The sequence below is a fragment of the Oryctolagus cuniculus genome, chromosome 4 (assembly GCF_051225735.1).
Source record: "Oryctolagus cuniculus isolate XC-2025 breed Fujian yellow rabbit chromosome 4, ASM5122573v1, whole genome shotgun sequence".
Lineage (NCBI taxonomy): Eukaryota > Metazoa > Chordata > Mammalia > Lagomorpha > Leporidae > Oryctolagus > Oryctolagus cuniculus.
Genome location: NC_142870.1, coordinates 81,635,083 through 81,767,226, shown reverse-complemented (window position 1 = coordinate 81,767,226; position 132,144 = coordinate 81,635,083). Strand labels below are relative to the sequence as shown.

The following is a 132,144-nucleotide window of genomic DNA, read 5'->3' as shown; positions in this document are numbered from 1 at the left end:
AGTGCTGTGGCATAGCAGGTACAGCTGCCACCTGTATCGCTGGCATCCCATATGGGTGCTGACTCGAGTCCCAGCTGCTCCACTTCCAATCCAGCTCTCTGCGATGGCCTGGGAAAGCAGTGGAAGATGGCCCAAGTCCTTGGGCTCCTGCACCCACGTGGGAGACCCAGAAGAAACTTCTGGCTCCTGGCTCCTGGCTTCGGATCTACACAGCTCCAGCCATGGTGGCCATTTAGGGAGTGAACCAGCAGATGGAAGACCTCTCTCTCTCTCTGCCTCTGCCTCTCTGTAAATCTGCCTTTCAAATTAATAAATAAATCTTAAAAAAAAAAAAAAAAAAAAGAATCCCTGAAACAGGAGTTCTAAAATGCTTCTGAAAAGCAGTACATATATGAATAATTGAAATCCCACATTACTGGATTGAACTGTTTTTCTTAAGACTGATTTATTTATTTGAAAGGCAAGGTGACACAGTGGCAGGGGGAGGCGTGGTTCACTCCTTAGCTACCCACAGCAGCCAGGGCTGGGCTAAGCCAAAACCTGGAGCCAGGAACTCTGTTTGGGTTTCCCTTGTGGGTGGCAAGAACAAGAACCCATGTCCTTGGGCCGTCATCTGCTGCCTCTCAGGTGTGGTAGCTGGGAGCTGGATCAGAGCAGAGGCAGGATTGAGCCCCGGCATTCCAGTATGGGATATGGATGTCCCAGGAAGTGGCTTATCCTGCTATACCAAAGCACACACCCCTACTGCCCATTTTTAAATTGGATTAGTATGGGATTTTTTTGCTGCTGCTGTTTAAGTTCTTAAATATTCTGGTTATCAGTCTCTTGTCATATATACATATAATTTGCAGATATTTTCTCCTATAGTTGTATCTTCGCCCTGTTGATTGTTTCCTTTGTTGTACAGAAGCTCTTGATTTTTGATAAAATCCCATTTGCCAATTTTTGCTTTTCTGTCCTGTGCTTTGGGGCCTAATCCAAAAACTCCTCGCCTGTTTTTATGTCCTGAAGTGTTTCCCTATGCTTTCTTCTAGTCTCAATATCAGGCCTTACACTCAGTTATTTAATCCATTTTGTATTAATTTTTGGACATGGTAAGAGAGAGGGGTTAATTTTCATTCTTGTGTACTTGTGGATATATAGTTTTCCCAGTGCCATTTATTGAGAAGACTGTTCCTTCCCCTTCTCTTATATGTGTTCTCAGCACCTTTATCAAAGATCATTTAGCTGTATACGTATATAGAATAGGAGAAAATATTCTAAGAGGCTCTGTTCTGTTCCATTTGTCTATATATCTGTTGTGTGCCTGTACCATGCTGTTTTAATTACTACAGCTTTGTAATGTGCTTTGAAGTCATGCAGGATAATGCCTCTTGCTTTGTTCTTTTTGCTCAAGATCGCTTTAGTCATTTGACATCTTTCGTGTTTCACTACAGATTTCAGTGGTATTTTTTTCTAGTTCTGTGAAAATGTCATAGGTATCCTGGTAGGGACTACACTGAATCTCTGGGTAGTAGGGACATTTTAACCCTATTGAGTCTTCAATCCATAAATGCAGGATGCCTTTCCATTTCTTTGTGCCCTTTTCCGTTTCTTTCATTAGTGTTTTATAAAGATGGGAAAAGAAATACAAAAAAAATGAAAGAAAAGTAATATTAATAAAGAACTCTACACTTTGTCCCTACATTTTGAATTGCTGATGTCTCATTTTACATCCTTCTAAATTGCCTATCTCTTAACACATTAATGTAGTTGTTATTTTTAATTATTTTTAGTCTTCATATGAAAAATTTGGCTTATGCATTGTGTTTATTAGAGCATTCTGAATTTGTATAGTTCTTTTTTTTCCCAAGATTTATTTATTTACTTATATGTTTATTTGAAAGGCAGAGTTACAGAGAGGCAGAGAGAGAGAGAGAGAGAAAGAGAGGTCTTCCATCTGCTGGTTTACTCCCAAAATTGCTGCAGCGGCCAGAGTTGAGCCAATCCAAAGCCAGGAGCCAGGAGCTTCTTCCGGGTCTCCCATGCAGGTGCAGGGGCCTGAAGACTTGGGCCATCTTCTGCTGCTTTCCCAGGCCATAGCAGAGAGCTGGATCAGAAGTGGAACAGCTGGGACTCGAACTGGGGCCCATATGGAATGCTGGCACTGCAGGCAGCAGCTTTACCCACTATGGCACAGTGCTGATGTATAGTTATTCTTTTTTTTTTTTTTTTTTTTTTTTTTTTTTGGACAGTCAGAGTTAGACAGTGAGAGAGAGACAGAGAGAAAGGTCTTCCTTTTCCATTGGTTCACCCCCCAAATGGCCACTGCGGCCAGCGCATTGCGGCCAGCGCACCATGCCAATCCAAAGCCAGGAGCCAGGTGCTTCCTCCTGGTCGCCCATGCGGGTATAGGGGCCCGAGCACTTGGGCCATCCTCCACTGCCTTCCCGGGCCACAGCAGAGAGCTGGACTGGAAGAGGAGCAACCGGGACAGAACTGGTACCCCAACCGGGACTAGAACCCAGGGTGCCGGCGCCACAGGTGGAGGATTAGCCTAGTGAGCCGTGGCGCCAGCCTATAGTTATTCTTACCAGTAAATTTTGTACCTTAAGGTAGCTAGATGGAATTTTTTTTTTTTTTACTTGAAAGTGTCCGTTTCTTTCAGTTTGATAAACTCAGTTTGGCATTTCATGTCAGACAGATCTGCTGTTGCTAAGTTCTCTCAGCTTCTGTTTCTCTGGGAATGACTTTATCCCTCCATCAGTCTGAAGGGCAGCTTAGCTGTGCATAGGATTCTTGAGTAGCAGCGGTGTCCCTTCAGTCCTGTCCGTGTCTCAGCTTAACTTCCTCCTCACCTGTCAGGTTTCTTCTAAGAAGTCTGCAGCCACATAAATGGGATCGTCCTGTGTTGTTTCTTCCCTCTTAGGCTTTGCGTATCTTCTCTCTATTTGCAATGTTAAGTTGGCCTGGTTCAGATGAATCTCCCTGGTGACCTGGGTAATTACATATTTCGGTTTAGAGCTGTTCTGTTATTATCTCTAATTATGCTTTTAAAACCCCTTTTACATTCCCAAGTCTCTTAAACACCAATAACTCTGATATTTGGTCTTTTAATGCTGTCCTGAAGATCCCCTAAGTTTTCTTTATTCCCTTATCTTTTTTCTCCTCCTCCTGTGTATTTTCAAGTTGTCTGTGCTGGCATCCCATATGGGCGCCGGGTTCTAGTCCCAGTTGCCCCTCTTCCAGTCCAGCTCTCTGCTGTGGCCTGGGAGTGCAGTGGAGGATGGCCAAAGTGCTTGGGCCCTGCACCCACTTGGGAGACCAGGAAGAAGCACCTGGCTCCTGGCTTTGGATCAGCGCAGGACCAGCCGTAGTGGCCATTTGGGGGGTGAACCAACGGAAGGAAGACCTTTCTCTCTGTCTCTTTCTCACACTGCCTATAACGCTACTTGTCAAATAAAAAAAAAATAGTCTGTTTTGAATTCACTAATTATTCCTTCTGTTTGCTCGTTCCTGTATTGATGTCATCTGTTGTGTTTGAATTACTTTTAGTGTACTTTCCCTTTTAAGCATTTCTGTTTGGTTTGTGTTAAAATGTTTTATGTGTTCTCTTGAAGTTTATTGAATTTCCTTAAAACAACAATGTAAAATTCAATTCTTTTTCTTGAACTTAATAAAGAGGCAGCGAGGGAGCATGCTCACCTCCACCAGCTCACTCTCCAGGTGCCTGTGACAGTCATGACTAGGTGGAGGCCAGAGCCAGGATCCAGGATCTCTGTGGGAAGCAGGAACCCAGTTACTGTGCTGCACTGCTGCCACCAGGGCCTGCAATCAGGAGCCAGTGCTGGGAATCGAACCCAGGCATTCGGATGTGAGACGTGGCCATCTGAACCACAAGGCTAGATCCTGCTCCCACTAATTTTAAAGTCTTCGTCCAAGAATCTACAAATGTCAGTTGTTATCAGGTTGGTTTCTGGTACTTTATTTTGTTTGTCGAGTGAGGTCGTAGTTTGTTAAAAGTTCTTCATGCTTGTTGACTATGACATTATCTGCACATTGAAGGATTAAGTTTTCCTTTTTCCCCAGTTTTGTAATCTGGCTTTGTGACTGTCCTTATAGAAATTCTAAGCAGTCTACTTATTTTCTCTGAGTCTGTGGATCCTCCTGCTATTTCAGCAGTAGATGATATCCTAAATTGAGGTTTACCAAAAGTCTGCTGTTGGTGCATTGTTGCTCTTTCAGCCCCAGTGGACACCCCAAGGCCAGATTTGGCACATGTCCACAGTTTTTGTGTTGTTTTACTTGAAAGGCAGAATAACAGACAGAGAGGCAGAGATCTTCCATCTGCTGGTTCACTCCCCAAATGACTGTCAATTCTGGGCTGGGCCAGGCCAAAGCCAGAAGCCAGGAAGTCCATCCAGGTCTCCCATGTGGGCAGCAGGGGTGCAAACATTTGGGCCATCATCCACTGCCCTCACAGGCACTCCCCAGGGAGGTGGCACAGAAACAGAGCAGCCAGGACTTGAACCAGCACTTCGATATGATACTCTGGTATTATAAGTGGCAACTCAACCCACTGCCATACAATATCAGCCTGTTGCTGTGTTGTTAAAAAGGAATTGAGGAAGTATCTAAAAACTAGTAGTCCCTCTCTGCAGGCCACTTCCTGGTGCTTGGCTAGGCCCAGATGTCCAGTCCTATGGCCATGAATGCCACAATGCTGGGTCACACCTGGAGCCAATAGCCCACCAAGGCCAACATGAATGGCATAGGACCAAAGTTCACACTACTGTGGGCTCTGTGCTACTGAAGTGGACTTGCAGCAACCAGCCACGTGTGATGCTGGGGTGTAAGTCCAATCAATTGGGACCACAGAACTCCGCTTGACCCTGGAACAGGTCCAGTAGCTCCATCACAGGCTGTATACTAGAGATAAAGAGCATAAAGATCTGCCCAGTGTTAGATTTTGCCAGCCTGGCACTGAGTCCCAAGACAAAGGCCTGTGGTTCCCTGATATCTTCCCATGCTGGTAGGATAGGTTGCAGTGGCAGCCCTTTGGCCACCCAAGCTGATACTAAGCTGGGTCACACCTGGGTCTCACAGGTACACAATAGGTCCACATGAGGCTGGTAGTGATACATGCCAAAACAGGTCCATCCACTAAGGCACAGATCTCTGCCTGAAGCCCCAACAACTCCAAAGGCTTTCTGTGTAAGCCCTGGCCTGGATCCCCCTGTGGCCAACCTGGCTATAAGCTTTAAGAGAAAGTCCTAAGCTCCTTTTCCTGCCCTTCTCCCCAGGGGCCAGAGTCTTGCTCTACTGTCTGCCGGACGTTAACAAGAGAGGTAGTGGAGGTGATCCCACGTCTGCCTGGCTAAGGAAGATCCAGAGACTCAGTCTGCAGTCAAGCAGCAGGGTTCATGGGGCCCCATTCAACACTGATTTTTATTGTGGCATGCTTGGTACCAGGTTTCAAGTCTGAAGTCTGGACCTAATTTTCTTTCCTTCCCCCAAACAAGAGGCAAGCTGTCTCTGTCCAAGCTGTGTGTCTTGGAACTGGGAGAAGGGAGATACAGTCAAGTCTTTGCTTCCTGCTTTCTGTGTTGCAGCACGTCTGAATATTATGCTAAAACCAAGCGCGGCTTCAGTGCCTGTGGACCTGGCTCTCTCTAAGCCCTCCACAGGCTTCCCTGGCTCTGGTGAAGCTGACTTCCTGCATGACCAAGTGTTCACATCGCTCCCTCTGCTGTACCTTGTTACTGTTTAGCCAGGGGACCAAGTCTGTGTAGCAATTACTCCATATTTGTGTCTCTTCTTTAGGGGTCACAGTTTTAAATGAACACTCCTTTCTGGCTATTAGAGATTTTAGTAAGCTGTTCAAGACTGGAAATAACAAAAAGATAACATTTCAGCCATCTATTTAGGCTCTTATTTTTACTTTTTTTTTTTTTTTACCATTGGCATGATATCTTCTATACCTTCTGTAAAATATTTCTATTTCAGCCCCATGATCCTGTTCCAATGAAATGCAGTTTAGATAAACAGTATCTAAACTCCTAAAGGTAATTTTAAATTATGTGTTTGGTGAGAGATAGCAGACATATTGATTCAATGAACTCTGCAAGTTAGGGCCACCATTACCAATATTACCTAGTCATCAACAAAAATAAAAATATAAGAATAATTTTATGGCTTGTGATTTATTTCTACTATAAATATCTAGTACTTGAAAACTTGCCTTTACAGATTAATTCTTAGATAAATTAATTATCTGAGCCTGGGGGCAGGTGTTGTGGCATAGTAGGTTAAGGCTCTGCCCGTGGCACCATCATCCTATATGGTGCTGGTTCAAGTCCAGGCTGCTCCACTTCCTATCCAGCTCCCTGATTATGGCCCAGGAAAGCAGCAGAAGATGGCCCAAGTGCTTGGGTACCTGCACTCTTGTGGGAGATCCAGAATATGCTCCTGGCTCCTGGCTTCAGATTGGCCCAGCTCCAGCCCTTGTGGCCATTTGGGGAGTGAGTGACACAGTAGATGGAAGACCTCGCTCTCTTTCTCTCCCTCTCTCTGTCTGTAACTCTGTCTCTCAAATAAATAATCTTTTTTAAAGAAGAAGAAAAGAAATTACATGAGCTTGAGGTTTTGTTAAATATATTGCTTTAAGAAGAAAGCTAACTTCCTTCTGTTCAGTGTGTTCCCTCAGAAAAAAGGCAAATTGGTGCGAATACAAGTTCTACACTTTGGAGGCCCCTTCACAGCTACACTGTCTGGAAGCTGACTGATGACTCACCAGGGATGGTAGAGAGGGAGAAGATGATTCTACCAGATAAGGACAAAAAAGACAAATCTCAGGAAGGTGAAAAATCTTATAAATTCTAACAGCATGAAATCCCAACTTAATCTAAAGCCAAATTGAACAAGAATCTCATAAATATTACTAAGGGTAATATGTTCATGTGTTTTCATTTGATGTCCCAAAAAGTATGAAGTTGGGAAGTCAGGGGTAGCTGTTCAGACTTCATAGATTAGGAAAATATTGGTTAGGAAGTCCAGTACTTGCTTCAGATCACTTAACTAGACCTTTATTCATTCAACAAACATCCATTGGGTGTCTTTGGGAGCCAAATGGTCCTTTAGACTCTTACGTGGCAAACACTGTCGCTGTTCTTACAGACTTAGCTGAGGCAAGAAGGTAGAACCTGCTTTCCTAAAGAATGGGATGTTGACAAGGGTGAGGCTGCTGATCTTTCTGGACCCCGGAAAGGCACCATAAAATCTAGACTCCGTGGGAGGCACAGTTGAGGAATGAATAGAAAAACAAGCGCATTGGCTCAAAGCCTGCATAAGAAGCCCTGAACAGTGCAACCAGGCCACTGTCTAACCCTCGTTCCACCCTATGAGATACTCGGGGGAGACAGAGATTCCCAATTCAAGGACTCAGATAAGTTGATGTACTGAATCTGGGAAACAGGTCCGAATCTACACACTTTTTTTTTTTTTTTTTTGACAGAGTGGACAGTGAGAGAGAGAGAGAGAGAGAAGGTCTTCCTTTGCTGTTGGTTCACCCTCCAATGGCCGCCGCGGCCGGCGCACTGCGGCTGGCGCACTGCACTAATCTGAAGGCAGGAGCCAGTTGCTTCTCCTGGTCTCCCATGGGGTGCAGGACCCAAGCACTTGGGCCATCCTCCACTGCACTCCCGGGCCACAGCAGAGAGCTGGCCTGGAAGAGGGGTAACTGGGACAGAATCCGGCGCCTCAACCGGGAGTAGAACCTGGTGTGCCAGCGCCGCAGGCGGAGGATTAGCCTATTGAGCCACAGCGCTGGCCCGAATCCACACACTTAAAGGTGAGTACCGTCAACCCCCCTTCCCCTGTCCCACTCCCAGATTGCTGGCAGTCAGGCTTATAATCTCAGGCAAGAAATGAGAAGGTTCTTTTTGTAAGAATAGCTTCAGGATGGGCCAAGGACCTCAATAGACATTTTTCAAAAGAGGAAATCCAAATGGCCAACAGGCACATGAAAAAATGTTCAAGGTCATTAGCAATCAGGGAAATGCAAATCAAAACCACAATGAGGTTTCACCTCACCCCGGTTAGAATGGCTCACATTCAGAAATCTACCAACAACAGATGCTGGCGAGGATGTGGGGAAAAAGGGACACTAACCCACTGTTGGTGGGAATGCAAACTGGTAAAGCCACTATGGAAGTCAGTCTGGAGATTCCTCAGAAACCTGAAGATAACCCTACCGTTCGACCCAGCCATCCCACTCCTTGGAATTTACCCAAAGGAATTTAAATTGGCAAACAAAAAAGCGGTCTGCAGCCTAATGTTTATTGCAGCTCAATTCACAATAGCTAAGACCTGGAACCAACCTAAATGCCCATCAACGGTAGACTGGATAAAGAAATTATGGGATATGTACTCTTTAGAATACTATACCGCAGTAAGAAACAACGAAATCCAGTCATTTGCAACAAAATGGAGGAATCTGGAACACATCATGCTGAGTGAAATAAGCCAATCCCAAAGGGACAAATACCATATGTTCCCCCTGATCGGTGACAACTGACTGAACACCAAAAAGGAAACCTCCTGAAGTGAAATGGACACTATGGGAAATGGTGACTTGATCAGCATAGCCCTGACTGTTAATGAACAACTTAATACATTATCCCTCTTAGTAGTTTTTTTGTCTGTTCTACTTAATATGACTGGTTTAATTCTGTAATTAATACACAGTTATTCTTAAGTGTTAAAAATTAACTGAAATGTGATCCCTGTTAAACATAAGAGTGGGAATAAGAGAGGGAAGAGATGTATAATTTGGGACATGCTCAAGCTGACTTGCCCCAAATGGTAGAGTTAAAAACATACCAGGGGATTCCAATTCAATCCCATCAAGGTGGCATGTACCAATGCCATCTCACTATTCCAAGTGATCAATTTCAGTTCACAATTGATCATAATGAAAGGACTAAGAGTCAAAGGGAGCACATAAAGAAGTCTAGTACCTGCTAACACTAACCGATAGAATAAATAAAGGGGAGAGTGATCCAACATGGGAAGTGAGATACTCAGCAGACCCATAGAATGGCAGATGTCCTAAATAGCACTCTGGCCTCAGAATCAGCCCTAAAGGCATTCGGATCTGGCTGAAAAGCCCATGAGAGTATTTCAGGCATGGAAAGCCAAGACACTCTGGCAAAAGATCTCTGGGAGTGAGATCCCAGTGGAAAGAACAGGTCGTCAAAGAAGGAGGTACCTTTCTCTGAAGGGAGGAGAGAACCTCCACTTTGACTATGACCTTGTCTAAACAAGATAAGAATCGGAGAACTCAGAGGGCTTCCATAGCCTTGGAAACTCATGACTGGAGCATAGGGAGACTACTGATGCCATAGACAGGAGTGTCAATTGGTAAAGTCAACAACAGGAGTCACTGTGCACTTACTCCTCATGTAGGATCTCTGTCCTTAATGTGCTGTGTATTGAGATTTAATGCTATAACGAGTACTCAAACAATAATTTTCACTTTGTGTTTCTATGGGGGTGCAAACTGTTGAAATCTTTACTTAATGTATACTAAACTGATCCTCTGTAAAAAAAAAAAAAAAAAAAAAAAAAAGAAATTATCAACTCCCAACTTGACTCTCACTGGGATTAAACATGACAATAGGTCTGATCTGATTTCATCATCATTTTAAAAAAATCATCTATTATTTTTCACTTTATGTTTCTGTGTGGGAGCAAACTGTTGAAATCCTTACTTAATGTATACTAAGCTGATCTTCTGTATATTAAGATAATCGAAAATGAATCTTGATGTGAATGGAAGGGGAGAGGGAGTGGGAAAGGGGAGGGTTGTGGGTGGGAGGGACGGTATGGGGGGGAAGCCATTGTAATCCATAAATCGTACTTTGGAAATTTATATTCATTAAATAAAAGTTAAAAAAAAAAGAATAGCTTCAGGAAGAAAAAAAAAAAAAGAATCCCTACAGATACATGAGTAGTAGTGGCTGGCGCTGTATAGCTGGTTAAGCCACCACCTGCAACATTGGCATCCCATAAGGGTGCTGGATCAGGTCCCGGCTGCTCCACTTTCAATCCGGATCCCTGCTAATGCACCTTGGAAAGATGGCCCAAGTGCTTGGACCCCTGCCACCCACATGGGACTTCCAGAGGAAGCTTAACCCACTGCACCACAATGCCTGTCCCAATATTTTTGCATTTTTATAGGTTTTGGTGTGTTAGTTCAATGCGTTTACACAGCTTAAACCAATCAAGCCAGACAGCTAGGCTTTCCATTTCCTTATATTTAATGTTTGGAACCTTCCAGCTCCTCTCTTGCAGTTTTGTATTCAGTGTATGGTACATTATTGTGACTCTACTGTGCTGTAGAACAGCCAAACTTATTACTTCCATTTGGACTGTGTTGGTACCTGTTACCCAAACTCTCTCTGGAGGTATACAGTTTGAGAAGTCTTGATGTATCCTCACCATGAAAGGTCACCACCATCATCATAATGAAAATATGCATCGTCCTCCGATGTCTGCTCTTGTCCCTTGGTTACCTCTTCATCCCATCTCTCCACTCTCTTCATCCCTGTCCCAGTTCCAGGGAATCACTTGTATTAGTTTGCTGAGGCTGCTGTAATGAATTGCTACAAACCAAGTGGCTTGGAAACAAGAGAAATTTGTTGTCTTACACTTCTGGAAGCCAGAATTTGGACATCAAAGTGTCAACAGGGCCACATTCTCTCTAGAGGCTTTAGATGAGAATCCGTTCTCTGCCTGATGTTGCCGATGACTCCCTCTGCCTCTATAATGTTTTTTATGGTCTTCTGTATGTCTCAACTCTCCTCCTGCCTTCCTCTTATTTCTTGTTTTATAAAAGTGATATCAGATGACATGGGCTTTTCTGGGAAGAGGTCTGTTTATCCATGTTGCTGTATCAGTAGTTTGTCCATTTTTTCTGAAGAATAATCCCTTGTATTGATTATACCATCATGTGGTGGAATGAGGGGGCCATGCCAAGGTGGCCACTAGCAAGCGAGCATTAGTTACTCAGGAATAGCTTTGGAAACTGCCTGGCAACAGGCTATGATTGGATGGCTTTGGAGACTGCCTGGCGACAAGCTGTGATTGGATGGCTTTGGAAACTGCCTGGCAGGCTGTGATTGGATGGCTTTGGAAACTGCCTGGCAGGCTGTGATTGGATGGGGCATAGACCGCCCCTTGACCAGATTGGCTGGTCTTGGCTATATAAGATGTAGTTTCAACTGAAATAAATGAATCTGCTGGCTGCTCGCCTCAAGCCTGCTTTCACCCGACTCCCGGGGTCTGTGTGGTGACTCCGCGCCTCTTGCCCCCACCACGCTGTTCCTCTCAGAAAGGAATCTGTGGGGAGCAACTCGGACTAGACTAAGTTACTGGAATTAAGACTTATTCTATGCATCTGCTCTCCCACAATATGGCGCTGGGAGAGGAGTAAAAACAACTTTTACACAGCTGCCTCCAGTTCAACCAGTAACCTGCAGGAGCTGATCCCGCTCCTGATTGGAGGAGAGCAGCGTACTCGGCATGTGGGTAGCAGAGTTGGGATTGGTGGAAGAGGACTATAAAGGAGGAGAGAGACAACATGCACCAGGAACACCTGAGGAACATCTGAGCAGCCCCTGAGAGAGCCGGCCGGCGGTGTGCCACTCCCCCGTGGAAGTGGGGAAAGTGGCAGGGGGAACCGCCCTTCCACGGAGGTGGAAGGGACGGTAGCCAACCCGGGAAGAACCAGCAGCAAACCCGGGAAGGGCCAAGCAGACAAAAGAACAGCGCAGGGTCCTGTGTCGTTCCTCCACAAAGAGGGGGAGCGACAGGAATCCACTGCAACATTGTTGAGAAATCAACAGCAACACCATAATTTGTTTATCCAATCACTTGTTGATTGACAGTTCCTTTCCAGTTGTTGGCAAGTATAAGGCTGCTATGAACAGCCTTGTATGAGTCTTTGTATGGACTCATGTTTTCATTTATCTTGGGTAAATACTAGGAGTGGAATTGTAAGTTTTTTTTGTTTTAAGATTCCATATTTAAGGTTTATTTATTTTTACTTGAAAGGCAGAGTTAGAGATAGGGAAAGACAAAGAGATCTTCTGTACCCTGGTTCACTCCCCAGATGGCTGCAACAGCCAGGGCTGGGCCAAGTTGAAGCCAGGAGCCAGGAGCTTCCTCCAGGTCTCCCATGTGAGCAATAGGGGCTCAAGCACTTGGGCCATCATCTTCTGCTTTCCCAGGTACATTAGCAGGAAGCTGGATCAGAAGCAGAGTAGCTAGGACTTAAACCTGGCATTCCAATATGGGCTGTGGACGTCCCCAGTGGTGACTTAAGCCACTGTACCAAATGCCTGACCCTTCTGTATTTTATATATGTTTGTATTTACATATAAGTCTGTAATCCATTTTGGCATAATTTTGACTGAATATGGTACAAAGTATATATCAAAACTTTCTTTTTGTTTCTACATATGGACACTCAATTCTTCCAGCATCATTTGTTTAAAAGACTATCCTTGGGGTGGGCTTTTGGTCTAGTGGATAAGCTGTTGATTAAAATGCCTTTATCCCACATCAGAGTATCTGGGTTCAGTTTCTGGTTCCAGCTCCTAAATTCAACTTCCTGCTAGTATAGACCCAAGTGGGTATCAGTGATGGCTCAAGTGAGTGATTTCCTGCCAAGCACATGGGAGACCTGGATTAAATTCTTTTTTTTTTTTTTTTTAGGATTTATTTATATATTTGAAAGTCAGAGTTACAGAGAGGCAGAGGCAGAGAGAGAGAGGTCTTCCATCCGCTGGTTCACTCCCCAGATGGCTGCAAAGGCTGGAGCTAGGCTGATCCGAAGCCAGGAGCCAGGAGCTTCCTCTTGGTTTCCCACACAGGTGCAGTGTCCCAAGGACTTGGGCCATCTTCTGCCTTTCCAGGCCATAGCAGAGAGCTGGATCGGAAGTGGAACAGCTGGCACTCGAACAGGCACCCATAAGGGATGCCGGCACTGCAGGCGGCGGCTTTACCCAGTACTCCACAGCGCTGGCCACATGGATTAAATTCTTGGCTCCTGGCTTTGGCCCCCGGGGTGGTTGCAACATCTGGAAAGTGAACTTGTAGGCCGGTGCCAAGGCTCACTAGGCTAATCCTCCACCTACGGTGCTGGCATCCTGGGTTCTAGTCCTGATCGGGGCGCCGGATTCTGTCCCGGTTGCCCCTCTTCCAGGCCAGCTCTCTGCTGTGGCCCGGGAGTGCAGTGGAGGATGGCCCAGGTCCTTGGGCCCTGCACCCGCATGGGAGACCAGGAGAAGCACCTGGCTCTTGGCTTTGGATCAGCGCGATGCGCCGGCAGCAGCACACCAGCCGCAGCGGCCACTGAGGGGATGAACCAACAGCAAAGGAAGACCTTTCTCTCTGTCTCTCTCTCTCTCACTGTTCACTCTGCCTGTCAAAGAAAGAAAGAAAGAAAGAAAGAAAGAAAGAAAGAAAGAAAGAAAGAAAGAAAGAAAGAAAGAGAAAGTGAACTGGTAGATAGCGCTCTCTCCCTCTATCTCCCTTTCTCTCTCTCTCATACACACAGACTCTTTATGTATTTTCAAATAAATATATTTTAAAAGGAAAATTTAAAACAAATGAAAATGACAATACAACTTATCAAAACTTGTGGGATACAGCAAAAGCAGTGCTAAGAGGAAAGTTTATAGCAATTGGCGCCTACATCAAGAAACTGGAAAGGAACCAAACAAATGACCTCTCCTTTGCACCTCAAGGACTTAGAAAAACAAGCCCAAACCCAGCAGAATAAAAGAAATACTAAAGATTAGAGAAGAAATAAACAGAATTGAAACAAACAAACAATACAAAAGATCAGCAAAACCAAGAGCTGGTTCTTTGAAAAAATAAACAAAATAGACACACCATTGGCCCAACTAACCAAAAAAAGGAGAGAGAAGACCCAAATCTGTAAAATTAAAGATGGTAATGGAAATGTAACAACAGACACAACAGAAATAAAAAGAATCATCAGAAATCACTACAAATAGATGTATGCTAACAAATTGGGGAACCTGGAAGAAATGGATAGATTCCTGGACACATACAACCTTCCTAAACTGAGCCATGAAGATACAGAAAACCTAAACAGACCCATAACCATGAAAGAAATTGAATCAGTAATAAACGTACTACCGAAAAAGAAGAGCCCAGGACTGGATGGCTTCACCGCTGAATTCTACCAGACATTTAAAGAACATCTAACCCCAGTTCTTCTCAAATTATTCAAAACAATTGAAAGAAGGGAATCCTCCCAAATTCTTTCTATGAAGCCAATATCACCTTAATTCCTAAGCCCAGAAAAGATGCAACAGAGAAAGAAAACTATAGACCTATCTCCCTGATGAACATAGATGCAAAAATACTCAGCAAAATCCTGGCAAACCGAATCCAACTACACATCAGAAAGATCATTCACCCAGACCAAGCGGGATTTATCCCTGGTATGCAGGGATGGTTCAGTATTCAAAAATCAATCAATGTGATACATCACATTAACAAATTGAGAAACAAAAATCATATGATTATCTCAATAGAGGCAGAGAAAGCATTTTACAAAATATAACACCCTTTCATGATGAAAACTCTAAGCAAATTGGAGCTAGAAGGAACATTCCTCAACACAATTAAGGCAATTTATGATAAACCCATGGCCAGCATCATATTGAATGGGAAAAAGTTGGAGGCATTTCCATTGAAAACTGGAACCAGACAGGGATGCCCACTCTCACCATTGCTATTTAATATAGTCCTAGAAGTTTTAGTCAGAGCCATCAGGCAAGAAAAAGAAATGAAAGGGATACAAATGGGAAAGGAGTTGCAGATGACATGATCCTACATATCCTCTAAGAGACTATTGGAACTCGTAGAAGAGTTTGGTAAAGTAGCAAGATACAAAGTCAATGTTCAGAAATCAACAGCCTTTGTATACACAGACAATGCCGTGGCCGAGGAAGAACTTCTAAGATCAATCCCATTCACAATAGCCACAAAAACAATTAAGTACCTTGGGATAAATTTAACCAAGGATGTCAAAGATCACTATGATGAAAATTACAAAACATTAAAGAAAGAAATAGAAGAAGACACAAAAAATGGAAAAATCTGCCATGTTCATGGATTAGAAGAATCAATATCATCAAAATGTCCATTCTCCTGAAAGCAATTTACAGGTTCAATGCGATACCAATCAAAATACCAAAGACATTCTTCACAGACCTAGAAAAAATGATGCTGAAATTCATATGGAGAAACAGGAGACCACGAATAGCTAAAGCAATCCTTTACAATAAAAACAAAGCTGGAGGCATCACAATTCCAGACTTCAAGACATACTACAGGGCAGTTATAATCAAAACAGCCTGGTACTGGTACAAAAACAGATGGATAGACCAATGGAACAGAATAGAAACACCAGACATCAATCCAAACATCCATAACCAACTCATATTCGACAAAGCAGCTAAAACCAACCTCTGGAACAGGGACAGCCTCTTCAACAAATGGTGCTGGGAAAACTGGATGTCCACATGTCGAAGTATGAAACAAGATCCCTATCTTACAAATCTATACAAAAACCCACTCAACATGGATCAAAGATCTAAATCTATAACCCGACACCATCAAATTAATTGAGAGCATAGGGGAAACCCTTCAAGACATCGGAACAGGCAAAGAATTCCTGGAGAAGACCCCAGAGGCATGGGTAGTCAAAGCTAAAATGAACAATTGGGATTACCTCAAATTGAGAAGTTTCTTCACAGCAAAAGAAACAGTCAGGAAAGTGAAGAGGCAACCAACAGAGTGGGAGAAATTATTTGCAAACTATACAACTGATAAAGAATTAACAACTAGAATCTATAAAATGATCAAGAAACTCCACAGCAACAAAACAAACAACCCAATAAAAAGATGGGCCAAGGACCTTAACAGACATTTTTCTAAAGAGGAAATCCAAATGGCCAACAGACACATGAAGAAATGGTCAGGATCTCTAGCCATCAGAGAAATGCAAATCAAAACCACAATGAAGTTTCGCCTCACCCTGGTTAAAATGGCTTTCATACAGAAATCTACCAATAACAGATGCTGGTGAGGATGTGGGGAAAAAGTGACACTAATCCACTGTTAGTGGGAATGCAAACTGGTAAAGCCACTATGGAAGACAGTTTGGAGAGTCCTCAGAAACCTGAATATAACCCTACCATACAACCCAGCCATCCCACTCCTTGGAATTTACCCAAAGGGAATTAAACCAGAAAAAAACAAAAGAGCTGCCTGCACCTCAATGTTTATGGCAGCTGAATTCACAATATCCAAGACATGGAATCATCCTAAATGCCCATCAACAGATGACTAGATAAAGAAAGTATGGGATATGTACTCCATAGAATATACAGCAGTAAAAAAAAAAAAAATGAAATCCAATCATTTGCAACAAAATGGAGGAATCTGGAAAATATCATGCTGAGTGAAATAAGCCAGTCCAAAAGGGACAAATATCATATGTTCTCCCTGATTGGCAACAACCAACTGAGCACCTAAAATGAAACCTGTTGAAGTGAAATGGACACTATGAGAAACAATGACCTGTTCAGCCCTTGTCTTGACTGTCAAAGAACAACTTACTATTTTATTCCTTTTAGTATTTTTGCTTATTTCTTCTACTTAATATCATTGGTTGAACTCTTTAGTTAATACACAATTATTCTTAGGCATTTAAAATTAACTGAAAAGTGATCTCTGTTAAATATAACAGTGGGAATAAGAGAGGGAGGAGATATACAGTTCGGCACATGCTCACTCAGACTTACCTCCAATGGTAGAGCTAGAAATGTGCCAGGGGATTCCAATTCAATCCCATCAAGGAGGCATATACCAATGCCATCTTACTTGTTAAAGTGATCAGTTTATGTACATAATTGATCAAAAAGATAGGTTAAGTGTCAAAGAGATTACACAAATAAGACCAGTGTCTGTAAATAATGAAGGATAGAATTAAAAGGGAAAGAATGATCCTATGGGGGGAAGCAAGATACACAGCAGACTCATAGAATGGCAAATGCCCTAAACAGCACTCCGGCCTCAGAATCAGCCCTTAAGGCATTCGGATCTGGCTAAAAGGCTCATGAGAGTTTCACAGGCATGGAAAGCCAAGATACTATGGCAAAAATTACCTGAATGAAAGATCTCGGTGAATGAGATCCCAACAGAAATAACGGGCCATTGGAGAAGGAGGTACCTTTCTCTGAAAGGATGAAGGAACTTCCTCTTAGATATGGCTTTGTCTAAATAAGATCAGAGTTGATGAACTCAAGAGGCTTCCATAGCCTTGGCAGCTCATGACAAGAGCCTCAGGTGATTACTGACGTCATAAATAAGAGTGTCAATTGTTAAATCAACAACGGGAGTCGTGCACCTGCTCCCCATGTAGGATCTCTGTCCTTAATGTGTTGTACTATGAGAATTAATGGTAAAACTACTACTTGAACAGTACTCTATATTTTGAGTGGCTGTGTGGGTGCAGTCTGTTGAAATCTTTAATATATACTAAGTTGATCTTCTGTATATAAAGATAATTGAAAATGAATCTTGATGAAGAATGGGATGGGAGAGGGAGTGGGAGATGGAATGGTTGCAGGTGGGAGGGAGGTTATGGGGGGAAAAGCTGCAACAATTCAAAAGTTTTACTTTGTAAATTTATATTTATTAAATTAAAAAAAGAAAATTTAAAAATAAAGACAAAAGAATATCCTTTCTCTGTTGAATTTTTTTTATAGCCTTCTCTAAAATCAATTGATCATAAGCATGTGGCTCTACTATGGACTCTGTTCTGTTACAGTATTCTATCTGTGCCAATCTTAATGGCCATTCTAGTCTCCATTATTGTAGCTTCTACTAGATCTCCAATTGAGGTACAAGAAATCTCCCAGCATTGTTCTTTTTTGAAGTGGTTTTGGCTATTCTGGGCCCTTTGCATTTCCATATAAATGTTAGGATAAGCATGTCAATATTAGATTTCTCTCTAAATAGTTCATATTTTTGATGGTGATATTAGTGGAATTAAAAAATCTGCACTGTTGATAGCTTGTTGCTAACATATAGAAGTACAGTTTATCATATGCTGACCCTGTATCCTGTAGCCTAACTAAACTCATTTATTACTTCTAATAACTTCCCCTGTAGATTCCACATGATTTTCTATATAGAAGATCTTGTCTGTGAATAAAACCAGCTTTATTCTTCCTTTACACTCCAAACGCTTATTTCTTTATCTTGCTTCATTGCACTGGTTGGAACCTCTAGTGTGAACTTGAAAGGCAGAGTTACAGAGAGTGGGGGGAGGAGAGAAGGAGAGAGACATCCTCCATCCACTGTTTCACTCTCCAACTAGCCACAATGGCCGGGACTGGGCGTGGCTGGAAGCCAGGAGCCAGGAAGTTCTTCCTGATCTCCCACGTGGGTGCAAGAGTCCAGGCACATGGACCATCTTCTGCTGCTTTCCCAGGTACATTAGCAGGGAGCAGGATCGGAAGTGGAGCAGCCAGGTCTCAAACTGGTGCCCATATGTGACACTGGCACTACAGATAGCAGTCTAACCTGCTATGCTACAGCACGGCCCTACTTGCTTTATTTATTTATTTTTGTTTGTTTGTTTTGTTTTGTTTTGTTTTTGACAGGCAGAGTGGAGAGAGAGAGAGAGAGAAAGAGAGAGAAAGGTCTTCCTTTTACCGTTGGTTCAACCTCCAATGGCTGCTGCGGCCTGTGCACTGCAGCTGGCGCACTGGGGTGATCCGAAGGCAGGAGCCAGGTGCTTCTCCTGGTCTCCCATGGGGTGCAGGGCCCAAGCACTTGGGCCATCCTCCACTGCCTTCCTGGGCCACAGCAGAGAGCTGGACTGGAAGAGGAGCAGTCGGGACTAGAGCCCGGCACCCATATGGGATGCCGGTGCCGCAGGTGGAGGATTAACCAAGTGAGCCACTGCGCTGGCCTCAAATAAGTCTTAAAAAGAAAAGAAGAGAAAAATCTACAGTTAACATCATACTTTTTGCTCTAAGATAAAAAATAAAGCCGGCGTCACAGCTCACTAGGCTAATCCTCCGCCTGCGGCGCCAGCATCCTGGGTTCTAGTCCTGGTTGGGGTGCCGGATTCTGTCCCAGTTGCTCCTCTTCCAGTCCAGCTCTCTGCCATGGCCCGGGAGTGCAGTGGAGGATGGCCCAAGTTCTTGGGTCCTGCACCCGCATGGGAGACCAGGAGAAGCACCTGGCTCCTGGCTTCAGGTCGGCGCAGCGCGCCGGCCGCAGCACACTGGCCATAGTGGCCATCTGGGGGGTAAACCAATGGAAAAAGGAAAACCTTTCTGTTTCTGTCTCTCACTGTCTAACTCTGCCTGTCAAAATAAAATAAAATAAAATAAAATAAAATAAAATAAAATAAAATAAAAAGACTTACTTGAGGGGCTGGCGCTATAGCACTGTGGGTTAATGCCCTGGCCTGAAGCGCCAGCATCCCATATGGGCACCGATTCGAGTCCTGGCTGCTCCACTTCCGATCCAGCTCTCTGCTATGGCCTGGGAAAGCAGTAGAGGATGGCCCAAGACCTTGGGCCCCTGCACCCACATGAGAGACCCAGAATGAGCTCCTGGCTCCTGGCTTCGGATTGGCTCAGCTCCAGCCATTGCAGCCATCTGGGAAGTGAGCCAGCGGATGGAAGACCTCTCTCTCTCTCACTCTCTCTGTGTGTGTGTGTGTGTAACTCTGACTTTCAAATAAATAAAAATAAATCTTTTTTTTTAAAAAAAGACTTATTTGAAAGGTACAGAGATATTCCATCTGGTGGTTCACTCACCAAATGGTCACAACAGGCAGGGCTGGGCCAGGCTGAAGTAACTCCTTCTGGGTCTCCCATTTGGGTGGCAGGAACTCAAGTACTCAGGCCATCCTCTGCTGCCTCCTAGGCTCATTAGCAGGGAACTGGATTGGAAGTGGAATAGCTGGGATTTGAACTGGGACCCTGATATGGGCTGCTGGTGTCCCATGTGGCCGCTAATGCTGTGCCCCAGTGCCTGCCCTGACCTGTGGGCTATTCAAGGGACCCTGATCACTTCAAGAAAGGTCCCTTGAGTTGCTGCTTTGCTGGGAGATTGTATCAGGAATTGTTGAATGGCTGCTCTTGTGTAAGATTGCATTTACATTTTCAAGTCATTTGGTTCGTTGCTTATGAAGTGTACAATCAACCAAAAACTTTTATTGTCTTTTTGTTTTGTTTTAAAGATTTATTTATTTTACTTTGAAAGTCAGAGTTACACAGACAGAGGAGAGACAGGGAGAGAGAGAGAGAGAGAAAGAGAGAGAGAGAGAGAGGTCTTCCATCTGCTGGTTCACTCCTCAGGTGGCTGCAACTGCCGGAGTTGATCCTACCCGAAGCCAGGAGCCAGGAGCTTCTTCCGGGTCTCCCACATGGGTGCAGGGGCCCAAGGACTTGGGCCATCTTCTACTGCTTTCCCAGGCCATAGCAGAGAGCTGGATCGGAAGTGGAGCAGCAAGGACTCGAACTGGTGCCCATATGGGACGCCAGCACTACAGGCAGTGGCTTTACCCTCTATGCCACAGTGCCAGCCCCATAGATTGGCTTTTCTTAACAATCAATAAGCATTTAGTCAATTCTTTCTATGCATGTTTCTACTTCTTCTGAGGTACTTATCCAGGTACAAGAAATAGCATTAACTTTTGTGGATGATTCTCCTTTTTCTGCTAATAGAATATCTAAAGCAATTCTGTTACCAAATACAACCCAAGCATGAGTCTCCTGATTTTTCTTAGGCAGCAATACTTTTGGCAGTATCTATCTTCTGCTATTGACCACTGGTGTCAGGAAAGTTCTGGTCATAGCCCTGCTTTGCAAACTCTGACACTAGGGGATAAGAAATCTAATTATGCTTTCACCTCAACTGTCTTGGTAACCTGTCAGCACACATCTGTTCTTTCTGCATTTGAGGGACTCTGAATTCTTGTGTGAAGAGAGAAGAGTCACAAAATGTTCTAGAAGCCATTGTCCTCTTTGCCAGCTGTCTAGACAGTGGTGACACAAATATCTTAAAATAGACCATCTTAAACACCACGTAGCTAACCAGCTCAGCATAGCACAGTCAAAATTAACAATATACCTAAGAGGCCGGCGCCGCGGCTCACTAGGCTAATCCTCCGCCTAGCGGCGCCGGCACACCAGGTTCTAGTCCCGGTTGGGGCGCTGGATTCTGTCCCGGTTGCCCCTCTTCCAGGCCAGCCCTCTGCTGTGGCCCGGGAGTGCAGTGGAGGATGGCCCAGGTGCTTGGGCCCTGCACCCCATGGGAGACCAGGAAAAGCACCTGGCTCCTGGCTCCTGCCATCGGATCAGCGCGGTGCGCCGGCCGCAGCGCGCCGGCCGCGGCGGCCATTGGAGGGTGAACCAACGGCAAAGGAAGACCTTTCTCTCTGCTCTGTCTCTCTCTCTCTCACTGTCCACTCTGCCTGTCAAAAAAAATAAAAATAAAAAAAAAAAAAACCAATATACCTAAGAGCAAAATTGCTATAGGAACTGTGAAATAAGCAAAAGGATTAGGCGTGCAAGATTCGGCCCGGTCTGGACTGGCAGGCAGATGCAGTCTTTGAGCTGTCAGTGACTTCTCTTCCTGGTCGGATGAAGCTCAAGACTGGTGAAGGGGGTGCTGGACCCTTCAAGTTCATCTTCATCCCCACGTGATTTTTGTTCTGTTTGGAGTTGGGGTAGCAGTAGTGTAGGTCTTTTTAGGTGGCAAATTTGAATCCGGGAGTGCCTTGTCTCACTTTTGGCTTCGCAGAGATTCACAAGAAGTACCTGGAAAGGAGCTTTCCAGAGAGGTTGCAACAAAGATGTCTTTTCTAGTACTTGAACTTGCCAAGATAGATTCTGTGAGGTGCACTGTTACTCTCTTTGTCACTGTAAGAATACTACTTGGCTTAAGAATGATTTTTAGGGGTGGGCGTTTAGTATAGCAGTTAAGACACTGCTTGGGATGCCCTCCTCTCAGAGTGTCTGGGTTCAAGTCCTAGCTCTGCTCCTGATTCCAGCTTCCTGCCAATGGGTACCCTGGTGTTGCAAATTCTTCTGTCCTCTGGATTTTTACAGCAGAAACACCGGTGTTCTAACTGCTCAGGTTTGTGTCTTGGGACCGAACAAGGAGAAGGGACAAGGAAGAATGTGTAAAGCAGAAGTTGTTTATTTATTTATTTTAAGATTTATTTATATTTGAAAGTCAGAGTTACACAGAGAGAGGAGAGGCAGAGAGAGGGGGGGGGGGTCTTCCATCCGCTGGTTCACTCCCCAATTGGCTGCAACAACCGGAGCTGCGCCCATTCGAAGCCAGGAGCCAGGAGCTTCTTCTGGGTCTCCCACTTGGGTACAGGGGCCCAAGGACTTGGGCCATCTTCTACTGCTTTCCCAGGCCATAGCACAGAGCTGGATGGGAACTGGAGCAGCTGGGTCTTGAATTGGCACCCATATGGGATGCCGGCACTCCAGGCCAGGGAGTTAACCTGCTGTACCACAGCGCTGGCCCCAGAAGTTGTTTATTGAAAGAAGCAGAGAACACTCCTGGCAGCCGGGGGGGTAGGGGTGGGGGTCTCTAAAGGAGGGACCCATTGAGGGCTGATTGTCTAGGGGATTTTATAGGCTGAAAGAGGGGAAGTTCTCAGGATTGGTTCCGGAGAGGCACTGAGAAGGGACGGTTTTGATTGATCAATTGGGTGAAAGTTAAGTCTGCAATCACCGAAGCCAGTGGCTTCACTTTTCTCAGGTCCCTGCAGACCCATTTCCAGAGGGGAGGAGGGGCCCTTGCTCCCTGCCTGCATAGCCGGGAATCTGTCTCTCTCCAAATAGTTGGGTTCCTGCCACTCTTGTGGGAGACAACCGGAGTTCCTGGCTCCTGGCTTCAACCTGACCCAGACAGGGCGATAGCAAGTATTTGAGAATAAACCTGTGGATGGAAGATCTCACCATGTCTCTCCCTCTCCCTGTGTCACTCTGCCTTTCAAATAAATAAGGCCAAAGGCAGGAGCCAGGGGGTTCATCCAAGTCTCCCACGTAGGTGCAGGAGCCCAAACACTTGGGCCATCTTCTACTGCCTTCCCATGTGTGTTAACAGGAATCTGGATTGGAAGTGGAGTGGCTGGGATTGGAACTGGCATCTATATGGCATGTCAGTGTTGGAGGCAGCAGCTTAACCCAGTACACCACAATACCAGCCCCTAGCAGATATAGATATAGATATAGATATAGATATAGATATAGATATAGATACACACACACACACACATGATCAGGTTTTAGTCCTTGCATGCAGAAACTCTGGGCTTTCCTTCCCGTGATGTGCACATTTTGGGAGAGGTGGTTTTTCAAGTGGAGACTGAGTGGAAATTTACATCTCACAGGCTGCATAGGAGTCTTCACAAAGCTCATAGAAAACATGCATCCATGCATCTCCAAAATTTTCCACATGGATTTCAATAATGTTTCTGCACCAGAATAAAGTGATATTAGAATGCCCTTTTCCACGAACTTTTTGAAGTACTTTCCTAGAAACACGTCACGACTTCCACAGGCCAGTGGAAGTGGGGGTATCAGGCAATGAGGTAGATCCACTGCCATCGCACCCCCACACAATCTGCCATTCTGCTTTGTGGTTGCTGTTTGTTTTTTAATTGTTTATAAGGCAAAGAGAAAGAGAGGGAGTCAGAGATCTCATCCTCTGGTTCACTCCCCAATGCCCACAATGGCCAGGACTGGGGCTGGGCTGAAGCCGGAAGCCAGGAATTCAGTCCACCTGAGTGACAAGGCCCTAAGTGCCTGAGCCATCACCTGCTGCCTCCCAGGGTCTGCGTTAGCAACAAGCTGGAATCCCAAGCCGGAGCCAGACTGAAACCCAGGTGCTCTGACATGGTGCAGGCTTCTTAGCCACCAAGTCAAATGCTGGCCTGTTGAGAAGAGAAGGTGGCCCACAGGAGATGGGCAAACGTGTCTCAAGTCGGGAGGTTTCTGGGTGAGGTAGGAGAAAGCCGGTGAGGCGCGTTCTGACTGGAGGGGCGGAGCCCGGAGCCAGGCCGGCGAGGTAATGAGGACTTTTCATTCTGGCTTTCCTTGTTCAGTGGGCCTCCGGCTTCTGAAGGGGTTGTAGGAGTGCAGGGCAAGGAGCCGAAGGCTGACAGCCCCAGCCGAACCGACGTGGCACAACTCCCTGTCAGCCCTAGCAGGACCGTGCAGGTCGGCGCCCATTGGCTGCTCCAGGCTCCAGGCTTCCCACGCTGGTGCTGATTGACAGCCCCGGGCAGGCTGTGCTTCGACAACTGCAGCTGAGCACCCAGGTGCTGCAAGGCCTGGCCCTCGTGGTAAATCCCTTTCCGTGCATCGTCCAAACTCCGGTTCCTTTCTGTGCACTACCCAGGCCCACCTTCCCTGAACCACCAAGTCCCACTCCCCTTCTCCATGTAGCAGAAACCGCAGTGTTGCAAATGTAGAACCAGCAGTGGCTGGAAATAGCCAATATGGCGGGAGGATGTGTTGCTCCTCCCCTCCTCCACCGCATCCCACAACCTGAAGATTTTTATAATAAAACTACCATGGGGGGCAGCCCCACTCTCATCTAGCACCTGACAGCACGACACTTCTGATATTTCCAAAAAAAAGGGCTTAGAAGTGGGCGGTGCTTGAACCCCAGCCGAATCCCACCCCTTTTTGAATATTCAATGTGGCTCCACCCTCTGTGCCTACTGATGGTATAATTGAAGGCCCAGCCTTGTTGGGCATTTTTTGTCTTTTGTTTCGTTTTTTGAAAGGTTGTTTTCTCCTTGAAGGGGGCTCTTCTTGGTTGAGTTTTTACTTGGTGCGGGATTTTCTTTGTTTGGGTTCCTTTTGGCTGCTTGTTCTCGGCCGCCCCGCTCTGGCCTGACATCGCTATAGCTGGCACTTTTGCTTTGCTCTACATCAGTCCTGCTCTCCTATACACCTTGCGCCTCCACCTTTGAATTCTCGGTGCCTGGAGGGAAGACCTGGGGTAAGCCTGCCTGGGAGCCTCACCCCGCCACCCCATGACAAGAGGGCTGCTGTGCACCTCAGTCACCATAGTGCTCTGCTTCCCTTGATCCCGCCAGGCACATGTTCCTTCTGCGCATGCCCAGGTTGCAGATGTGCCGCTCTCTGCTCTGGGTGCCCTGTGCAGATGCGCGAGCACATCCCCCAAAGCAGGGACTTAAACAGGGGAACTCTCAGGAAAAGAACAGGGGAACAGCAAGGCGTTTTTGAGTTTGGGGCATCAGGGGGAACCCAGTAAAGCTGTGGTCCACCCTGGTGAGGGGGCAGTCAAGAACCAGCGGTTTTCTGGCAACATATTTGAGACAGTAGCTTTAACTCCTTTAAGAGCTGGTTACAGCCTGAGTGGTCTGCATTCAACAATATTATCTTAATTTGCTATTTGATGTCAAGGAGCAGATTTCCAGCTAAGATAGAAATCATAGTTCTCTTTTCCAAATTTAAAGCTATTTGTCTTTTTTTTTTTAATATTTTACTTATTTATTTGAGAGGTAGAGTTACAGACAGTGAGAGGGAGAGACAGAGAGAAAGGTCTTCTTTCTATTGGTTCACTCCCCAGTTGGCCACAACGGACAGAGCTGTGCTGATCTGAAGCCAGGAGCCAGGTGCTTCCTCCCGGTCTCCCATGTGGGTGCAGGGGCCCAAGGACTTGGGCCATCTTCTACTGCTCTCCCAGGCCATAGCAGAGAGCTGGATTGGAAGTGGAGCAACCGGGACTAGAACTGGTGCCCATATGGGATGCCGACGGATGATTAACCTACTGCACCATGGCGCTGGCCCCAGCTATCAGTCTTTGAAACGATTTAGTAACCTGATTTTTTTCTGAGGATATGGCTCTGTTTAGCTCAAGAAGGTGAAATAGACAACAAAAAAAATTTCTATCACAATCTGAATAAAAACCCAAATTCCAAACCAGAGGTATTCCTGACATGACTTAAGGCATAGTGCAATTCAAATTCTGCTGAAGACCAGAAGTAAGATCTAGGGCAAGTGTTGTGGTGCAGTGGCTTAAGCCACCACTTGGAACGCTCACATCTCACATCAGAGCCCCAGTTAAAGTCCCTGCTCCAACTACTCTGCTTCCATCCAGCTCCCTGCTGATGCACCTGAGAAGGCAGTGGCTGACGGCCAAGTGCTTGGGCCTCTGCCACCCACTTGGGAGACCCACATGGAGTTCCTGGCTCCTGGCTTCAGTCTGCTTTGTCTGTAACCATCATTTGGGGAGTGAACCAGCAGATGGAAGATCTCTCTCTGTGTCTCTGCCTCTGTCTCTCTTTCTGTCTCTTCCTCTACATCAATCTGCCTTTCAAATAAATAAATAAATAAATATCTTTAAAACAAGCAAATGAAAAGATTCAGATTTAGAAGTATTTCTTTCTATCAAGTTCAGGCCAGGAATGAACGGCATTGGGTCATTGAGAATCTAGATCCAAGTTGTAATTGAATAAAATGGCCACAAGATGTCATTAGGCATTTAAAGTGCTTTTAAAAACTGAAATAACTCTACTGAAATAACTCTGAATCAAGGAGGAAAACAAAACGGGTAAAATGTCAAATTATTAATGATAACAGGAGATGTGAAGGTGTTCCCTCAGCAATACATCCTCTCTAAACTGGCAGTTCTGTCACAGCTCCCTAGCCAGGGTGGCCACTTGGGCACAAACCAAAACAGGAGCTCAACAAAGCCAGAGAGCCATGGCCACAAGCCCGAGGTGCTGCATTCCAGGTCCTGGCAGGGGTTGAAAAGGAGGCACTTACATCAGGCCCATGAGTCCCAAAGCAGACTGCTGCTGTGGTGCCAGTACTGGTCCCAAGGGAGTTGCATCTTTTTCTGCTCCTTTGAAAACGAGATCCCACTGCTGCCACCAAGTTGTTAAAACTCTTAAGATCAAGGGGTCTCTGAAATTCAAATTTTTAGTGAGCCATTACTGATGATAGCCAAAAAAAAAGGGTCAAATCCCAGGGCCAGTTCCTATAACTGAGAGCAATAAGATTCGATTAGAGATGGAAAGTGTCCACTGGACCAAAAAAGCCAGAGTATTTTTTAGAATATCTATTTATTTATTATTGAAAGGCAGAGTGACACAGAAGGAGAGCGAGAGCGAGAGCATCTCCCATTCACAGGTTCACTCCCCAAATGGCCGCAATAGCCAGGCTGGGCCCTGCTGAAGCCAGCAGCCTGGAACTCCACCCAGGTCTCCGACAAGGGTAGCAGGGAACTCAAGTACTTGGGCCATCATCTGCTGCCTCCAAAGATGTACATTAGCAGGAAGCTGGATCAGAAGCAGAGTATCCAGGCACTCTAATATGGGATGTGGGCATCCCAAATGGTGACTTAACCCACTGCATTACAATGCTAACCTTTCTGTTTATTTCTGTCTTTCAAATAAATAAAAAATAAAAAAAATTTTTTGAACAATAACAATGGATGAAGTCTGAGTTTGACAGACCAAGAAAAAAGGGAGAGAACATGAATTACAGAACACAAGTAACAGCAATAAAAGGTTATCATTGGGGCCAGCACTGTGGCGTACAGGGTAAAGCTGCCACTTGCAGTGCTGCATCCCATGTGGGTGCTCCACTTCTGATCCAGCTCTCTGCTGTGGCCTGGAAAAGCAGTGGAAGATGGCCCAAGTCCTTGGGCTCCTGGACCCACATGGGAGACCTGGAAGAAGCTCCTGGCTCCTGGCTTCAGATCGGCTCAGCTCTGGCCCTTGAGGACATTTGAGGAGTGAACCAGTGAATGGAAGATCTCTTTCTCTCCCTCTCTCTGCCTCTCTGTAACTCTGCCTTTCAAATAAAATAAATAAATCTTTCAAAAAAATGTTATCACTACAGACCCTAAATGGATAATAAAAGAAACTAACAATTTTATGCCAACAAATTCAACAACTTAGATAAAATGGACTTTTCAATTTCTTGAAAAATGAACTTTACCAAAACTGACATAAAATGAACCCAAATCTTGGGGCTGGCGCCATGGCTCACTTGGTTAATCCTCCACCTATGGCACTGGCATCCCATATCGGCGCCGGGTTGTAGTCCCAGTTGTTCCTCTTCCAGTCCAGCTCTCTGCTGTGGGAAGGCAATGGAGGATGGCCCAAGTGCTTGGGCCCTGCACCCACATGGGAGACTAGGAGGAAGCACCTGGCTCCTGGCTTCAGATCAGTATAGCTCCGGCTGTAGCGGCCATTTGGGGGGTGAACCAGTGGAAGGAAGACCTTTCTCTCTCTCTCTCTCTCTCTCACTGTCCAACTCTGCCTGTCAAAAAAAAAAAAAAAAAAAAAAAAAAAAAAAAAAAAAAAAACCAAATCTGAAAGGCCTATATGCTTTAGAGAATTTGAATCAAAACCTTTCTCACAAAAAAAGCTCTAGGGGCAAGCACGTTGGCATAGCAAGCCAAGCCACCATTTGGAACAGCCACATCCCATACTGGATGGAGTGCCTGCTTCAAGTCCTGGCTACTCTGCTTCTGATGCAGCTCCCTGCTAACATGCCTGAGAGGGAGCAGATAGTGGCTCTTGTAACTTGAGTCCCTGCCAACAACATAGCAGACCCAGAAGGAGTTCTGAGCAGAGATGAAAACAGCAAAAACTGGTGTTAGTTAAGGAAAATGTGTGTTCTCAAACATTATTAGAGGGAATGTAATTTGTTCCACATTTTTTTAAGATTTATTTATTTATTTGAAAGTCAGAGTTACACAGAGAGAGGAAAGGCCCCTGTTCCACATTTTGGAGAACAGTTTGGTGGTGCCTATTAAAGGGGGTACCCAGTCATGCACCCTCGTTTTGTAGGCCCCAGCTTCCTGTCGTAGAGCAGGGCAGGCACTGTGGCACAGCAGGTTGTCACTGCTTGGGACACCTACCCCCAGAGAGAGTGCTGCTTTGAGTCCCAGCTACTCTGTACTTCCAATCCAGCTTCCTGTAATGTGCCTGGAAACGCAGCAGATGATGGCCCAAGTGCTTGCGCCTCTGCCACCCACATGGGAGACCCAGATGGAGTTTCTGGCTCCTAGCTTCGGCCTGGCCCAGCCCTGGCTGTTATAAGACTCTGGGGAGTGAACCAGTGGGAACATGATTCTATCTTTATTATACTTATATATTTGTTTTTAAAAGGGGAGGGAAGACATTCAGAAATATAAATAGTGAAGGTGGTTGTTTCTGGGTCCTGGTGTTATGGATAATTTTAATATTCTTTTTGCTTTTTGGTATTTCTGAATTTTGAAAATGATGACTATACATTGCTTTTTTAGCAAAAATGGAACTAAAGGTCATTAGAAACATATAATATGCTTCCCTATCCATGGTACTCTTTACAAGCACTGGTGTAGATAACACTGTGGTGGGAGTATCGGCAGGGACTTTCAGTATCAAGTAGAAAGTTGGACTGGTGGGGCCGGCGCTGTGGTGCATCAGGCTAATGCCCTGGCTTGAAGTGCTGGTATCCCATATGGGCGCCAGTTCCAGACTTGGCTGCTCTACTTCCAGTCCAGCTCTCTGCCTGGGAAAGCAGTACAAGATGGCCCAAGTCCTTGGGCCCCTGCACCCGCGTGGGAGACCTGGAAGAAGCTCCTGGCTCCTGGCTTCGGATCGGTGCAGCTCCGGCCATTGCAGCCAATTTGGGAGTGAACCATTGGATGGAAGACCTCTCTCTCTCTCTCTCTCTCTCTCTCTCTCTCTCTCTCTCTCTCTCTCCTCTCTGTGTAACTCTTTCAAATAAATAAATCTTTTTTTTTTTTAAAAAGAAAGTTGGACTGACTTTTGAGTTTCCTGCTAATTGCAATTTTTATGTTTTTGCACACGTGTCACTACACAAATGCCTCTGGATATGTTAGTGAAGTCAATACATCTGCACATGTCCTAACAATGCCTTTTTTTCTATATTTTCCATGCTTTGATAGTGGGGCCTTGCCGACCCTCAGGGGCCTGTTTCCAGGGCTGGCCAGTCCCTAGGGGTGGTAAACGACGGCCTGCAGGACAAGGAGCCCCGGCCCCTTGCCCTGGCCACCTCCTTTGTCAGCCCTCTCACTGCAGCCTCATTCTCCTTCGCTAACGGTGCCGGGGCCACGCAGCAGACCACCCTGTCCTCCAGAGCCTGAAGAAGTCACTCAACCTAGCCAGTCCTAAGTGTCTGGTTCTGCCTGGCCTGTTCCCATGGAAGCTGTAAGAAAGGCCCCTGTCCATGGTTCCCCTGTGGCCTCCCTGCCCCCTGACCCACCCTAGTGGTTCCTTTGCAATCTGGTGGTTCCTCCAGGTGGTACCTCTTGCTGTGGGTATAAAACACTCCTTCCTTCACGACAGTCATCTGTGTGTGTGTCTTACCACATCCGTGTAAACCAAATCCTGGGCACCCGTAGAGTGTCGCATATGCACACAGCACCTGGACCCTCCCTTGTACGAACTTCCTTCAGTATAAACAAACACACTTAGGCTTGATTTTGTTCTGGTTTCATTCAAGTGGGTTCAGTCTGAGCCTTCTCAGAGCAGAGTCGCCGCATGATTTCTGGGGAATTATCTTGGAACATCTGGGCTGCTGTGACCAAACACCACAGCCTGGGGGGCTCAGAAACAGCGGACTTCTGTCTCACAGTTCTGGAGGCTGGAAGGTCGAGGTCAAGCTTCCAGCCAGTCTGCTGGGGCCTGAGGAGGGCTCGTTTCCCGCCCCATAGCCGTCTTCTTGCTGGGTCCTCACTGGGGGGGAAGTGGTGGATGAACTCCTGTGGGCTTCTTAGGAAAGCACTGAGCAGCAAGCATGGACTGCCAATCCCGCATTGGAGGCGCTACCCTTCCCTCATGACCTCATCACCTCCCCAAAGCCCCAAGTCCTAAAACCTCAGAGGTTAGGATTTCAGCACATGATCGGGGGTGGGGGGTGGGGAGACATAAGCATTCAGACCAGAGCTAGAATTGTGTCTGAGTGGTTGGATATGGTTGGTTGCTGGCAAGGATTGAAGAGTTGGGAGTAATTATGACTTCCTTTTTTGAACTCCTAAAAACATCTCCCACAACAAAATGCCATATGTAATAAATCCTTAGTGACTTTTAGACAGCCCTAATTTTCAAGTCTGGCAACTTCTGGATACCAAAGAAAATTCCATGTCTGGAGCATGAATTTCCGGTTCCTTTTGAGCTTGCAGAAGTACCCTCACAGGTGAAGTGCTATTACTGGATGTGTGGTGTTGGTAGAGAGGTGCCACATCATTTGTCCTGAAATACTTGGCCAATGAACTGTGCTTCCTCCCTGCCCATCAGGTCAGGTTTCCTAGTTGTAAACAACTATCTGCCTCGGAAGGCCTCTATCAAAGGGTTTTTTTTTTTTTTTTTTTTAATGTTTGTTTTTTAAGTTAGAGTTACAGAAACACCCACTGATCCACTGGTTCGCTCCCCAGATGGCCGCAACAGCCAGAGCTGAGCCAGGCTAAATCCAGGAGCCAGGAGCCAGGAGCTTCATCTGGGTTTCCCACAAGGGTGGAGGGGCTCAAGCACTTGAGCCATCTTCCACTGGTTTTCCCAGGGAGCTGGATTGGAAGTGGAGCAGCTGGGACAGGAACCCACACCCACATGGGATGCTGGGGTTACCGGCAGCAACTTTACTTGTGACGACACAACACCAGTCCTTCAAAGTACCTTTAAGTTATCTGAGAGGGAAGGAGTATTTCTTTGCTGAAGATTTTGGTAGCTGGCTTGCTGTAGGATGCTGGAGGAGTTGATCTCCTGGGAGTTCAAGGGCCCCATCTGCTGAGTTGAAATAATTGGCCCAGGGTAGTGAAGGAAGGATCCGAGTGCTTCTGCTCCTGTGCTGGGAGGCTGGGAAGAAGGCGCATGTGAAGAATTGCTCTGGGGACTCTGCTCCCAAAGAATACAGTGACACTGATAGGAAGGGGACAAATGAGATCCTGTGCTGTGAACAACAGCTGAAGTCCTCCACACTGACCCTGGGAAGGAGCGGGGAGGAGGGTGCCCTGCACACTGACCCTGGGAAGGAGGGGGGAGGAGGGTGCCCTCCACACTGACCCTGGGAAGGAGGGGGGAGGAGGGTGCCCTCCACACTGACCCTGGGAAGGAGGGGGGAGGAGGGTGCCCTGCACAGTCCCTGGCTGGTCAGCCAGGGGACAGTAGGAAGATCCCAGCAGCAGGGAGCGGAGAACCTAGATGATAGGGTGCAGCGATTTTCATATCTGTTAAATGAATGACGAAAAGAAAAAGTAAAGCATGCTGTTCAGATACAGAAGCCTGAAGTTCCTCTTGCTGGCTGAGGTGACAAGTGAGGGGCACTCATCCTTACAGCCAGCCTGGCCGGGTCGCTCTCAGGTCCCAAGGGCGAGCCCTCCCCAGTGGGGGCTGGGGGTGAGGAGGTGTCCTTCTGTTTCCAGAGTCACAATACGGCACATCTGTGTCTCTGCCTTTATGGATTTCCAAGTAAGTAATCTATCGACCTCTTTTTAAAATAATTATTTGAAAGGAGGAGAGAGAGAGAGGGAGAGAGAGAGAGGGAGAGAGAGAGAGAGAGAGAGAGAGATTGATAGATTCTTTCCTGGCTGGTTGGGCTGGGCCAGGCTGAAGCCAGGAGCCAGGAACTCCATCCAGGTCTCCCAGGTTCTGGGATCATTGTCTGCTGCCTCCCAGGTACATTAGCGGGGAGCAGAGGTAGGACTCAATCCCAGGCACTGGGAAATGGAATGCAGGCATCCCAAGCAGCCACTCAACCCGCTGTACCACACCTCGAGCCCCACTGGCCCGCTCTCTTCTTCCTTTCTTGCACACAAAGAAGTCACATAGGCCAAGAGCTTGGTTTCTGACTGTCCTACAAATCTGGGTTTGAATCTCAAGTCTTTCCTGTAGTTACTGGCTGTGTGACCTTGTTGGCTATTACCTGAGCATGCTTCTTCCTCTGTGAAATGAAGAAAATAATGCCTGCCTGGACACTGCAGGGTGGGGAGGCATGCAAAGTGCCAGCACAGGAAAACTGCAGCTGTTGTGATGCAGGCTACTGGGCAGAGCATCCCAAAGATGGACCGACTGAAGGACTGACTTCCCGCACACCAGGCTTTTTATATAAACACTAGTTGCTGTCTCTTTATCAAAAAGAATGTGTTAGTTTATAGGCAGCCCAAGGTCAAGGTGTATTATCTAATGTATATAACTATCCACTTTTTTTTTTGAAACACATTATTTTGTAATAGAGTAAAAGTAATCCATCAGATAATCTATCAGAGTTTAAATGAAAATTTCCTTAAAATCAATTCCTAGTTAGCCTAGGGAAACAAGTGGCTGGGTCCACAGCAAAGCTATGTAGAAGGATGGTCACTGCAGTGTTTGTGAAACTCAAGCTTGGATTCAATTTAAATTATAAGTATAGACCTTTATAGGATTAAATAAATCATAATAATGTTATCATAGAATGCTTTTGGCCATTAGGAAGATTATGTAGAAAGATTTACTCACATATAAAGGTGTTCTTACTGTATTAAGTAAAATGAAGTAAATTCTGAAATAGTGTTATAGAGGGTGGAGGTTAGGTCTGGCAGTTAAGACGTCCTAGTCTCGCTCTGGAGTCAGCAGACTCGACCCCAGCTGCGCCTTTTGGTTCCGGTTTCCTGCCAGTGCAGATCCTGGGAGGCCGCAGGTCATGCAAGTAGCTGGGCTGCTGCTATCCACATGGGAGACCTAGATTGAGTTCCTGGCGCTCTGCTTTGGCCCAGTGTGGTCCTGGCCATTACAGGCGTGTGGGTTCTCACCATTGGGTGAGAGCTCTGTCAGTCCGTGTCTCTGTGTCTCTGCAATAAATTTTTTAAAATGTTGAGTGGACTAATGAATGAATTAAAGTGTAAGAAAACAGGGGCTGGTGTTGTGGTACAACAGGTAAAGGCACTACCTGGGACGCAGAATCTCATGTGGATGTTGAGTCCTGGATGCTCCACTTCTTTTTGTTTTTGACAGGCAGAGTTAGACAGTGAGAGGAGAGACAGAGAGAAAGGTCTTCCTTCTGTTGGTTCACTCCCCAATTGGCTACTACGGCCGGTGCACTGCGCTGATCCAAGCCAGGAGCCAGGTGCTTTCTCCTGGTCTCCCATGTGGTTGCAGGGCCCAAGGACCTGGACAATCCTCCATTGCCCTCCCGGGCCACAGCAGAGAGCTGGACTGGAAGAGGAGCAACCAGGACTAGAACCTGGGGTGCCGGCTCCACAGGCAGAGGATTAGCCTAGTGAGCTGCGGTGCCAGCTGGCTGCTCCATTTCTGATCTAAAGCCCTGCTAATGTGCCTGAGAAAAGCAGCCCAGCTCTGGCAGTTGCAGCCATCTGGGGAGTGAGCCAGTGGATGGAAGATCGATCTCTCTCTTTCTCTCTCTCTCCCTTCTTCTCTGCAACTCTTTCAAATAAATAAGTAAATCTGGGGCCGGGGCTGGGGCTGTGGCTCACTTGTTTAATCTTCTGCTGCAGGGCCGGCATCCCACGTGGGCGCCAGGTTCTAGTTACCTGTCAAATAAAAAAAAAATAAGTAAATCTTTTTTTTTTTTTTTTTTTTGACAGGCAGAGTGGACAGTGAGAGAGAGAGAGAGAGAAAGGTCTTCCTTTGCTGTTGGTTCACCCTCCAATGGCCGCCGCGGCTGGTGTGCTGCGGCCGGCGCACCACACTGATCCGATGGCAGGAGCCAGGTACTTCTCCTGGTCTCCCATGGGGTGCAGGGCCCAAGGACTTGGGCCATCCTCCACTGCACTCCCTGGCCACAGCAGAGAGCTGGCCTGGAAGAGGGGCAAGCGGGACAGAATCTGGCGCCCCGACCGGGACTAGAACCCGGTGTGCTGGCACTGCAAGGCGGAGGATTAGCCTAGTGAGCCGCGGCGCCGGCCAGTAAACCTTTTTTAAAAAGAGTTTAAGGGGCTGGTGCTGTGGCGCAGCAGGTTAATGCCCTGGCCTGATCGGCATCCCATACGGGTGCAGGTCCGAGACCCGGCTGCTCCACTTCCCATCCAGCTCTCTGCTGTGGCCTGGGAAAGCAGTAGATGATGGCCCACGACCTTGGGCTCCTGCACCTGTGTGGGAGACCAGGAAGAAGCTCCTGGCTCCTGGCTTCAGATCGGCGCAGCTCCTGCCATTGCAGCCAATTAAGAAGTGAACCATTGGATGGAAGACTTCTCTCTCTCTCTTTTTGCCTCTCCTCTCTCTGCATAACTCTGACTTTCAAAAAAAAAATAGTTTAAAAAAATTAGGGACTGGCATTGTGGTGTAGCAGGATATACCACTGGTGATGCTGACATCCTATACAGGAGTACCGGTTCTAGTCCTGGCTATTCTGCTTCTGATCCAGCTCCCTGCTAATGTACTTGGGAAGGCAGTGGAAGATGGCCCATGTGTTTGGATCCCTGCCACCCACCTGAGAAATGCATATGAAGTTCCTGTCTCCTGGCTTTGGCCTGGTCCAGACCTGGTTGAGGTAGCCATTCAGGGAATGAACCAGCAAATGGAAGACACTTCTTTCTCTGTCACTCTGCCTTTCAAATAAATAAAATGCATCTTTAAAAAATTATTTTAGGGGCCAATGCTGTAATGCAGTGGGTTCAAGCCATGGCCTGCAGCACTGGCATCCCGTATGGGCACAGGTTCAAGTCCAGCTTCTCCACTTCTGATCCAGCTCACTGCAAATGTGCCAGGGAAAGCAGAGAATGGCCCAAGTGTTTGTGCCCCTGCACCCCTATGTGGGAGACTTAGAGGAAGCTCCTGGCTCCTGGCCTTGGCCTGGCCCAGCCCTGAGAGTTGTATCGATTTGCAGAGTGAACCAGCAGATGGAAGATTTCTCTCTCACTCCCTCCTTTCTGAAACTCTGCCTTTCAAATAAATAAATCTTTAAATATTTTTTAAAAAAATCAAATAGCTTTATAGTGTGATCCCATTTTTACTGTATATATGTATATATTTGTATGTATATATATAATACTTGAAGGGATATATATTAAATGTCATCAGGGTTGGGCCGACGCCTGCAGCTCTGGCATCCCACATGGGCATTGGTTCTAGTTGCAGCTGCTCCTCTTCTGATCTAGCTCTCTGCTGTGGCCTGGGAAAGCAGAAGATGGCCCAAGTCCTTGGGCCCGTGCACCCATATGGGAGACCAGGAGGAGGCTCCCGGCTTCGGCTTCGGCTTGGCACAGCTCTGGACATTGCAGCCACTAGGGGAGTGAATTAGTGAATCAAAGACTCCCCCCCTCACCCCCCGCTGCCTCTCTGTAGCTCTGACTTTAAAATAAATAAATAAATCTTTAAATAACAATAATAATAATTGGAGTCCAGGCAGAGGCCCAGAGAGGGGATGGTCGGACCACAGCCTTCAGCTTCCTCTGCGTCCACGGAATGGTTCCCATGCCTGCTTCTGGTGTTCACCTTCCCTGCTTGTTTCTCTCTCTCTCTGTCTTCCTTACCTCTACGAGTTCTCCTAGATTTCTGATTCTCCTGACTCGGGAGCCAAACGCTTCCTCCACCGGCCCATCTGTCACCAGTCCCGCTCGGGGAACGCACCCGGGTCGCGCCCCCCCTGGGGCGGGCTGGGAGGGGCGGGGCGGCGGCGGCCCCGGCGGCGGCGCAGGCGCACTGGGCTCGGCGCGCGGAACTGCAGCCATGGAGCAGGCACCTCCGGACCCCGAGCGGCAGCTGCAGCCTGCGCCCCTGGAGCCGCTAGGCAGCTCCGACGCTGGGCTGGAGGCTGCGGTCGGGGAGGGCGCGGACGGGGCCAAGGAAGAGGGCTCCGGGGCCGACACGGTGAGGAGGAGGGCGGCCGAGGCCTCGGGGCCTGTGTCTGGGCCTAGCGGGCTGGGCTGGGCAGGGCAGGGCAGGGCTGGGCTGGCGGAGGCTGAGGGGTTCGGCCCGGGGGGCCGCTGTGCTGGGGCTGCGGGGCCGCAGCTGCTGTGGGCGGAAGGCTCAGTGGGGACTGGGGACCCCTGGGGTGGGGGGCGAGCGTCGGCGCTGCGGGGACCCAGGGCAGGGGACGTGGGGGTGCGGCGCTGGGGCGCTGAGGCTGGAGGGGCGTGGGTTTCAGCGGTCGAGAGAAGGGCAGGCGTGGAGTTTCAGGGGCGGTGGGTTCGTGGGGGCTTGAGAGGGGAGGGGTTGGGGAGTGGGATGAGGCGCGCATCTCGGGGCTCTCAGGGTGGTTGGCCCGGTGCTACCGCCCATCAGGAAACTGAAGAACGGGTCAGGTTCAGGAGAAGATAAAATTGAAGGCACATTTTCCAAACACCTCATTTGGCTTTAATTTCTTGAATTGGGGGCGTGATTTGGAGGCTCCTCGGTGTTCCGTGTGTGTAGCCGCTTGGGACAGTTCCTGTGGTGGTGATTTTCATTTGCTAGAAAGTAAAAGGGGAAAAACGTACCGTCTTAGATTTGTAAGCGCTTCCGGTCCAAAGTGTTTTTCACGTACGTGGCGGGATTTGCAGACCACCGACCCGGAGGCTCCTGCCTTGGGCATTGCTCATCCAGTCATTTTGGGTTTTTCTTGATCGAATGGCGGGCCCCATGTTAAACTGCCCATCCGTGTGATGGATAAAGCAAAGCTGTTCATTGGATGTAGCTAGGAGGCCTCTTCGGCTTGCCACGGATTTCAGCTGAAACAGGAGTTAAAGATTTGGCCTACTGAGGAAAATACCAAGGTAGGGAGAGGAGCAGGAAGACTTGTTTACGGTATGATATGCTTGTAATTTTTCTTTAGGTTAAAAACCCATTTTTTTTTTTAGAGGAGTGCTTAGGTTGGCAGCAGCAAAATTGAGAGAACGGTGTTGAGATGCCCACATGCCCCCTGCCTGGCGGGTACTGAGCCTTCTGCAGGGGCCCAGCCCACAGCCAAGTGTGTGAGTGTGCGTTTGTTCCCTCGCTGGCAGGCCTTATCACTCCAGGTCCACAGTTTACATTAGTGCTGACTCCTCGTGTTGGACAGACCTTACCCGTGTCCACCCTTGCAATAGCCTCTCTCTCTTCATTGCCGTGAAGATCCTCAGGGCTCTGCCTGTTGGTTGGTCTTTCTCCTTAACCGCTGGCAACCAGTGATCTTACTGTTTCCGTAGTTGTGGCTTTTCCAGTCTGCCAGGGAGCTGGACTCATACTGAGATTGGCATCTTTCACTTGGTAGTGAGCGTTTGAGGTCCCTCATGGCTTTTCATGGCTGAGTAGTTCTGTTCTTTTTCGCACTGAGGAATCGTCCATTGTCTGCATGTACCAGTTTGTTTATCCATTCACTTACTGGGATACACCTTGGCACTTTGGAGTTTTGGCAGTTAGGAATAAAGCTGCTGTAAACGTGTGTGTGTACAGGTTTCTGTGTGGACATAAGTTTTTAACTCCTTTGGGTGAATGCCAAGTAGCATGATCACTGGGTCATTTGGTACCAGCATGTTTTTTGGAGAAGCTGCCAACTTGACTTTACCTTCCCACCAGAGATAAGCGAGAGTTTGTGTTCTAGACATCCTCATCAGCCGTTGGTGTTGTCGGTGTTCTGGACTTGGGCCACCGCGGATGGGGATTTCCGTGTTTTGATTGCGTTTCCCTGAGGACAGCTGATGGGGACCATCTCTGTGTGGGCTTGTTTGCTATCTGTGAATCTTTGTTGATGTGTCTGGTAGGAAGGACTTTTGCCCCTTCTAAAAATTAGGTGGTTTTTCTGTTGTTGAGTTTTACCTTTCCATTTCATTTTCCCCTAAATTTTAGAATTATTTGTGGAGTGGTCAAAGGATCTCATATTAAATGTGAGAGAAGTGTATATTCTGTCAGTGCATAAATTTGACTGTTACATGATTTCTTAATGTAGATTCTCACCCATGACATAATCTTTCTTTTGAAAATAGTGTGCATTCAAATTATATCAGTATGCAAACAAGGCTGCCACAAAATAATTAACAGTTCCTTTGAAGACTCCATCCATTCTCTTGTATTCCAGCTCCTTTCCTCCACCACAGTTAACCAGTATTCTAACTTTTTAAAATTTTATTTATTTATTTTTAAAGATTTATTTTTTTGAGAGCTAGAGTTGCAGACAGAGAGGGAGAGACAGAGAGTAAGGACTTCCATCTGTTGGTTCACTCCCCAAATGGCCGCAATGGCTGGAGCTGGGCAGATCCAAAGCCAAGAGCCAGGAGCTTCTCTGGGTCTCCCACGCGGGTGCAGGGGCCCAAGCACTTGGGCCATCTACTGCTTTCCCAGGCCATAGCAGAGAGCTGGATTGGAAGAGGAGCAGCCAGGACACAAACCAGTGCCACGTGGGATGCCGGTGCAGCAGGCAGAGGCTTAGCCCACAAAACCATAGTGCCTACCCAGTATTCTGAATTTTGTGCTGGTTAATTCTTGCTTTTGGTTATTATGTTTCCATATGTATCCCTAAACAGTGTATGAGGAGGTCTTCAAAAAGGTAATAGAAAATGTATACTGTGAGAAAACTGCATGGATTTCAATTTCTTTTTTTAATCAAATCTAAATTCTATTTTTTTCCACAAACTTTTTGAATTATTTAGGTTTTTGCTGATTTTTGAGACTACATATGTGGATTCATTTTTCTGTGATTCCCTTTCCTTTGAGATTCATCTAAAATGTGGTTTAGTTTATTTTCATGACTGCAGCCTGCCACTTTGTAGATATTCCTTTTTTTTTTTTTAAATAAATCTCACACTTAAAATTTTTTTAACTTATTTATTTGGAAGGCAAAGAGACAGAGAGACATCTCATCTGCTGTCTTACTCCCCAGATGCCCACAACAGCCAGCACTGGGCCAGGCTGAAGCTCAGAGACAGGAAGGGTGGCAGGGACCCAAGTACTTGAGCCATCACCTGCTGTGTCCCAGGGTGGGCATTAGCGGGAAGCTGGAATCAAGAGCAGGGCCAGAAGATCAGTTTAGTATACATTAAGTAAAGATTTCAACTGTTTGCACCCCCATAGAAACACAAAGTGAAATATACTGTTTGAGTACTCGTTATAGCATTAAGCCTCAATGTACAGCACATTAAGGACAGAGATCCTACATGAGGAGTAAGTGCACCGTGATTCCTGTTGTTGACTTTACAAATTGACACTCCTGTTTATGGCATCAGTAATCTCCCTATGCACCAGTCATGAGTTTCCAAGGCTATGGAAGCCCCTTGAGTTCTCCGACTCTTATCTTGTTTAGACAAGGTCATAGTCAAAGTGGAGGTTCTCTCCTCCCTTCAGAGAAAGGTACCTCCTACTTTGAAGACCTGTTCTTTCCACTGGGATCTCACTCACAGAGATCTTTTTGCCAGAGTGTCTTGGCTTTCCATGCCTGAAATACTCTCATGGGCTTTTCAGCCAGATCCGAGTGCCTTTAGGGCTGATTCTGAGGCCAGAGTGCTATTTAGGACATCTGCCATTCTATGAGTCTGCTGAGTATCTCACTTCCCATGTTGGATCACTCTCCCCTTTATTTATTCTATCGGTTAGTGTTAGCAGGTACTAGACTTGTTTATGTGCTCCCTTTGACTCTTAGTCCTTTCATTATGATCAATTGTGAACTGAAATGATTAAACATGACAATAGGTCTGATCTGATTTCATCATCATTTAAAAAAATCATCTATTATTTTTCACTTTATGTTTCTGTGTGGGAGCAAACTGTTGAAATCCTTACTTAATGTATACTAATCTGATTTTCTGTATATTAAGATAATCGAAAATGAATCTTGATGTGAATGGAAGGGGAGAGGGAGTGGGAAAGGGGAGGGTTGTGGGTGGGAGGGACGGTATGGGGGGGAAGCCATTGTAATCCATAAGTCGTACTTTGGAAATTTATATTCATTAAATAAAAGATAAAAAAAAAAAAAAAAGCAGGGCCAGGACTGTAACCTAGCTGCTCTGATATGGGGTGTGGACATCCCAAATGGCGACTTCACTACACCAAATGCTTGTCCCTCTTCCCCAAACTTTTAAAATATGTCTGTTTGAGTCTGGAACTTAGTCTGGGTCTCCCACATGGGTGGCAGGTGCCCAAGTACTTGAGCCATCTTCCACTGCTTTTCCAGCTGCATTAGCAGGAAGCTGGATCAGAAGCAGAGTAGCCAGGATTCAGACTGGCACTATTATGGGGGATGCCAGTGTTGTAAGTGGCAGCTTAACCTGCTGTGCCACAGTGCTGGTCCCCAGTTTTTTTTTCATATCCTTCAATGAGTGATCCAAGTGTCCTTACTGGTACCTCAACTGCTAGGCTAATTGCCTGTGCTATCATAAACTTTTTGAAAAACCCTCAGATGGTCTCTTGTTTTTCTCTCTGTCAGTCTTCAGTTTGCTTTTCCATTGTGATATTAGAAGCTCCTTGTCTTTCCCATTTGTATTTTTTCCCTGTGAGGAAGAGTGCCTTCATTTTTTAAAACTATGGGCATTTCTATTTAGAATAATTTGGAAAACTGAAAAAAATGAGAGGGGAATCTAATCTCTAAGAATGTAGTAATTAGGAGAAGGGAGAGGAAAAAACAAGGAATGGGGGAAAGAATACTTTTTTTTTAGGCTGAAAGATTCCATTAATTTGCAGTTAAGAGGCAGAGATAGGGGCTTATTAGCATTTGCCAGAGATCAACCATTGCCTAAAGAATTCTTAAATGCTATTTATTTATTTTTATTTGAGAGTCAGAGGGAGATCTCCCATATACTAGTTCACTCCATAAATGCCCACAAAATCTGGAGCTGGGTAAGACTGAGAACTCAGTTTGGCTCCCCTCCCCCCCCCCCCTTTTTTTTTTTAAGATTTATTTACTTATTTATTTGAAAGTCAGAGTTACACAGAGAGAGAAGGAGAGGCAGAGAGAGATGGCTGTGCTGATCCGAAGGTAGGAGCCAGGAGCTTGTTCTGGGTCTCCCACGTGGGTGCAGGGGTCCAAGGACTTGGACCATCCTCCACTGCTTTCCCAGGCCATAGCAGAGAGCCAGATCGGAAGTGGAGCAGCCGGGACTTGAACCGGTGTCCATATAGGATGCCGGTACTGGAGGTGGCGGCTCTGCTCGCTACACCACAGTGCCAGCCCCTTGGCTCTCCCTTATGAGTGACAGGGACCCAGGTACTTGAATCATCACCTGCTGCCTCCCAGGGTGTTCATGAGCAGAAAGCTGGAATGGAGAATGAAGCTAGGACTCAAATCGAGGCATTCTGGTTTAGGATGTGGGTGTCCCAAGTAGCGTCTTAACCATGGTGCCAATGCGCACCTTGAAATGATTTTTTAGGGAGAGCAGTGGAGCAAAGAGTGCTTGAAAGTTCAGGCTGGCTGTAGGCTAATCCTCTGCCTGCGGTGCCGGCACCCCGGGTTCTAATCCCGGTCGGGGCGCCGGATTCTGTCCCAGTTGCTCCTCTTCCAGTCCAGTTCTCTGCTGTGGCCCAGGAGGGCAGTGGAGGATGGCCCAAGTGCTTGGGCCCTGCACCTGCATGGGAGACCAGGAGGAAGCTCGAAGCTCCTGGCTCCTGGCTTCGGATTGGCGCAGTGCACCGGCTGTAGCAGCCATTTCGGGGGTGAACCAACAGCAAAGGAAGACCTTTCTCTCTGTCTCTCTCTCTCACTGTCTAACTCTGTCTGTCAAAAAAAAAAGGAAAGTTCAGTGCTAAGGGCCAGTGTTGTGGTATAGCAGGTTAAGTTGCAGTCTGCATTGTCCTGGCTGCTCCACTTGCAATCCAGCTCCCTGCTAAGTGCTTGGGAAAGCAGCTGAAGATGGCCCAAGTGCTTGGGCCCCTGCACCCATGTGGGAGACCTAGATGAAGCTCCTGGCTTTGGTCTGACCCACTCCTGGTTGTCGTGGCCATTTGGGGAATGAGCCAGTGAATGGAAGATCTCTTTCTCTGTTTCTCTCTCTGTAACTCTGCCTTTCAAATAAATAAATAAATCTTAAAAAAAAAAAAAAGTTCCAGTGCAAGGTAGGCATTGTAGTGCAGTGGGTTAAACTGCTGCTTGTGACACCTGCGTCTCATATCTGAGTGCCTGTGTTGAGTCCCAGGTACTTGAACTGGGAGGCAGCAGATGAAGGCCCAAGTACTTGGATTCCTGCCACCCACTTGGGAGATCCTGATGGAGTTCCTGTTTCCTGGCTTTGGCCTGGGCTAGCCCTGGCTGTTGTGGGCATTTGGGGGAGTGAACCAGTGAATGGGAGAGCATTCTCTCTCTGTCTCACTCTACCTTTCAAATAAGTAAATAAATCCTTAAAAAACGTTCCAGTGAACAATTAGCACCTTCTCTGATTGGCAGCTGAGAACTAAGTGAAGCAGAACAGAACTGTAGGGTTTAAGGAATTCTGTGACTGAGGATAACATAAAAAAGAGAACATTTATAAGCATAGTAACAGAGTCTATGAGTTTGACAGCAGCAGATGAAATCATGGTCAAAAGTTTTCTTATCCCTTCCTACCTCAGTGGCAGTGAGTTTGTTTGTTTTTTTAAGGCACCTTATGGTATAAAATTTTTCCATCATAGCCAGCATTTGTATATCATATATAGAAGTGTTGTCTCAGGAAATAGCATATAACTATTGCTTTATGCAATGCTCTTTGATATTTTTCTCTTCTGTATATTTCATTAAGAAATGTTGGTTACAAGCCACCAGATTAATTTCATGAAACATGAATGTATTGTTATTCAATTTGGAAGAGTATTTAACTTACTTGTTTTTTTTTTAAATAAAAATTAGTATTTTCTGAGAAGCTGTACTTTTGGAAAAAAATTTATTTACTTGAAATGCGGACAGGCAGGCAGGCAGGCAGGCAGAGTTCCCATCTACTGGGTTGCTCCCTAGGTGCTCATAACGGCCAAGGGTGGGCAGGGCTGAAGCTGGGGACCAGGAGCTCAATGCACATCTCCCAGGTGGGGTTCAGGAACCCAAATACTTGAAGGTCTGTAGCAGGAAGTTGAAGTCAAGACGCAGAGCACTCCAATATGTGATGCAGCATCTTAACCACTAGGACAAACTTCCACCCCTGTGCTTTCATTGTAAAAGTCTTCTTACAGAGGGGCTGGTGCTGTGGTATGGTAGGCTAAGGCTCCGCCTGCGGCACCAGAATCCCTTATGGGCGCCGATTCGTGTTCTGGCTGCTCCTTTTCCGATCCAGCTCTCTATTTATGGCCTGGGAAAGCAGTGGAGGATGGCCCAAGTGCTTGGGCCCCTGTACCCACATGGGGAACCTGGAAGAAGCTCTTGGCTTCTGGCTTCAGATCAACCCAGCTCTAGCCAATGCAGCCATCTGGGGAGAGAATCAGCGGATGGAAGAACTTTGTCTCTCCCTCTCTCTGTAACTCTGCATCAAATAAATAAATAAATAAATAAATCTTTTTAAAAAATCTCCTTACAGAAAAAGCATGAGAACCCTATTTTATGTGTCTGTCCTCTCAGAATTTGTATGCTGAAGCCTAATCCCCCAGGTGATGGTGGTTGGAGGTGGGGCTTTGGGAAATGGTTAGGTCACAAGGGCGGAGCACTCATGTGACTCCAGAGTACGCCTTTCCTCCCTCCTCTGTGAGGAAGCAGTGGAGCCCTGCACATGAAAGGGAAGCAGGCCCTCACCAGTTGCTGAGTCCACTGGCATTTTGATCTTGGACTTGTACTTAGAAGAGCTTCAAATCAGTTCTCCACGATTAGCCGCCACCTTGCCAGAATTTGAATCCCCTCTGTGTCACAGATGAGCTGTGTGACTCTGAGTGAGTTGCTTAACTTCTCTTTGCTTCAGTTTCCTCATCTATCCTTGTGATAGACCAAATATCTGTGTCCTCCAAAAATTCCTGTGTTGAAGTTCTAAGCTCTGAGGTCAGATCTTTGTTCTATCGATCACTCCCCAAATGCCTGCAGCACCCAGGGTTGTCTGAGACAGGAGAAAGCCAGGGGCCTGGAACTCCATCCAGGTCTCCCAGGTACTTGAGCTTTGTTATTTGCTGCCTCCCAGGTGCCATTTCCAGGAAGCTGTATTGGAAGCCTGTAGCTGGGACTCCCACAAGGCACTCCAGTATGGGACATGGCATCCCAAGTGGGGCCTTAACTGCAGTGGCAAACACTCAGCCCTGGACTTCATTTTTTTTTTTTTTTTTTGACAGGCAGAGTTAGGCAGTGAGAGAGACAGAGAGAAAGGTCTTCTTTCCATTGGTTCACCCCGAAACGGCCGCTACGGCTGGCGCACTGCGGCCGGCACACTGCGCTGATCCGAAGCCAGGAGCCAGGCGCTTCCTCCTGGTCTCCCATTCGGGTGCAGGGCCCAAGCACTTGGACCATCCTCCACTGCCTTCCTGGGCCACAGCAGAGAACTGGACTGGAAGAGGAGCAACTGGGACAGAATCCGGTGCCCGTATGGGATGCTGGCACCACAGGCAGAGGATTAACCAAGTGAGCCATGGCGCCGGCCCCTAACTGCTTTCATTTATAGTATTAAAAGTTGATATATAGGTTGACTGTCCCTAATCTGAAAAACCAGAAGTCAGAGCACTGACATGACCCTGCAAGTGGAAAAGTCCACACCTGACCTAATGTTGGATTGCAGTCAAAATGCAGCCATTCAGGAGCTAAGGTACTCATTATATGACATCCTCAGAAAAGCAGGCACAATAAAAATAGTTTATAAAAGTACCTTCAGCGTATGTACGTAAAGTATGTGAAACCTACATGAATTTCATGTTTAGACTTAGGTCCTATCCCCAAAATATTTCATTATGTATGTGCAAACATTACAAAGTCTAAGATTCTCTTCCCAAGTGTTTCAGGAGAGTGATGTTGAGCCTGCACTCAGGTTGGCCTTCCTTTTGTTTTTACTCTTGAAAGAGCTCCACAGGTGGACAGCAGAGCATGGCTTGGGGGAAGAATTTCTTGTGTGTACCACGGACCTTGAGCTCAGGCCCATTGTCTCTGTCAGTTATCTTTCCATCCGTAATGCCTGACATTGTGAGTGCTCAGTAAATAGTTGTAGAATTAGTAGCTTCTTATTATTCCTTCTATTACTATTCCCTACTTTATGCTTCCTTTTTACTGTCTTCACTGTTTGCAACATTTTAAATACATAAACAGGTGATTTTCATTTTCATTTGTTTAATGGGAAATAAATTTTTTAAGATTTATTTATTTGAAAGGCAGAGTTACAGAGAGAGAAGGAGAGACAGAGAAAGAGGTCTTCCATCCGCTGGTTCACTTCCCAAATGGCTGTAACGGCCGAGGGCTGGGCCAGGTCAAAGCCACGAGCCACGAACTTCTTCCAGGTCTCCCACATGGGTACAGGGGCCCAAGGACTTGAGCCATCCTCTGCTGCTTTCCCAGATACATTAGCAGGGAGCTGGATTGATAGTGGAGCAGCTGAAACTCAAACAGGTACCCATATGGGATGCCAGCACTGCAGATGGCAACTTAATCTGTTCTGCCACAGTGCCGGCCCCAGAAATAAGTTATGTCATCAGCCTTTGCAGTATATCCTTCTACTTTTATCTAATCTCAGAGTCAGGTAGTTATTTAGTCTTATATCAAGTAGAAATCAGTGATGTACGCATTAAGTATCTACGCTGAGACATTATTCCTTCATCACTCTTTAAGAGTAGTCTTCACTCTGACGGTAAGTCCAGTTTAAATACACCTATGATATGTGTCTATAATATTGTGTCTCGGGGCAGGCGCAGTAGTGTAGTGGGCTAAGCCTCCGCCTGCGACTCCAGAATCCCATATGAATGCTGGTTCAAGTCCTGGCTGTCACCATTCCAGTCCAGCTCTCTGCTTATGAAAGCAGTGGAAAATGGAAAAGCAGTAGAAAATGCTTAGGAAAGTGCTTAGGAAAGCAGTGGAAAATGGCCAAGTTCTTGGGCCCCTGCACTCATATGGGAGACCTGGAGGAAGCTCCTGGTGCCTGGCTTTGGATTAACTCAGCTGCGGCTGTAGTGGCCATCTGGGGAGTGAACCAGCAAATGGAAAACCTTTCTCTCTCTCTCTCTCCCTCTCTCTAACTCCAACTTTAACTCTAACTCTACCTCTCAAATACATAAATAAAATATTTAAAAAAAATATTATGTGTCTCTTTAAAACATGTCCCTGGTCTTAGCAGCCAGTCAGTAAGCCAAATTTCTAAATCTAATGAATGTGTCCCTTTGACAGTTATGGTATCTGTTGGGTTATTCTTGGCACTGCTCTGTGCTAATATTGACAGTATAAGCAATTTTGTGTCATTCTCGACACTTCCAGTATTATTATTGTATGCCTATTTTTGCTCTTTGGCTTATTTGTTTATTTATTTATTAAAGATACATTTATTTATTTGAAAGTCAGACATAGAGGGAGAGATCTACCATCTGCTGTTCAGTCCCCATATGGCTACAGTGACCAGGACTGGAGTCAGGCCAAAACCGGAGCTTCTTTCAGGTCTTCCACATGGGTGTCAGGGGCACAAATGCTTGGGCCATTTTCTGCTGCTTTACCCAGGCCATCAGCAGGGAGCTGGTTCAGAAATGGAGCTCTGGGACACGAACCAGCACCCATATGGGATGCCGGCATTGCAGGTGGTAGCTTTACCTGCTGTGCCACAATGCCAGCCTGGTTCTTTAGTTTTTATGATGGCCGATTTTATGCCTTTATTTTTATACCTTCATTCTACTGGATAGTATCACACAGTAAATTCATGACTTATAGCTTTATCTTTTTGGGAGATAATTTTTCATTGAAGCGGATGGTGGTAAATCAAAATGTTTGGCTGTCGGTCAAAAGGTATTTTCACACATATACATAGAATGAGGACTTTGTGCTACTGATTTTCTAATGATTTATTATTTATTTGAAAGGGAGACACACACACACACACACACAGGGAAAGAGACGGAGAGAGATCTTCTATCTGCTGGTTCACCCCCCAATAGCTGCAATGGCTGGGCTGGTCCAGGCCAAAGTCAGATCTTCCACATTGGTGGCAAGGACCCAAGTATGTGGCCCACCATCTGCTGCCTTCCCAGGCACAATAGGAAGCTGGATTGGAAATGGTGTATTGAGTGTCTGTTATGGGATGCTGGCATCACAAGTGGTGGCTTAATCCAGTGTGACACAATGCCAGCCCCATTCTCCTGATGTTGAGTGGCTTGTGCTTATATAATTTTTTGTTTTCTCTTGGTTTAATTATTTCCTTCTATCTCTTATTTGCTGTTTTAGTACATCAATATACAACAACTTATACTTTTATAAACATACCTTGTTTAACAACTGATTTTTTTTTGTTGGCTGATTCCATTCCATTTGGCCCTTAGTTCTCTGTCCTTTTCTTTATTTTCTTTGATCATTTTTACCTTTTATTTTATTTCAAAGGCAGAGAGAGAGAGAGAGAGAAAAATCTTCCATCTTCTGGTTGACTTCCTAAATGGCCACACAGTCAGGGCTGAGTCATGCCAAAGCCAGGAGTCTGGAACTCCATTAGTCTTTCACATAGGTGGCAAGGCTCTTGGGCTGTCTGCCACTGCTTTTCCAGGTGCATTAGTAGGGACCTGGGTTGGAAGCAGAACAGTCAGGACTCTGCCACTCTATGGGATTCTGGTGTCAGGTGGCAGCTTAACCCACCATGCCACAATGCTAGTCCCACCTTCTGTATTTTGAAACATTATTTTCATTTTTTAAATTTTTTTTTTTTTTTTTTTTTTTTTTTTTTTTAATAAAGGCAGAATGGGGGTGGGGGGAGGCGGAGATCTTCCATCCATTTGTTTACTTCCCAAATGGCCACAATGGCCGGAGCTGCGCCAGGCTGAAGCCAGGAGCCAAGAGCTTCTTCTGGGTCTCCCACGTGCATGGCAGGTGCCCAAGTAGGAGCTGCTTTCCAAGGTGCATTAGCAGGGAGCTGGAGCAGAAGCGGAGAGGCAGAGAATTGAACCGGTGTCCATATGGGATGCCAGGACTGTAGGCAGCAGCTTAACCTGCTACTCCATAGCGCTGGGCCCATGTTTTCATTTTATTTGAAAGGCAGAGAGAGACAGAGAGAAAACTTGTTCATCTGCTAATTCATTCTTCAAACATCACAACAGCTGGGACTGACCCAGGCCGAAACCAAGAGCCAGAAACTGAACCTGAGTCTCTTATGTGGGTGATAGGGACCTGCTGCCTTCCAGTGTGTGCATTAAAGGATGCTGGATTCAGAAGCTGAGCCAGGACTTTAACCCCAACTCTTGTTGTTGGATGCCAGCATCCCAAGCTGCATCTTTACTGTTGCAGCAAATGCTCACTCCAGTACCATACTGTTTTATACTGTTCCTTTGTAGTAAATTTTGATAATCCATAAGTGTGAGCCTTCCAATTTTGTTCTTTTTCAAGTTTGTTTTGGCTATTTAGAGTTCCTTAGAGTTTTATTTTATTTTTTAAACTTTTTTTTTTTTAAGATTTATTTATTTACTTGAAAGAGAGAGGAGAGGCAGAGAGAGAGAGAGAGAGGTCTTCCATCTGCTGGTTCACTCCCCAATTGGCCACAATGGCCAGCACTGTGCCGATCCGAAGCCAGGAGCCAGGAGCTTCTTCCAGGTCTCCCACGCAGGTGCAGGGGCCCAAGGACTTGGGCCATCTTCTACTGCCTTTCCAGGACACAGCAGAGAGCTGGATAGGAAGTGGAGCAGCAGGGTCTTGAACTGGCGCCCATATGGGATGCCAGAGCTTCAGGCCAGGGCGTTAACATGCTGCACCACAGTGCCAGCCCCTCCTTAGAGTTTTATGACTTTTGGGATGGTTTTTTTTGTTTTTGTTTTTTTGTTTTTTTTTTGACAGGCAGAGTGGACAGTGAGAGAGAGAGAGACAGAGAGAAAGGTCTTCCTTTGCCATTGCTTCACCCTCCAATGGCCGCTGTGGCCAGCGCACTGTTGCCGGCACACTGTGCTGATGCGAAGCCAGGAGCCAAGTGCTTCTCCTGGTCTCCCATGGGGTGCAGGGCCCAAGCACTTGGGCCATCCTCCACTGCACTCCCTGGCCACAGCAGAGAGCTGGCCTGGAAGAGGGGCAACTGGGACAGAATCCGGCACCCCGACTGGGACTACGGGGTGCCGGTGCAGCAGGCGGAGGATTAGCCTAGTGAGCTGCGGCGCTGGCCGGGATGGGTTTTTATATTTTGCAAGGAATGCCATTGGATTTTTGATAGGGATTGCAGTGTATATGTAGATTGAGTAGTATTGACATCCTAACAGCAGTCAATATTCCAATCTGTGAACGTGGGATGTACTTCTGTTTGTTTATGTCTTTAATTTCTTTTAGCAATATTTGTAGTTTTCATTGTACAAGTCTTTCACCACCTAAGTATCTTTTCCTTTTTTTTTTTTTTTTTTTTTTTTTGACAGAGTGGACAGAGAGAGAGACAGAGAGAAAGGTCTTCCTTTGCCGTTGGTTCACCCTCCAATGGCCGCCGCGGCTGGCGTGCTGCGGCCGGCGCACCGTGCTGTTCCGAAGGCAGGAGCCAGGTGCTTCTCCTGGTCTCCCATGGGGTGCAGGGCCCAAGCACTTGGGCCATCCTCCACTGCACTCCCAGGCCACAGCAGAGAGCTGGCCTGGAAGAGGGGCAACCGGGACTAGAACCCGGTGTGCCGGTGCCGCAAGGCGGAGGATTAGCCTAGTGAGCTGCGGCGCTGACTTCTTTTCCTTTTTAATATTACTATAAATAGAAAATATTTTGTGGCCGGCGCCGCGGCTCACTGGGCTAATCCTCCGCCTTGCGGCACTGGCACACCGTGTTCTAGTCCCGGTCCGGGCGCCGGATTCTGTCCCGGTTGCTCCTCTTCCAGGCCAGCTCTGCTGTGGCCTGGGAGTGCAGTGGAGGATGGCCCAAGTGCTTGGGCCCTGCGCCTGCATGGGAGACCAGGAGAAGCACCTGGCTCCTGGCTTCGGATCAGCGCGGTGTGCCGGCCATAGCAGCCATTGCGGGGTGAACCAACAGAAAAGGAAGACCTTTCTCTCTGTCTCTCTCATTGCTCTCTCTCTGTCCACTCTGCCTGTCCAAAAAAAAAAAAAGAATACAATTGATTTCTCTGTGTTAACTTTGCACCCAGCTACTTTGCTTAATGGATTTGCTAGTTTTTTTTTTTTTTTTTTTTTTTTTATTTGAAACGCAGAGGCAGAGAGAGAGAGAGAGAGAGAGAGAGGTCTTCCATTCTCTGGTTTACTCTCAGATGGCCACAACAGCTGGAGCTGGGCCGATCTGAAGCCAGGATCAGGAGCTTCTTCCCAGGTGCAGGGGCCCAAGGACTTGGGCCATCTTCCACTGTTTTCTGAGGCTATAGTAGAGAGCTGGATGGGAAGTGAAGCAGCTAGGACTTGAATCAGTGTCCATATGGGATGCTGGCACTGCAGGTGGCTGCTTTACCTGCTGTGCCACAATGCCACCCCACATTTACTAGTTCTAATGGTGCTTTTTATGTGTGTGACATTTTGTTTAAAATATTTATTGATTTATTTGAAAGCTGAGTGAAAGTGAGAGGGGTCGAAGAGAGGGAGGGAGAGATGTGCCATCCACTGGTTCACTCCCCAAATGCTTGCATTTGGGTGGGTTGGGCCAGGCTGCGCCAGCTCACAAGCAGGAGCCAGGAACTCCATCCAGGTCTCTTATGTGAGTGGCAGGGACTTAACTGCTGGAGCCATTATGTGCTGCCTCTCAGGCACATTAGCAGGAAGCTGGACTGAAAGCAGAGTAACCCAGACTTGAATGAAGTGCTTCAATATCGGAGGCAGGGGTCCCATCCCAAGTGTTGACTAACACACCGAACCTCAGTGCCTGTCTCTTTGTGGAATCTTTGAGGGTTCTCTACATGTAAAAATTTTTTAAAAAATATTTATTTATTTATTTAAAAGTCAGAGTTACACAGAGAGAGGAGAGGCAGAGAGAGAGAGAGAGAGAGAGAGGTCTTCCATCCGATGGTTCGTTTCCCAATTGGCTGCAACGGCCAGAGCTGCGCCAATATGAAGCCAGAAGCCAGGAGCCAGGAGCTTCTTCCCAGGCTCCCACGCAGATGCAGGGGCCCAAGCACTTGGGCCATCTCCATTGCTTTCCCAGGCCATAGCAGAGAGCTGGATCGAAAGTGGAGCAACTGGGTCTCAAACTGGTGCTCATATGGGATGCCGATGCTTCAGGCCAGGCATTAACCCGCTGTGCCACAGCACCGGCCCCTCTACATGTAAAATTATATCATCTATGAAGAGAAATAATTTTACTTGTTTGTTCATTTTGATCACCTTTTATTTCTTTTTCTTGCATAACCACTCTGGCTAGAATTTTGAATACTGTGTTGAATAGAAGAGGCAAAAGTGCTCATCCTTGACTTGTTCCTTATCTTAGTGGAAAAGTTTTAAAAAAAATTTTTTTTTTAAAGATTTGCTTATTTGAAAGATGGAGTCACAGAGGGAGAGGGAGAGATGGAGAAAGAAATAGGTATCTTCCATCCACTAAGTTCACTCCTCAAATGACTGCAACAGCCAGGTCTGGATAGGCCAAAACCAGGAGCCAGAACTCCATCCAGATCTCCCATGTGGGTGGCAGAGTCTCAAGCACTTGAGCCATCCTCTGCTGCCTTCCTAGGTGCATAAGCAGTGGATGAATTGAAAGTGCAGCAGCCGGGACTCCAACTGGCACTCTGATGTGGAACGGCAGTGTTGGAAATGGTGGCTTGACCTGCTGCACCACAGTGCAGGCCGCAGTTTTCTTTTCTTGTGGTGTCTTTGTCTTTGGTATCAGAGTAATGCTGGTCTCTCTAGGTTCAGTTAGGAAGTATTCCCTCCCTTTGGTTTTTTGGAAGAACTTGAGGATTGGCATTAGTTCTTCTTTTGCTGTTCGGTGGAATTTAGTAGTGAAGCCATTCGATTCTGGGCTTTTCTTTATTGAGAGATTTTTGATTACTGATTCAGTCTTACTAGTTTAGAGCTCTATTCAAAATTTTATTTCTTCATGATTTGGTCTTGCTAGGTTTTGTGTTTTTTGGAATTTTCCAATTTGTTGGCTTTCATAGTACTTCCTTATAACCTTCTTTCTTTCTTTCTTTTTTTTTTTTTTTTTTTTTTTGACAGGCAGAGTTAGACAGTGAGAGAGAGAGAGACAGAGAGAAAGGTCTTCCTTCTGTTGGTTCACCCCCCAAATGGCCGCTATGGCCAGCGCTGCGCCCATCCGAAGCCAGGAGCCAGGTGCCTCCTCCTGGTCTCCCATGCGGGTGCAGGGCCCAAGTACTTGGGCCATCCTCCACTGCCTTCCTGGGCCACAGCAGAGAACTGGACTGGAAGAGGAGCAGCCGGGACTAGAACCCGGCGCCCATAAGGGATGCTGGTGCCGCAGGCGGAGGATTAACCAAGTGAGCCATGGTGCCGGCCCGTCCCCCATAAGTTTTGATATACAGTTTTTGTTTTATAGTTTTCTTTTTTCATTTCCTATTTGCTCTGTTGGTAGTTTAAGAGTCTGTTGTTGCCATTTTGAGTCCTGGCTGTGTGCTTCCCATCCAGCTCTCCCTGCTTGTGTGCCTGAAAAGGCAGTGGGAGATGTCCTAGCATTGGGTGCTCAGGGGAGACCCAGCTGGAGCTCCAGGCTCCTGGTGTTGCCCTGGACCAGTCCCAGCTGTTGCAGCTGGCCATGTGAAGAGCAAGCCAGCAGATGGAAGATCTCTGTCTCTCCTTCTCTGTTACTTTACCTTCAAATGAAGGAAAGCAGGGCTGGGTGGGGGGGATATCCCTGTTGTATAGCTTCACAGTTTTGTGAATTTTCTGGTTTTACTTCTGTTACTGATTTCTAACTTCATCTTGCTGTGGTTGGAGAAGATAGTTTGCATTATATATATATATATATATATATATATATATATAGTATTTTTATCTATTTATTTGAAAGAACTACAGAGAGAGAGAGGCAGAGGGAGAGACAGAAGTCTTCCATCCACTGGTTTACTCCCCAGTTGGCCGAAAACAGTCAGAGCTGAGCTGATCTGCAGCCAGGAGCCAGGAACTTCTTTTAGGTCTCCCATTCGGGTGCAGGGGTCCAAGGACTTGAGCCATCTTCCACTGCTTTCCCAGGCCATAGCAGAATGCTGGATCGGAAATGGAGCAGCCAGGACTTGAACAAGCACCCATATGGGATGCCAGTGCTACAGCAGTGCCTTAACTTGCTTTGCCACAGCGCTAGCCCCAATATCCATCTTTTTAAATATGCCAAGACCTAATTTGTTGCTAAAAGTATGATCCATCTTGGAAAATGTTCCGTGTATGTTTGAGGAGAGTATATATGCTGCTGTTGTTGGATAGAATTTTCTGTTAGATCTAGTTGGCCAATTTGTGTTAAGTCCACTATTTCATCACTTTCCTTCTGTAAGGCTGTTCTACACATTAATAGGAATGAGGTTTTGAATTTTCCAACTGTTATTGTAGAACTGAGTTTCTTCTATGAATTCTGTCCGGTTTTGCTTCATACATTTTGATGATCTGTTATTTGGTGCATAAAAGATTATGATTATTACATCTTCTTGCTATATTGATCCTGTTATTAATATATAATGTCCTTTGTCTCTTGTAAACTTTTTTGAGTTAAAACATATTTTGTTTGATGTTAGTGCTGGTGTCACTGCTATGTTTTGGTGGAGTGTCTTTTTCTGTCCTTTTACTTAGGATTTATTTGTGTCTTTGGATAAAGTATATCTTTTGTGAAGGCATGTTGTTGGACCATGTGTTTTTATCTCCTCTGCTTATCTGTGACTTCTGACTGGGGAATTTAATCCACTTACATTGTAAGTAATTAGTTTGGTTCCTATATATTTTATAAGCTATTTTTGCCCTTCATTTCCTGCATTACTACCTTGTTTTGTGTTTAGTGAATTTCCTTTAGTGAAACATTTTAATTCTTTCCTCTTTTCCTCTTGGATGTATTCTATAGCTATTTTCTCTGTGGTTATCATAGAGGTTACACTTATCCTAAAGTTACAACACTCGAGCTGTCACTGCTGCCTCCCAGGGTCTACATTAGCAGGAAACTAGAGTCAGAGCCAAAGTGCGAGCTCCGAAATCTCTGACAGTCGTTCTGATGATGTTCTTATTCAGGAGTCCTTAATGTGTGATGAGTTCTCTCATGCTGCTTTCTTTCTATTTATTTATTTATTTATTTATTTTATTTTTTGACAGGCAGAGTGGACAGTGAGTGAGAGAGAGACAGAGAGAAAGGTCTTCCTTTACCGTTGTTTCACCCTCTAATGGCTGCCGCAGCCAGTGTGCTGCAGCCGGTGCACTGTGCTGATCCGAAGGCAGGAGCCAGGTGCTTCTCCTGGTCTCCCATGGGGTGCAGGGCCCAAGCACTTGGGCCATCCTCCACTGCACTCCCTGGCTACAGCAGAGAGCTGGCCTGGAAGAGGAGCAACCAAGACAGAATCCGGCGCCCTAACCGGGACTAGAACCCAGGGTGCCGGTGCCGCAGGCAGAGGATTAGCCTATTGAGCCGCTGCGCTGGCCTCATGCTGCTTTCAAGAGTCTCTGTTTTCTTTCTTCTTCTTCTTCTTCTTCTTCTTTTTTTTTTTTTTTTTTTTTTAAAGATTTTATTTGTTTATTTGAGAGATAGAGTTACAGACAGTGAGAGGGAGAGACAAAGGTCTTCCACCTGCTGGTTCTTTCCCCAAATGGCCAGAATGGCCGGAGCTGTGCTGATCCGAAGCCAGGAGCCAGGAGCTTCTTCCAGGTCTCCCATGTGGGTGCAGGGGCCCAAGGACTTGGGCCATCTTTTTCTGCCCTCCCAGGCCATAGCAGAGAGCTGGATTGGGAGAGGAACAGCCGGGACTCAATATGGGATGCTGGCGCCGCAGGCAGAGGATTAATCGATTGTGCCATAGTGCCGGCCCCAGAGTCTCTGGTTTTGCAAATTTGATTAAGATGTTTCCTAGTAAACTCATCTTCTTTAGAGTTCACTGAGCTTCTTGGATGTTTATATTCATATCTTTTGTCAAATTTTTGAAGTTTTTTTTTTTTTTTTTTTTTTTTTTTTTGACAGGCAGAGTGGACAGTGAGAGAGAGAGACAGAGAGAGAAAGGTCTTCCTTTGCCGCTGGTTCACCCTCCAATGGCCGCCGCTGCAGCCGGCGCACCGCGCTGATCCTGGCAGGAGCCAGGAGCCAGGTGCTTTTCCTGGTCTCCCATGGGGTGCAGGGCCCAAGCACCTGGGCCATCCTCCACTGCACTCCCTGGCCATAGCAGAGAGCTGGCCTGGAAGAGGGGCAACCGGGACAGAATCCGGCGCCCCGACCGGGACTAGAACCCGGTGTGCCGGCGCCGCAAGGTGGAGGATTAGCCTATTGAGCCACGGCGCCGGCTAAATTTTTGAAGTTTTCTGCCATCATTTCTTTAGATTTTTCTCTCTTCCCTCTCCTGGGATTATTTGTTGGTCTGCCTGATGGTGTCCTACAGGGTTCTTAGGCTTTCTTCACTCCTCTTCAATCTTTTTTCTTTCTTTTCATTGAACTCTATGATTTCCATTCTCCTGTCTTCCAGTTTGCCAGTTATTTTGTGTGCTTGCCCAAATCATGCTTTTGAAGCCTTTTAATGATGTTTACATTTCTTTTTTTTTTTTAAGATTTATTTATTTATTTGAAAGGCAGAGTTGCAGAGAGGCAGAGTGAAAGAGATCTTCCATCCATTGGTTCACTCCGCAAATGGCTGCAATGGCAGGAGCTGGGCCAATCTGAAGCAAGGAGCCAGGAGGTTCTTGCAGGTCTCCCATGTGGGTACAGGGCCCTAAGGACTTGGAGCATCTTCTACTGATTTCCCAGACCATAGCAGAGAACTGGATTGGAAGTGGAGCAGCCGGGACTTGAACCAGTGCCCATATAGGATGCTGGCACTGCAGGCGGTGGCTTTACCCGTTGAGCCACAGCACTGGCCCCTATGATGTTTAAATTTCTGTCACTATTCTTTTAGCTCCAGAATTTCTTTTTTGTTTTCATTAAAGTTTTCTATTTACTGATGTTTCCATGCTGTTCACACATTTTCTTTTTTTTAATATTTTTTATTATTATTTTTGACAGATGAGTTAGACAGTGAGAGAGAGACAAAGGTCTTCCTTCCATTGCTTCACCCCCCAAGTGGGCGCCACGGCCAGTGCTGTGCCGATCCGAAGCCAGGAGCCAGGTGCTTCCTCCCAGTCTCCCATCCGGGTGCAGTGGCCCAAGCACCTGGGCCATCCTCCACTGCCTTCCCAGGCCACAGCAGAGAGCTGGACTGGAAGAGGAGCAAGCGGGACTAGAACCCGGCGCCCATATGGGATGTTGGTGCCGCAGGCGGAGGATTAACCAAGTGAGACATGGTGCCCGCCCCACACATTATTTTCTTGACCTTTTCCACTTCTTTTCTTCCTTTTTTTTTTTTAAAGTTTTTTTTATTTGACAGGTAGAGTTATAGACAGTGCGAGAGAGAGACAGAGAGAAAGGTCTTCCTTCCGTTGCTTCACCCCCAAGTGGCTGCTACGGCCGGCGCTGCGCTGATCCAAAGCCAGGTGCTTCCTCCTGGTCTCCCATGTGGGTGCAGAGGCCATCCTCCACTGCCTTCCTGGGCCACAGCAGAGAGCTGGACTAGAAGAGGAGTGCACCCGGGACTAGAACCCGGTGCCCATGTGGGATGCTGTCGCCGCAAGGTATAGAGGATTAACCAAGTGAGCCAGGGTGCCGGCCCCCACTTCTTAAAGCACGTTAAGACAGTTGTTTTGAAGTCTTATCTAGTAGATCTCCCATCTGATCTCTTTCAGGGACAGTTTCTGTTGATTTATTTGTTTTTTCTTTGTATGGGACTTACTTCACCCTTTGTATATTTTATGATTTTTTGTTGAAAACTGGGCATTTGAGTATAATAATGTGGTGACTCTGGAAATCAAATTCTTTTCCTGAGAGTTTGCTGAGGTTTTTATTTATTTATTTATTTTGAGAAGGGTCAGGGAGAAGATTGTTGTTTCACAACCTCTGTGCCAAGCCAGCCTAAGGTGTAAATCTTAAGTCTTTTTTTTTTTTTTTTTTTTTTTGACAGGCAGAGTGGACAGTGAGAGACAGGGAGAAAGGTCTTCCTTTTCTGTTGGTTCCCCCCTCAATGGCCGCTGCAGCCGGCGTACCATGCTGATCCGATGGCAGGAGCCAGGTGCTTCTCCTGGTCTCCCATGCGGGTGCAGGACCCAAGCACTTGGGCCATCCTCCACTGCCTTCCCGGGCCACAGCAGAGAGCTGGCCTGGAAGAGGGGCAACCGGGATAGAATCCGGCGCCCCGACCTGGACTAGAACCCGGTGTGCCGGCGCCGCAAGGCGGAGGATTAGCCTAGTGAGCCACGGTGCCGGCCATAAATCTTAAGTCTTGTCAGGTCTTTCTAAGCCTGAGCCTTTCCTTGTGCATATATGGTCATTTTCTCATTTTTTTTTTCTGTATAGTCAATTGTTTTGGAATTCCAAGATTTTTTAAAAATGTGTTTCTTTACTTTTTTGAAAGACACAGTGAGAGAGAGAGAGGGAGAGTTTGTTATCCCATGCACTGGTTCACTTCTCAAATGGTTGCAACAGCTAGGGCTCTGCCAGGCTGCAACCAGGAGCCATCCCAGACTCCATGTGGGTGGTAGGGACTCACATAATTGGGCCATCTTCCTCTGCTTTCTCAGGCTTATTAACAACATCCTGGATCAGAAGTGGAGTAGCCAGGACCCCAACAGGCTTTCTGATATGGGATATCAGTGTCCCCAGCAGTGGCTTACCCCATTGTGCCAAAACACTGAGCCCCTGAATGTCCAATATTTTAATATCTGGCTTCCAAAAGGGGGAAAAAAGAAAAATGAAGGAAGAAAGAATAGAGTGTTGGCCCTTAAATACCCTGGAAGTTTCTTTGGTTAGGAGGACAGATTTGCAAAACTGTGGAAGGTGCACAACAGTGGCTGTCAGCTTTGTCTTTACTTCTGCGATTAACAGCAGCAGGCGCTGATCAGAGGTCAGATCCCTGATATTTGCAAGGCAAAACCCCCTTTGCCTACCCTAGGCTCCTGCAAGCTGTGTTTAAGCTTCTCCAGGAACTCAGCTACTACTGCAGGGCTCAGGGTGGGAGATGGACAGCTACTATATGCTAAGTTGATCAAAGTTAACTACATTTCATCATTCAAACCTTCATGAGACCCCAGAGTTGCCAAATATTTGCATGAGACCTGGTCTCCCTATATAATTGTTGTCCTGGTTGGGAGACAGATTCATGGTGCTTCCTAATCCATTGTGTTCCTAGGATTTGCCATGTACAATGTGTTTTTTTTTTTTTTAAGATTTATTTATTTATTTGAAAGAGTTACACAGAGAGAGAAAGAGAGTTAGAGAGGTCTTCCATCTGCTGGTTCACTCTCTAAATGACCACAGAGGCCAGAGCTGAGCTGATCTGAAGCCAGGAGCCAGGAGCTTCTTCCGGGTCTCCCACGTGGGTGCAGGGGCCCAAGGACTTGGGCCATCTTCCACTGCTTTCCCAGGCCATAGCAGTGAGCTGGATCGGAAGTGGAGCATCCAGGTCTTGAACCCGCACCCATATGGGATGGTGGTACTGCAGGTGGCGGCTTAACTGGCTACACGACAGTGCTGATACCTACAATTTGTTCTAAAAATTTTTTTCTTATGCATTTCTATATAGATTTATTTTTGGTCACTTGTGTGAAATGTCTAAATCTTAATAATGAAATGTATGATACCTGTTAAAATAGCCTGGAGAAGTTAGTGCATGACAATATGTTGATAAAAAGAGATTGCCATTTGCAACCCTTAACAATTCAAGAGATATAAAAAACTATCTTGAAATATGTAAAAATAAGAGGTTTTATTAAAATAAGTTTTTTCTTTCCACTCACGGGTTTTTTGTTCTTATTCCATTGACTTTTGTCTAGATGACAGAAAATAATTTTTTGTTGAAGAAGATAGAAATCAGTGTTTCAGAAGCGGAAAAACGAACTGGAAGAACTGCCATGAATATGCAGGAAACATACACTGCTTACCTCATTGAAACAAGGTAGGTGGTGAGAATCAGGCCTACGTTTAGAGAGAAAGCTTTTTCTGGTAGTTGTTGATGCAAACTCTGTTGAATAACTGAATATTTTACGAACCATTTTATTTTCAGGGATTGACTTTGTTTTACTTTTTAACAGATGCAGTAAGAGAACAGCTGTGTCTTTTGCTGGGTTGTTTTTGGTAGCCATATTCTGATTTGTTTTTGGGGGAAGAGGGTAGTTTATGGAATGCTTCTGGGATCTGGAATATTACTGGACATAGGCTTTGGTGGAGATTTTGATCTTATCCCTACGAATTTTGTAAAAGAATATCGGGTTCTGCTGAGTTTATAAAATGAATTTCTTTGTGTGGAGATGGTTAACAGAGAATTCTAGGAATAGAGAACAATGCCTAAGTTGTCTTAGGACAGTTGGAAGTAACAGATAACTTAATGGGAAGAAAAATGAATCGATTAGCATTTTAGACCATGTGGTAAGGTAGAAAACACAACGTGAACCATGCAGTAAGAAATGGAAACTCCCCAGAAAGTTACAGGACTTTTTTTTTTTTCCCAAGTTTTATTTATTTATTTGAGGGGCAGAATTAGAGAGAGAGAGAAATATCTTCTATCTATTGGTTCACTGCCTAAATGGCCACAGTGGCCGTAGCCAGAAGCCAGGGGCTTCACCTAGGTCTCTCACATGGGTGCAGAGGGCCAAGGACATGAGCTGTCTTACTTTGCTTCCCCAGGCACATTAGCAAGGAACTGGATTGGAAGTGGAACAGCGGAGACTCAAAGCAGTATCCATATGGGATGCTGGTGATGCAGGCAGTGGCTTAACCTGGGATGCCATGATGCCAGCCCCAGAAATGCTTTCAGTTAAAAAAAATATTTTTGGGCCGGCACCGTGGCTCACTTGGCTAATCCTCCACCTGCAGTGCCGGCACCCCGGGTCCTAGTCCCAGTTGGGGCACTGGATTCTGTCCTGGTTGCTCCTCTTCCAGTCCAGCTCTCTGCTGTGGCCTGGGAGTACAGTGGAGGATGGCCCAAGTTCTTGGGCCCTGCACCCGCATGGGAGACCAGGAGAAGCACCTGGCTCCTGGCTTTGGATCGATGCAGTGCGCCGGCCATAGCAGCCATTTGGGGGGTGAACCAATGGAAGGAAGACCTTTCTTTCTGTCTCTCTCTCTCTCTCACTGTCTAAATCTGCCTGTTTAAAAAAAGATTTTTTTTGGTGCCAGTAAAATAAAATAATAGCAATACCAAACCAAGCTGATTATGTGTTATAACCTTGTATTAATGTTTACTTTTTTAAGAACTAAGGTGGTCTTTTTTTTATTTGCTTAAAGATGCATTTTATTTATTTGAAAGGCAGAATTAGAGAGAGAGAGAAAGAGGTCTTCCACCTGCTGGTTCATTCCCCAAAAGGCCATAATGGCCAGGACTGGGCCAGACTGAATCCAGGAGCCAGGAGCTTCTTCCAAGTCTCCCATGAATGTTCAGGGGCCCAAGCACTTGGGCCATCCTCTGCTGCTTTTCCAGGCCAGAAGCAGGTGGGGACTTAGACCGGTGCCCATATGGGAAGCTGGTGTCACAGATAGTTTCTTTAGCTGCTATGCCACAATACCAGCCCCAAGAAAAAAGTTTTTTTTTTTTTTTTTTTAAGATTTATTTATTTACTTGAAAGAAGGAGTTAGAGAGAGAGAGAGAGAAAGAAATCGATCTTCCATTTGCTAGTTCACTCCCCAAATTGCCACAACAGCCAGGACCAAGCCATTCTGAAGCCAGAAGCCAGGAGCTTCTTCTAGGTCTTTCATGTGGGTACAGGGGCTCAAGCACTTGGGCCATCCACCACTGCTTTCCCACACACATCAGCAGGGAGCTGGATTCAAAGTGGAGCAGCTAGGACTCGAACTAGCGCCCATATAGGATACAGGTGTTTCAGACCGGGGCTTTAACCCACTGAGTCACAGTGCTGACCCCAGAAAAAAAGTCTTAAACTCAACTGTTTCATAGGCTTTGCTAAAAGTCACTGAACCTTTATGCTGAAACTTGTGAATCTCAAGGCATCTTCCAGGTGTGTGGTTCGCCCAAAATGAAAGTTAAAATCTTGGTGAAGGTTATCTAAAGATGACTTTGCAAACCTTTGTAGATGCAGTCAGCCCGTTGTATCAATAGAGTTGGTTCAGCTACTTGTGGATCAAAAGTATTGGAGGGAAAATTAGATTTTACTGAAGACCTATGTCTTTTTTGCATGTCTTTGTTCCCTAAACTATGCAGTACAACAATTATTTATATATTTATATTGCAGTAGGTATTACAAGTAATCTAGAGATGATTTGTGAGTAGAGTGTTTGTCCAAATATTTTATATATGAAATTTGGGCATCCTCAGTTTTTTGGTATCCTGTAGGGGCATAAAACTAAAAGAATCTTTTAAAAGTGAGAGAGTATATGTCATAGGGATTTTAGGAAAAGGGAGAGTTAAGGTAGTTCTTTTAAAAATTGGGTTGGGTCATTTTGTGACTTAACTACATATATTTATGTGTCAAAGAGATTGGTAAGGTTATTTTTACAAAAATTATGACCCCATGAGAGGATTAAAACAATTTTTAAAAATACTTTTCGTTTTATTTGAAAGGCAGAGAGACAGAGACAGACAGAGATCTTCCATCCACTGGTTCATTCCCCAAATGCCCACAACGTCCATGGCCAGGCCAGGCCAATACCAGGACCCAGGAATCAATCCAGGCTTCCCAGGTGGGTGGCAGGAACTCGGGTACTTTAGCTATTACCACTGCCTCCCAGGATGAGCATTAGTAGGAAGCTGGATTGGAAGTGGAGCAGAGTTTGAACCAGGCACTCCGATATGGTATGTGGGTGTAGTAAATAGTGACTTAACCACTGTGCCAAATGCCTACCCTAGTTTGTTTTTTAAATTAAATTAGTCACTTTAAAAGTCATACTTTAGAGAATACTTTTTTTTTTTTTTTTTGGGACAGGCAGACTGGATAGTGAGAGAGAGAGACAGAGAGAAAGGTCTTCCTTTTGTCGTTGGTTCACCCTCCAATGGCTGCCACGGCTGGCGCGCTGCGGCCGGCGCACCGCGCTGATCCGATGGCAGGAGCCAGGTGCTTCTCCTGGTCTCCCGTGGGGTGCAGGGCCCAAGCACTTGGGCCATCCTCCACTGCCTTCCCGGGCCACAGCAGAGAGCTGGCCTGGAAGAGGGGCAACTGGGACAGAATCTGGAGCCCCGACCAGGACTAGAACCCCGGGGTGCCGGCGCTGCTAGGTGGAGGATTAGCCTATTGAGCCGCGGCGCCAGCCGAGAATACTGTTATCTCCAGCTTTCTAGGTAAATTCTAAATTTAAAAAATATTTTTGGTATGTGGCAGTTTCTTTACTCACTTGGGCTTGAAGTTAGGTGCTGACTACTTCTGCTGGAAGAGAACCTTGAACCTTGATCTGTGTAATCTAAAATAATTTATGTTTACTCTTTAGTTTTTTTTTTAAATATCTGGTTTAACAATGTGATGAACACATTCCCCCCCATCCCCTTTTTAAAAAATTATTTGAAAGGCAGAGTTACAGAAAGAGGGAGAAGAAAAACCTTTCATCCACTGGTTCACTCCCTAAATGGCCACAATGGCCAGAGCTGGGCCAGACTGAAGCCAGGAGCTGCTTCTGGGTCTCCCACGTGGGTGCAGGTACTTGGACCATCTTCTGTTGCTTTCCAGGGGCCATTAGCAGGGAGCTGGATCAGAAGTGGAGCAGCCAAGACTTGCCTAAATACTGATACAGTTTGTGGACTCAAAGGTTTTCATAGCCTTCACAGCTTATGTCTGTCGCTCCCCCTCTTCGTGGAGGAACGACACAGGACCCTGCGCTGTTCTTTCGTCTGCTCGGCCCTCCCCGGGTTTACTGCTGGTTCTTCCCGGGTTTCGGCACCATTATGTCACTCCCCCTCTTCGTGGAGGAACGACACTAAACCCTGCCTAGGCTTCATATCCGAGTCACGGCACCATTATGTCGCTCCCCCTCTTCGTGGAGGAACGACACAGGACCCTGCGCTGTTCTTCTGTCTGCTCGGCCCTCCCCGGGTTTGCTGCTGGTTCTTCCCGGGTTGGCTACTATCCCTTCCACCTCCGTGGAAGGGCAGTTCCCCCTGGCCACATTCCCCACTTCCGCAGGGGAGCGGCACACCGCCGGCCGGCTCTCTGGGGGCTGCACAGGTGTTCCCTCAGATGTTCCCCTTAGATGTTCCCGGTGAATGCCGTCTCTCTCCTCCTTTATAGTCCTCCTCTGCCAATCCTAACTCGGCTGCCCACACGCCGAGTACGCTGCTCTCCAATCAGGAGCAAGTCCTACAGTTTATTGGTTGAACTGGAGGCAGCTGTGCGGAAGCTGTTTACTTCTCTCCCAGCGCCATATTGTGGGAGAGCAGATGCATAGAATAAGTCCCAATTCCAGTAACTCAGTCCAGTCCGGGCTGCTCCCCACAATGTCAAGAGCTTGGGGTGATCACTGACGTCGTAAATAAGAGTGTCAGTTGTTAAATCAACAACAGGAGTCTTTGTGTACTTACTCCCCATGTAGGACCTCTGTCCTTAATGAGTTGTACTATGAGAATTAACTGTAAAACTTGTTCTCAAACAATACTTTATACTTTGTGTGTGTGGGTGCAAATTGTTGAAATTTTTACTTAATATAAAGTTGATCTTCTGTATGTAAAGTTAATTAAAAATGAATCTTAATGAAGAATAGGATGGGAGAAGGAGTAGGAGGTGGGATGGGAGTGGGGGTGGGAAGGCGGGTATGGGGGAAGAACCTCTATATTCCTCAAGCTGTACCTATGAAATTTGTATTCATTAAATAAAAACTTTCTTAAAAAAAAAAAAAAGAGTAAGGCCAAGACTTGAAGCTTCACACTCTTATGGGATGTAGGCATCCCATCCAGCATGTTAATTATTAGGCAAAACATTCGCCCTGGATTTTGCCTTTTTAATATAAAACTCCAGATGTTTACTTACAAATGGTCCACAAGGGGATAGCGCTGTGACCTAGTGGACTAGGCCTCCGCCTGTGGTGCTGGCATCCTATATGGGCACCAGTTCCTGTCCCAGCTGCTCTTCTTCACATCCAGCTCATTGCTATGGCCTGGGAAAGCAGTAGGAGGTGGGCCCCTGCATCCACATGGGAGACCTGGAAGAAGCGCTTGGCTTCAGACTGGCCCAGCTCCAGCCATTGTGGCCATTTAGGAAGTATACTAGCGATGGAAGATCTTTCTCTCTGTCTGTCCTTGTCTCTGTAACACTACCTCTCAAATAAGTAAATAAAAATTTTTACAAAAAAAAAAAAAAGGGCCATAGACCATGAGTTTGATTGTTATTGTTCAAGTAAAAAGGTTGTAAGTTTTGAGATAGTTCGGTTTGTGTTCTTCTCTTTTATGATTTGTGTTTTCTCTGTCTTAGCAAATTCTTTCCTACCCATATCATACAGACATTTGGCATGAGAAATAACTTTGTAAGTATAGAGGACCCAGCGCTGTGGCACAGTAGGTCAGTCCTCCGCCTGTGGTGCCAGCATCTCATATGGGCACCAGTTCTAGTCCTGGCCCTTCCTTTTCCAATCTAGCTCTCTGCTATGGCCTGAGAAAGCAGTAGAAGATGGCTCAAGTCCTTGGGCCTCTGTACTCGCATGGGACACCCGGAAGAAGCTCCTGGGTCCTGGATGGAAGAACTCTCTCTTTCTCTCTACCTCCCTCCCTCTAATTCTTTCAAATAAAAAAAAAAACACAAACATTTAATAGCACACAACTGGTTTTACACAGAAACCATCACAATAAAGTAGGCAGCCACCATCAGCCCTAAGAATCAAGTAATGATACCACGCTGCCTCCCAAGCCAAAATGGAATTCCTACATATTCTAACAGAGACATGATTTTACACCTATTTTAAAAGAGCTGAACTGCTGTGAATACAAACAGACAAAATCTCTGAGGGAATTAAAAGCAGTTACTTCAGCTGTGGTCAGTTTTAGCCTACTAAACCACAGAACTCTAGCAAATTGCAGGCCGGGCTTTGTACTTGTTCCCAAAATATAGATGGGTAAGCTACAGGATCCAACTTCAACTCTCAGTTAATATGAAGGCTTAGTAATATTCACACTGTCCATGATTGTATGCATAAATACTGAATTCCAGAAAGAATATCATGTAAACAAATTTAAATATATATGAGGTTTTGGGTTGGTGAAGGCCAATTAACCTTAGGGATTCTATACTTACTTTTTTTTTTTTTTTTTTTTTGACAGGCAGAGTTAGACAGTGAGAGAGAGAGACAGAGAGACAGAGAGAAAGGTCTTCCTTTTCCATTGGTTCACCCCCCAAATGGCTGCTACGGCCGGCACGCTGCGCTGATGCGAAGCCAGGAGGCAGGTGCAGGGCCCAAGCACTTGAGCCATCCTCCACTGCCTTCCCGAGCCACAGCAGAGAGCTGAACTGGAAGAGGAGCAACCGGGACAGAATCTAGTGCCCCGACCGGGACTAGAACCTGGGGTGCTGGCACCTCAGGCGGAGGATTAGCCAAGTGAGCCGTGGCGCCGGCAATACTTTTTTTTTTTTTTTTTAATATTTTTATTTATTTATTTCAGAGGTAGAGTTACAGACAGTGAGAAGGAGAGACAGAGAGAAAGGTCTTCCTTCTGCTGGTTCATTCCCCAAATGGCTGCAATGGCCAGAGCTGTGCTGGTCTGAAACCAGGAGCCAGGAGCTCCCGGGTCTCCCACGGGGGTGCAGGGGCCCAAGACTTGGGCCATCTTCTGCCTTCCCAGGCCATAGCAGAGAGCTGGATCAGAAGTGGAGCAGCAAGGACTTGAACTGGCACCCATATGGGATGCTGGCACTGCAGGTGGTAGCTTTACCTGCTATGCCACAGCGCCAGCCCCAGCCACTAAATATTTGTTGACTGGTTGGATAGACGGGGTAGTTTTTGAATCTGATACAGTGTTCTCTGTGCTGTCAGTCATTTTCTAATGGTTAGATCCTGTCTTTACTGGTTTTTGTTTTGTTTTGTTTTGTTTTTAAGATTTTTTATTTATTTATTTGACAGATAGAATTACAGACAGTGAGAGAGACAGGGAGAAAGGTCCTCCATCCAATGGTTCACCCTCCAAATGGCCACCACAGCCAGAGCTACGCTGATCTGAAGCCAGAAGCCAGGCGCCTCCCCCGGTCTCCCATGTGGGTACAGGGCCCAAGCACTCGGGCCTCTCCTGGGCCACAGCAGAGAGCCGGACCGGAAAAGGAGCAGCCGGACTAGAACCTGGTGCCCATATGGGATGCCGGCACAGCAGGCGGAGGATCAACGTAGTGCATCACGGCGCTGGCCACCCCCCCCTTTTTTTTAAGATTTCTTTGAAAGGCAAATAAACAAAGAGAAAGGATGAGATATATTTAGATATCTTCCATCCACTGCTTCATTCCCCCAAATGGCCACAACAGCCAGTTCTGCTTCAGGCTGATGTCAGGAGCTAGGAGCTCCATTCTGGTCTCCTACATTGGTGGCAGTGGCCAAGTATTTGGGCCATATTTCACTGCCTTCCCAGGCACGTTAGCATGGAGCTGCATTGGAACTGACTAGCCAAGACTCAAACTGGCATTCTGATATGAGATGCTGTATTGCAAACAGTGGGCTTGACCTGATGCACCACAAAGCTATCCCCTGGTTTTTTGTTTTTGTTTTAACAGGTTTTCTACAAGCCTTGTAGGCATACTGTGTATTGGCTTTATTTATGTACTCATTAGCAAGATGTAGATTTTGTTATAATTTTGAATAATTTGAAACCTGAGATTAATCTGGATACTTCTACAGCTAAAGTTGAGAATCTGAATTGGAATAGTTATTAGTCATAGCTAATGTTTAGGTCAACTCTTTAAAATGAATTGTGATTTAATAATTCTCTGGTTTTTTGCTGGGGAAAGGGAAACATTTGTGCATTTTGTGTTCCGTTGTTTGTTTCCTTTTTATTAATACATAATGATTAAATTTCATGGTAAGCTTAAATAATAAAAATGACTTGGCATGATGCAAATACTTCAAACTTGACTTTGAGTCAGCTATTTGGTGCAGTGGTTAGACACTGCTTGAGACATGTGCATCCCATTTCAGAGTGCCTGTGTTTGAGTCCTGATCTTTTTCCTATTCCAGCTTCTTTCTAATGTACACCCTGGCAAGTAGCAAGTGATAGCTCAAGTACTTGGGTCCCTTCAACCACATGGGAGACCTGGATTGAGTTCTAGTCTGGCTTTGTCCTGGCACAGCCCCTGCTATTGCAGGCATTTGGGGAAGTGAACAAACAGATGGAAGATTTCTCTATGCCTTTCAAAGAAATAAATATAAAGGTTTTTTTTTTTTTTAAAGATTTATTTATTTATTTGAAAGTCAGAGTTATACAGAAAGAGAAGCAGAGGCAGAGAGAGAGAGAGGTCTTCCATCCGCAGGTTCACTCCTCAATTGGCCACAACAGCTGGAGCTGTGCTGATCCGAAGCCAAGAGCCAGGAGCTTCTTCCGGGTCTCCCACATGGGTGCAGCAGCCCAAGGACTTGGGCCATCTTCTACTGCTTTCCTATGCCATGGCAAAGAGCTGGATCAGAAGTGAAGCAGCCGGGACTCGAACCAGCGCCCATGTGGGATGCCAGCACTGCAGGCGGCAGCTTTACCCACTGTGCCACAGTGTTGGCCCCAATATTAAGTTCTAGAAAAAAGATTTGGCATTTGTGGCAGAGTGAACCAAGCTGTAGCTTATGACACCAGCATCCCATCTCAGAGTGCCAGTTTAAGTCCTAGTTGTTCTACTTCCAGTCTAGCTTGCTGCTAATCCACCTGGGAAAGCAGTAGAAGATGGCCTAAGTGCTTGGGCCCCTGCTACCCCTGTGGGGGACCAGGATAGTTTCTGGCTCCTGGCTTTAGCCTGGTTCAGCCCAGTTTCAGCCCTGGTTGAGGCTGTTTGGGGAGTGAACCAGTAGATGGAAGATCTCTCTCTTTCTCTCTCCCCCTCTCTCTGTTGCTCTGTCTTCCAAATAAATAAATACATCTTAAAACATTTTTTTTTAATATTTGTAAAATCATTTTTTAGGAAAAAGGTTTATTCAGTTATTTGAAAAAGTGATAAAAAGGGAGAGACAATGAGAAAGAGAGATATCTTTCATTTTCTCGTTTACTCTCCAAATGGCCGCCACGGCCTGGGCTGGGCCAGGCTGAAGCCAGGAGCTTTATCCCAGTCTTCCATGTGATTCAGAGGCCAAGTACTTGGGCTATCTTCTGCTGCTTTCCCAGGCACACTAGCAAGGAGCTGGATCAAAAGTGGAGCAGCTGAGACTGAAACTGTCATCCATATGGGATACTAGTGCTGCAGATAGTGGCTTAAATTGCTGTGCCACAACACCAGCCCCTAAAAAAAAATTTTTTTAAAAGACAGCTTTATTCCTAGATTGATTTTGTTTTTGTGTCTTTGTGTTTTTAATAGAGAGGTATGCATTGTGGTTGTGTGTGCATTTCTTGGGAGTACAAATAAATTATTGTCTAGCAAACAATTAGAAAATAAGAAAGTACTAACCGTACTTAGAAGACTGATGCTTTCTCACAGTGCTTATGCTAGCAGAAACCTCAAGTAATCAAGTAATTTAAAATATCCTTTATATGATTTAACTCCAACCTTCTGTCAGTTACAAGTTGAACTTTTATATGGGTGAGAGATGGTGTTGCCTGACAGCTCTTTATAATTACATGTAAAACTTAAAAGGAGTTTTTACAATCCCTCTTTCCCATCCTTTTAGAGATACTTGAGATTTTATCATTGTATTTCCTGGTTTTGGATTCATCTGATTGGTGTGATTGGTTTGTTTATTTATTTATTTATTTTTTAAAGATTTATTTATTTATCTGAAAGTCAGTTACACAGAGAGAGGAGAGGCAGAGGCAGAGAGAGAGATTTTCCATCTAATGATTCACTCCCCAGATGGCTGCAATGGCCGGAGCTATGCCGATCCAAAGTCAGGAGCCAGGAGCTTCTTCCAGGTCTCCCACGTGGGTGCAGGGGCCCAAGGACTTGGGCCATCTTCTACTGCTTTCTCAGGCCATAGCAGAGTTGGACAGGAAGTGTAGCAGCCGGGTCTCAATCCGGTGCCCATATGGGATGCCAGTGCTTCAGGCCAGGGCCTTAACCCACTGCACCACAGTGCCGGCCCCGGTCTGATTGGTTTATAATCTAAATTGAGGTTTTGTGGTGTCTTAGTCTTCATCATGAGTGTTAATTCATCTTGGCAGAACTGAAGTTAAAAATATTTTTATTTAATGAAACACTAGCTAAGCCAGATTTTACCATAAAATCAGAGATTATACACTGAGGCGTTTAGAATGTTCCTGGTACAGCTGTATCTTTTGAGTCCAGTAGGCTTCCTGTAACAGAAGGAAAGGGATGGGGGGAGGGGAAGCTTCGGAATCGGATGGACGTGAGTGCCCACACCCGGGTCTCTGTTATCCTAGCAGAGCCCGGACTGTGCAGCCGTTTCCTCATCTGTGCAGTGAGGAGCCTAAGTCCCGGCTTTATAGATTGTTGTGAGGATTAAATAAGAAAGTATGCGAAAAGCATTTACTCAGGGCCTGCTTTGTAAACATTAAATGGTCTTAAATTTTAAGACAGGTTGTGTTTATATGTATATATTCTTATTTAAAAAAAACAATAGTAGAAATGTTCTTCTTCCTTTTCAGGTCAGTTGAACATGCCGACGGCCAGAGTGTCCTAACAGACGCGCTGTGGAGGCGGTACAGTGAGTTTGAGCTGTTGAGAAACTACCTTCTAGTTTACTATCCACACGTTGTCGTGCCGCCTCTGCCAGAAAAGCGGGTAAGAAGTGAAATGCAGCAGCTTCCGGGTAGCGGCGTTGGGACTTTCTTAATGATGCTTTGTTTATCTAGGCAGAATTCGTGTGGCACAAACTCTCTGCTGACAACATGGATCCAGACTTTGTGGAGAGACGACGGATTGGCTTAGAAAATTTTCTCTTGAGAGTTGCTTCCCATCCAGTCCTTTGTAGAGACAAAATCTTCTATTTGTTTCTAACACAGGTATTTTTCTTTTATTTAGTCTTTTTAATGTTCATTTGATGGGTTTTGTTGTTTTAAACTATGGAATGCTGTTCTTAAGGATCTTTTTGGAGCCACTTTGTTAATTTATATGTAATTTATTATGATTTTGTTTTGTGTTGAATTTCAAAGTATAGGAATCCATTATTCTTTTGGTTAACCTATCTTATACTTGAAGATACCAAAGATGATAATTTTTTGGTATCACTTAAATAATATCAGAATTACTCTTCAGTGTTTGAAGTCCATATCTGAAAAATTTTTGGTCTACATTTTGGTGATCTGGACTGTATGCTTAATTTTGAAATGGGAAGAAGTCCTTTTTAACTACTTTCTCTTGTCTCCCTTGAAATAAGAACAGAGTGATAGGTATTTATTTAAAATATAATATTCTTTGTGGATTGTTTTGCTTTTCATTAGTGATTTCTAAAATTAACTTGAATTTTTAGGAAGGTAACTGGAAGGAGACTGTGAATGAAACTGGGTTCCAGCTGAAGGTAAGAATTTTGTATGAAATAATTTGCTGTGTTCCTTTATAGTTCTAGCACAGTGCTGTACACTCAGTGGGTATTTGATCTTTGTTGAGTGAGTGAGTGAATGTATCATTGTGGATTTGCAAAGAAAAGAAATACTGCACTTCACTTTTAATTTGTGTAATTCTAATTACTAGTAAGACTATAATGAGTATATTAATTCTACTAGGAAAGAGCATTTTGAAGCAGCACTTTAAATACAAGTTGTAGCCTTTTTCTCACAGTGAATTCATATTATACTTTGCATTTTTTTACTTCCTTCCTATTTCTGCTCACTCCCTTCCCCCACAATTGCTCACTCCCCCCCCCCCCCCCATTTATTTATTTGAAAGTCAGAGTTATAGAGAAAGAATGAGAGACAAATATCTTCCATATGCTGGTTCACTCCCAAAATGGTTGCAACAGCCGGGGCTTGGCCAAGCCAAAGCCAGGCGCCAGGAGCTTCTTCTGAGTCTACCACGTGTGTGGTAGGGGCCAAAGTACCTGGGCCGTCTTCTGCTGCTTTCCCAGGCCATTAGAATGGAGCTGGATGGGAAGTAGAGCAGCTAGGACACAAACTGGTGCCCATATGGTATGCTGGCATCACAGGCAGCGGCTTAACCCACTACGCCACAACACTGGCCCCAAGTGCTCACTCTTTATCGAATATGAAAGGCATGTCTTCTCTTATTTTATGTTTTTAAATTTACAGAGTACTTTTTATAAAGTTTATTTATTTTTTTTGACAGGCAGAGTGGACAGTGAGAGAGAGAGACAGAGAGAAAGGTCTTCCTTTGCCGTTGGTTCACCCTCCAATGGCCGCCGTGGCCGGTGCGCTGTAGACGGCGCACCGCACTGATCCGATGGCAGGAGCCAGGTGCTTCTCCTGGTCTCCCATGGGGTGCAGGGCCCAAGCACTTGGGCCATCCTCCACTGCACTCCCGGGCCACAGCAGAGAGCTGGCCTGGAAGAGGGGCAACCGGGACAGAATCTGGCGCCCCGACTGGGACTAGAACCCGGTGTGCCGGCGCCGCAAAGCGGAGGATTAGCCTAGTGAGCTGCGGTGCCAGCATAAAGTATATTTTAAAGATGTGTTTATTTTTGTTCTTTTTTTCCCCAGAAGCCTTTTATTTAAAGTATACAAACTTCATGCATTTCATAAATACAACTTTAGGAACACAATGATTCTTCCCACCATACCTGCACTCCCACCCTTCCTCCTCCCTCTCCTATTCCCATTATTATTTTTTACTAAGATCTATTTTCAATTAACTTTATGCATATAAGATTAACTCTATACTAAGTAAAGAGTTCAACAAATAGTATGGAAAAAAAACTGTCCCTTGAAGCCACAGTTAGAGAGAGAGGGAGAGACAGAGATAGAGAGTTCTACTATCTACTGGTTCACTCCTCAAATGGCCTCAAAGGCTAGAGCTGGGCCAGTCTGAAGCCAGGAGCTTCTTCCAGGTCTCCCACTTGCTGCATTGGAAGTGGAGCAGCTAGGACTCAAACCAGCACCCATATGGGAAGCTGGCACTGCAGATGGCAGCTTTACCAGCTATACCATAGTGCCAGCCCCTGAAAGGCACTTCTGAAGATTCAAGATTGGATTTTCCCATTTTACTTGACTAAAAGATAAGTTCCTGGTCATGCTTCTTCTGCCTACTGGGGTATGACAACCAATTCAAAATGGCACAGGAGCATCTATTGGCAATTCAGGCTTATTTAGTTTTTCCACATTTAGTCATTGGAAGTAGTGTTTGGAAATGAAGTTGTTATCTGAAAATTGAGGAGCATGGTGGTGGTAGTGAGATGGCCATCCTGACTAAAGTTTCATCTCTGATGTGAAATGAATAGGTAAGTAGATAAATATAATATAAATTCAGATAGTATGGGTTGAGTATCCCCAATCCAGAAATCTGAAATCTTGAAATGCTTTGAATTTTGGAGCATTTTCAATTTTGTAGCTTTTCAGATTTCAGATTAGGCCTGATCAGCCAATGAAATCTATGCAGATATTCCCAAATCCAAAAGACGCTGTAATCTGAAACACTTCTTTTGGTCCCACACATTTCAAATAAGAGACACTCAATTTGTAAATTGATACATGATTCACATGTTAGTATAGTTTCACTAGTTCAATATGACCTAAGTAATTAATCATTTTTTTTTTTTTTTTTTTTTTTACAGAATTGTAGCTTTATATTTAACATCTTCGTACTAGGCATTACAGAAATCTCCAGAATTGTATACACTCCAGGGGATTTTCCTAATTAATTAAAACTTCCAAAACCTATCAAAGAGAGAATTGTTCTTCAATATAACTTCTTGTGAAAATATAAAAAGCTGAGCAAAAGAATTACATAGTTAATATACAAAACAAATTCTATTCTTAAAATGGCATCGATTTAAGAACAAATTTTTCAAGCTGGTAATCGCCTTATTCTCAAATAAGGACTTCAAATTGATAAGATTCTCTTGCAAGCAACAGCCTCCTAGCAGTCTGCCATTGTTAGAATATTGCTCTCTGAACATGAGCACATTCAGGCTTGTTAAATAAATAAATAAATAAGAATTATTTATTTATTTGAAAGGCAGGGTTATAGAGAGACAGAGGCAGAGAGAGTGAGAGAGGTTTTCCATCTGCTGGTTAATCCTCAAATGGCTGCAATGGCTGGTGCTGAGCTGATCTGAAGCCAGGAGCCAGGAGCTTCTTCCAGGTCTCCCACATGGGTGCAGGAGCCCAAGGACTTGGGCCATCTTCCACTGCTTTCCTAGGCCATAGCAGTGAGCTGGATTGGAAGTGGAGGAGACGGGACTCAAACTGGTGCCCATATGGGATGCCGGCACTGCAGGCGGCAGCCTTACCCACTATGCCACAGCGCCAGCCCCTAAGTAATCTTTTTTTTTTAAATTGTATTTTATTTTATTGAAATGCAGAGTTAGAGAGAGAGAGTTTTTCCATCTGCTGGTTTACTCCTCAAATGGCCACAATGTCCAGGGCTGGGCCAGGTCAAAGCCAGGAGCCAGGAACTTCTTCTGTGTCTCTCACATGGGTGGCAGGGGCCCAAGCCATTGAGTCATCTTCCTCTGCTTTCCTAAGCACATTATTAGGGAATTGGATCAGAAGTGGAGCAGCCAAGACTCGAACCCACACCTATATGGGATACTGGCATCGAGTGGTGGCTTAACCTACTATATACCACAATGCTGGCCACCCAAAAATTTTTTTAGTAATTAAAAAAATTGGAACTTATGCATTTGTATATAGGTACTTGAAATTCTGCACAAAATAAAATACAAAGAATTTTTTTCCTATACGGAGAACAGTCAGGTATCTGACTTTGTCATATCAGATTATAATTTATAAATATTTTGAAATGGAGATAATATGGCTTACTACTATACTTATGGAAATACTTTTTTCTCTCTCAGTTATTCAGATAATCTTGGCTCTCTGTGTTTTAGGCTATAACTTATTTTAACGGAAATAAAAAGATGCCGAAGTGAGTAATACTGGAGACAGGCACGCTGACAGTAGTTTTATTGTACATTTTAGCCTGATGGCAAGGCAGGGGAGGGAACTGTAGTGTAGGAGTCAGAACCCTGCAGGATGGGTTCACTTAGCATGAGGCCTAATCCCCACACTTCCTGTATAGCCTAGAGCTTCACTGCCTTACAGATGGGCCCAGTTTATAGTGGTTGTGTCTGGAGGCTTCGAGGAAAAGTGGAATTATGCTTGCTATGTACTTTTTTTTTTTTTTTTTTTTTTTTTTTTGACAGGCAGAGTTAGAGAAAGAGACAGAGAGAAAGGTCTTCTTTCCGTTGATTCACCCCACAAATGGCCGCCACGGCTGGCGCTGTGCCGATCCGAAGCCAGGAGCCAAGTGCTTTTCCTGGTCTCCCATGCGGGTGCAGGGCCCAAGCACTTGGGCCATCCTCCACTGCCTTCCCGGGCCACAGCAGAGAGCTGGACTGGAAGAGGAGCAACAAGGACAGGACCGGCGCCCCAACTGGGACTAGAACCCAGTGTGCCGGTGCCGCAGGCGGAGGATTAGCCAAGTGAGCCGCGGCACCGGCCACTATGTGCTCTTGATTCGTGTGTGGTCAGTGGGCTGTGCATCTCAGTTGTTGGGATTGTTCTGAATACCAAGACCTAATGTTCATTCCCAACATGCTGATTCCCATTAACCTAAACTTTCGTAACTTGTTTTTTTAAAGATTTATTTTATTTATTTGAAAGGCAGAGTGACAGAGGGGAGGAAAGAGAGAAAAAGAGATCTTCCATTGATTCCAAATGACCCCAACAGTGGGGGCTGGTCCAGACTGAAGCCAGGAGCCTGGAACTCCATCTGGGTTTCTTGTGTGAGTCATAGCAGCCTGAGGACTTGGCCATCATCCCCTGCCTTAGTGGACGCCTTAGCAGGGAGCTGGATTGGAAGCGGAACAGCTGCAGCTTGCACTGGTGCTGTGGTATGGGAGGAGATGCCAGTATCACAGGCGGCAGCTTAACGTCTGCTCTACAATGCTGGCCTCTAAAATTTGATAACTATTACTCTAAGGTGATAAGACTGCTTTTTGGAAGAAAATTTTAGAAAGTTGTCAGAAATGGTAAAAAAAAATCTTTAGACTCATCACATGTGGGGTCTTCAAAAAGTTCATGGAAAATGTACACTATGAAAAAACTAGATATGGATTTCAATTTTTTGGCACTTTTCTTCTATTTTCCACAAACTTTTAAAAAAATTATTTTATCTGAGGGGCCCACTCTGTAGTGTAGCAGGTTAAAGCCCTGGCCTGAGGCGCCAGCATCCCTTTATGGGCGCTGGTTCTAGTCCCGGCTGCTTCTCTTCTGATCCAGCTCTCTGCTATGGCCTGGGAAAGCAGTAGAGGATGGCCCAAGTCCTTGGTCCCTGCACCCACTTGGGAAACCCGGAAGAAGCTCCTTCTTCCTGCCTTCAGATCGGCACAGCTCTGGCTGTCGTGGCCATCTGGGGAGTGAACCGGTAGATAGAAGACCTCTCTCTCTGTCTCTACCTTTCTCTGTAATTCTGACTTTCAAATAAATAAAATAAATTCTTAAAAAAAATTATTTTATTTGAATGGCAGATTTACAGAAAGAGAGAAGGAGAGACAGAGAGAGGTTTTCTATCTGCTGGTTCACTTCCCAGATGGATGCAATGCCTGGGGCTGAGTCAGGTCGAAGCCAGGAGCCAGGAGCTTCTTCCAAGTCTCCCACATGGGTGCAGGGGCCCAAGTACTTGAGCCATCTGCTGCTGCTTTCCCAGGTACATTAGCAGGAAGCTGGATTGGAAGTGGAGCATCTGGGACTTGAACCAGCACCCATATGGGCTGCCGACACCACAGACAGAGGCTTATCCTTCTGTGCCACAGCGCTTGGCCCCTCTGTTTTTTTATTTTTAAAATGTTTATTCATTTGAAAGGCAGAGAGAGAACTAGATAGACAGACACTGATCTGTCTGCTAGTTTACTCCTTAAATGCCTGCAACAGCAGGGGCTGAACCAGGCTGAAGCCAGGAGCCTGGAACTCTATCCTGGTCTTCTAGATAAGATGGCAGGGTCCCTAGCACTTGAGCCATCACCTGCTGCCTCCCAGAGTGTACATTAACAGGCAGCTGGTTTTGAGAGTAGAGCCAGGGCTTGAACCCAGGTATTCCAGTATGGAGTGCAGGCATCCTAAGCTACATCTTAATAGCCTGCCACCTGTTTAATCTATAGTCTTGGCCTACTAGATTAATATTTTTAAAAATCTTTGCTGAGTGACTGTTATGCACCACAAGATAATTATAAACTTAATTCTTTTTTGTTTTATATTAGCACAAGCAACAATTTTTCAACATTATTGATTTTTGACATTTATTCATGTTTTAGAATTTCATATAAATATTCATGCTATATAATTCCATGAAAGGAGAGCAAAAGATTTATCTTTAAAGTAATGGACATATAAACTAGTTGTTTTGTTATAATGTTATGTAACAAAACTAGTTGTTTTGTTATAACTAGTTAACTCAGTCATGAACATATGCATCATCCAATATGTTCAAACTTTAAATGGATACAGGCTGATTTAAAAGAATCTGAAACTTTGCTGCTTGTAGCAGACCTGTCAGAACTAAAGTCTGGTCCATTAGGGTCTCTGCTCATCTTTGTATTGCTTACAAGATCCAAGAGAGCCAGTGGAGGGTCCAAACTCTGGGTGCCTGCAGAGTGTGTTAGGGATTCTTCTGAGTCCCGAGTGCTGTGGGTACTGTTTGTTTATTTATTTTTAAGATTTATTTATTTATTTGATGTTGGAGTTACACAGAGGGAGAAGGAGGGGCACAGAGAGAGAGAGAGAAGTCCTCCCCAATTGTGGCCCAATTCGCCACAACATTTGGAGCTGTACCAATCTGAACCCAGGAGCCAGGAGCTTCTTCTGGGTCTCCCACTTGGGTACAGGGGCCCAAGGACTTGGGCCATCTTCTACTGCTTTTCCAGGCCATAGCAGAGAGCTGGACCAGAAGTGGAACTGCTGGGTCTCAAACAAGCACCCATATGGGATGCCAGCACTGCAGGCGGCGGCTTAACCCGCTATACTACATCACCGGCCACTGTGGGTACTGTTTGAATGAGCTAGGAACATCCATAAGCTCTCTGCTCTTATGAGTTTTTTTTTTTTTTTTTTTTTTTTTTGCCGCGGCTCACTAGGCTAATCCTCTGCCTTGCGGCACCAGCACACCGGGTTCTAGTCCCGGTCGGGGCACCGGATTCTGTCCCGGTTGCCCCTCTTCCAGGCCAGCTCTCTGCTGTGGCCCGGGAGTGCAGTGGAGGATGGCCCAAGTGCTTGGGCCCTGCACCCCATGGGAGACCAGGAGAAGCACCTGGCTCCTGCCATCGGATCAGCACGGTGCGCCGGCTACAGCGCACCGGCCGCGGCGGCCATTGGAGGGTGAACCAACGGCAAAGGAAGACCTTTCTCTCTGTCTCTCTCACTGTCCACTCTGCCTGTCAAAAAAAAAAAAAAAAAAAAGAATGATTATAAAGATTTATTTATTTATTTGAAAGTCAGAGTTACACAGAGAGAAGGAAAGGCATGGAGAGAGGTCTTCCATCCGCTGGTTCATTCCCCAGTTGGCTGCAACGGCCGGAGCTGGATTGGAAGTGGAGGAGACGGGACTCAAACTGGTGTCCATATGGGATGCTGGCACTGCAGGCAGCGGCTTTACCCATTATGGGATGGTGCCGGCCCCATGAGCTTATGTTTTAATGAGCTTATGTTTTAATGCTTAGAGATACTGAATTAACATTAAAAAAATACTTAAAATAGTGGTATATAGTATAAATAAAGTTTCAGCATTGTTAATGTGACAGGAGGGATTGTTTTTCAAGAGTTACTTTGAGGTGGGTGACTGGAATATTTATTGTCCAAATAGCAACCTTTTGAGAGTAAAAAGAGCTGCTATTAATAATAACAGTAGGACAATAGCTATTAAACAGGATTGTCCTTGGGCAAACTGAGTCACATGGTCCCATGGCATCTCTATCACCCAGTTTTAAGGAGTAATGTTTGAGCTGAGGCCTGAACCATAAAAGGCTGCAAAGCTGTCAACCCATGAGGCCAAGGTAGAGAAGTGTGAGACAGAGGCTCAAGCTGAGTTGAGATTTACCAGGCAAAGTTTGGGGAAGGATGAGCAAAACATGAAATCACTGCCACAGTAGGGCAAGGGGTTAAGCTGCTGCTTGAGATGCCTGTATCCAGTATCAGAGTGCTGGTTTGAGGCCTGCTGCTCTGCCTCTCATCCAGCTCCCTGCAAATGTGCCTGGGAAGCAGCAAATGATGGCTCAAGTAGTTGGGCCCCTGCTGCCCATGAGAGAGACTTGGACAGAGTTCCTGACTCCTGGCTTCAGTTTGGTCCAGCCAGTTTGGGGTGTGGACATTTGGAGTGTGAGCCAGTGGATGGAAGATCTCTCTTTGCCTCCTGTTCTCTTTCTCTGTCACTCTGCTGTTCATGTAAATAAAAAAATCTTTTTAAAAAAATAGTATTGCCACAGTAACTGTTGTGCAACTCTGGGCTGCTATTCATATTATGCTTTCATATTATGTCTTTTTTGTTTGTTTTATTTTTTCTTGAAGATTTATTTATTTGAAAGGCAGAATTATGCAGAGGCAGAAAGAGGTCTTCCATCTGCTGGTTCACTCCCTTGTGCTGTCTTATAGTCTAATGTTTAACCAAGAAACAAGCAAGATAATTTCGGCTAATGCTGGTTTAAGTGGAACAAAATAGGGTGGTATGACACAGTGATGGGTGAGGGGCACCTTTAGGTGCTTAGTGGGGAAATCTATGCAGTTTGGTGCAGTCCAGATAGTTTTTTGGAGATCCAGCTTTGGGGGAGAATTTCTACTTTGGCTGCATTTTAGACAGTTTCCCTTTATTGAGTTGGGTGTAGTGCTGGACCTGACCTGACCTGACAGAATGTTTGGTGAGTGAAAGTCAGCCTGGTGACCTTTTACATTTATATGCTTTCTTTTTTTTCTCTCTCCTTTTTTTTTTTTTTTTTTTTTTAAGATTTACTTATTTTATTTGAAAGAGTTACAGAGAGAAAGGGAGAGGGAGATAGAGATCTTCCATCCACTGTTTCATTCTCCAAATGGCTGCAACAGCCAGGCTGGGCCAGACTGAAACCAGGGTCCAGGAACTTGTCTCCCAGCAGCAGTCTCCCAGCTGCGTGTAGGGGTTCAGGCACTTGGGTCATCCTCCACTGCTTTCCCAGGCGCATTAGCAGGGAGCTGGATCAGAAGTGGAGCAGCTGGAACTCGTACTTTCATCCATGTGGATGCTGGCGTCATAGGTGGCAGCTTTACTCAGTATGCCGCAGCACCAGCTTCTATATGATTTTCAAATTGGTAAATTGGTGATGCTAAGCATAAAGAATAAACTTAGTACTATGAAAATGCATGAGATTCAGGAAAAGATGAAGTATTTCTTCTTACAGTTTTTATGTAATTTGATCTTCATTTAAAGAATCACTTTTGCTGGGTTCGGTGCTCTGGCATAGCAGGTTAAACTGCTGCCTGCAGCGCCAGCATCCCATATAGGTGCTGGTTTGAGTCCCTGCTGTTCCACTTTGCTTCAGTTTCCTGCTTGTGCAGCTGGAAAATCAGTAGGAGATGGTCCAAATCCTTGGGTCTCTGCCCCCATGTGGGAGATCTGGAAGAAGCTCCTGGCTCCTGATTTCGGATTGGTCCAGCTCTGGCCATTGCGGCCAACTGGGGAGTAAACCAGCAGTTGGAAGACCTCTCTGTCTCTATCTCTTCCTCTCTCTCTCTCTGTAACTGCCTTTCAAAGAAATAAAATAAATCTCTTTAAAAAAATCACTTTTGCATATGACCAGTCATTAAAACTCGTGAGATCCTTTAGTATTTAGTAATTTAAAAAATGTTTATTTACTTATTTATTCGAAAGGTAGAGGGACAGATAGAGATCTTCTGTCTCCTGCCTTACCCCGCAGTGTCCCCAGTGACTGGGGCTGGGTCAGGCCAAAGCCAGGAGCCAGGAACTCCATGCAGACCTTCCTAGTAGGCATCGGGAACCCAAGTACCTAGGCCATCATCTACTGGCTTCCAGGCATTCTAGCAGGAAGCTGCAGTTGGAAATGGAGGTGGGACTCCATCCCAGATACTCCAAACTGGGATGTGGATGTCCAAAGTGGTGACTTAACCTATTGAGCCATAATGTCTGCCCCTTTTTAGTGATTTTTGCTATATACATCAGATTTATAGGTGTTGCTATTTGTAAGGACTTTCAAATGTAATAACTCATTTGTCCATGAGATGTAAGATAGATCAAGAATTGGTGAAATGGTGATTTTAGAAATCCCCTGAAATCATTGATAAGTTAAACTTCTTTAGATAATTCTGTAAATCTCTTCTGGTCTGTAGTTCCAGGAGGCTGTGACTCTGGAGTAGTATATTGTTACTTTTGTTTTTCTTTGCCTGGTCAAGTAATCTGGGAAGCCCTGGTAATATTTTTGCTATATTAATTGAGAGTTTTTCTAATTGTGCATTGGTAGGTGGAATAATGTAAAATTTTCAAACTGATTGAGGATTTTGAAACCAAAGCACATCTTGAACTTGATTGATGTTTGAACTGCCTTTCATGAACCCTATAGTTCCTGTGCCTTGGTCAGAAAAGTATTTTGTTTCTTTAGTGAGCACTTAGGATAGGATTTAGATAAATATACATTCCATGCAGTGAAATTACTGTTTAGTGTCTTTCCCTCTGTTCCTTCTTTGAGAATAATTACCTAGAAATAAGTAAAGAGAGGTAAAAAGTTGTGCTGTCTTGCAGCATCTTACAGTAGCCAGAAAGTAATTTGATGTCATCTAGCTTACCTACTTTAGTACACGTATTCTCATATTTCTTTATTTCTCCCTAAAACACTGACTATGAAACAGAAAAAAATCAGTGTACATTGGCTTGGATTCTGAGAACTGTCTTATCTGGTACACAGTCTCTAAAGCAGCAGTTTCCCTTAGTTTATTTAGTTCAGATCATTGCTTTTCTTGGTTTAGAGAAGAGCTGAACTACTTTTTCCACATATCTGTACTGAATTATAACAATGGAGAAGCCACATGCCTGTTAGTGTATTGGTGTTTGTAGTTGTTTTACTTTGTTATCAGCAAATGCTACATTTTCAGTCTAATTTATAAGATGTTTTGTCATATTCTCAAAAATAGCTCCTAAGCTGTTTTTTCAAGGATGTTTAATGTATTTCCAGCTGTATATGAAGAAAATTGTGCTTGAGCATCTTAATTCTAAAGGGAAAGTAAAGCTGTTTGAATTTTATACCCTGAAATGTAATTATATTAAGTGAACAAATTATTTTTTCCAGGCAGACTCCAGGTTAAAAGCGCTTAATGCAACATTCAGAGTGAAAAACCCAGACAAGTAAGGTTTTGTTTTAATAACAGTTACAATGTTGTTTTGAATGGTGTTTATCAATCTATTTCATTTTTCATTTCTGAATGTATGCAATTTATTTACGGAATATTTTAAATACTAATTCATGTGTAGTGAAGTATTTTAAAGTCTAAAACTGATTTTGAAATTTGGTAATTTAATTAGGTTTAAAGTTGTAAATAACTGAAGTTATAGAAAAGCCACTGCTGTCTTTTAGAAGGATTTACTAAACGTTGAAAGTGTCAGAAAAATGAGAAAAGCAATTTTAATTTCATATAGTTTTCCTTGTATGGCTTTGCTTGTGAAATATCCACAGAACTCAATATGAAAATTATGTACTTACATATTTCATAATCAGCTATCTACTCTATATGCCAAAAAACTTTATCTAAATGCATACTAGCATAATTTCATGGAGATACATTTATATGACACATACTTGACTTCATTAATATCAGCTTATTGTTTGTGAGAGCTTTTCTGTATTAAAATATGCCAATGTATTAAAAATTGACTTTCCTTAGGAATAGGACCTAGGTATTTAGGATTTGCTTTTGTTTCTCTTAATTTAGGAGCTAATTCAGGCTCCTGCTCTGTGGACCTGGCAGTCTGGTTCATCTAGAGGTGCTGTGCAGTTAGAGCAGTGCTAAGGCTGACTTTTCCATTTTTCAAGGACCACATTTATGAGATCTGTTATGGTTTCTCCAGTGAGTCCTTCAGTGTTGATTTCTATACAATATACATTTTTTGTAGATTTTATTTATTTATTTGAAAGGCAGAATTACAAAGAGACAGAGGCAGAGAGAAAGAGAGAGATCTTTCATCCTCTGGTTCACACCCCAAATGACCACAGTGGCTGGAGTTGGTCCAATCCGAAGCCAAGAGCCAGGAGCTTTTTCTGGATCTCCCATGTAGGTGCAGGGGCCTAAGCACTTGGGCCATCTTCTACTGATTTCCCAGGCCATAGCAGAGAGCTAGATAGAAGTGGAGCAACCGGAACTCAAACTGGTGCCCACATGGGATGCTGGCGCCGCATGCTGCAGCTTTACCTGTTGTGCCACAGCGCCAGCCCCCACAGTGTACATTCTTATCAGACAAAAGCTTAGTTTGTGTATTCTGAAACCCTAACACTAATTACAGTGCGTCTTTTTAGCTTGAAATTTGAATAGGAAAGATAAAGAAATGTTTTTTAATTTTGATAATTAATGAGTTGTAATGGTTAGTCATTGAGGATTTTGTTTTTGTTTTCTTTGTAAGTAGACCTCATTTTTTAGAGCTGTTTTAGATTCATAGCTAATTTGAGTGGAAAGTACAGAGTTCACTCACGGCTTCCCCAGCTATCACCGTCCCAACCACAGCGCTGCATTTGTTCCAGTGAGTGTACATTGTACATAGCGTTTTTACTCAGAGTCCATCATTTATATTAGGGCGTATTCTCGGTGTTGGACATTCTTTGTGTTTGGACAAAGGGAAAATAACAACTATTCACCATTGTAGCATCTACATAATAGTTTCACATTAGATGCTAAGAGTCCTCAGTGCTCCACCTGTTCATCTCTTCCTTCCCCCAGTTCCTGGCAATCGCTGATCTTTTTACTGTCTCCATAGTTTCTCCTTTTCAGAATTTCATGTCATATAGTAAATAGCTTTTGTGTTGGCTTATTTCACTTAGTAATGCGCATGTAAGGTTTCATTAAGGTTTTTGTAAATGCTACAGTGACATACATAGTATATAGTATATAAGAGATGTTCTCTTAAATTATAAGTCACTCTCCAAAAAAGCTTTAGGAAAACTTAAGCTAAGTTTGTAACCTTGGTGGATTTATATTTGTTAGAGTATCAGGAAGATACCTTTATTTAATTAACACTTTAATTTTTCATTATTTTTATAGAATAATTTCAATTTAATGAAAAATATTTTTTCATTTGAATATTTTTCTTTTCTTACCTAATTAGTTTTTCTGAGTTGCTAAATTTTACTTATTATTCATACTGTATGCAGAAATTTACATATGATACTACCAGTGATATTACCAAGTAGTTTTTGCACTTTTATTTTTGTTAAGGTATATAATTTTAATTTTTTTTATGAATAGTAATAGAATTTGTTGGCTGTAAATTCTGAGTAAGAGAATCACCTATACTGGTCATTGTTATAATAGATTTTTTTTTTTCTTTGAGAGGTAGTGTTATAGACAGTGAGAGGAAGAGACAGCGAGAAAGGTCTTCCTTTCCATTGGTTCACCCCCCAAATGGCCACAACGGCGAGAGCTGCGCTGATCTGAAGGCAGGAGCCTGGAGCTTCTTCTAGGTCTCCCATGTGGGTGCAGGGGCCCAAGCACTTGGGCCATCTTCTACTGCTTACTCAGGCCATAACAGAGAGCTGGACTGGAAGAGGAGCAGCTGGAACTAGACCGGAGTCCATATGGGATGCTGGTGCTGCAGGCGGAGGATTAACCTGCGCCACGGCGCCAGCCCCTGAGATTCTTAATATGTAGAAAAAATCTCTGTTTTAGGTCTAACTGGTCCAATAGTCCCACCATTATGAAAATAAATTTTATTCTATCTTTTCCGAAAGTCCAAAAAACCAGAATGATTGTTTCAAAGGGATTACCATTTGTTCTTCTAGTACTTGCTTCATACATGTTTATCTTTCCCCATACTTTACTGTTAAGAGCAGAGAGGAGGACTGGAGCCTTCTCCTTTTATTTAACTGTAGGAGCTCTGTAGATGCTATTTGTACTGCATTAACTGTGTATTTTTCTTAAAGTCGATATGCCCAAGGTTTATCTCCATTTGTTGAGCTCTATGTTGTTGCAAAGAAGCTAAACCCTCAAGACAGAATCTAAGGAGTAAATCAATCTGATTATATAAATGTTATTTATAATTATTTAAAACTATACAATTTATTGTGGAAATCAACAGTATCAACCACTCATGTCTTGTGCCACCTTCAGTAGAAGTTTCAGTTACCAGTGGCTTTAGTTGCCAGGTTTTCTTGACTTAAAAATATACACAATTAAGTTATTTTATTTAAATCATATATAGGAGCCGATGGTGTGGCATAGCGGGTAAAGCCACCGCTTGCAGTGCCGACATTCCATATGGGCACCGGTTCATGTCCTGGTTGCTCCACTTCCAATCCTGCTCTCTGCTTTGGTCTGGGAAAGCAGTGAAAGATGACCCAAGTGCTTGGGGCCCTGTACCTATGTAGGAGACCTAGGTCTCAGATCAGCACAGCTCCGGCCGTTGTGGCCAACTGGGGAGTGAACCAGTGGATGTAAGATCTCTCTTTCTCTCTCTCTCTCTCTGCCTCTCCTTCTCTCTCTGTGTAACTTTGACTTTCAAATAAGTAAATAAATTTAAAAAAATAAATCATACATAAAACAATGGTTTTCTTCTTTTAAAAGAAATCCAGAATACAAACGGGCCAATAGTTAAGATTATTATTTTTCTCAGGGTATTCCTTGAGTTTCTAATCTGGTTATATCATTTTCCTATGCTGAAAGTATGGATCGAGAGAAGGAATTTGTATAGTGAGTTTTTCTTCAAAGAGCTTAAAAGGTACCATATTAAGAACACCTTCAAATGGACAGGGAGGTAGGAATTGCAAGTGTGGAAACCAGAAAAAGAGGAGAGTGTTTAGCAGACTGACATATTTTAGGAGTCACTTGGACTACCAGAGCTCATTGAATTCTTTCTCTTTCTGGGCTTACTCTCAGGTAATGTTTGTACAAGTGCAAATATAGTAAAATTTGTAGAACTGGAAATACTTTCAGTGTAGTAAGGTAGAGAAAATTTAAAGCCATGTGAAAAAATAGGAGAGCAATGTGAAATAGATAACAGTTGGACTCCAAACTTTGTTTGAACCCTTGAACTTTGAGGTTGGAGAGAGATATTAATAAAAAAGCCTTGATGGAGGCTATTTCCAAGATGAGTCTTGGGATGGATGTTGTGGCACAGCAGGTTGGGCTCCTGCTTGGAATGCCCACATCCCACATCAGAATGCCTGGGATTGAGTCCCTCCTGTGATTCCAATTTGACTTCCTGTTAATGCACCTGGGGGATAGCAGATGATGACTCAAGTGCTTGGGTCCCTGCCACCAATATGGGATAACCAGATAGAGTTCTTTGCTCCTGGCCTCGGCCTGGTCCAGCCTCGGCTATTGCAGGTATTTGGGGAGTAAAACAGCAGATAGATATCTCCTCTATTCCCCTTCACTGTTACTCTGCCTTTCAAATGAATAAATAAAAAAATAAAAAAAACTTTAAAAATCATTAAACAATAAAAGATGAGCCTTGAATAACTGATGAGATTTGGTTAGGAGAGGCATAAGTCCAAGCTAAGAGAGATGACTAAAAGGTAGAACTAGAGTATGGAGAATTAAGGGAAGCATAGATCCTGTAGTAATATTAAAAAAAAAAAAAAAGATTTATTTATTTGAAAGGCACAGAGTTACAGAGAGAGAGAGTGGTCTTCCATCTACTGCTTCACTCCCCAAATGGCTGCAATGGCCAAATCTGAGCCAATCTGAAGCCAGGAGCCAGAGCTTCTTCTATGTCTCCCACATGGGTACAGAACACCAAGCACCTGGGCTATCATCTACTGCTTTCCCAGGACATAGCAGAGAGCTGGATAGGAAGTAGAGCAGCCAGGCTCTTCGAACTGGTGCCCATTGGGATGCCGACATTGCAGGCAGCACCTTTACCCACTAAGCCACAGCGCCAGCTCCCATAAGATTGTTTTAAGGATAATAGAAAACACAAGAAAGGTTGGTTGAGGCTTCACAAACTTACAGTATTATCAGAATGTGCATTTATTTGTTTATTTTTATGTCTCACAATCAACGATTTAAGATACGTAGTATTTCAGAAGGGAAGTCTTGCATCATTATCTCCCTGAGATAATGAGCTCTTTCTAAATTTCCTCCTATCACTTGAAGCTACAGCATTTTAATATTATTATATATAATTTGTATTCTTTACTCTAAGAACATCTCATCCTTTCAGGTAGGATTTCATATTATTTATTTATCTGAGAAGAGAGACAGGCAAACAGATCTTCTCTCCACTGGTTCACTCCCCGAATCCCTTCACTGGCCAGGACTGGACCAGCCAAAGCCAGAAGCTAGGAACTCAGTCCAGGTCTCTCATGTTGGTGGCAGGAACCCAATCACTTGAGCCATCACTGCTACCTTCTAGGGTCTCTCTTCGCAGGAAGCTGGAGTCCAGAGCCAGAGGCAGGCAGTGAACCCAGGCACTGAGATGGTGGGACACAGCATCTTAACCTGTGACTTAACTGCTGGGCAGAAAGGTCATCCTGTGCTCTTATTTCAGTGTGTAGGCATTGCTAGATTCTGAGTTGGCCAAAGAACTTTGAGTGTCATTCTCAGAAAAATTAATTCCTTCGTTTCTTAAATTTCTTCATTTAATACATGTTGTCATCTAAAACTTACTAGATTTTTCAATCTTCACCTTCAGATCTTCTGATTTCCCAGTAAGCATGATTTGCCAAAGGTGCACATTTTGTCTGTCACCTAGGTAGTTAGAAACTTTTAGCCATGTGGTCATGTGGGGATGCTGTAAACTCTTGCCCCAACATACACAAAGCAGATTGTGCCATTCTGTCAGTCGGATTCAGTAACTGTAGTATGCCTTACACATTTCATGACCAGAGAAAGGACCTTTGCTTTCAGCTCCAGAAACCTCTGTTTCTCCCAGTTTAAGTGTTCTTGAGTCTTAACTTCATATTCTTACAGATTTTCTTGTCACCTAATTTGAGAACTAAGAATTTTCTAGCCATGCCAGCTCCAGAGTTGGGAAAGGTCGTCAGGAAATCTGATCAAATCTGGAGAAGCTCCAGAAGGCCTGCTCCTAGAGAATGTCTTACTCCTGAGCCCTGCCACCAGCGAGAGCTGATCCAGGCAGATAGGATGTAAGGAACTCTTGGTCTCTTGACACTTGAATTCAGATTTTAACTTCTAAGGGAAAATTATTCCAGCTCAATTCTAATTGGCTGTACATAAAGAAAGTATATAAATTGATAACTATTGAAAGGTCAGATAATACAAAGCTTCATTCCTGTCCCTACCTATACATTCCTGCTCCTTTCCCCCAGAGGTTAGATTGACATTAATTTTTAGTTTCATATCCCTTCATAGTTTTACACTATAAATGCAAACAAAAGTCTAAGAGTATGTTTTCTACTTTCCATCTGGAATATAAAAAGGGAGATCAGACATGGTTTTTGCACCCTCCCCCAAGTGACATGCCATTTTTTTTTTTTTTTTAAGATTTATTTTGCTTATTTGAAAGGCAAAGTTACCGAGAGAGAGAGGTCTTCCATCTACTGATTCACTCCCCAAATGACTGCAACAGCCAGTACTGGGCCAGGCCGAAGCCAGGAGCTTCTTCTGACCTCCCACATGGTTGCAAGGGCCCAAGCACTTGGGCTACCCTCTGGTGCTTTCCCAGGCACATTAGCAGAGAGCTGGATTGGAAGTGGAGCAGCTGGGACTTGAACCTGCACCCATATGGGATGTCGGTGCTGCAGGCTGGAGCTTAACTTGCCACACCACAGTGCCAGCCCTGCCAATCTTGCCAGCCCTTTTATACGTGAATTATGTTTTTAGCTGAAGAACTCTGCCTTGAGGGGAGTAAAAGTGATGATGAAGTATTTTATTAGGATCAGATGTCCTCAGCCTTGCTAGAGTTATATACATGGGGTCTGTGAAAAGTTCTGTAAGCCATATTAAGGAGTTTGAACTTTGTCTCAGGATCTTTGTAGTGGGAAGAAACCTGTTTAAAAACAGGGGAGTGGTGTCGCTTTGGGCTTTTGGAAGGCCATCCAAGCAGGGTGGGTGGTAGTTGAGAGTGGTGTGGGAATGAGTGGACTAGTAGGTGAAAAGTGGTGGTGCTGATTTGAATCTAGACTATTGGCTGAGCAGCCCAAGAAAGTGAGTGGATTTGGGTAACATTTAGAAGTGGAATCCACAGGCTAGGTTGTCAGCAGAACATAGAGGGTGAAGGAGAGGGGAAGGAAAACAGATGACATTTGAGCTTCATTATTTTGCATAGTAGGCAGTTCATGAGGGCAGTTTTGGGGGACAGAGGATGACAGATTGAGCTTTGGATAGGTAAGCAAGTACAAATGTCTGCTAGTCACTTGGTTGTATAGATCTGGAGTTCAGAACAGAGATTTGGGCTGAAAGTAGAAATTTGGAATTTTGCAGCATGTAGCGCCTAAGTGTGAGGTGTTATGAATGACAGGTGTATAAAGAATGGATAGATTAGATTAGCAGACAGCTGAGAATCTAATTCTTAAGCTTGAAGAATGCCAGCACTTCCAGGGTGTTTTCTTTTTTCTTTTTTGACAGGCAGAGTGGACAGTGATAGAGAGAGAGACAGAGAAAGGTCTTCCTTTTCCATTGGATCACCCTCCAATGGCTGCTGCGGCCGGCGCGCTGCGGCCAGCGCACCACGCTGATCCGAAGCTAGGAGCCAGGTGCTTCTCCTGGTCTCCCATGCAGGTGCAGGGCCCAAGCACTTGGGCCATCCTCCACTGCACTCCCGGGCCATAGCAGAGAGCTGGACAGGAAGAGGAGCGACTGGGACAGAATCTGGTGCCCCGACCGGACTAGAACCCGGTGTGCCCGTGCGGCAGGCAGAGGATTAGCCTATTGAGGCGCGGCGCCGGCCACCAAGGTGTTTTCGAAAGTGTAACCTGCAGAGTTCCATTGTGCAACTCCTGTGGGCCTCTGCGTGTCATTGTAGTTATTTATACTCCTTGAGAGACTAGTTTTCAGCAGAATCTATGCACACTTAAGTTAGAGATGTAAGAGATGGGTGAAGGAAAGGAGAACTGCAAAAGGGACTTAAGGAGCGACCAGAGAGCCACAAGGAAAATCATAAGACAAGAACATTGATGTTAAGAGAACAAATGGTTGAGAGGGAGGGCGATGTCAGCTGTCATGCTGCCGAGAGGATCGGGTAAGAGAGGGGCTGAAATGCACTGTTATTAGCAGGGTGGGAATACTTGGTGACTTAGCAGGAATATTCCTCCACTGTAGTGCTGGTGGCAGGAGCTAGGTTCTAGTGGGCCAAGCAGGGAATGAGAAGGAAAGGAGTGGTTATTAGTGGGGAGTTAATGCTTGGTTTTAAAAGTTAAGTATGTTATCAAGGAAGTGTGTATATTTTAATCTGGGAGAGACCTGAATTAATTATCTTGCTAATGAAAAGGAGCTTGTAAAGACAGAAAATTAACACATAGAAATATGGAGTATAGCTGGCATAAACTCTAGAATGTTGCACAGGAAGGAAGAAATGATACAGATATGAGAAAGTGTGTGAGTTGATTGGCAGGAGGTGGTGGTAGTAGTTCCCATTGTTTGGAGGGTAACAGGTGGTGGTCGCAAGTTTCAGAGCTTTAAGGACAATTGCAGTTAATGAATTAGGGAAACAAAGATTACCAAGCAGCATTAAGGCTGAGGTTAGGCCGGCGCCGCGGCTCTCTTGGCTAATCCTCTGCCTGCGGTGCCGGCACCCCGGGTTCTAGTCCCGGTTGGGGCGCCGGATTCTGTCCCGGTCGCTCCTCTTCCAGTCCAGCTCTCTGCTGTGGCCCTGGAAGGCAGTGGAGGATGGCCCAAGTCCTTGGGCCCTGCACCTGCCTGAGAGACCAGGAGGAAGCACCTGGCTCCTGGCTTTGTATCAGTGCGGCGCGCCAGCTGTAGCAGCCATTTGTGGAGTGAACCAATGGAAAAAGGAAGACCTTTCTCTCTGTCTCTCTCTTACACTAACTCTGCCTGTCAAAAAAAAGGTTGAGGTTAGAGGCTAGAAGTTTATGGTTTTACATTAAGATTTTTGGCACTAAAAGTTTTTTCCTGCTTTTTGTTTTCAAAGTAGTTTTTCATACCAGCAAATGTTATCTCATTGCCAGGGTATACATTTTTAAGTGTGACATCTTTGCTTTCAACATAGCAAAAGAAAGAATCATTTTATTTTAGAATTTTTTGATTTTATATTGGTATGTAAATGTTCAAGGCCACAGCAGATGATTAAGTAAAATCAGTTTCACTATTCTCAGGAACTACTGTTTTATCTTTCAGCATTTGACTGCTTTTTTTCATGAGAAAAAATGATTATTTGTTTCCTATTCCAGGCGATTTACTGAACTGAAACACTACAGTGATGAACTGCAGTCTGTCATCTCACATCTTCTTCGAGTCAGAGCTGTAAGTGTTACCTGAGAGTGCTCTGACACACATTTATAAAGAAGTGACTCTCTTGTTGTCATATTTTTAAGTAATGGTTGGTATTTATGATGAATATCTGGTTTTACATTCCAGTTTTTAATGTTTCATTATTCATATTGCTTTTTAGAAGAAATGTGATCCAAACCAATTTAATAGAAGTAATAAGCTTAAAAAAAAGTAGTAAGCTTGAGTGTTGGGCCAATTATAGTCCACAGTAATGTATTATATGCTATATGAAGCAGGGTAGACTGAATATAATTAACAATAATGTGTTATATACTATATGAAGAACTGGAAAACAAGAGCTTATAGGTCCAAACATAAAGAAAAGGACCTGGAAATGCTAATTATTCTAATTACCTGATCGGTTAATTTACACTGTATACATGTATTTAAATAGTGTACTGCACCCCATAAAAAGGTACAAGTATTATATATTAATAAATTTTGGGGCGGCGCTGTGGCGCAGTGGACTAGCGCCCTGGCCTGAAGTGCCAGCATCCCGTATGGGCGCTGGTTCGAGACCGGGCTGCTCCACTTCCAATCCAGCTCTCTTCTATGGCCTGGGAAAGCAGTAGAAGATGACCCAAGTCCTTGGGCCCCTGTACCTGTGTACAAGACCAGGAAGAAGTTCCTGGCTCCTGGCTTCAGATCGGTGCAGCTCTGGCAATTGCAGCCAATTGGGGATTGAACCAGCAGATGGAAGACCTCTCTCTCTGCCTTTCCTCTCTCTGTGTAACTCTGACTTTCAAATAAATAAATAAATCTTTAAAAAAAATTCAAAATTAAATTGAAATTTAAAAATAAATGTGAAGCATTTTGTGTCACGTGGTTGGGAATCGTTTAGTTGTTACATCTTGTCAAAAGGCCTACTATTTCAGTGTTGGAATGTAAATAAGTATAGAATCTTAGATCCATAGATAGTATCCTGTTTTTGTTTTTTTAAGTTTTGAAGATAGACCTGCTGTCAGCGTCTTTATTTTTTTAATTAATTAATTTTTAAAATATTTATTTGAAAGAGTTACACAGTGAGAGAAGGAGAGGCAGAAAGAGAGAGGTCTTCCATCCCCTGGTTCACCCCCCAATTGGCCACAACGGCTGGAGCTGCGCAGTTCCAAAGCCAGGAACCAGGGACTTCTTCCAGGTCTCCTACACAGGTGCAGGGGCCCAAGGACTTGGGCCATCTTCTGCTGCTTTCTCAGGCCAGAGCAGAGAGCTGGATTGGTAGTGGAGCAACCAGGTCTTGAACAGGCAACCATATGGGATGCGGGCACTGCAGGCACTAGTTTTACCTGCTATGACACAGTGCTGGCCCCAGCTTATGTGTTTGTTTGTTTGTTTGTTTTTTGACAGGTAGAGTTACAGACAGTGAGAGAGAGAGACAGAGAGAAAGATCTTCCTTCCGTTGGTTCACTCCCCAAATGGCCGTTACAGCTGGCGCTATGTCGATCCGAAGCCGGGAGCTAGGTGCTTCTTCCTGGTCTCCCATGCGGGTGCAGGGGCACAGGCACTTGGGCCATCCTCTACTGTCCTCCTGGGCCACAGCAGAGAGCTGGACTGGGTGAGGAGCAACCAGTACTAGAACCTGGCACCTATATGGAATGCCGGCACCACAGGTGGAGGATTAACCAAATGAATCATGGCGCCGGCCCCCCAGCTTATGTTTTAAAACTTGCTCTTCTGGCCGGCAGCGTAGCTCACTAGGCTAATCCTCTGCCTTGCGGCTCCAGCACACCGGGTTCTAGTCCCGGTCGGGGCACCAGATTCTGTCCCAGTTGCCCCTCTTCCAGGCCAGCTCTCTGCTGTGGCCAGGGAGTGCAGTGGAGGATGGCCCAAGTGCTTGGGCCCTGCACCCCATGGGAGACCAGGAGAAGCACCTGGCTCCTGGCTTCAGATCAGTGCGGTGCACCAGACACAGTGTGCAGGCCGCGGCGGCCATTGGAGGGTGAACCAATGGCAAAGGAAGACCTTTCTGTCTCTCTCTCACTGTCCACTCTGCCTGTCAAAAACAAAAACAAAAAAACAAAAACAAAACAAAAAAACAACAACAACAAAAAAAACTTGCTCTTCTGGGGCCGGCGCTGTGGTTCACTTGGTTAATCCTCCACCTGTGGCACCAGCATCCCATATGGGCGCCAGGTTCTAGTCCCAGTTGCTCCTCTTCCAGTCCAGCTCTCTGCTGTGGCCCAGGAGGGCAGTGGAGGATGGCCCAGGTGCTTGGGCCCCTGCACCCGCATGGGAGACCAGGAGGAAGTGCCTGGCTCCTGGCTTCAGATCAGCACAGTGCCGGCCGTGGTTGCCATTTGGGGAGTGAACCAGCAGAAGGAAGACTTTTCTCTCTGTCTCTCTCTCACTGTCTACAACTCTGTCAAATTAAAAAACAAAAAACTTGCTCTTCTAAACTTGGGAGAAAGGCCATTTAGTCATGGACAGTAACAGAAGAGTGACATGAAGTGCAAATGAAAAGTTAAAGCCCTCTGCTGACAGTGCGTAATGACAGAACCCTGCAACCAACACAGAAAGGAAGTGTCTTTGCATAACATCCAGACTGTCCAGTACGCTTACACAGTTTGAGGCAAATGATGTATTGTTAACAGATCAAGAGAAAACAAAACCTGTTGACTATCTTTTCTGTCAAAGATAATTCTTTTGAAACTAGGGAAGCAAAGACAAAAGAGAAAATTGCAGATGAGTTAGAGTTCGGTGTTTTAAGAAGTAAAAATAAGCAGAAAAGGTGGATGGCATTAGAGGAAGAACTGAGTTTGGAACTTGTCTCTGCCATTTGTTGAATCCTTCAGGAAAATCTGGTAACTGTTCAGAGCTTATTCTCTTTGCTGGAAAATGGGATTAAAGTCTGCCTGGCAGCTGGTAGGTATTCTCTTACTCAGCTTCATGGCAGCCCCTCGAAGACACTGTGATTGTCCCCATTCTGCAGATTGAAAACAGGCAAATGGAGTAAAGTGATTTGCCTAATGTCATTTGATAAATAGAGGTGTGGAGCCAGAACTTAAACCTGATGCCAGATTCCATTTCTTAACCCTCTTACAAATGACAGGTTGACAAGGGATGTGAATTCATGTAGAGGGAGGGGAAGAAGACTGACAGTCACAGAGCCGCCCCACTTGTGGCCAGGAATCTTGGAAACATCTCATCTTCACAAAGTCATTTCCACATCTTCAAAAGATGCAGTTCTAAGGCTAGGAGTGGCCTAGAAAATTCTCCAAAATCAAACCCTAACCTCAGAAGGAGGTAAAATTTGAACTCATATTTGTCTGACTTCAAGTCCTTTATTTCCTGCTACCCTATGCCACCTCTCTAGGAATATAGGGATATCCAGTGTAAAGAGGGGCTGGGGCTGGTTACCTTTGCTAAGATAAACATCAACATTATGCTTACTGAGACAATGTCTAGCATTTTATTTGTAGTCACCTGTCAAGACAGAAGTGTCTAGTGTTGATGAAGTATTTAGGATGTTGGCAGTATAAAGTGTCACACACAGATCCTTTGGAATCCATTGTGGCAAACAGTACCAGGAGTCTTAAATCTTATAATCTTCGACTCCTTAGAAGAATCAAGGAGAAAAAAAAAAAAACCTTCGTGTGTCTAGATTTTAAAAATAATGTCTTTTAGTAGCATGTCATAGAACCTTGTTCCCCCCAACTTTAATTATCTACTGTTTAGTGAGGAGAGAGGGCATTCTCAGTTCCAAATGATGTGAGTTGGGAAAGATAATTGCATGAGGTTGTCTGGTTCCTTCTGTTGTCAATGTGTTTGTCTAATGTCAGTCCTCCCAGGACAGTTGTCTGATAATCGATTTGCAAATAGAAGGACTTCTCGACAGAAAAGAAATTTTTTAGCAGAATAGACTAACCAAGTACAACCAGCTTTCCTTGGTATCAATATTCATTTTTTGAAGGATTTATTTATTTAAAATTCAGACACACACACACACACAAACACAGATTTTTCATGCACTTTTTCAGTCCCCAAATAGACACCGCAACTAGTGCTGTGCCAGCCTAAAGCCTGGAGCCTGGAACTCCATCCTGGTCTCCTTCATGGGTCCAGGGGCCCAGGGACTAGGGCCGTCTTGTGTAACTTTCTCAGGAGCATTAGCACAGAACTGGATAGAAGCAGAGCAGCCGATATGGGATGCCAGCATTGCAAGTGGAGGTTTCCTCTGCTTTGCCATAATACCAACCCCAGCAGCAGTAGTCTTAATTACTGACAACTGTTGAATCAATCTGGTTTTAGATTTTTTTTTATGATTTAATTTTTTATTTATAAAAGAGTTAGAGGGAGAGGGGGAGACAGAGAGAGGTCTTCCATCCTCTAATTCATACCACAAATGGCTGCAATGGCTCAGGCTGGGCTAGGCCAAAGCCAGCAGCCAGGAACTTCTTCTGGGACTCCCACAAGGGTGCAGGGGCCCAAGCACTTGGACCATCCTCCATGCTTTCCCAGGTGTATTAACAGGGAGATGGATTGGAAATGGAGCAGCTGGGACTCAAATCGGCACCCATATGGGTTGCTAGTGTTGCAGCCAGTGGCCTAACCTGCTAACGATGTTAGCTCCTGGTTTTAGATTTTGATTATTTGTGTTTTATTCCCCTGCCATTTTGGCCTTTCCTTTTCTCTAGAAATGATAAATTTTGGCCAATAGCTTGTAGTTTTTCTTAGCCTCAACTAAGCTTGATGAGATACATGCAGTCACTTCATGAGAATGTCTAAATACCCAACAAGGAATGCTGGTTGTTTTGTAACTACTCAGTGGAATTTTATGTGACTACTTAAAGTGGTGTTTATTGAAGGTGATATTAAACTGCTGGGGAAAATACTACTATTCTTGGATATAGGAAATTGTAAAGCAGTAATTAAAAACTATAAAAAGAAATATGAATGGGGCTGGTGCCATGGCTCAGTAGGTTAATCCTCTGCTTGTGGTGCCGGCATCCCATAAGGGCGCCGGTTCTAGTCTCAGCTGCTCCTCTTCCAATCCAGCTCTCTTCTGTGGCCTGGGAAATCAGTAGAAGGTGGCCCAAATCCTTGGGCCCCTGCATCTGCATGGGAGACTGGGAAGAGGCACCTGGCTCCTGTCTTCGGATCGATGTAGCTCCGGCCGTTGCGGCCATTTGGAGAGTGAACCAACGGAAGGAAGATTTTTCTCTCTGTCTCTCCCTCTCATTGTCTGTAACTGTACCTCTCAAATAAATAAATAAAACCTTAAAAAAAATTAATATGAAGCATATGGTATGATAAATATGGGAAGACTGTACTAGTTTTTTTTTATGATAATGTTTTCTGGAGATAAAGTTTTTTTCTTCTCCATTTTCTAAATACATTAAACATGGACTTTTTTGTTGTCTTTATTTAATAAGATGATTTTTTTAAGTAATCTGCATAGAACTTTAACCTAATAGCAGTTTCTATTAAAAATTTATTTCAGAGAGTAGCAGATCGACTCTATGGTGTATATAAAGTGCATGGGAATTATGGGCGAGTTTTCAGGTAAGGATTGAACATATTTTTTTTTTTAAATATTTATCTACTTGAAAATTACTACAGAGAGAGAGAGAGAGATCCTCCATCCCCTGGTTCATCTTCATATGATCATAGCAGCCAGAACTGGGCCAGGCTGAAGCCAGGAGCCTGAAACTCCATCCTAGTCTTCCACATGGGTGTCAGAGACCCAAGCACTTGGGCTCTCTTCTGCTGCTTTCCCAGGCACATTAGCAGGGAGTTTGATTGGAAGTGGAGCAGCTGGGACTCCAACTGGCACTCATATGGGATGTCAGCATTGTGCAATAAATATTGTTGTATGTCATTTCACACACGTGGTGTATATGTAGAATAAATTTTAGATGTAGAATTCCTGGACATAAGGACTGAGAAGGCAGACTGAACTATGAGTGAGAAAGGTTGCCAAAGTGGGAGAAACTGATAAAAAGGTGAACATTCTGTAAGTAAACAATGAGTGGCAGTTATACTTAGAGAAGATTTTTTTGTGTTTGTGTATTTTTTTTTATTTAATGAACATAAATTTCCAAATTACAGCTTATGGATTACAATAGCTTCCCCCCCCCCATAACTTCCCTCCCACCCACAACGCTCCCCTCTCCCACTCCCTCTCCTCTTCCCTTCACATCAAGATTAATTTTCAATTATCTTTATATACAGAAGATGAATTTCGCATATATTAAGTAAAGATTTCCACATTTTGCACCCACACTGAAACACAAAGTGTAAAATACTATTTGAGTACTAGTTATAGCATTAATTAAACACCTAAGAGTAATTGTATATTAATTACAGAGTTCAACCAATAGTTTTAAGTAGAACATAAAATGCAACTTTTGTATTGTTGTGGCTTCCCCCGCCAAACCTCCTTCCCTCCCATGGCCCTCCCCTCTCCCACTCCCTTTCCCATCCCGCCCTTTGTGTTTGTGTATTTCACTTACACGTTAGTCATTCAGTGGAGAAGCCAGAGAGATGGTCTAACAGAGGTGCAGTCATGGGCGTAGGTAAAGAGGGACACTGACACTGAAAACCTGGAAAACAAAGCAAACTGTAAATGCCCTTGTTTCTTTTTCTTTTTTTTTTTCTTTTTTTTAAACTTTTATTTAGCAAATATAAATTTCCAAAGTACAGCTTATGGATTACAATGTCTTCCCCCACCCCATAACTTCCCTCCTGCCCGCAACACTCCCAACTCCCGCTCCCTCTCCCATTCCATTCACGTCAAGATTCATTTTCAATTATCTTTATATACAGAAGATCAATTTAGTATATATTAAGTAAAAATTTCAACAGTTTTCATCCACACAGAACATTAAGTGTAAAATACTGTTTGAGTACTAGTTATAGCATTAATTCACATTGAACAACACATTAAGGACAGAGATCCTACATGAGGAGTAAGTGCATAGTGACTCCTGTTGTTGACATAAATAATTGACACTCTTGTTTATGGCATCAGTAATCTCCCTAGGCTCTTGTCATGAGTTGCCAAGGCTATGGAAGCCTTTTGAGTTCGCCAACTTCGATCTTATTTAGACAAGGTCATAGTCAAAGTGGAGGTTCACTCCTCCCTTCAGAGAAAGGTACCTCTTTTTTTGATGGCCCGTTCTTTCCCTGGGATCTCACTCGCAGAGATCTTTCATTTAGGTTTGTTCTTTTGTTTTGTTTTGTTTTGTTTTGTTTTTGCCAGAGTGTCTTGGCTTTCCATGCCTAAAATACTCTCATGGGCTCTTCAGCCAGATCCAAATTCCTTAAGGGCTGATTCTGAGGCCAGAGTGCTATTTAGAACATCTGCCATTCTATGAGTCTGCTGTGTATCCCGCTTCCCATGTTGGATCGTTCTCTCCCTTTTTTATTCTATCAGTTAGTATTAGCAGACACTAGTTTTGTTTATGCGATCCCTTTGACTCTTAGACCTGTCATTATGATCAATTGTGAACTGAAATTGATCACTTTGACTAGTGAGATGGCATTGGTACATGCCATCTTGATGGGATTGAATTAGAATCCCCTGAATGCCCTTGTTTCTTATGTGTCTCCATGCAGAGACCAGGGTGGAGACCAGGCTGCAGGAGGAGCAGAGGCATGGGGAAGTACACAAAATCCATCAGCACTGTGTATAGGGCTACTCTTTTTTTTTTTTTTTTTTTTTGACAGGCAGAGTTAGAGAGAGAGAGAAAGGTCTTCCTTTTCCATTGGTTCACCCCCGAAATGGCCACTATGGCCAGTGCGTTGCGCTGATCCGAAGCCAGGAGCCAGATGCTTCCTCCTGGTTTCTCATGCGGGTGCAGAGCCCAAGCACTTGGGCCATCCTCCACTGCACTCCCGGGCCACAGCAGAGAGCTGGACTGGAAGAGGAGCAACTGGGACAGAATCCGGTGCCCCAACTGGGACTAGAACCCCAGATGCCGGCGCCACAGGCGGAGGATTAGCCAAGTGAGCCGCGGCACCGGCCTATAGAGATACTCTTAATAGACTTCGTTTCTTAGCTTGAGAAGAAGCTTGTTTGACAGGACAGGCAGCCTTTGCCATGCAGGGATCTCCCCAGGCGCCAGGGTGGGGCTGGCCCAAGCTAGCTTGCGGGAGTTGGAGAAGAGGGACACTGTGAGAGTGGGTGAGGTGGGGGAGCAGAGGAAGGGCTGGAGTGCCCCTTGGGCTCTCAATTGGGGGACGAAAGGTCTCCTGGTTTTATTGCTTCTTTGTTTTGTTTTGTTTTTAAGATTAATTTATTTATTTGAAAGGTAGAGTTACAGGGATGGATAGGGAGAAGCAAAAAGAAGACTTCCATCTGCTGGTTCACTCCCCAAGTGGCCACAACAGCCAGGGCTGGACCAGGCTGAAGCCAGGAGCCTCATCTGGGTCTCCCAGGTGGGTGCAGGGCCCAAGCACCTGGGCCATCCTCTGCTGCCTTCCCAGGCGCATTAGTGGGGAGTTGGGACAGAAGTAGTGCAGCCAGGACTGGAACTGGTGCACACATGGATGTTGGCACTGCAAGCTGCAGCTTAATCCACTATGCTGTAGTGCCAGCCCCTCCTTTTATTTTCTTAGACTAGATTTTTGTATTATTCATGCCACAAGTTGCTGATAATGTTTGTTGGCTCCAGGTAGAGGGGTTCTTTTTCGCTCTTCTTGAGTCCGAGGCGTTCTGCAGCTGCCTTCCCTGGTTGTAGCACCTGCCCTGATTTAGCATCGGTCACAGGGGCATTCCTCCCCATTGTGGTTTATGGGACCTGTCCCTGTTTTCACTAGTTTCTGGCTCAGCTAGGAACTTTCACATCTACTTGTCCAGAAGTACACCAAATATAAGAGAACTTCAAAGAGTTTATGGGAAAATGGAATTAAAAGATGTTTATTTTGATGCCAATTTAAGCATCAAAATGCACATTTTCTATGAAGACCCCTGTACATAGGTGGGATTCATTCTGCAGAAGATTTACAAAAGAGGGGAAAGGAACTTCAAGTTCCACCATGCACTTACAGCTAAAGAAAGCTGTCAGGAATTAATAGCTAAAATATTGTATTCTGTTAATTGAACATTTATTTAATTCATAGAGTTAATCCATATGGAAGCAACCAGAAGAAAACATCTCTCCCAGAATCAGTATTACAGTTCCTTTCAAGGGATTCCATAAAATAATACAGGCAAATTTTTCTCAAAAAGCATGTGCAAAGGCTCGTGATCAAAAATGAAACTCATCGTGTATCTCGTGATGGGTATAAAGCTCACTAACACAAGGATGTACTCTCCTTTTATGTTTTGACTGAAGACATGGTAAATGGGGGTGAAGAGCCCTTTGACTAAGAAAGCAGAAGTAAGAAATGTTGTAGGTTGGGATAAACAGATGGAGCACTGTACTGGCAGCCAGTTCTAATCTCAGCTCTGTCTCTGATCAGCTGTCTGGTTTTGCGTAAATCATGTTTGGTCTCAGAGCCTGACCATAAGTCTGGATTTAATTGTGGTGTCAGATGAGGACAGTGATTTTCAAATCCCTTCTAAGCATAGTAGTTTATGTTTAAATGAAATCTTATACAGAGGTATATACAAGTAGAACATTTCTAACAAGACCTGCTTAGGGCTGGAGACTTTCCCTCTCCTTACTCATCCCTGATGAATACCACGTTCAGTGACTAAATTTAGCTGTAAACTTCTATTCTGGTTGTAACTCATAATGTTCTTTTGTTCCTTTCATTAATCTTGACACTGGGATATTCTTGGGAGTCCTTCCCTTTCTTTCTTTAAATGGAATTGTAAAATACTAGAACAGGAGAGACCTTGGTAGTTCTGTAGTTCAGAGTTCTTAAAGCAAGAGGTGAGGACAGACTGTGGGTTGTCTGAAGTCCCTGAAATTGTATGTAAAATTTTGTGTTTGTGATTTTTTTTACCCCTTAGGAAAAGGATACATGGTTTTCATCAGATGGTACAAAAGGTCTATGACCCTTGTGGATGTATTCATCTATGACCATTACCCTATCAGTACTTTAAGAAAACAGTTTTGCCTCTTAGAAATCGGATGCTTGGTGGGTGTTATGGCGCAATGGGTTGAGCCACTGCTTGGGATGCCTGCATCCCATATTGGAGTGCTGGGATTGAGTCCTGCCTCTGCTGCCAGTCTAGCTTTCTGCTAATGTGCACCTTGGAAGGCAGCAGGTGATGGCCTAAGTTCTTAGGTTCCTGCCACCCATCTGGGAGAGCCAGAAGGAGTTCTAGTCTCCTGGCAATAATCTGGCCCAACCCTGGCTTGTTATAGGCATTTGGGGACTCAACCAGTAGGTGGAAGATCTTTCTGTGTCTCTCCCTCTCTCTCCATTAGTTTGCCTTTCAAATAAATAAATCTTTTAAAATTTGATAGTAGACCTTTGTCTCTTTTAACAGTATGTTAGTGTTCCTCTGAAACTGGTTAACATTTTCTATTCCCTATCCTAGACTTACGCACAAAAGGTGAGAACCTTTTGTCTAGCTAGTTTCTTAAAATTTCATGGGTGTACAGTAATCTGGGGATCTTGCTGAAATACCCATTTTGATTCAATAGGTCTGCAGTGGTTCATCCTACAGTTCTGCATTTCTAACAAGCTGCTAAAATACAATTTGAGTAGCAAAAGGCAAGACTATATGTATTCTGAGCAGGAGAGATCTTATTTTCTTTACTTTGGTCTTTCCAGTGCTTAGCATTGGTTGATACATAGAACCAGTAACTATTTACTGCCTCACAATTAGTTAATTCAGTGACTCAGTTTATAAACTATACTCGCCAAGTATTTGTGAGACAAACTACTCAGTTGGAATATAACGATGATCACATCATCCCTTCCTTGAACTGGTTTTTAGGATTGTTTAGGAAGGAAGGAGTTGCATTTGGTTATGTTGACCTTGAGCTGGTAGCAATAATAGGAGGCTTGAAAATGAGATAAACATAGTTGCTGTAGATGTCTCCCAGATGATTGATCTGGATTGGCCATTAATTCCATTAATGTGACCTACAGTTAAATTAACTGGACTCACTGCATCACACACTTGGCCAGTTACACTTGCCATCCATCTAAGAACCCTCGATTTTATTTTTCATACGAAGAACTGGGCTTTACATTTGTTTTATTTGAGTGTGAGAGGTATGTAAAAGCAAAAATTGTCTTATAGGCATAGAAATGAGGTTTTGGAGCTAGAGCTGGAGGTGTTAAAAAGCCGTTTTGTAAACAGCAATGCGCATAAAGAAGCTTAACTGTTGCTGCTACTCTTTGACTAAACATATAGGAAAGGAAATTATTGGAGGGAGTTTTCCCTTTTCATCATAATCATGCAGTTACATCAGTGATTGGTATGTTTGTTTTGCTTCCTTGAAGATAGTAAAACCTTCTGATTTTTTTTCTTCTGATACTATAAGCATATGATCTTGAATTTCAGAACGGGTTATTGAAACTATTGAGAGAATTATGATTTTTTCTTTTATGATATGTTGAAGATGTTTATTATATATTTTGCAAATAGCAGGAAAATTGGAAAAAACCCATAAGACCAGAAAAGTGATTATGAGTTGTCATTTGAAACAATGCTTAGGAGAAACTATTTTAATATTATGGGAAGACACTGCTAAGGGAAAAAGGCATGATAAAAAATTGCCCATACCATATGATCTCAGTGACATTAAAAAGAGCAGATAAAAAGACTTGAGAGACAGAACAAACTGTGTAGAGAAAGCAAATTATATCATCTCTTGATATTTGGGATTATAGATTTATTTTCCCAGTTTACTATAATATGTATGTGTAACTTCCATAAAAATAATTTTTTATGAAGAGCATCTCACATAAATGACAGCAAAATGATCTTCAGTAGGCTTATTCAGCAGGCTGTGCAGTTGCATTTAAGGTTTTACTATGTACGTAACATTTCTGTACAATCGCCCTTTTCTGTTAGCTGTTAAATCAGTGGCATATAACTAGGTGTGCTCACTGGAACCATCCGTGGACATTTAAAAATGCACATGCTTTGGCTCTGTCTCCAGAGATGGCATTCCATATTTTTTTTCACAATTGACTTGAATAGGCACCCTGAGAATGTGACACATAAGCAGAAGCTGTTTTGTATGACACTTACCTTGCACTCTCCAGCAGGTGTCAACTTACATTCAGTTGTTAACTTGAGGGGGACAACAGCATATTTGAGTCACAGAAAATAAATTCAAATATATGTACTGTACATTATTGAAAAACTAACTAGAAAAGAATAGTATAAAAGAGTCCACTTAGTATTCCATATCTCTAACTCATGTTGCTTTTGGTTTCATCTTTTTCTTTCTAGTGAGTGGAGTGCCATAGAAAAAGAAATGGGTGACGGACTGCAGAGTGCTGGTCATCATATGGATGTGTGAGTACCTGGAGGGTTCACATGGCAGTGTTAACGACTCTTATGTTCCTACGAAGTTTACTGGCATTATACTGTGTGTGTGGATCTAACTGAAATTTATCTGAGGAATACAAGGTTAGTTCAACATTTGAAAATCAGCCTTGGGGGAGGGTCAGCACTGTGGTGCATCGAGTTAAAGCCCCAGTCTGCAGTGCCAGTATCCCAAATAGGTGCTGGTCCGAGTCCTGGCTGCTCCACTCCCCATCCAGCTCCCTGCTAATGTGCCTGGGAAAGCAGTGGAAAATGGCCCAATTCCTTGGGGCCCTGCATCCACATGGGAGACCCAGAAGAAGTTCCTGGCTCCTGGTTTCAAATTGGCTCAGCTCCAGCCGTTGGCAGCCATTTTGGGAGTAAACCAGTAGATGGAAGACCTATCTCTCTGGCTCTACCTCTCTCTGTAACTCTTTCAAATAAATATAATAAAACTTAAAAAAAAAAGCCTAATTTCATGAATTAACAGAATAAAGACAAAAACTTCTATACTCATTTCAATACATGTAGAAAATGCTGCTAACAAATTTCAGCACTCATGGACAGTGAAATTCTCATCAAACTCGGAAGAAAAGGAAATTTCCTCAACCTGAAATTTACAGCAAACATCATCTTAATAGTGAAGTGTGGACATTCTCTCCTAATGTCAAGAGCAGGCAAGGTTGTCCACTGTCACCACTGCGAGACACACTGTGCTGGAGATACCAGTCAGTACAACAGGACAAGAAAATTAACAAGTATAAACATTAGAAACTGTCTTTATTTATTTGAAGTCAACAAGTTTTGTATTTTTTACATAGAAAATATTAATAAATGAGCCAGAAATATTGTAGAACTAACATCTGGTTTTTAACAAGGATGCAGGATACCAGATTAATATATAAAAATCTGTGGGAGAATATTTGAGAGGTAAAGAGAAGGAACTTTGGTCTACTGATTCACTCCACAAATGCCTGCAATAACAAGGGCTGGGTCAGACTGAAGGAAGGAGCAAAGAACTCAACACCGGTCTCCCATATGGATAACAGAAACCCAATTACTTGAGCCTTCAGCTCTGCCTGCAATGATCTGCAGTAGCAGGACGATGGAGTCAGGACACTGAGCCAAGAATTGAACTCAGAGAGGTCAATGTGGGATGCAGGCAACTTAACCTCCAGGCTAAACAACCTACCCCATGCACTCCACCACCACCACCACCACCACCACCACCACCACCACCACCACCACCACAGTGGGGCCAGTGTGATGCAGTGGGCTAAGTTGCAGCTTGTGATGGATCCCATACTGAAGTGCTGATTTGAGTCCCAGCCACTCCACTTTGACTCTTGCTTCTTGCTGATGTGCCTAGAAAGGCAGCAACACATGGCCCATATGGGAGACCTGCCATCCATATAGAAGACCAGGATGGAGTTTTCTGGCTCCTGGTTTTGGCCTGGTCCAGACCTGGCTGTTAGAGGCTTTTAACCAGCAGATAGAAATCTGTCTGGGGCCGGCGCTGTGGCTCACTAGGCTAATCCTCCGCCTGCGGCGCCGGCACACCAGGTTCTAGTCCCAGTCGGGGCGCCGGATTCTGTCCCGGTTGCCCCTCTTCCAGTCCAGCTCTCTGCTGTGGCCCAGGAGTGCAGTAGAGGATGGCCCAAGTGCTTGGGCCCTGCACCCGCATAGGAGACCAGGAGAAGCACCTAGCTCCTGGCTTCGGATCAACGTAGCATGCCGGCTGCAGCGGCCATTGAGGGGTGAAGCAATGGAAAAAGGAAGACCTTCCTCTCTAGACAGACTCTCTCTCTCTCTCTCTCATTGTCCACTCTGCCTGTCAAAAAAAAAAAAAAAAAAAGAATAGTGCTGGAAAATATTACTTGTTTTCAAGATCTATAAGCAGTGAGCATTTAGCCTGGTGGTTAAGACACCTACACCTCACAACAGAGTATTTGGATTTGATTGCCAGCTCTGCTCTTGATTCCAGTTTCCTGCTAATGCAGATCTTGGGATGCAGTAGTAACAGCTTATATAACTGGGTTCCTACTTCCCATGTGGGAGACCTGGATTGAGGTTCTAGATCTCAGTTTCCCCAGCCCACCCCCAACTGTTTGCAGCCATGTGGGAGTAAACCAGCAAGTGAGATCCATTTGTCTTTCTTTTCTCCCTCTCCCCACTCACAGCCTTTGCCTCCCAAATAAATTTAAAAAATTTTTTTTAAATTTACTATAAAGGTAATAAGGTATTGGCATAAAGATAAAGATCAGTGGAACAGAACATAGTCCAGAAGCAGAGCCATGCTCCCCATAGTCCATTTCAACAGATAGTGCTGGAATAACTGGATTTCTACATGGCAAAACAAGTGAACCTTTGGGCCAGCACTGTAGTAAAGCAGGTAAAGGTGCCACCTTCAGTGCCAGCATCCCATATGGGAGCTGGTTCAAGTTCTGGCTACTCTACTTCTGATCCAGCTCCCTGCTAATGTGCCTGGGAAAGCAGTGCAAAGATGGTCCAAGTGTTTAGGCCTCTACACCCATATGGGAGACCCAGAAGAAGCTCCAGGCTCCTGGCTTCAGATTGGCCCAGCTCCATCCATTGTGCCCATTTAGGAAGTGAACTAGTAGGTGGAAGATCTCTCTCTCTCTCTCTCTCTCTCTCTCTCTCTCTGCCTCTGCCTCTCTAATAAATAAATAAATAAATCTTAAAAAAAAAAAAAATGAGCCTTGAGCTACATCTCACACTTTACACAAGGACTCATTCAATTTGGATGATACACATATGTGTGAAAGCACAAATTACAGCTTTTAGTAGGAAACATGAAGAGAACATTGTTACAGCACTAGAGGTAAGCAAAGATTTCTTTCTCTCTCTCTCTCTCTTTCTCTCTCTCTCTTCCTCTCTCTCTCTCTCTCTCTCTTTCTCTCTTCTCTTTCTCTCTTTCTCTTTCTTTCTTCTTTTTTAGATTTATTCATTTATTTGAAAGAGTAAAACAGAGAGAGGAGAGGCAGAGAGAGAGAGAGAGAGAGAGGTCTTCCATCCGGTGGTTCACTCTCCAGTTGGCCGCAAAGGCCAGAGCTGCACTAATCTGAAGCCAGGAGCTTCTTCCAGGTCTCCTATGTGGGTGCAGGGGCCCAAGGACCTGGGCCATCCTCCACTGCTCTCCTAGGCCACAGCAGAGAGCTGGATCAGAAGTGGAACAACCGAGTCTTGAACTGAGGCCCATATGGTATGCCGGCGCTTCAGGCCAGGGTGTAAACCCACTGCGCCACAGCGCCAGCCCCAGCAAAGATTATTCTTAAAGTGCATATGATGGGGCCAGCGCTGTGGCATAGTGGGTAAAGCCACCACCTATAGCGCCGGCATCCATATGAATCCTAGCTGCTCCACTTCCAATCCAGCTCTCCGCTATGGCCTGGGAAAGCAGTGGAAGATGGCCCAAGTCCTTGGGCCCCTGCAGCTGCGTGGGAGACCTGGAAGAAGCTCCTGGTTCCAGGCTTCAGATCAGCACAGCTAAGGCCATTGCGGCCAGTTGGGGAATGAATCAGCAGTTGGAAGACCTCTCTCTCTGTCTCTCTCTGCCTCTCCTTCTCTCTGTGTGTAACTCTGACTTGCAAATAAATAAATAAATCTTTAAAGTACATATGAAAAGAAACAAATTTTAATAAGTTGATTGGTCAAAATTTAAAACTAATGGTTATCAAAATAGTATTTCAGGAAGGGAAACATGGAGAATCAATACTAAATGGGATACAAAGTGTCAGCGAAGATGAACAAAGTTCTGAGATGAATAATGGTAATGATTGCATAGTAGTGTGAACAGTACACTAAAAAATGGTTAAAAAGCTTAATTTTATGTTATGTATATTTTACCTAGGAGATACCATTAAGATAATGAAGATGCAGACCACAGACTGGGAGAAAACATTTCTTACCAAATATATAAAGAACTCCTACAACTCAATAATAAAATGACACAATATATCTTAAATATTCTTGCCACAGAAAGAGGTAAGGGGGTAGTGCTGTGGCACAGTAGGTAAGGCCACTGCTTGTGATGCTGACATCCCATTTCAGAGTGCTGGTTGGAGCTCTGGCTGCCCTGCTTCCAGGTCAGCTCCCTGCTCATGCAGCTGGGAAGGCAGCAGCAGATGGTCCAAGCACTTGGGCTCCTGCCACCCACATAAGAGACCCCAGTGGATTCCTGGATTCAGCCTGCCCCAGCCCCAGCTATTGTGGCTATTTGGGGAGTGAACCAGCCAATGGAAGATGTTTGTATGTGTATATGTCTCTGTCACTCTGCCTTTCAAAAAAAAAAAAAAAAAAATCTTAACCCAGTAAGTGGCCGGCGCCGCCTCACTAGGCTAATCCTCCGCCTTGCGGCTCCAGCACACCCGGTTCTAGTCCCAGTCGGGGCGCCGGATTCTGTCCCGGTTGCCCCTCTTCCAGTCCAGCTCTCTGCTGTGGCCCGGGAGTGCAGTGGAGGATGGCCCAAGTACTTGGGCCCTGCACCCCATGGGAGACCAGGATAAGTACCTGGCTCCTGCCATCGGATCAGCACGGTGCGCTGGCCGCAGCGCGCTGGCCGCGGCGGCCACTGGAGGGTGAACCAACGGCAAAAGTAAGACCTTTCTCTTTGTCTCTCTTTCACTGTCCACTCTGCCTGTTAAAAAAAAAAAAAAAGAAAGACAGACAGACAGACCCAGTAAGTATGTTAGGCTGTCAGTATGCTAATTAAGTTGATTCATTCATCTTGTGATGTATGTTTCAGGATATTACATTGCACATTGGATACATGACTGAAGATTTATTTTTTTTTTTTTGAAAGACAGAATTAGAGACATCTTCCATCCACTGGTTCACTCCCCAGAAGGTCACAGTAGCCAGGGCTGAGCCAGGCTGAACCTAGGAGCCAGGGGCTTCTTTGGGGTCTCCCATGTGAGTGCAGGGGCCCAAGCATTTGAGTCATGTTCTACTGTTTTTCTCAGGCCACTAGCAGGGAGATGGATCAGAGGCAGAGCAGCTGGGGGACAAACCAGCAGCCACTTGGGATGCTGGCATCTCATGACAGCTTTAGCTGCTACTCCACAAAGCTGACCCCTAGAAACAAACTTCTGTCAATTGTATCTTAATAAAGCTAGGGCTGGAGGGGCTGTCACTGTGTTGCAGCGGGTTAAAGCCCTGGCCTGAGGCACTGACATCCCATGTGGGTGCCAGTTCTAGTCCCGGCTGCTCCTCTTCTGATCCAGCTCTCTGCTATGGCCTGGGAAAGCAGTAGAAGATGGCCCAAGTGCTTGGACCCCTGCATCCATGTGGGAGACCCAGAAGAAGCTCTGCTCAGCTCTGGCTGTTGTGGCTATCTGGGGAGTGAACCAGCCGATGGAAGACCTCTCTCACTATCTCTGCCTCTCTCTGTAATTCTGTCTTTCAAATAAATCTTTAAAAAAGAAAAAGACATTTTGTGAATATTTTCTTTATGCTATTTTAAGCTAACTGACAATTTTTCAACTAACTTGTTCAATCTTAAATCTTTGTACTCTGTTCATTTAGCAATTCAGTATATGTAACTCAGACCATCCTTTCAGTTACTTACTAAAATGTTAAATAAAATTATTCTCAGAACTGACATCTAAAACCCTTTACCATTTGTCCGTCTGTATTCAAGGATGTGCCAGTTTGTCCCACACTGTCTTCTCAAGTCACCAGCCTGTGGCTCCTCTTTTTATGTTCATATCCTTAATGTTAACTCTGGACTTACAGATTTACAAACTGAGACTTCTTCCTCATTATTTAGATGCAGTTCTTCATTCTGATAAAGTATTTTTATGATTAATTTATTTATTTGAAAGGCAGTTACAAAGACAGAGAGAGGTCTTCCATCCTTTGGTTTACCTCCCCAGATGGCCACAACAGCTGGAGCTGGGCCTATCCAAAGCCAGGAGCCAGGAGCTTTTTCCAGGTCTCCCATGTGGGTGCAAGGGGCCCAAGCACTTGGGGCATCTTCCATTGCTTTCCCAGGCCTTCAGCAGCTGGATCGGAAATGGAGCAGCCAGATCTCGAACTGGAACACTTATGGGATGCTGGCACTGCAGGTGGTGGGCGGCCTACCCACTATGCCACAGTGCCAGCCCCTCTGATAAAGTTTATAATTACAGAATATGTACCTTGCTGTTATAAATTGTGTAAACACATTGCTCTTTTTTTTTTTTTAAGAGAGTTTTAAAAACGATTTCTTTCTCTGCTTTCTTTTAAAGGCAGAGTGTCATAGAGAGGCAGAAAGGAGATCTTCCATCTGCTGGTTCACTCCCCAGATGGCTGCAATGGCCAGGGCTCGTTGAAGGTGCAGTCAGGAGCCTGGAATTTCATCTGGGTCTTCCATTTGGGTGATAGGGGCCCAAACACTAGGGCCATCTTCTGCTTCTTTCCCATGTGCATTACAAGAGAGCTAGGTTGTAAGCTGAGCAGCCAGGACTCCAGCTGGCACTTCGATGTAGGATTGTAAGAAGCGGCTTAACCCACTGTGCCACAACAGCCTCACACATTGCTTTTCTTTTTTTTATTTGAAAGAGTTACACATAGAGAGAAGGAGAGGCAGGGGTGGGGGGGGGTCTTCCATCTGCTGGTTCATTCCCTAGTTGGTCTCATCGACAGGAGCTGTGTGGGGAGCAACTCGGACTAGACTAAGTTACTGGAATTAAGACTTATTCTATGCATCTGCTCTCCCACAATATGGCGCTGAGAAGGGAGCAACAACTTCTACGCAGCTGCCTCTCGCCAACTTGATTGACTGAGCTGCAGGAGCTGATCTTGCTCCTGATTGGAGGAGAGCAGCGTACTCGGCGTGTGGGTAGCAGAGTTGGGATTGGTGGAAGAGGACTATAAAGGAGGAGAGAGACAACATGCACCAGGAACATCTAAGGGGAACATCTATCTGAAGGAACACCTGTGCAGCCCCCGAGAGAGCCGGCCGGCGGTATGCCGCTCCCCCGCGGAAGTGGGGAATGTGGCTAGGGGGAACCGCCCTTCCACGGAGGTGGAAGGGTCGGCAGCCAACCCGGGAAGAACCAGCAGCAAACCCGGGGAGGGCCGAGCAGACGAAAGAACAACGCAGAATCCAGTGTCGCTCCTCCACGAAGAGGGGGAGCGACAGAGCTGTGCTGATCTGAAGCCAGGAGCCAGGAGCTTCTTCTGGGTCTCCCATGTGGGTGCGGGGGCCCAAGATTGGGCTACCTTCTGCTGCCTTCCCAGGCCATAGCAGAGAATTGGATCGGAAGTGGAGCAGCTGAGACTCAAACCAGCGCCCATATAGGATGCCGGTACAGCAGGCGGTGGCTTTACCCACTATGCCACAGCATCAGCCCCCACACATTGCTTTTCAAATGAACCTTTGTTTTTCACTCATTTAATTTTAGAACTTCAGTAAACTTTTTTTTTACTTTTCTGGAGGAAACATGCCTGAAAACATAAAGTATATTTATTTCTATGCTGATGAATCAATTGATTTTTTATGCCAAAGTAAATATATTTTTAAAGATCTATTTATTTATTTGAAAGTCAGAGCTTGCGGGGCAGGGGAGGGAGAAACAGAGAGAGAGATATCTTCCATCTGTTTGTTCACTCCCCAGATCAGAAGTGGAGCAGCCAGGACTTGAATGGGTGCCCACATGGGATGCAGGCAGCAATTTTACCTAATATGCCACAATGCCAACTCCAAACTTGTCTTTTAATTCCATTTTTCCATGAACTTTTTGAAGTCCTCTAGTATGTACCAGCTGGAGAGAAAATTCAGAATTGATTTGAATGAAGGATGTATCTTCTATACAGAAGTAGTACATATATGTAGCCCATGTCCTTGTGGAATTTACAATATGTTCAGAAAAATAAAACCAGCACATAAGCCATCACTTTGATGAAATTTAAGTTCTAGATTGTTAGCAGATCAGTAGAATGACAGGGGTTGACTTTGTGCAGCAGGTTAAAAAGTTTGAGTCCTTGTTACTCTGCTTCTGGTCCAGCTTCCAGCTAACGTGCCTGGGGAACAGCAGATAAGTGTTCAAGTACTTGAGTCCCTGCCACCACATGGAAGCCCTGAATGGAGTTCTTGGCTCCCGACTTTAGCCTGGCCTAGGGAATGGAAGATCTTCTGTCTCTCCTTCTTGCTTTATCACTCTGCCTTTCAGACAAAGAAATCTTTTTAAAGAGTGATGAATAAAAACTGTGGAAATTTTCATAGAAGGGTTGAGATATGTGCACATGGAGTTTGGCAGAGGCAGTGTGGAGAGCCAACACATTTCTGTACCGGCATGGGGTCAGGTGCGGCCGTGGGAGTGATGTAACAAACAGGGCAGGATCCTAGTAAGAGCAGAGGGTGCTGTTGAGAATTGGTTTAAAATAAGACCTGTAGATTTTTCTGTAATCTTGATTTACTCTTTTCCTTTTGGCATTATCATAATTACAACCAAGGACATGTGTGTGTCAATTACGCCAAACTCTTATTCTTTGTATAGTGTTTGTTGCCCTTTTATAACCTCTCTGAATAGAAGATACTACAATGTTGCATTACTTCTTAAGCTCCTTGCAAAAGAACCGTATTTTGTTTATATCTGAGCCATTGCTGATTGAAGTATTATGTTAAAATTCAGTAAAACATCATGGTAATTACAAATTGCTATAAATGTTTCTAAAGACTAATTCTCACTTTCTATACTTTATCACTTAGGCATAGTAAATTGTGGACTGGACTGTGAATAGCACTTTTATACAGTTTAGCACTTTGTGTTCCAATGAAAGTTACTCTATTTAAGCAGTGTTTTTAAAAACAGGTATGCTGCCTCCATTGATGACATTCTGGAAGACGAGGAACATTATGCGGATCAGTTAAAGGAATATCTTTTTTATGCAGAAGCACTGCGGTAAGTTTCGTAAAAGTTTTTCTTTTCTTTTTTTTTTTTTTTAAGATTTATTCATTTATTTGAGAGGCAGAGCCACAGAGAAAGGTCCTCCATCAGCTCATTCACTCCCCAAATGGCCACAATGGCCAGGGCTGGCCCAGGCCAAAGCCAGGAGCCTCTTCTGGGTCTCCCACGTAGGTGTAGGGGCCCAACCACTTGGACTGTCCTCCACCACTCTCCTAGATACACCAGCAGGGAGCTGGATCAGAAGTAGAGCAGCCAGGACAACAACTGGCACCCATATGGGATGCCAATGCCAGAGGCAGAGAGAGAGAGATCTTCCATCCACTGGTTCACTCCCCAAATGGCTGCAGTGGCTGGAGCGGGGCTGATCTGGGTGCAGGGGCCCAAGGACTTGGGCCATCATTTTTTTACTGCTTTCCCAGGCCATAGCAGAGAGCTGGATTGGAAGTGGAGGAGCTGGGACTCAAACTGGCCCATATGGAATGCTGGCACTGTAGGCGGTAGCTTTACCCGCTATGCCACAGCACAGGCCCTAAAACTTTTGTTTTAAATATATATAAAGTTTATATGCTTAGGTTCTGCTAGATTTATTTAGCTTTTAAAATGTCTTAAGATGTTCAAACATGAACACAAAGAAGAGAAGTTAAATGTTAGCTCTTTCTTCCGTCTCTAGGGCCGTATGCAGGAAGCATGAGCTTATGCAGTATGATCTGGAGATGTCTGCTCAGGATTTAGCTTCCAAGAAGCAGCAGTGTGAGGAACTGGCAACAGGGGTGAGTATTTCTGTTTAGGTCTCTGGTGTAAACATCTAGCAAACGGTGTGTGGGATCAGCTGTAGAGACAATACTCAAGATGCCTGAAATTTTACAGGGGAGTCATTTGTGTTAATTTTATAATTCTTTGTTTACCTTAATATTTAAAAAGTAAACCATTGAAATCATATAGTTGTTTTTTTTTTTTTTTTTTTTTTTTTTTGGACAGGCAGAGTGGACAGTGAGAGAGAGACAGAGAGAAAGGTCTTCCTTTGCCGTTGGTTCACCCTCCAATGGCCGCCGCAGCCAGCGCACTGCGGCCGGTGCACCGCGCTGATCCGATGGCAGGAGCCAGGAGCCAGGTGCTTTTCCTGGTCTCCCATGGGGTGCAGGGCCCAAGGACTTTGGGCCATCCTCCACTGCACTCCCTGGCCACAGTAGAGAGCTGGCCTGGAAGAGGGGCAACTGGGATAGAATCCGGCACCCCAACTGGGACTAGAACCCGGTGTGCCGGCGCCGCAAGGCGGAGGATTAGCCTAGTGAGCCACGTTGCCAGCCTAAATCATATAGTATTACAAGATGTTTTACCAACACTCTTGTGCGATAAGTATGGCCTAATTTCTGATCAACTCCAAATGACAAAAATATTATTCTCCAAGACTGAAATGATTGGCTTGATCAGGTTTAATTTTGCAAGATGTTTCACTGACATTTTAGTTTACTTTGAAACCCTTGCACAGTCAGGATCTGTGCATCTCTCCTAACAAGCAGCTTTATGTGCACTTTATTCTTTAATGCTTACAGTGAGTACTTGGGAAGAAAATTCCATGTCTTAACTGCTTGAGATTTAGACCTGTAACCAGCTTTCCACTGCTGTGGTCAGAGACATTCTGCAAGCAGGGAGGCAGCCACAGTGCCGCCATTCGCAGGTCCCTTCCTCATTAATAAGAACTTGGGTTTATGTGGATTACCCACTTGCTACTTCCTGGTAAAGTCATATATAGATGTGGGGAAAGACCCGGGACCATGAGATGTGCATTGATGAGGTCCTTGATTTAATTTTTAAATTATTTTTCTTTTTCTTTTTCTTTCTTTCTTTTTTTTTTTTTTTAATTTGACAGGTAGAGTTAGACAGTAAGAGAGAGAGAGAGACAGGGAGAAAGGTCTTCCTTCCGTTGGTTCACCCCCAAAATGGTTGCTACGGTTGGTGCTGCGCTGATCCGAAGCCAGGAGCCAGGTGCTTCTCCTTGGTCTTCCACGCGGGTGCAGGGGCCCAAGCATTTGAGCCATCCTCTACTGCCCTCCCGGGCCACAGCAGAGAGCTGGACTGGAAGAGGAGCAACCGGGACTAGAACCTGGGGCCCATATGGGATGCCAGCGCTGCAGGCAGAAGATTAACTAAGTGAGCCATGGTGCCAGCCCCTGTTTTTTTAAAAATTTTAAAAGAATTATTTTATGTATTTGAAAGAGTTAGAGAGAGAGGTAGAGACAGAGAGAGAGGTCTTCTATTCTGCTGGTTTACTCCCCAGATGACTGCAACAGCCAAATCTGAGCCAATCTGCAGCCAGGAGCCAGGAGCTTCTGGGTCTCCCACGTGGGTGCAGGGGCCCAAGGACTTGGGCCATCTTCCACTGCTTTCCCAGGCCATTGCAGAGAGCTAGATCAGAAGAGGAGCAACTAGGACTCGAACCGGTGCTCATGTGGGATGCTGGCCCTGCAGGCTGGGGCCTTCACCTGCTGCACCACAGCATCAGCCCCCCTTGATTTATTTTTAATACTCAGGTGGGTGGTTGGGGGTAGCATTGTGGCACAATGGTTAATACCTATGACTCTGGCATCCCATATGGGTGCCAGTGCAAGTCCTGGCTGCACCACTTCTGATCTAGCTCCCTGCTAATGTACCTGGGAAAGCAGTGGAAGATGGCCGAAGCGCTTGGACTCCTGCACCTATGTGGGAGACTTGGAAGAAGCTCCTGGCCTCCACTTGGCCTAGCCCTGGCTGTTGCAACCATTTGGGGAGTGAACCAGCATATGGAAGAGCTCTCTCGCTCTCTGTCTCTCCCTCCCCCCTCCCTCTCTCTCTCTCTCTCTCTCTGCCTTTCACATAAATAAGTAAGTAAATATTAAAAAGGAAAAGAAAACTGAAGGGGAACTTGCCAGGCCATTTTCAGGGAGCTCGATTCTCGTGTATGTGAAGGGGAAAGTGATTGCTTGTATAAACCACAGAGGAGGACGTGTCACAGCAGTGACACTGGAGGGTGCGGGGCAGTGCTGGGCTTATGCAGCCTGCTTCTTTGTAGGTTCCCAAGTTTCAGTGTGACTTACCCAGGTTTTAAAGGTGCTCCTGTCGTTTGGTGTATTTTCATGGTTGGCCAACAGATTTTTATCTATTTTTCATGTCCCAGAATAGTATTTTTTTTAAAAAATCACTATTCAATCGAGTATTACACAAGTTATTTCTCACTATATACAATACTTCACACCTGGAAGTTTGCTGTTTGCTTAAGAAGTTCACTTTTAATTTTTCCTTTTTGACTAGTCCCAGTGTTCCAGTGTCAGAAATCACATTGGGAGCCCCTGGATGTAGGCTTATGTTGTTTCTTTTTGAGCTAGGGGGAAGCTGGCAGTGCTTCTTTCCTGTGAGAGGGTGGTAATGAAATATACATAATATGAGGTTTATCATTTTTAATGTAGTTTAGTAGTACTAACTACCAAATCTGTGCATACCAAACATCTTCAAAAAGTTAATGGAAAAAGAATATTATGAAAAAACTATGAATGAATTTAAACATTTTTTGCATCAAACTTTGTGTTAATTCCATTTTCCACAAACTTTTTTTTTTTTTTTTGACAGGCAGAGTGGACAGTGAGAGAGAGAGACAGAGAGAAAGGTCTTCCTTTGCCGTTGGTTCACCCTCCAATGGCCGCCGCAGCCGGCGCGCTGCGGCCAGCGCACTGCGCTGATCCGATGGCAGGAGCCAGGAGCCAGGTGTTTTTCCTGGTCTCCCATGGGGTGCAGGGCCCAAGCACCTGGGCCATCCTCCACTGCACTCCCTGGCCACAGCAGAGGGCTGGCCTGGAAGAGGGGCAACCGGGACAGAATCCGGCGCCCCGACCGGGACTAGAACCTGGTGTGCCGGTGCCGCTAGGCGGAGGATTAGCCTAGTGAGCCGCGGTGCCGGCCCACAAACTTTTTTTGAAGCAGTATATGCAACACTGTTGTCCAGCCAATCTCTAGTACTCTCTTCTGCTTGCAACACTGAAACTCAGTGTCCCATCAACAGTTCCCATCATGCCCTCTCCCCTGCCACTGGCAGCCACCATTCTTCGTGTCTGATTTGAGTACTCCAAGCACCTGACATAAGAGGGATCGTACAAGTGCAGTGTTTGTGTCCTGTGACTGACACCACATTTACTCTGATGTCCCCAGGGTTATTGATAGTGTAGTACATATCAAAATTTCACTCCTGTGTGTGTGTATGACACAGTTTGTTTAATCTTTCTTCTGTTATTTCCTTTTAGACTGTGAGAACATTCTCTTTGAAAGGAATGACTACCAAGCTGTTTGGACAAGAAACTCCAGAGCAGAGAGAAGCCAGGATAAAGGTGCTAGAAGAACAAATAAAGGAAGGAGAACAACAGCTGAAGTCTAAAAATTTGGAAGGCAGGTAAAGATGCTGAGATGTTGAGCAAAGTTAGACTTGTAGACTAATTTACAGCAGATTTTTATAAATTAATTAATAAAATGATTCCCATTTTCCTTAGGCTATAACCTGTTTCTCTACTGTATAGTGATTGCATTTCTAAGATGTATGAGTTAGCAAAACTCATGTTTTAGAAGCAGTTGTTATGTGGATGAGAGGAAGAAGCGGAGTTTCAGCTTCATTGCATTATTTCCCTGCATTTTCATAATATCTTCCCTTTGCACATTCCCTCCGCCCCTTCTTCTCTGATTAACAAAAGCCTGAGTACCCTCAGTACCTGGCTCCAGTGTTGCTTCAGTGTGAAGCCTTTTCTGATTCTCTCATGCTCCTGGAGTGTGGCAATTTTGTATTGGGTGATTGGTGACAACATGTGGCTACCCTGGCTAACTGAGGAGGCTTTCACAGTCAGTGTCTGTGTCTTACATCTTTATGTCCCTGCACCTTGCCTAGGGTTTGGCATGTTTCCATAAGCACTTCTAGAAATTCAGTTCTCAAAAATCTGCTGTCACTGATTGGTTAATTATCTTTACCATTGTGTTCCTTTGACAGAGAGTAAACAAAGGCAAACCATGAGTCTGTCACAGGTTTTGAGTTAGTTTTTTGTTAATTCTTTTTTTTTTTTTACAGGCAGAGTGGACAGTGAGAGAGAGAGACAAAGAGAAAGGTCTTCCTTTTTGCCGTTGGTTCACCCTCCAGTGGCCGCCGTGGCCGGCGCACTGCGCTGATCTGATGGCAGGAGCCAGGTACTTCTCCTGGTCTCCCATGGGGTGCAGGGCCCAAGTACTTGGGCCATCCTCCACTGCACTCCCGGGCCATAGCAGAGAGCTGGACTGGAAGAGGGGCAACCGGGACAGAATCCGGAGCCCCGACTGGGACTAGAACCCGGTGTGCCAGTGCAGCAAGGCGGAGGATTAGCCTAGTGAGCTGCAGCGCTGGCCCATCCAGCTTGTCAAAAGAGTCTATTTTCCAGTGCTCCCAGGAAGGCACTATGGTATCACATCTGTTAGGCTTGTGGGTTGGTTTAAGGAGCCATCTATATATTGTTGGATAGGAGAAATTAGAAAATAGAAATTGTGGCAAAATATAAATTGTGAAGGGCCCGGCACTGTGGCATACTTGGTAAAGCCTCCATCTGTGGTGCCAGCATCCCATATGGGTGCCGGTTCGAATCCTGGCTGCTCCACTTCCAATCCAGTTCTCTGTTATCGCCTGGGAAGCAGTACAAGATGGCCCAAGTCCTTGGGCCTCTGCACTCAAATGGGAAACCCAGAAGAAGCTCCTGGCTCCTGGCTTCGGATTGGCACAGCTCTGGCCGTTGAGGCCAATTAGAGAGTGAACCAGCAGATGGAAGACTTTCTCTCTCTTTGCCTCTGTCTGTGTTACTCTGCCTTTCAAATAAATAAATAAATCTTTAAAAAGAAAAATAAAAAGAAATTGTTGAAATGTGGACAACTGTATGACTTTTTCCCTCACTATAATTTTTAGGAAAAGAAAAAAAGAGAACTCCTCGTGTACAAGCAGTAGCTTTTTCTTCTAGACAAGTAAAAATAATTCAGACAAGAACTGGTTAGTTAAGTGTATAGTATACAATTTAATTAAATAATAATAATAACTAAACCTCTTTCTTCAGGGAATTTGTGAAAAATGCATGGGCTGATATTGAACGCTTCAAGGAGCAAAAGAACCGTGATTTGAAGGAAGCCCTCATAAGCTACGCAGTCATGCAGATCAGTATGTGCAAAAAGGTGGGTTTGGGTGTAGCAGGAGTACTTACAGAGCTCTCTAAATTATCTTATTTGGACCAAAACTCTTTCCTTCTCATTCTTCTGAAATATTTCCCAGTTGCCCTACTTAATTTAAGAAGAAGTATTGATAACCCAACTGTCAGTTATTGAGTCTTAGTCATCTAAAGTTCCAAATGTGTATGCCCTGTTTAAACCTGTATTTGAAAAACAGTCCAACAATATTATTTTGGTTATGTGATGTTTGGGGACAAAAAGACTAAAATACTCTTCCTAACGGTGATGTAAGCTTTGCTTGGACAATCCCTTAAACATTACTTTGGGGAAATGTGGTTATGATATGGCTTGTTGGTAAAGTAAATCTTTCCCGTAACTGATAAACCCATATTGAAAGATGTGAACATGGAAGTTCATCCTGGTTCAAGGAAGTTTTCACCATTGGGGAAATCTTTCTAAAATGCTGTTTTAAGAACAAAATGGAAACTATTCCTTAGCTGCTGCTTCATAACCTGAGTTCTGCCAACATGACCATCAGTACCAGTGCTTTCTGTGTGTCAAGCATGTTATGTGTCAAGCAATTTGACATGCCTTACGTCAGAGTCCAGTGAATTCCCATATTAGGAAGATCCTAGAAAAATTATACTCATCAATAGCTCTTATGTCGTAATTTATCCAAAAGTTTTATGTTTTGGAGAAGAGTCCTCACTTCCCTTCACCTTTTCACTTATATCCCTGGCATTAGCAGTACAGGCTTTAAGATATTTTGATAATACTGGACCTACTTGTTAAGTGGGCTCCTCTTGGCTTGGGCAGATTCATAGTTAAGCTTGATGGATATTTAAGGTCATTTGAAAGCAGTAAGAGCCATGCCTGGCGCGTGTGCACGAGCTGTTGTGTGGGTTGCAGGTGGGTGGTATTTAACTCTCTTGCCTGTTTGCCTCGACTCCTGCTCCTGTTTCTCACTGCTGCTGGGTTGCATTGGTATTTGCAGTCATTTCTAATTTGCCTCTTTTAACCTCAGGAGCTCTGAAAGATCAGATCACAAAGATTTTTGGAGCTGGTTTCTGTTTTGCAGAAGACTCATTAATAAGTTTCTTGTAATCTCCTGTTCCATTTGCTTCTTTTCCATTAGTAAAATGCAAGGCCTTTTTTATAATGGCTCTAAGGATTTCCCCCCACACACACTTTTTTATGGTGAGGTGATTAAAAAAAATTCTGTTGAATATCTAGGGGTTTACTAAGATATGCTAAGATAATAAGTAAACAAGAATTTCCTAAGAGTTTATGTTCATCTTATTTCCCAAGAACACTGCTATAAAATTTCGTCATGTTTTATTTTCTTGCCTAAGTGAAGTAAATTTTTGCATTTAGAAATCTACAGTTTTTTTCTTTTAGAAATTTAAAATCAAATTTCAGAAGTCACGATTAGCATCCTTTTTTTGTACAAATTTGAGTGTCTATTTTAATTGTATATTAACTTTTAACATATATTATGCTTTCTTGTGTCAGTTATTCAGTGTTAACAAAATGTCAATTGAATATAGTCATGTGACTACATTGCAGTACTAATGAAAGATGTGTTTTTTAAATTTTTTTTGCTTTTTAAAAAATATTTATTTTGTTTATTTGAAAGGTAGAGAGACAGAGAGGGAGAGACAGAGAATGAGATCCTCCATCTTTTGCTTTACTCCCCAAATGGCCACAACAACCAGAGTTGGGCCAGACTAAAACCAGAATCCAGGAATTCTATCTGGGTCTCCCATGTGGCTGGCAGGAGCCCAGCTACTTGGGCCATCTTGTGCTGCCTTCCCCAGCACATTAACAGGGAGCTGAATGGGAAGTAGAGCAGCCAGGACTCAAACCAGCACTCTGATATGGGATCTGGTGTTGCAGGTGGTGGTTTAGCTCTCTATACCACAGTGCCAGTCCATTATAAGTGTTTTTGGGTCAACTTTTTTGATGATAAATTATCTACTTTATTGAGCCAAGTAGGCTGAAGCTTTTAAAAAATACCTTTTTATTGATTTTTAGGCTACTTTATTTTTATAGATTTTTAATTAGTTGTGAAAATAAAACACATATGCCCTTTGCAAATATTTTAAATAATCCAGTAGCATATTAAGTATAAAGTCACACTCCTAAAAAATTTCTTTTCAAAATTTTACTACTGTTAAACCTTCATATGTATTTTCCAGATTTTTTCTTCTATTTACTTGAAATATAGAGATTTTTTTTTTTTTAAGATTTTATTTATTTGACAGGAAGAGTCACAGACAGTGAGAGAGAGAGAGAGAGAGAGAGAGAGAGAAAGGTCTTCCTTTTCCATTGGTTCACTCCCCAAATGGCCGCCACGGCCGGGACTATGCTGATCCAAAGCCAGGAGCCAGGTGCCTCCTCCTGGTCTCCCATGCCGGTGCAGGGCCCAAGCACTTGGGCCATCCTCCACTGCCTTCCCAGGCCACAGCAGAGAGCTGGACTGGAAGAGGAGCAGCCGGGACTAGAACCCGGCGCCCATATGGGATGCTAGCGCCGCAGGCGGAGGATTAACCAAGTGAGCCATGCCTCTGCCGCACTCCCCAAATGTCCACAACAGCCAGGGCTGGGCCAGAAAGAGGTTAGCAGCTAGGGACGCCTCAATCCAGGTATCTCACATGGATGGCAGGGACTCACATATTTAAGGCATTGCCTATTGCCTTCTAGTGTGTACATTAGCAGGAAACTGGATTGGAAGTAGAGAACCAGGATTCGAACCAGGCACTCTGACATGGGTTGTGGGTGTCCCAAGCAGGCTCTTAAGCTGTGCCAAATGCCAACCCCAAGATTTTCTTATATACACAGATTCATTTCACTAACCATGAGGGGAATTAAAAGGTAACTTTGTTGCAAATTTTTTTAAATCCATGCATAGTTTTTTTATGATGTACATTTTTTTGAACTCTGAAAATCCCTCATAGGCATGGATTTACACATCTTTTGCACCAAAATAAATTTATCTTTTGATTTCATTTTTCTATGAACTATTTGAAGTACCCTTGTATACATTTTTCTCCTCTGCACAAAAACAGGAGCATATTATAAGTGCTAGTGTGTATCTTTTGCTTTTCTTTTGATATCTCATGGACAGATTGCTATGACAGTATATACTGTCTATCTTATTCTGACAGTGAACATTCCATTAGTAACTACTGTATCCAGCCAGTCTAAGGCCTTTTAAAAGGTTTTTGCTTTTCATTAATTCATCTGCTTTTTATATCCCATCAGGGAGAAAGGAAACATAAAAATATTTTTTGGGTTTTGTTTTTCCTATTTGAAGCCTTGATCAATATTGACACACTTCAATACATAATTAAGAAAAAGTTCCCTTCTGATAAATTAGCAGGTATTGGAGACTCTGCACCTTGTTCACTGAATATCTTTGTTTCTGTCACTTGCTGAGGTATTACTGTGACATCTTCACAGACACATTTTTGTTGAAGCTTATCAGGCTGTCTCTGGTGTGGTGTTGTAGTGGACTGCCAGTACTGCTGAGAGGGACCCAGAAGTTGGTACAGGATTAGTTTTCATCAAAACTTTAGTTATTAGACTAGTAACTTAATAACTCAATTTATGTTTAATCATTACACTAATAATTTTGTTTCAAATTCTACATTGAAAAAACTATCTGGGCCGGCGCCGCGGCTCACTAGGCTAATCCTCCACCTTGCGGCGCTGGCACACCGGGTTCTAGTCCTGGTCAGGGCGCTGGATTCTGTCCCGGTTGCTCCTCTTCCTGTCCAGCTCTCTGCTGTGGCCCGGGAGTGCAGAGGAGGATGGCCCAGGTCCTTGGGCCCTGCACCCCATGGGAGACCAGAAGCACCTGGCTCCTGGCTTTGGATCAGCACAGTGCACCGGTTGCAGCGTGCCGGCTGCAGCGGCCATTGGAGGGTGAACCAACGGCAAAAGGAAGACCTTCCTCTCTGTCTCTCTCTCTCACTGTCCACTCTGCCTGTCAAAAAAAAAAAAGAAAGAAAGAAATGATAATGAGTATGTGATATGAGTAAATGAGTTTTATGATATGAGCCCTGGAAACTCAGTTTTCCAACAAATTGTAGTTCTTTCTCCATCTTAACAATAAGTGCATATGAAGAATTCTCTTAACTTTTTCAGTTGCATTAAACATTCATTCATTGTTAGCAGTTTCCCAAAATAGTGTCGTATTTGCTGGACTTACTAGTTGTTCCAAAAAAGCAAAACTTAGCATACCATTGAGCTAAATATTTTGGTTTTGAGAATCCTTACAGAATCATATTTTAAAGTTACTTTTGTTTTTAGGGAATTCAAGTTTGGACCAATGCTAAGGAATGCTTTAGCAAGATGTAATCCTGTGAAATGAATTTCTCTTCAATCAAAAAAGTGCCCCAAAACAGAAGCACAAGAAAAGAAATTTGTTTCTACCCAGTATACATAAAAATATACAATAAGTTGAATAAATTCAGCTCTCTATAACCTAATTATAATTGTGTTTGTATAGCACAAAAAGGATGTATTTTAATGAAGATTATATATTATAATTTGAGTTTTGGGGACTGGTGCTGATTCCAAAAATTTAACTTAATAATATATACCAATAGATTTTTTTTTGTCAGGCTTCTGAACCAATGACTGAATGTCAACATGTTAATTAATTTCTAGATGCTTATTTCAATACCAACTGTTTTAGGTCTGATCATGTAGAGTGGTTTTTCCTGAGATTGAATTCCTATATTTACTTGGTAAGACCTACTAATCTGTTGTAGGGGGTTATTTTCTCTTGCCTTATAGTTGAGCTGTTTGGTTCGACAAAGCTCAGCAGTAAAAAGTTAGTGTGTAATCTGAGGTTTTCTTCCACATTCATTGATGCCCCCTGCAATATCTGCATACACTAGAAAATGCCTTCAATTTGTGTTTACCAGAATTTTGATACTGGCCAGAAATTTTATACTGCCAACAAAGACGACTCAGCTTCTCAGACATACAGAGAAATACATTGTTAGGATCTAGGACTTGCTATGCAGAATGCTGTAGTTGAGTGTGTTACATGTTAAGAATTCAGTTACCCGCTAATTCCTAACCTCAGTGAGGAGCCTCCCTTTGCTCTGCTTGGCTCTGCACATGGCATTTCAGGGTACGAGAAGTGGCATTTCTGTGTGAGATACATGTAGTAGACACACGTGCTGGTGTCTTCATTATTAACATCCTTTTCTGTTGCTTGGCTGTAATTTTTGAAAAAGCTACATTACAATGTTTTTTTATGTGTGTTTTTGTGGTGTATGTTCAGAAGCCAAGCACCTTCATTTTCCTAGCTTTGCAGAATCTGAACTGTGTACTCATTATTTCTAATGTTGGGGGAAAAAATCCCCAGTATTGTTCAACATTTGACTTTTTTACGTTTAAATGTTGCTGGATTTTTGTGCTATTTGCCAAACTTATACAATAAATAAATGATGTATCATGCTGATTTTCAAATGATTTTTCTTATTTTAACAAGATGGTCCAGACATATTAATATGTGATGCTGTATGAGAAACAAAACACATGCCGTATTATGTTTTAAAGTGTTTAATTGTATAAATAGATCTTATACTAAAATGTGTTTTAAAAATAAGGTGCAGAAATAACATATTTAAATTTTTATTGGAGTTTTTAAAAAGATAAAATTGGTAGATCCGTACACGTACGTATTTCATTCCATTTTGTAGGGCCACTTCGCTAATGAAGTGAAACACCTTTCTGCGTGGCATTTAAAAATCAGAAGCTGTCTCGCCCAGACGAACTGCACACTAAATGTGAAAATTATCATACTGTTTTTGAAAAGCAGAACTAATTTGAGAAAGCCCTTGTTAGTGCCCCTATGTTTTAAAAAGATGAATTAGGGGGAAAAATTGTTATCTTTTCAAAAATATATAAACAAACTTAGTTATATGTGTATTTAACTGAAAGTCCCTTGATGGGTTGATTTGCTTAATTTTATAACAGAATTGTTACTTTTTTGTTTTTTTAAGGCAGAGTTAGAGAAAGGGGGAGAACGAGCGAACGAGATGGATCTTCCATCTGCTAGTTCATTCCCCAAATGGCTGAGCTGGGCCAGACTGAAGCCAGGAGCCAAGAGCTTCTTCCAGGTCTCCCACATGGGTGCAGATGACCAAGCACTTGGGCCATCCTCCTCTGCTCTCCCAGGCACACCAGCCGGGAGTTGGATTGGAAGTGCAGCAGCCAGCAATCAAACCAGTGCCCATATGGAATGCTGGTATCGCAGGTGGCAGCTTTACTACCCACTGTGCCACATTGATAGCCCCCGAATTGTTCCTTTAAAGAGAACAATTAAGGAATTTTATAATGGAAATAATTTTTGTACTATTCAGAATAAGTATAAAGAAAATAATTTGTATTTAGTAACTTTTCAGTATTTGAAATCATATCGAAATGAATTATTAAAAATGTAGGGGAGGATGGCCGGTGCCATGGCTCACTTGGCTAATCCTCCGCCTGTGACGCCTGCACCCCGGGTTCTAGTCCCAGTTGAGGCACCGGGTACTGGTCTCGGTTGCTCCTCTTCCAGTCCAGCTCTCTGCTGTGGCCCAAAATAGTGCATTTTAAGGATTTTTTTTTTTTTTTTGACAGGCAGAGTGGACAGTGAGAGAGAGAGACAGAGAGAGAAAGGTCTTCCTTTGCCATTGGATCACCCTCCAATGGCCGCCGCTGCAGCCGGCGCACCGCGCTGATCCGATGGCAGGAGCCAGGATCCAGGTGCTTTTCCTGGTCTCCCATGGGGTGCAGGGCCCAAGCACCTGGGTCATCCTCCACTGCACTCCCTGGCCATAGCAGAGAGCTGGCCTGGAAGAGGGGCAACCGGGACAGAATCCGGCGCCCCGACCGGGACTAGAACCCGGTGTGCCGGCGCCGCAAGGTGGAGGATTAGCCTATTGAGCCACGGCGCCGGCTCCATTTTAAGGATCTTAAAAAAGTTCATGGGGGTGAGCATTTGGCCTAGTGGTTAAGACTCCCATGTTCCTTCTAGGAGTGCCTGGGTTCAGTGCCCACCTGTGGCTCCTGACGCCAGCTTCCTGCTAATTTAGCACACCCTGGGAGGCAGCAGTGATGATCAAGTAATTGGGTTGTGCCACTTATGTGGGAGATCTGGATTAGGTTCTGGGCTCCCAGCTTCTGGCCTAGCCCAACGCCAGTTGTGGGGATTTAGGGAGTGAGCCATCAGGTTGGGGTTCTCTCTCTCTCTATTTCTCTCTCTCTCAGATTAATTATTTTTAAGGTCCATGAAAAATGTGTATTATGAAAAAACTGCATGGGTTTCATTTTTTTTTTTTTTTTTGCACTAAAATAAACTTACCAGGGCAGGTACTATGGTGCAACAGGTTGGACTGCCGCTTGGGCCATCTTCTACTGCTTTCCCAGGCCATCAGCAGAGAGCTGGATTGGAAGTGGAGCAGCCGGGACTCAAACTGGCACCCATATGGGATGCCAGCACTGCAGGTGGAGGCTTAGCTCACTATGCCACAGCACCAACTCCTGGATTACCTCTTAATTCAGGAACTTTTTGAAGTACCTGAGTGCAAAGGAATAATAAATATAAGTAGTAACTAATAAAAAAGGATTCATCACATTAATGTAAGTACTTAGTAACAAAGGGTGATTTCATCTCCACGGCACACTAGTGATGCAGCTGAAATAGCATAAGTAAAGCACTGAGATTAGCTAAAGTCCTATTTAACCTGCCTTCACGCCCCCAAGCTTGAGTACATACGAGTGAGTCACTGGTAATTCCAACACAGCATTCACAACATGAACTGAGACCTTCTTAACAGTCAAGCAACTTTAGAACAGAGATTGCCCAGCGTGGAACAGGATGAAAGCTCAAAAAGTAAGTGTAACAGGCTTGTTAGATGCTTTGTATCCGTACAGTCATTCTTTAGGCTCCTGTGTGTGTTCCCTTCATGGACAGGTGGTCTTTACTCATTCTCCTAGTGAGTTTCTCCTAAGGAAAGAACTGGAAATTTCCAGGTTAAGTAATCCAGAGACATAAAGTAATAAAAAGCTAAATGAATAGAATTAAACTATTTAACTTACATAGCTTTCAATATGTATATATATTTGAACGAAAGATGCTAGAGGAGGAAATGAACATACTAAATATAAATTGGAAGACAGTAAATATTAAAAGAAACCAAAACTCAGTGATAATAGGCAGGGACATCATGGTACAGAGTTAAGCCACATCCCACACGGGAGTGCCAGTTCTAGTCCCAGCTACTCCACTTCTGATCTAGCTTTCTACTGATGTGTCCTGAAAGACAGCAGATGATGGCTCAAGTGCATGAGCCCCTGTTACCTAACTGGGAGACCTAGATTGAGTTCTGGGCTCCTGGATTCTGCCTGGCCCAGCCTCAGCCGTTGCAGGTATTTGGGGAGACAACCAGCAGATAGGAAATCTGCCCCCCCCCCACGCACTCTTTTCAAGTAAAATAAAACAAACTTTGTAAAAAAAAATAAATCAGTGATACTGAAAAGATAAGCAAAAGAGTTAACAAAGCCAAACATTGGTTCTTTGAAAATGATAAAGTTCTAGCAAAACTGTAAGAAAAAGCCAGCGCCGCGGCTCACTAGGCTAATCCTCCGCCTTGCGGCGCTGGCACACCGGGTTCTAGTCCCGGTCGGGGCGCCGGATTCTGTCCCGGTTGCCCCTCTTCCAGGCCAGCTCTCTGCTGTGGCCAGGGAGTGCAGTGGAGGATGGCCCAGGTGCTTGGGCCCTGCACCCCATGGGAGACCAGGAAAAGCACCTGGCTCCTGGTTCCTGCCGTCGGATCAGTGCGGTGCGCCGGCTGCAGCGCGCTGGCCGCGGCGGCCATTGGAGGGTGAACCAACGGCAAAGGAAGACCTTTCTCTCTCTCTCTCTCTCTCTCACTGTCCACTCTGCCTGTCAAAAAATAAAAAAATAGAAAAAAAAAAAAGGATGAAGTACAAATGATCCCTATCAGGAGTGAAATGGAGGAAGTTATCACAGGTCTCATAGACCTTTAAATGGATAAAAGGAAATATTATGAGTAACTTCAAACCAGTAATTGGGTGAAATCAATGAATTCCTTGAGAAATAGAACCTGCTGGGCTGGCGCTGTGATGGAACAGGTAAAGCTGCCACCTGAAGCACCGGCATCTTGTATGAGCACGGGTTCAAGTCTCAGCTGCTCCACTTCCAATCCAGCTCCCTGCTATGCATCTGGGAAAGTGTCAGAGGATGGCACAAGTGCTTGGGCCCCTGCACCCACTTGGGAGAACCAGAAGAAGCTCCTGGCTCCTGACTTCAGCTCAGCTCAGCTCAGCTCAGCTCCAGCTGTTGCAGTCATTTGAGGAGTGAACCAGCAGTGGATGGAAGACCTTTCTGTCTTTCTCTGTAACTCAGCTTTCCAAATAAATAAAAAATAAATCTTTAAAAAAATATAGAACCTGCTAAAACTTATACAAGATAGCATAAAAAAACCACACTATCAGAAATCTTACATCAAAAACAGCTGTGGATCCAGTGGTTTCCTTGGTGAAGTTCTATCACATATTTAAAGAAGAAAAATTCTATTCTATACAAATTTTCAAAAAATAAGGAAAAGGGGACCACTTTCCTCCTTTTTTTTTTTTTTTTTTTTTTTTTGACAGGCAGAGTGGACAGTGAGAGAGAGAGAGACTGAGAGAAAGGTCTTCCTTTGCCGTTGGTTCACCCTCCAATGGCCGCCGCGGCCGGCGCGCTGCGGCCGGCGCACCGCACTGATCCGATGGCAGGAGCCAGGAGCCAGGTACTTATCCTGGTCTCCCGTGGGGTGCAGGGCCCAAGCACTTGGGCCATCCTCCACTGCACTCCCTGGCCACAGCAGAGAGCTGGCCTGGAAGAGGGGCAACCGGGACAGAATCCGGCACCCCGACCGGGACTAGAACCCGGTGTGCCGGCGCCGCTAGGCGGAGGATTAGCCTAGTGAGCTGCGGCGCCGGCCTCCTCCTATCTTTTTATGAGGACAATCTTGCCACAAGTACCCAAAATGGCCAAAAACATTTCAAGAAAATAAAGTGACTTAACAACATATAGCCTGAACATAAACATAAGTGCAAAATTCACCAAACAGCTAATTGAATGCAGCAATATGCAAAAAGCATGATACATCACGACCAAGTAGTTTGTGTCAATGTAAGGTTATTTTAACATAAAAAGTTAGTTACCATTATGATCAGCATGTGGCACAACAAGTTAAGCCACTGCAATGCTGGCATCCCATAGGGGCTCCAGTTCAAGTCCCAGCTGCTCTACCTCCGATCCAGCTCCCTACTAATGTGCAAAGTAGTGGCAGCAGGAACCAAAACTCAGGAAGAGGCGGTGTCCATAAAATGGACTGTTAACACATGAGGGAGACGGCGGTGGCGGCACCCGGGGCTGGAGAGGAGCGGTGCAGGGGCCCTGCCCAGGCTGAGGAGAGAGGGGAGGCCCCAGAGGAGAGAACTGGGAACAGCTGCAGCGACAGCTGTGGATGTGACAGATGTGCGCTGTTGCATTTGGAGGCCTTTGCAGTGGGATGATTTAGCCACAGACACAAAGACAACAGCAATCAAAATAAGGCTGGGGAGGGTGTTTGCCATGGCCATTGAGACACCACTTGGGACCACCCGCGTCCCACACTGGAGTTGAGTACCTACCTCCATTCCCAAGCCTACTTCCTCCTAATGTACACCTTGGGAGGCAGCAAGTGGTGGAAGGTAGTTGGGTCCCTGCCACCCAAGTGGGAGATTTGGATTGAGTTCCTAGCTCCCAGCTTTGGCCTGGCCTAGCCCTAGCCACTGGGGCCACTGGGGGAGTGAACCAGTGAACTAGTGCATGGAAGGAGATCTCTCTGTCTCTCTACCTCTCAAAAAAATTTTTTTTAGTAATTCAGTACAAAAGGAAATGTTATATAAAAAGAATGTCCTAGAATTTATTTACCACATAGGTCTGAAATTTAAAATATTTTCATATTTACAATAATGGAAACAACGATCAGCTCATACAAACATGTCATAACTACAGTGAGAAGGGGTTGGGAGGGGAGAGAATAAATACATAAATGCATATGTCCATGCTCAGATGCAACATATCCCATTGTGTACTACTTGGTCATGGTGCCCAACCTGATCAGCCATGATCTAGAACTAGAAACAGTGCTTAGAAATGGCTAGTGGTCAGATGGGACTGGACGATGGGATGATTGAAGTGGGACAAGAGATTGCTGTTTTAATCATGAACCATTAAGTGTTATTTAATTTTTAAGTTACGTAAGATAGGATTAGACTTTTTTTAATTAAAAGTAAATGAACTGACATTAAAATATGTCCCATATAGAGAAAGAAAAATAATTTTTAAAGATAGATTTATTTATTTGAAAAGCAGAGTGACAGAGAAGGTAAGAGAAAGATAGGCATTTTCTATGTACTGGTTCACTCCCAAATGCCCTCCACAGCCAGAGCTGGGCCAAGCAGGAGCCAGGAGCCAGGAAGTCCTCGTGGGTGGCAGAGGCCCAGCTATTTGGACCGTCATCTGCTGCCTTCCCGGGAGCATTAGCAGGGAGCTTCATCAGAAGTGGAGCAGCCGGGTGAGCCAGCATTCTGAAGCATCGGTGGGTATTTGGGGAGAGGACCAGCAGGTGGGAGATCTGTCTCTATCTCTGTTGCTTTTCCTTTCAAGGAGATATAAATAAACAAGCAAAGATTTTTTTTAAATCTCTTTTTATGTATCTACATGTATCCTATTGGTTCCCTTTCTTTGAAAACTCTAATATACTCGCCCAACATCATATACAAAAATTAACTCAAAATGGATCACAGACCTAAAGGTAAGACCTGAAACTACTCTCAGGAAAAACGTAGGGCGGAAACTTCATGTTGCATTTGGCAGTGAGTTTGGGCAAAGCCATGAGGCAACAACAGTAGCAACAAATTAGGCAAACTGGACAACATGAAAATTGTTTAAATGTGTGCATCAAAAGACAGTAACAACAGAATAAAAAGGCAACCCAAATGGGAAAAATATCAGTAACCATATTTCTGATAAGGGTTGAACATCTAGAATGTATATAAAAAGAACAAGTCAACAACACAAACAAAAAACACACAAAAAACCCAACCCAGTTTAAAAATGGGCAAATGACTTTGATAGACATTCTCCAAAGAAGATCTGCAAACGGCCAGCAAGCACCCGAGAAGATGCTCAGCTCATTAATCATTTTTAAAATGCACCTAAATAAAATGAGATACCACCTCACACCAATTAGGATGGCTACTGTTTAACAGAAAACATAGACTACCAGGTGTTGGGGGTGGGAGAAATTGGAACCCTGTGCACTGTTGGGGATGGAAACCAGAGTGGCTGCTATGGAAAATGGCTCAGCAGTTTCTGAGAAGAAAATAGAACGACCATATCTGACCTGAAGACACAAACTCGGACTCTTCCCCTCCTCAGGACACAGTGCAGATCACTTGATGCCAGATGTGAAAGGGCTTCCCCCACACCACGCAGACCAGCAGTTCCGCTGAGCGTCCCCCCTAAGGCAGCTCAGTTCTGACACTGTTCAGCCGGAGTAGCATCAGAACCCAGTCCCAGCCTGCGTTCCCCTGATGCCATCCTCAGGTTTGAGTAATTTGCCAGAAGGATTCAC

The 132,144-nt window shown here is 44.6% G+C and overlaps 1 protein-coding gene and 1 long non-coding RNA gene across 8 annotated transcripts; one reads left to right on the top strand and one right to left on the bottom strand.

Annotated features, from left to right (window-relative positions):
• Positions 1-34,544: 34,544 nt before the first annotated feature.
• On the bottom strand, positions 34,545-36,711 carry LOC138849303 (uncharacterized). Its single transcript, XR_011387966.2, has 2 exons — positions 36,592-36,711; positions 34,545-34,650 (listed from the first exon to the last, which is right to left on the bottom strand). It is a non-coding gene; the product is annotated as an uncharacterized LOC138849303 (long non-coding RNA).
• A 57-nt stretch (positions 36,712-36,768) lies between these two features.
• On the top strand, positions 36,769-124,933 carry SNX4 (sorting nexin 4). Of its 7 annotated transcripts, XM_070072239.2 has the most exons (16): positions 36,769-36,928; positions 57,124-57,391; positions 57,485-57,728; positions 59,982-60,103; positions 70,853-70,988; positions 71,060-71,209; positions 71,677-71,724; positions 82,636-82,691; positions 91,861-91,933; positions 97,401-97,462; positions 104,268-104,333; positions 113,159-113,248; positions 113,925-114,024; positions 117,526-117,671; positions 119,338-119,452; positions 123,761-124,933. In XM_070072239.2, the coding sequence occupies exons 4-16, from the start codon at positions 59,982-59,984 to the stop codon at positions 123,806-123,808; spliced, it is 1,212 nt and encodes a 403-aa protein (XP_069928340.2). In that variant the 5' UTR covers positions 36,769-36,928; positions 57,124-57,391; positions 57,485-57,728; the 3' UTR covers positions 123,809-124,933. The 7 variants fall into 7 exon arrangements, 4 of the variants coding, with proteins under 4 accessions (XP_069928340.2, XP_002716459.4, XP_089188004.1 ...); XR_016233147.1 differs by lacking the exons at positions 57,124-57,391; positions 57,485-57,728 and having other exon boundaries at positions 112,352-113,248; XM_002716413.6 differs by lacking the exons at positions 57,124-57,391; positions 57,485-57,728.
• Positions 124,934-132,144: the final 7,211 nt, after the last annotated feature.

Bases quoted from the DNA above. Each gene is read 5' to 3' on its own strand.
- SNX4 (XM_002716413.6), top strand. From the start codon at position 36,788: ATGGAGCAGGCACCTCCGGACCCCGAGCGGCAGCTGCAGCCTGCGCCC. The intron at 36,929-59,981 runs GTGAGGAGGAGG...ACTTTTGTCTAG, and splicing joins AGGGCTCCGGGGCCGACACG to ATGACAGAAAATAATTTTTT. The intron at 113,249-113,924 runs GTAAGTTTCGTA...TTCCGTCTCTAG, and splicing joins TTTTATGCAGAAGCACTGCG to GGCCGTATGCAGGAAGCATG.